Source organism: Oncorhynchus nerka, linkage group LG4 (genome assembly GCF_034236695.1).
Source record: "Oncorhynchus nerka isolate Pitt River linkage group LG4, Oner_Uvic_2.0, whole genome shotgun sequence".
In the NCBI taxonomy this organism is placed as follows: domain Eukaryota; kingdom Metazoa; phylum Chordata; class Actinopteri; order Salmoniformes; family Salmonidae; genus Oncorhynchus; species Oncorhynchus nerka.
Window position 1 is genome coordinate 65,891,997 of NC_088399.1, and position 111,132 is coordinate 66,003,128.

At 42.8% G+C, this 111,132-nt stretch overlaps 4 protein-coding genes and 1 gene segment (V, D, J or C); 4 read left to right on the plus strand and 1 right to left on the minus strand.

The window, feature by feature from the left end:
• The first annotated feature begins 8,939 nt into the window (after nucleotides 1-8,939).
• On the plus strand, nucleotides 8,940-14,377 carry LOC115129017 (immunoglobulin epsilon heavy chain-like). Its single transcript, XM_065017079.1, has 5 exons — nucleotides 8,940-8,997; nucleotides 9,176-9,502; nucleotides 9,616-9,915; nucleotides 10,131-10,247; nucleotides 10,411-14,377. Exons 1-5 carry the CDS (start codon nucleotides 8,955-8,957, stop codon nucleotides 10,464-10,466), a joined length of 843 nt encoding a protein of 280 aa, XP_064873151.1. The 5' UTR covers nucleotides 8,940-8,954; the 3' UTR covers nucleotides 10,467-14,377.
• A 214-nt stretch (nucleotides 14,378-14,591) lies between these two features.
• LOC115128467 (immunoglobulin alpha-2 heavy chain-like) lies at nucleotides 14,592-18,933 on the plus strand. The segment is given in 5 exon segments: nucleotides 14,592-14,682; nucleotides 15,741-16,076; nucleotides 16,331-16,633; nucleotides 16,805-16,927; nucleotides 17,843-18,933. Coding segments are annotated over 5 exon segments (855 nt in total).
• Nucleotides 18,934-19,424: 491 nt separating this feature from the next.
• On the minus strand, nucleotides 19,425-27,130 carry LOC115128465 (uncharacterized). Its single transcript, XM_029658323.2, has 8 exons — nucleotides 26,970-27,130; nucleotides 26,149-26,475; nucleotides 25,539-25,895; nucleotides 24,981-25,079; nucleotides 24,092-24,122; nucleotides 23,963-24,003; nucleotides 23,000-23,043; nucleotides 19,425-20,189 (listed from the first exon to the last, which is right to left on the minus strand). The coding sequence occupies exons 1-8, from the start codon at nucleotides 27,046-27,048 to the stop codon at nucleotides 20,124-20,126; spliced, it is 1,044 nt and encodes a 347-aa protein (XP_029514183.2). The 5' UTR covers nucleotides 27,049-27,130; the 3' UTR covers nucleotides 19,425-20,123.
• Nucleotides 27,131-36,202: 9,072 nt separating this feature from the next.
• On the plus strand, nucleotides 36,203-81,793 carry LOC115128468 (semaphorin-4A-like). Of its 3 annotated transcripts, none has more exons than XM_029658324.2 (15): nucleotides 36,203-36,467; nucleotides 49,521-49,772; nucleotides 65,523-65,683; nucleotides 65,987-66,046; nucleotides 67,352-67,450; nucleotides 70,502-70,607; nucleotides 71,794-71,916; nucleotides 72,446-72,573; nucleotides 72,666-72,847; nucleotides 73,428-73,572; nucleotides 74,068-74,257; nucleotides 74,368-74,483; nucleotides 76,760-76,923; nucleotides 79,409-79,500; nucleotides 79,711-81,793. In XM_029658324.2, the coding sequence occupies exons 2-15, from the start codon at nucleotides 49,676-49,678 to the stop codon at nucleotides 80,565-80,567; spliced, it is 2,520 nt and encodes an 839-aa protein (XP_029514184.1). In that variant the 5' UTR covers nucleotides 36,203-36,467; nucleotides 49,521-49,675; the 3' UTR covers nucleotides 80,568-81,793. The 3 variants fall into 3 exon arrangements, with proteins under 3 accessions (XP_029514184.1, XP_029514187.1, XP_029514185.1); XM_029658327.2 differs by having other exon boundaries at nucleotides 79,726-81,793; XM_029658325.2 differs by having other exon boundaries at nucleotides 36,203-36,463.
• Nucleotides 81,794-85,270: 3,477 nt separating this feature from the next.
• LOC115128779 (large ribosomal subunit protein uL24m-like) lies at nucleotides 85,271-86,666 on the plus strand. Its single transcript, XM_029658913.2, has 3 exons — nucleotides 85,271-85,453; nucleotides 86,249-86,461; nucleotides 86,505-86,666. Exons 1-3 carry the CDS (start codon nucleotides 85,271-85,273, stop codon nucleotides 86,664-86,666), a joined length of 558 nt encoding a protein of 185 aa, XP_029514773.2.
• Nucleotides 86,667-111,132: the final 24,466 nt, after the last annotated feature.

Below are 111,132 nucleotides of genomic sequence, written 5' to 3' on the forward strand. Positions count from 1 at the left end.
ATTGTTGCCAAAGGGGCTTCAACAAAGTACTGAGTAAACATGAATACTTATGTAAATGTGAGATTTCAGTTGTTGGTTTTTTATACATTTGCAAACATTTCTTAAAAAACAGTTTTTACTTTGTCATTATGGGGTATTGTGTGTAGATTGATGAGAAAAAATACAATTTAATCAATTTTAGAGTAAGGCTTTAATGGAACAAAATTTGCAAAATGTCAAGGGGTCTGAATACTTTCCGAATGCACTGTATGTTTGAATTAAATTCCCTCAGTCATTAGGTGCGTTTTTTTTTACACACTCCCTTCTAACCACAGGAGGTTGGTGGGATGTTAACTGGGGAGGACGGGATCGTGGTAATGGCTGGAGCGGAATCAGTAGAACGGTATCAAATACATCAAACACATGGTTTCCAAGTGTTAGATGACATTCGATTGGCTCCGTTCCGGCCATCATTATGAACTGTCCTCTCCTCAGCAGCCTCCACTGCTTCTAACGAGTCCTTGTGACCATCAGAGAGGAAAACAGAAGGCATGTGCATGTTCCTGAGTCATAGCTTTCAGGAATGGGGGCATAATATTTTGTATCTTAAACCGCTCAAACTCTAGAGACAAATATAAAACAAAATCAACATGCCACATAGGCACTAGAAACCACTAGAAACCACTAGACGCCACTAGAAACCACTAGAAACCACTCTAGCTCTCACAGTCTCATGTCAGAATTAGACGTTCATCCAAGTTTCTCAAACGTCACATTTCGAAGTTCTTCCAAATGTCAAATTTCAAAGTGTTTAAGGTTAAATTTAGGTTTAAGCATTCATTTTGAAATCTTAAAGTTAGGCATTAACTCCGAATGGTTAAGGTAAGGGTTAAGATTTGAAATAGTCTTAAAACAAAAATCACAAAAACATCTTTCTATGTCACTGGATTCGAACATGCAATCTTTGGCACCAGAGGCAGATGCTCCATCTTTCTGACACATCAAATTTCAAATGTCAAATTTAGAAGTGTTTAAGGTTAAGTTCATGCATTAACTCCAATTATTTATTTATTTTGTCTCAAAATAACTTTCTATCGCTGGATTCAAACATGCAACCTTTGGCACCAGAGGCAGATGCTTGACCAGCAAAAACCACTTTCTATCACCGAATTCGAACGTGCAACCTTGGCACCCAGAGTCAGATGCTTGACCAGCAAAAACCACTTTCTATCACCGAATTCGAACGTGCAACCTTGGCACCCAGAGGCAGATGCTTGACCAGAGGCAGATCCTTATGCCCATCTGCCTTCCTAATGTCTCTTGTTTTTTTTCTTCCATTTAAGACCAAGACAACCAGGTGAGGGGAGTTCCTTACTAATTAGTGACCTTAATTGATCAATCAAGTACAAGGGAGGAGTGAAAACCCGCAGACACACAGCCCTCAGAATGAGTTTGACACGTGTCGTACAGTATAGCTATTATTTAAAACAGTAGTCAAATTTGGCATTAATGATCAAATGATCTTTAATGACCCTAAGATTAAAATCTCCCTATGAATGAACGAAAGTTCAGTATGAGTACATAACTTATACAAGCTACTCATATACAGATATGATTTTGGGAAGGAAACAGGCACACACTGTGGCACAGGCAATTCAACGCATCCTTAGTCTTCTACATAATTGACTTTCAGACAGTCATGGCCTTTGTGTTGTAATAGTGTCATTATGTGTGGTCTCATTCCTCTGTCTCTGCATGTATTGGCGTGCCAACCTGTGTGTGTGTGTGTGTCTACATGTGTGTCACATCTATGACAGAATTCTTGTCATTACTGCAGTTGAAACCTTATGTAAATTTGTTTACTTGACAAGCCTGAAAAAGCGACTTGTACTGGGTTAATTTTATGTCCCCGAACTACCTTTCAATTCTTTGACAAAATATGACTTGTATGGTCATGAGTCCTTAAATGACTGAGTCTCATAGTTGAGATATGGTGCAGCGATTTTGGGGGCTTGTATCGAACTCCTGGTCTCACTCTGAAGGCAAACAGGCTGACCACTCCCAGTATTTAAACTTTTTTTGTAGTGCTTACCAGGTTGTTCAAATATGTAAATATTTTGATTGCTTCCACAAGGACTTCATCTCATGTATATCTTAAATCAAAATGATGTTTACACTATGAGAGAGATACTGTTCCATTTTTTAAAACGAAACAACAACTAAAAATGCCGGCTAAACCACTTCTATTCGCGTTTCAGTCACGTCATTATTACGGAATTCCAGAACCTGTTCAAACTTGCAGCATAGTGAATTTACTATATTCCTGTGTTGTTTACATACTTGGGCCATAGACATTTCTGCAATGTATGTGTGGCTCAGCACCGACCAGGAATATACTTTCACCTGTCCAGTTCTTTCACACCAGTGCCAACGAAGGAAAGGAGACTTGAAGAGGAAGGCACTTTTGATTATTGAGATGCACTCGTAGATTTCCTGCCACCCTCATTCTTTACGCTTGAAGAAACATGAGTCACCCTACAGGGCAATAGTAGGTACTACAATTTAAATACAGACGAAGCAGCATTATCACTGTCATATAATTATCTGAAGATGCCCAACTCCAATCCTCAGGCACTGCAATCCCGCTGTTTTTAATTTCCCCCCGCACTTGATTGATTGCCACTAATTTCCCAGAGACCGATTCAAAGGCATGAACACTGTGGTCCACGAGGACTGTAGTTGTACGCAGCTGCTATATAAAAAGCAATGATGAAACTGAAATACAGAGAAAGAGCTGTCGGTTAGTAGTAATTGTAGCTGTAATTGAGAGATGCAAACTGACGTGTTTATGTTGTAATAGTCAGTTGTGTTTGCTGCTTCCAACAGGTAGTGGTCTGGAAAGGCCATTGCAGAGAGCAGACCCTTGTCTTTGATGTGAGGTCGTGTGGTCAGAGATGGAGAGAGACTCTGACTGTTCTCACCAACAAGATGAGGCCCTCGCTAGAAAAGTGACAAAGTGATGACGGATCAGGATATGTAGAGCTACAATCAACAAACGCAACAGTGAGGGATTCTGGCATGTACTAGGCCAGTGGTTCCCAACCAGGCCTATCCATGGGGGGTACTTTACCATAAGCTGACTGGTAGAATGCACATGAGGGGGCACTTCAGGGGTACTCCGGGCAGAACATAAATTCAGTTGGTGGTACAGTAACCAAAATAAGTTGGGAACCACTGTACTAGGCTACTGTTTTTCAGTTCAGGGCACATGGATCAAGGGTAATGGATCAAGGGTAATGGATCAAGGGTAATTGTCACAAGTAAAATGCATTTACAACTGTGTGTTTCTGCTTAAAGAAATAATAGCCCATAGCGACTGATGTACTGTATATACTTTGTAAATAGATCCAGTTGAATTTACCAATTTGATACAGATCTATTCTATTTATTTATCCGTTATTTTACCAGGAAAGTTGACTGAGAACACGTTCTCATTTGCAGCAACGACCTGGGGAATCGTTACAGGGGAGAGGAGGGGGATTAATGAGCCAATTGTAAACTGGGGATTATAAGGTGACTGAGTTGGTTTGAGGGCCAGATTGGGAATTGAACTAGGACACCGGGGTTAACACCCCTACTCTTACGATAAATGCCATGGGATCTTTAATGACCTCAGAGAGTCAGGACACCCGTTTAACATCCCATCCAAAAGACAGCACCCTACACAGGGCAGTGTCCCCAATCACTGCCCTGGGGAATTGGGATATTTGGGACCATTTTAAATAAATAAAATACAAATAATTGGGACAATTTGTTTGATGTTTCATTTTGCTAAGACAGAGGACCAGGCAGCCTATTTAGTTGGTGTGGAGCAGCAACAGGTGCGACTGAGTCAGAGGTTCAGGTGCAAAAATAGGTGGTATTTATCTTCAGCAATGAAGAAGACTGGATCTAGCATTGAGTATTTACAAAATGGACAGATTTAATGAAAAGAGACAAAAATAATCAACTTCAAAAATAATAGACTTACTTGGCCAAAATAGTACACTCGGGAAAAAAAGGAAAGGTCCTATTTATAACCTATATTTATAAGCTAATCGGCTGTCCCCATAGGATAACCCTTTGAAGAACCCTTTTTGGTTACAGGTAGAACCCTTTCCACAGAGGGTTCTACATGAAACCCAAAATGGTTCTACCTGGAACCAAAAAGGGTTCTCTTATGGGGACAGCCGATGAACCCTTTTGTAACACTTGACTTGTCAATGGAAACACACAAAGCTGAGTATAATCTGTTCGAGATCTGTAAGTAAACGTTACAATTAGTGCTGCTCCTCCTGAATGAGGAGAATGGGTATCCTAGGACCTGCCCTAACCTGGCATAGACCACTCAGACAGTCAAACAGGTACATTAAGTGATAATCACCCTAGAAAGGCATTCCCATTACACACTTGACATTAAAATGAACATTACTTAATATTAACACATTAATGTAAATGTCTCAGTTTGTGTGGGGAAAATGAAGGGAAATGACTCAGGCACGTGGCAATGACTCAGGCACATCGTCACACATTTTCATTTTTCAACAAAGAATTAAACTCAGCAAATAAAGAAAAGTCCTCTTACTGTCAACGGCCTATATTTTCAGCAAACTTAACATGTGTAAATATTTGTATGAACACAACAAGATTCAAAAACCGAGACATAAACTGAACAAGTTCCACAGACATGTGACTAACAGAAATTGAATAATGTGTCCCTGAACAAAGGAGGGTCAAAATCAAAAGTAACAGTCAGTATCTGGTGTGGCCACCAGCTGCATTAAGTACTGCAGTGCATCTCCTCTTCATGGACTGCATCAGATTTGCCAGTTCTTGCTGTGAGATGTTACCCCACTCTTCCACCAAGGCACCTGCAAGTTCCTGGACATTTCTGGGGAGAATGGCCCTAGCCCTCACCCTCCGATCCAGCAGGTCCCAGATGTGCTCAATGGGATTGAGATCCGGACTCTTCGCTGGCCATGGCAGAACACTGACATTCTTGTCTTGCAGGAAATCATGCACAGAACGAGCAGTATGGCTGGTGGTATTGTCATGCTGGAGGGTCATATCAGGATGAGCCTGCAGGAAGGGCACCACATGAGGGAGGAGGATGTCTTCCCTGTAACACACAGCGTTGAGATTGCCTGCAATGACAAGCTCAGTCCGATGACGCTGTGACACACCGCCCCAGACCATGGCGGACCCTCCACCTCCAAATCGACCCCGCTCCAGAGTACAGGCCTCTGTGTAATGCTCATTCCTTCAATGATAAATGTGAATCTGACCATCACCCCTGGTGAGACAAAACCGCAACTCGTCATTGAAGAGCACTTTTTGCCAGTCCTGTCTGGTCCAGTGAAAGTGGGTTTGTGCCCATAGGTGACGTTGTTGCCGGTGATGTCTGGTGAGGACCTGCCTTACAACAGGCCTACAAGCCCTCAGTCCAGCCTCTCTCAGCGGACAGTCTGAGCACTGATGGAGGGATTGTGCGTTCTTGGTGTAACTCGGGCAGTTGTTGTTACCATCCTGTACCTGTCCCGCAGGTGTTACATGTGGTCTGCCACTGCGAGGATGATCAGCTGTCCGTCCTGTCTCCCTGTAGCGCTGTCTTAGGCGCCTCACAGTACGGACATTGCAATTTATTGCCCTGGCCACATCTGCAGTCCTCATGCCTCCTTGCAGCATGCCTAAAGCACATTCACGCAGATGAGCAGGGACCCTGGGCATCTTTCTTTTGGTGTTTTTCAGAGTCAGTAGAAAGGCCTCTTTAGTGTCCTAAGTGTTTCAAAACTGTGACCTTAATTGCCTAAGATGTTAACAACCGTTCCACAGGTGCATGTTCATTAATTGTTTATGGTTCTTTGAAAAAGCATGGGAAACAGTGTTTAAACCATTTACAATGAAGATATGTGAAGTTATTTGGATTTTTACAAATTATCTTTGAAAGACAGGGTCCTGAAAAAGAGACAATTCTTTTTTTGAGTTTATTTCTAATTTTCTGCTTTGGGATGCTCCTGCATGACAGATTAGTTGTGATATTATTTGATTCCTTTCTAAATCACTTTTTTGCTTGGCCTAATTGCACCAGTGTAGGCCTAAAGATGTTGAATTAGTCAATTCTAAGTAATACTTCCATGGACTTTACATCTCAATGATGCCTATATTATGTTTTTTGGAAGTGCAGCTAACTGTTATAAAAAGAAAAAAACAAGTCTTCAAATCCACCAATGCATTTGCATTACATTACATGACAAAAAGGATAAAAGCAGTCAACTGATTCATATCTGTAACATGGATTATTCTGATCCATTCAGCTTATTTTGTTGGTTTGCGTATTGACCACAGTACTACAGCCTTTCTAAATCTATTCCTGTGGGACCCAGAAGGCCTAGCACTAACACACCTGACTCAACTACTTGACTGATCACTAATCACTCAACTCGTGAATTGTTGAAGCGAGTGTGTTAATAGTGCTGGGCTAGAACCAGAATGTGACTGAGAGGCACTGCAGTACGACAAATAAGAACAAACATGCATAGTGGTTATTTATTGCATTTGGATATACAGTCCCTTCGGAAAGTATTCGGACCCCTTAACTTATGACATGTTTTGGTAGGTTACAGCCTTATTCTAAAACGATGACATTGTTTGTTTCCCTCATCAATTTACATAAAATACCCCATAATGACAAAGAAAAAAATGGATTTGAGAAAAGTTTGCTAATTTACAAAAAAAACCCGGAAATATCAGTACATATCTATTCAGATCCTTTACTGAGTACTTTGTTGAAGCATATTTGGCAGCGATTACAGCCACGAGTCTTTTTGGGTATGACGTTAAAAGATTGGCACACCTGTGTTTGGGGAGTTTCTCCCATTTTACTCTGCAGATCCTCTCGAGCTCTGTCAGGTCGGTAAGGTTGCTGCACAGCTATTTTCAGGTACCTCCAGAGATGTTCGATCAGGTTCAAGTCCGGGCTCTGGCTGGGCCACTCAAGGACATTCAGAGACTTGTCCCGAAGACACTCCTGCATTGTTTTGGCTGTGTGTTTGGGTCGTTGTCCTGTTGGAAGGTGAACCTTCGCCCCAGTCTGAGGTCCTGAGCGCTCTAGAGAAGATTTTCATCAAGGATCTCTCTGTACTTTGCTTCGTTCATCTTTCCCTCGATCCTGACTAGTCTACCAGTCCCTGACGCTGAAAAACATCCCATGGTCTGAGAGTCTTTAGGTGCCTTTTGGCAAACTCCAAGCGGGCTGTCAGGTGCCTTTTACTGAGGACTGGCTGAGGAGTGGCTGAGGAGTGGCCAGTCTACCATAAAGGCCTGATTGGTGGAGTGCTGCAGAGATGGTTGTCCTTCTGGAAGGTTCTCCCATCTCCACAGAGGAACTCTAGAGCTCTTTCAGAGTGACCATCGGGTCCTTGGTCACCTCCCTGATCAAGGCCCTTCTCCCCCTATTGTTCAGCTCTAGGAAGAGTCTTGGTGGTTACAAACTTCTTACATTTAAGAATGATGGAGGCCACTGTGTTCTTGGGGACCTTCAATGCTGCAGACATTTTTTGGTACCCTTCCCCAGATCTGTGCCTCGACACAATCTTGTCTCGGAGCTCTACGGACAATTCCTTCGACCTCATGGCTTGTTTTTTTCTCTGACATGTACTGTCAACTGTGGGACCTTATATAGACAGGTGTGTGCTTTTCCAAATCACGTTCAATCCATTGAATTTACCACAGGTGGACTTCAATCAAGTTGTAGAAACATCTCAGGGATGATCAATGGAAACAGGATGCACCTGAGCTCAATTTCGAGTCTCATAGCAAATGGTCTGAATACTTATGTAAATAAGGTGTTTCTGTTTTTTTATTTTTAATACATTTGCAAAAAATGCAAAAAAACTGTTTTTAAAACATTATGAGGATTTTTATTTATTTAATATATTTTAGAATAAGGCTGTAACATAACAAATGTGGGAAAAGTAAAGGGGTCGGAATACTTTCCAAAGGCACTGTAAATGCATTCAATGTTAGGCACATTAAACAATACGATATATAGTACAATACACTAACATAATGCAATTTCCTGTAGTTGGCATAACTCCAAAACGATTCAAATGCTCAACATTCAACGTCAACCACCCTTAAAGGACACTGCAAGGCATTCGAATTCAAAGAAGAAAGTACAGTATACAATTAGTGTCCGCTTGTTTGTGTTCATGTTGATCAGTCTTGCTTTAGTCTTTCTTTAACCAGTTTTTCTGTCATACATTGTGAGCAACTAAAACAAGAAAAGAGTTGTCAGTTAATAGTCGCTAGTTGTAGCCCGAAATGTGAGATGCAATGATTCTACAGAGGCGTTTCCTTATATTTTAATAGTCAGTGTGCTTGCTGCTTTAAACAGACAAGTGGACAGGAAACACAGGCCCATGCAGAGAGCACAGCCTTGTTTTTGATATGAGGTGTGTGGTTAGAGTGGTTAGAGGTGGAGTGACTCTGAGCTCTTACAAACACTGTGAGCTCCTCCGTAGGAGCCTGTGCTGTTTTGCAAACACATACAGTACATAAACATGAATAATCTTACTTACAAGGAAAAATCTGTGATAATTACTGAAATATCCATTACTAACCATTATACCACGTTTCGATGGATGTGTTGAGGTTTATCTATCACGACAAATACAGAAAAAATTTGGAATTAGAGTCAAAGTGCTCATTAAATGGCTCCCAAAATACTCCCTAAAAATCCCTAGAAGTTTTTTTTTTAAATGTGCTGTGAAGCATTGGTGTAAGCTTTTAATCATACCCCTTTTATCTAACATAGGGACACTTGAAGATGTAAAAAAGAAGAAGAAAAAAAGGTTTCCGGTATTTCGATTTGAACGGTGTATATATATATATATATGGTTAAAAAAGCTTTGAGACAGTCATTCTTCTGATGTGTCATGATGCGTGCCTGCCTTTTTCTGTTGTGGAGTACTCTCTCAGGTAAATTCATTTCCAACTCTTGTGCTATTACCACTTCAACAATTCTTCCTTTATGGCAAATTCTTAAGCCAAACATTGGTAAAAAAAAAATAATAATAATTATTCGCTTTTCCATCACAACTATCAATCAGACAGTTTGCATAATTCTGAGTTTCATAATTCATATTTCTGCTTACAGCTACGTGGACAAACCAAATAATTGTGACCCAGACACCTGGTGTGGTGAAGATGATAGCCAGTGGCACGGTGACTTTGAAGTGCCACGTTGATCAGATTCTCGCCTTTTGCCACTCAGTGACTTGGATGAAAGTAGACGCCAGGACTGGAACAATGAGCACAAGAACTAACGTAAAGATTAATACGACCTCTGAGGTAGGGAAACGGGACAGAGTATGTTCGGCAACCATCACCAACGCATTAGTGAGCGACTCTGGCATGTACTACTGTTTGGCTGTTCACTCCAAGGCGGTCCACACTGGCAACGGATCCAATCTAATCATCACAGGTGAAATACAACTATGCATTTGCTAATATCAACACCATATAAGCTGCACTGCAAATAACAAGGCGGAAGGAATATCCCCAAATGATAATTGAAAGTTATTCTTCTCATTACAGAGAGCAGCACTGAATCCCCAAACATCAAAATCGTCTCATCAGACAGCGACGGCTCCTCCGCCGCTCTGCTGTGTTTGGTGTCTGGAGTGGTCCCGTCTCAAGTCCATGTGTTCTGGCTCATAGATGGCAGAGAGGACAGTGGACTTACTGAGTCCACCTGGACAGACAACAGTGATTCAGCCACAGAGTTCACTAGGAACCAGATTCTGGTCCAGGCAGAGGAGTGGGACAGAGGGGTTCAGTGTACGTGTGTGGTGGAGTTTGAGGGAAATTCTATCAACAAAACTCTGCAAAGAATAGGTATGTAAAAAATATGCTTTTTCAGGACATTATGGTCAACATTCCCCTCACAATTGCACCCTTGCAGTGAACAAAATGACTGTTTTACTGCTAGAGAATTCTCTCAACAATGTCCATGACAAGGCACAAAATATTTATGCAGATTACAGTTACCTTACTTACTTACTTAGTACATTTACATACTTCTCTTTGTGTATGGTATGTCATATCCTCAGATCTTGGCGTGCTGTGTTACGTCACAGTGTGGATATACAGACTCCTGGGAATAACTGCCTGGCTTCTGCTGTTGATCCTGGCTACCACTGTGGCAGCATGCAGGGGCAAGACTAGAGGTATGTATAAACACTGACTTAGGTCCTGAATGACCCAAATACATGAATAGAGTAGCATGTAATAATACAAAATATACACATGTACTGTACGTTGTAATGGTTCAGTTAAACTGTCGAGTAATTCACCTGTTTTGACATGCACTGTCTTTATTTTGTGACTTAGGTGTTCAGAGGAATGACACCTCAAAGAACAGGGGACGAAGGCATAATTCATCATAAAAAAGTTTTTACAGTTTGTCATTTGTACAAAGTCATTTTGGTCGCATTGTCGTGTGTCAAGACCATTGGGAAAAGTTGTTTACTTTTGTTGTTGTTGTCGTCGCTTGCTTAACTGTTGCTAACTATTCAAAAATGAAAGTGTAAATTGGGAAAAAGCTCATTAGAATTTCCAATTGCAGTTATATATTTTTTCTCATTGAACATATTCATACTGAATCATTATCCGTTGTAAATGCTCTCTCATTACAAAGTCCTGGGTCAGATATGCACTTTTTTTCTTATTCGAAACCTTTGCGCGAGTGATCAAAATGTTATTGAATTCCCCTCTGTGAACCACACTTTGCTAGGCTTCATGCAGGCAACTGTGTCGTTACAGACTTCGAATGAATCCATTTCAAGAAAATGTCCACGTTTAAAAAGATGCAATACAATAGTATTGCTACATTCCTATATGCTCATGCTATGCTGTTACTGGCTTATCTGCTAAAGTAAGAAACTTTTCCAGAAATCCTCACCATCTGTTTTGACTACTAACTTGTAAAGGAGAGACATGATACCCAACTCTTTCTCTCAATAAGTGCATATCAGATAATCAAATAAAATCACATTTTATTTGTCACAATGCACCGAATACAACAGGTGTGGACTTGATCGTGAAATGCTTCCTTAAGAGCCCTTTCCCACCAACGCAGAGTTAAAACGTTTATTTTTATGTGCTAAATAAAAAAAGGAAATAATAACACAGATACGTGTATATTTTATGCTAAAATAATTGCAATTGCTATGCAATAACTGTCCTTCAAACGAAGTAAGCAGTGTGCAGCAGCGTCGCTTATCCCAATCATCTTATTTAGTCCAACAGACTAAATGTGTAAACTGTCCTATGTGAGATAGGGCGAGATTATTGCTGGTCTCTGTCGTTTTGCTTTCATTTCTGAAAGAGGAGGTCAGAGACCTGGCAGTGTGGTAACAGATTAACAACCTCTCTCCCAATGTGGGCAAGACAGAGGGCCGAACAGGCCCCCATTAACATCGATGGGACTGAAGTTGAGCGGGTCGAGAGTTTCAAGTTCCTTGGTGTCCACATCACCAACAAAGTATCATGGTCCAAACACACCAAGACAGTTGTGAAGTGGGCACGACAACACCTTTCCCCCTCAGGAGACTGAAAATATTTGGCATGGGTCCCCGAATCCTCAAATACAGCTGCACCGGTGAGAGCATCCTGACCGGTTGCATCATCGCCTGGTAAGGCAACTCCTTGGCATCTGACCGTAAGGAGCTGCAGAGGGCAGTGCGAACGGCCCAGTGCATCACTTGGGCCAAGCTCCCTGACATCCAGAACCTATATACTAGGCGGTGTCAGAGGGAGGCTCAAAAAATAGTCAAAGACTCCAGTCACCCAAGTCATAGACTGTTTTCTCTGCTACCGTACGGCAAGCGGTACCGGAGCGCCAAGTCTAGGACCAAAAGGCTCCTTAACAGCTTCTACCCCCAAGCCATAAGACTGCTGAGCAACTCTATTACTTGAACTGCATTGTTGGTTAAGGGCTTGTAAGTAAGCATTTCACGGTAAGGTCTACTACACCTGTTCTATTCGGCGCATGTGACAAATAAAATTTGATTTGATTTTTGGTTTAAAAAAATGGTACAGTAAGCAACTCCAAAGCATGGATTGCAGTCTCTCCTTATCTATAGACTACTTTGAGGGTAATGAAATTAAGGAATTAAGGAATGAATGAATGAATTTTATTATTTGAGTGAACCTATCGCTTTTAAATGTCATTGCCAGGTAAATGAATGGAGAAGAGCATGATTTCGTTCAGAGAATGAACTGCCAGACATTTTCTTTGTCAATTTTTGGGGTTGCTACAGATTTGTCAGTCGATAACATAGAGGCCTCCTCTTCCTTCCTGCCCTACATCTCATAGACTATATGCCAATGAACAGCCATTTCATTCAACCCGTTTCCAAATGAGGAGTTAAAACATGCAGGCTAATTTAAATAGAGTAATAACATTTTCATATGGAAAAGTAGAAATATTGGTATACAGTGCATTCAGAAAGTATTCAGACCCTTTCACATTTTCCACATTTTGTTACGTTACAGCCTTATTCTAAAATGGATTAAATCAATAAAAATCGTCATCAATCTACACACAATACCCCATAATGACAAAACGAAAACAGGTTTTTAGAAATGTTTACAAATGTATTATTAAATAGAAGATAATACAGTATTTACATAAGTATTCAGACCCTTGAGACTCGAAATTGAGCTCAGGTGCATCCTGTTTCCATTGATTATCCTTAAAATGTTTCTACAACTTGATTGAAGTCCACCTGTGGTAAATTCAATTGACTGGACATGATTTGGAAAGGTACACACCTGTCTATATAAGGTCCCACAGTTAACTGTGCATGTCAGAGCAAAAACCAAGCCATGAGGTCGAAGGAATTGTCCTTAGAGCTCCAAGACATGATTGTGTCAAGGCATAGATCTGGGGAAGGGTACCAAAAAATGTCTGCAGCATTGAAGGCCTCGAAGAACACAGTTGCCTCCATCATTCTTAAATGGAAGACTCTTCCTAGAGGTGGCCGCCCGGCCAAACTGAGCAATTGGGGGAGAAGGGCCTTGGTTAGGGAGGTGACCAAGAACCCAATGGTCACTCTGACAGAAGGAAGCCACTCCTCAGTAAAAGGCACATGACATCCCGCTTGGAGTTTGCCAAAAGGCACACAAAGGACTCTCAGACCATGATTCTCTGATCTGAAGAAACCAAGATTGAATGCCAAGCATCACGTCTGGAGGAAACCTGGCACCATCACTACGGTGAAGCATGGTGGTGGCAGCATCATGCTGTGGATATGTTATTCAGCGTCAGGGACTGGAAGACAAAATATATCATTCTCAACACCTGCTTTGGCTTTGTCATTATGGGGTATTGTGTGTATATTGATGAGGGGAAAAACGATTTAATCAATTTTAGATTAAGGCTGTCACGTAACAAAATGTGTAAAAAGTCAAGGGGTCTGAGTACTTTCCGAATTGCTGAAAATGACATGAGATCTGTAGCTGAGAATGAGACTTAGTGGCAGAGTAGACCTAAATGCGGTTTGCGTTCTGTTCATAATTGTGCCAGAACAGTGGACAGAAAGAAACACACAATCAAGTCAGGAGGTACAGCAGTGGCTTGTGGTTTGAAGAGGCGACACTGACTGAGGTGGGCTTTCAAGGCAAATGTCATAGGTCGACTTCTGAAGAATTCATGCACTCATGAAAAAGAAATCCCCTTTTGCAATTGTTGTGACATTTTGTGCTCTTTGTCACCTCCAACTAAATCATTTTGGAAAAAAATACAGAGGTAATGATCATCATCATCATTTGTGTCAGTTCCATTTCAATTAAATATATATGTTTTTAAACTTATGCAACTGGCACTGCCTAGCGATGAAACAATGGAGACCACTAACTACCTCTTCATTTTAAAAGGTGTGTTTGTCTGAGGTTGCTAACCAGAATGGTAGCATCAGTTGTCTGCAGTCCCTTTTTACTCAGTGGTATGGCCTCACAACCTTAATCAGGTCAAAGAAAAGACCACCATGTTGCACATTTAGGTTGGAGAGCATTTCAGTCTGTGTCCACTTTTGATTCAATTGTTGTTGACATGCCAAATGAATAAAGCCACTTTGAATTAGCTAAAGAAGAGTGTATACATTGTAAAGATGTACCTTGTAAAGATATACTGATGTAAACAAACCATTTTTGCTTGGACTGAAAAAATGTACTGATATGCCTCCTGAATCTGTCACGGACTGCATCGAGAGACAGCTTTCTACAAAACTACATAAATGTCTCTGTAATATCTTTCAGAAATGGTTTTGTAATTAAAAGCACACCCTCATTGTCATTCAGCATTCTCTTTATTTCTAATTCAGTACCCCATTATCACCTGTCAATTAACATACTAAAGGCTTATCTTTTGCTGAAATATTTTCGATCTGCAGCAATAATATAGATACTTTCATTAGGTATTGCCCATTGGTATGCGTTTGTGTGCGTGTGGGTGTGTGTGTGTGTGGGGGGGGGACTATTCTTCCATCCTGTCAAATGTCTTTATTACTTAGCTGAAGGAGCGAACAATTTCTCTCAACCCTCTGATGTTCGACATGTATACTCCATTTCTGATTCTGTGCTACATGCATATTTTGAAAGGTAAGCTACATCCACTTGTATTCACTAATTGTATTTCATTTATTCGACACAATTCAAGATGGATTTACGTAAGTATTCAGACCCTTTATTCAGTAATTTGTTGAAGCCCCTTTGGCAGCGATTACAGCCACGAGTCTTCTTGAGTATGACGCTACAAACTTGGCACACCTGTATTTGTGGTGTTTCTTCCATTCTTCTCTGCAGATCCTCTCAAGCTCTGTCAGGTTGGATGGGGAGCGTCACTACACAGCTTTTTTCAGGTCTCTCCAGAGATGTTAGATTGGGTTTAAATCAAAACAAGGACATTCAAAGACTTATCCCAAAGCCACTCCTGCGTTGTCTTGGCTGTGTGCTTAAGGTCATTGTCCTGTTGGAAGGTGAACCTTTGGCACAGTCTGAGGTCCTAAGCTCTCTGGAGCAGGTCAGCACTCCATCTGACCTAATTGGTGGAGTGCTACAGAGAAGCCACTCCTCAGTATTCAGACCCTTTACTCAGGAATTTTTTTGAAGCACCTTTGGCAGCAATTATAGCCACGACTCTTCTTGGGTATGTGTAGGTCCTGGATTGCAGGAAGCTTGGCCCCAGTGATGTACTGGGCCGTATGCTGGGCTGTACGCACTGGGCCATGCGCACTACCCGCTGTAGCGCCTTACGATCAGATGCCAAGCAGTTGCTCGATGCAACCAGTAAGGATGCTCTCGATGGTGCATAAGTATTCAGACCCTTTGCTATGAGACTCGAAATGGAGCTCCAGTACATCCTGTTTCCAGTAATCATCATTGAGATGTACCTGCAACTTGATTGGAGTTCACCTGTAGTAAATTCAATTGATTGTACATGATTTGGAAAGGCACACACTTGTCTAGAGTTGAAGTCGGACGTTAGTGGAGGCTGTTATAGCATCAAAGGGCGGACCACTCCATATTAATGCCCATGATTTTGGAATGAGATGTTCAACAAGCAGATGTCCACATACTTTTGGTCATGTAGTGTATCACTTTAACCCCATATGAATCTATGCAAGGCATTTGGTTCAGTATCGTGTTTCCATATTCAGTTGTAGGGTCCGTCATGTCGGAGGACTCAACAGTGATCCAGTATCCCCCTGTTGTTGAGGAGGTAGTTGGCGGCAACATCACCATGAACTGCATTCTGGAAGGGTTGACTTCTTACTGTTATACCGTCGCCTGGATAAGACTGCCCAAACAACCCGGGGCGCTGCGTGTCCTCAAGAACACCATTATCAACACCAGATCTGAGTATGAAATCTTCAAGCATATGTGCCCAGTGTCCATCTACAACGTAGCTGTCACCGACTCCGGGATTTACTACTGTGCTGTCATATATGGCCAGCAGATCTACTTAGGCAACGGCACCACAGTGATTGTTAAAGGTTAGTATTATAGCATTTTATGTTGGTCCTACAAGCATTTGAACTATCAAAACCTTCATAGACCTTTTAATTGTAACCTGATTTTCGCATGATCTTGATGTGTTGTATCTCAAGCTTTAACTTGTGTTCCGTAAGAGTCACAGGCATGAGCTATGTCACTGATGCAGTGTTTGTAATGAAGATCAAATCAGTTTCCAAATGATCTCACGTCATTTTTATTTCCTTCCCCAATTTCTTCCCTTTATTTCATGTAGATGGAACCAAAGCTCCTCCAACCATTGAAATCCTGAAACCGCTGAACAGCTACCATTCCTCTGTCTCTCTCCTGTGTTTGGTGTCAGGAGTGATCCCGTCTCAAGTCCATGTGTTCTGGCTCATAGACGGGAGAGAGGACAGTGGACTTACTGAGTCCACCTGGACAGACAACAGTGATTCATCCACAGAGTTCACTAGGAACCAGATTCTGGTCAAAGCAGAGGAGTGGGACAGAGGAGCAGAATGCACGTGTGTGGTAGAGTTCGAAGGGCAGTACATCAACAAAACCGTGCAACACAATGGTAACGGCTCTTCCTCTTACTATCATTAGTTAGCACTACTGTAATAATATTGACCGTATGTTCATGTAGTAACATTAATTTGACAATAAATGCAGTGAATTTGAAGATATTGAAACGTTCTGTATTGAGCTGTACCATTCCCTTTGATGAGATGTTATTGTGTCCTGTCAGACTTCTCCACAATGTGTTACACCATAGTGAGTCTCTACAGGGTTCTGGGAATTGTGTCCGCTCTTCTTCTTCTCCTTACACTGACTGCACGGGTACAGCTATCCTGCAAGAGCAACAATTCAGGTAAGAGGTATTTTTGTATGATAGTTCATTATATACTGAACAAAAATATAAACGCAACATACAACAATTTTACTGAGTTACAGTTCATATAAGGACATCAGTCAATTGAGATAAATTCATGAGGCCCTAATCTATGGATTTCACATGACTGGGCAGGGGCGCAACCACGGGTTGGCCTGGGGGGGCATAGGCCCAGACACTTGGGAGCTAGTTCGTGCCGATCAGAATGAGTTTCCCCCCCAAAAAAGGGCTTTGTTAGACAGAAATACTCCTCAGTTTTATCAGCTGTCTGGGTGGCTGGTCTAAGATGATCTTGCAGGTGAAGAAGCCGGATGTGGATGTGCTGGGCTGGCGTGGTTACATGTTCATGGTCTGTGGTTGTGAGGCCGGTTGGACATACACAATTCTCTAAAACGACATTGGAGGCAGCTTATGGTAGAGAAATTAACATTACATTATCTGGCAACAGCTCTGGTGGACATTCCTGGAGTCAGCATGCCAATGGCACACTCCTTCAAAACATGAGACACCAGTGGCATTGTGTTGTGTGACACAACTGCACATTTTAGATTGGGCTTTTATTGTTCCCAGCACAAGGTAGATATGCCACACCTGTCAGATGGATGGAATATCCTGGCAAAGGATAAATGCTCACTAACAGGGATGTAAACAAATTTGTGCACAACATTTGAGAGAAATATGTTTTTTGTGCATATGGAACATTTCTGCTGTCTTTTATTTCAGCTCCTGTACGTGTTGCATTTATATATTGGTTCAGTATAGTTACGTGTGCGTGCGTGAAACAAAGTTCGATGTGAATACACACACGTGTTTTTTTGTTTGACATCTTTCTTTCTTTTTTAAAACTTTGAACTAACTAAAAGTGCTAACTGTGTTCGTTTGTTTTTTCTTCAGGCAAGCGTAAGAAAAGCAACAGAAACCCCCCAAACTAAAGAAAAGGAGGGCTTTGGGATTCTGTCTTCATTGCGAAAACTGCAGGAAACCAACATTCAGAATTTGAGGGCTTTGAGTGAATCCGAGTGCTTCATACCAACTAGGAAGACGTTAAGTATGTAGTACGTTTTCACTGGGTGTCGAAAGGCTATAGATTTTTTACGTGACTTCTTATAAAAAAAAAACATTTTCACTTTGCTTTTGATTTCATTACATGAAAATTGTCAGATAAGCAATATGCATAAAAAAAAATGTGTTGGAATAGCCCAATTCTTCCATAAAGTGATATCCTGAAAGTACTGTAGTGATGAAATGTTTTTTCCCTCATCTTGTGTCACCATCTCAAAACATCCAGTAGATATCAGTGTTTACTCAAAATCTTCAACCTACCCTTCCTGTCACTTGTGCATCCATTGTAGTGACACTGATTGAATGAAGAATAGCGCCGAAGGAGATGGCTGCCATTTTATAATCCCATAACCAATTGTGCTATTGTGTATACTTTTTTGAGCTATTTGTAACTTTTAAAAAAGTAAGCATTTCACTGTCAGGTATGTGACATGTGACAAATTAAATTTGATTTGAGATAGGCTGGAGCTTTTTTAAACTATTCTAAAACATCATGTAGAAAACTCCATTAACCATGTTGTCTGCATCAACATTTAAACAAACTAGCCATCATTTTTTTAACTAAGTTTTTATTTCTGTGATGGGTCTACATTGCCCCATGCTGTATCATAGTGTAAAAGTGTTTAATTGTATTTTTTAATTTTTTACAGTTGACTAAAATCAGTGTAACTTTTTATTCAACAAAAAGGACTACTGTACTTTGTATTGAGAGTATTAACATTTCATTACCTAAATGGGAATACTTTTGTTCAGTCTTGCCATTACTTACTTGATTTTACCATGACTTAATCCAAATGCATAATTTTCATTAATTAGCCAGGGTGATTTATTTTCCATTCAGGACTAAGCAGCAGCGTAACTATTTTCCAACCCTTTAAAATAATGTTGTTGTGGAAAAATGAACTGATACAATAATAACAGTACATTCTGTCTATTTTCTGAGTTTCATTGATATCGTGAAAGCTGCTGAGGTTAAGTGATAGCTGATAGCATATCACGAAAGTACAAAGGTTCATCTCTCATAATGTGCTATTGGGTGAAAAAAAAGCCTGCAAATAGAATTTGCTAGTGGTTTGTTAATAGCGAGGAACAGATTTGACCAAAGCTGTGTCTGTCCATAAGCATATCACACTGAGAATACCACACCACGCAGAGAGAGCGATAGATAGATTGAGTGTGTGTGCAGGAGAGCGTTAGGCAGCTAAAGCTTAAACTACTGTGGTATGTGGTCAGCTTCTGTTCTGAAGGCTACAGTCTTGCACCTGTCACACTGTTTCATATGTTACACAATCTGCAGTCTGTGCCGGATCAAACAACTCACAAGTGTCAAAAACAGTGAGCCTTCTCATTTTGGTCAGAGAAACAGGCCGTAACAGAGTTCGTCAAAGTGTGTTTCAGATTGAGAATTTGAATGTATTTTTTTAGCATTCAAGCAACGTTTTTAAACATGTGTTCAAATACATAGGCAGTGTTGGCACCAACAGTTCCAGGAACATTGTAAATTAGATAAGAGGTAATGAAAGAGGTAATAAAATGAAAACAAAGAAAAAACAAGATATTAATTTACAATTAATCCCTGAGGGTAAGACAGGATAGCTAAGAACACTTATTTCCAATGTGGTCCTCTGTGTAGGACAAAACCAGGACAAGGTCAAATTCTGTCGTTCTGCCCCTGAACAACCCACTGTTCCTAGGCCGTCATTGAAAATAAGACTTTGTTCTTATTAACTGACTTGCCTCGTTAAATAAAGGTATAAAATAAATAAAAATACACAGGAAAACACATGGGCCTATAAGCAGCCAATTAGCCTACACCACAATAAATATATCATCAATACAAAATTCAAGACTATTTCAGTCATTTTCCTATGTAGGCTTGTACACGTTTTCCCACGGAAGGGCTCTAACCTGACCTTTGAAAACATTTTAGGACTGGGACAGTTTAATGACTATTAGGAGGATTTCCCACAGTTGAATTACGATATTAAAAAAAGAGCTCTGTGTCGCACTATTGGCTCTGGGCACTTAGCAATTGGGGACACTGGCTCTTGGTTTATACACAAATACATACATAATAATCTGAAAACTCTTATGCAATTTCTTCTTCAAAATATTATTGGATAATTGTATTTGGGCGTCTCCCAAACTGGATGTGGTCCAAAGTCGCATACTGGACCTCCTGTGGAACAATCAACACCAGGGAGTTCATTATAGGAACATTTGTTTCTCAAGGAATCAGAAATAGGTATAGCTGTTGCTGTTGCTTTAAATACAGAAATGCTTTAACACTTCATGTGGACTGAATTGGGGCAGCAATACTGCAAATGTAAACCAGGGTCTCATTTGTGACTATTCACACCATAGAAAGGATAGTCAGTCAATCTCAATCAATACATTCACAATGAAGATAACTGAGTAATAATCTAAAACAATCCTTCTAGAGGTGAGAGTAGGTTTAGCCTCAATTCATTGGAGTTTGTTAACAAATGTAATCCATATAAAAATGCCAATCTGTATTTTACACAAACCACAAGGTATATCGCCAATAAGTACTGTAATTACACTATACTTACCAAGTAATACGCCAGTATGAGACATGAGAAATTTTCAGAGCAGTATGTTCGGATCATAACACTACGGCCAGGAAACACACCCTAATAGGGTATCCCCCCTTAATCATATCACAATAAACTCTTACCAGTTGAATGTGTACACAAATAAGCCTTTCTGTTTTACAACTTTTCTGAAATCTTGTGTACAAATATGCAAATTAAGTGGTAAGTTATTAAATATGCATATATTTGCATATCACGCAAATACATTTTTCTGGACAGTGGGTAAAGTCAGCCTAAATATTTTGGTTTCATTTTGTTAGGACAATCCAGGACCGGACTTACACACAGCCGATTGTAAATAAATACTTTATTTCATCTTTCTATTTGTAAAATACTAAAGAAAGTGACATAAAATGCATTTTTGGTACATTTTTTCAGAAGAAAAAATCCTCTAGAATTAACTTTTGACAACATACTAACAATCTGGAGAATACCTCTAAGGATAACACACACAACTTCAACACACAGTTGAAGTTGGAAGTTTACATACCAAATACATAAAAACTAAGTTTTTCACAATTCCTGACATTTAATCCTAGTAAAAATTCCCTGTCTTAGGTCAGTTAGGACCAACACTTTATTTTAAGAATGTGAAATGTCAGAATAATAGTAGAGAGAAGGATTTATTTCAGCTTTTATTTCTTTCAGCACATTCCCAGTGGGTCAGAAGTTGAATGTGGACACTCAATTAGTATTTGGTAGCATTGCCTTTATATTGTTTAAATTGGGTCAAACGTTTTGGGTAGCCTTCCACAAGCTTCCCACAATAAGTTGGGTGAATTTTGGCCCATTCCTCCTGACAGAGCTGGTGTAACGCAGTCAGGTTTGTAGGCCTCCTTGCTCGCACACACTTTTTCAGTTCTGCTCACACATTTTCTATAGGCTTGAGGTCAGGGCTTTGTGATGGCCACTCCAATACCTTGACTTTGTTGTCCTTAAGCCATTTTGCCACAACTTTGGAAGTATGCTTGGGGTCATTGTCCATTTGGAAGACCCACTTGCGACCAAGCTTTAAATTCCTGACTGATATCTTGAGATGTTGCTTCAATATTTCCACATAATTTTCCATCCTCGTGATGCTGTCTATTTTGTGAAGTGGTGCCTCCTGCAGCAAATCACCCACACAACATGATGCTGCCTCCCCCATGCTTCACGGTTGGGATGGTGTTTTTCAGCTTGCAAGCTTCCCCCTTTATCCTCCGAACATAACAATGGTCATTATGGCCAAACAGTTCTATTTTTGTTTCATCAGACCAGAGGACATTTCTCAAAAAAGTACGAACTTTGTCCCCATGTGCAGTTGCAAACCGTAGTCTGGCTTTTTTATGGCGGTTTTGGAGCAGTCGCTTCTTCCTTGCTGAGAGGCCTTTCAGGTTATGTCGATATAGGACTCGTTTTTACTGTGGATATAGATACTTTTGTACCCGTTTCCTCCAGCATCTTCACAAGGTCCTTTGCTGTTGTTCTGGGATTGATTTGCACTTTGCGTGGTCCCATGGTGTTCATACTTGCGTACTATTGTTTGTACAGATCAAAGTGGTACCTTCAGGCGATTTGGAAATTGCTCCCAAGGATGAACCAGACTTGTGACGGTCTACAATATTTTTTCTGAGGTCTTGGCTGATTTATTTTGATTTTCCCATGATGTCAAGCAAAGAGGCACTGAGTTTGAAGGTAGGCCTTGAAATACTTCCACAGGTTCACCTCCAATTGACTCAAATTATGTCAATAAGCCTATCAGAAGCTTCTAAAGCCATGACATAATTTTCTGGAATTTTCCAAGCTGTTTAAAGGCACAGTCAACTTAGTGAATGTAAACTTCAGACCCACTGGAATTGTGCTACAGTGAATTATAAGTGAAATAATCTGTCTGTTAATAATTGTTGGGAAAATGACTTTTGTCGTGCACAAAGTAGATGTTCTAACCGACTTGCCAAAACTATGGTTTGTTAACAAGAAATTTGTGGAGTGGTTGAAAAACAAGTATTAATGACTCCAACCTAAGTGTATGTAAACTTCCGACTTCAACTGTACATGCAAAAATGTACTTTTATCCTGTGGTGCCTGGCCTTACAGTGTTTTCCCCCCCAATTTGGATACACTATGGACCAGTTCCCCAGACACATTTTAAGCCTACTTCTGGACTAAAAAACAATCTCCAGAGAAAATGTTTTTAAGTCAAGGACTATTGGCTTAGTCGATGTCCAGGATTGGAAACCGGCCCCAAGAGTTAAGTTGGACCGAAATGTTGATTTAAAAGATCTACCTGAGAAAATCTGATCGCACAGCAATGGATTATAAAAGTATGCAACGTAAAAAAACAACATTTGGCACCTTCACCAAAAATTCTAAACCAAATACAATAGCTACTTACCGAGACGGATGATCGAACTGCCTTTCTAGCTTCTCCGAGTCTCCCTGCAAACGTTACAAGTCAGATCATGACAAACACCAATACAGCCATGACATCCCCGATAAACTAGTGTAGTTCAAAATGTTTTGGAATCCTTCAATCAACCAACCCTGCATCCTCCCTCGAGAGATGCTGTGAGAACTAATGGTGTCTCAAAGTACGCCAATGGCACCCCATTTACTTCTCTATGAAATATTTTCATCTCATCTCTCACACTCAAATGTAAAACAGAGTCCCTTAAAAAATGTCCCAACTCCTCATTCACAGCAGAAATTTGAAAGAAAAGTAAGCTAATTTATTCTATCTATTTCAACTGAATAGTTAAAAAGATAATGAAAATGTGCCTCCCGGGTGGCGCAGTGGTTAAGGGCGCTGTACTGCAGAGTTTCTGGGTTCGCGCCCAGGCTCTGTCGTAACCGGCCGCGACCGGGAGGTCCGTGGGGCGACGCACAATTGGCCTAGTATTGTCCGGGTTAGGGAGGGCTTGGCCAGTAGGGATATCCTTGTCTCATCGCGCACCAGTGACTCCTGTGGCGGGCCGGGCGCAGTGCGCACTAACCAAGGTTGCCAGGTGCACAGTGTTTCCTCCGACACATTGGTGCGGCTGGCTTCCGGGTTGGATGCGCGCTGTGTTAAGAAGCAGTGCGGCTTGGTTGGGTTGTGTATCGGAGGACGCATGACTTTCAACCTTCGTCTCTCCTGAGCCCGTACGGGAGTTGTAGCGATGAGACAAGATAGTAGCTACTACAACAATTGGATACCACGAAATTGGGGAGAAAAAGGGGTACATTTTTTTTAAAAGATAATGAAATGCAAAAACTTTTTCGCCCACTAAATACCACCAAGCTGATAAAAGCTATCTTAAAATCCTTCTAAAATCATTGGCTGTTGTAATCCTAAATGAGAAAAATGATAACATTTTACCAGATTGATGCTGCCTGCTCTCTGTGCCTGTGCCTCTTTGTCTGAAATTGAAACAGAGTAGGTCACATTATCACTCCAGCGACCACTGACTTCTCAAATTAAATGTTGGATTAACGGTCAGACACAAACCTTGTATCCTCATCAGTAACCATGGGATGTCCTATAGGAAAAAGCAACAAAAATGCCACATTTAAAATCCAGGTTGAAGTATACATTATGAATCAATGATAATGTTCTTTGCCATTTGTTCAAATTCACTCTATGATCTGATCTCAAAAGCAGAGGGAGTAAACTGTACAACTAAGGAAGAACTACTAGAATTGCATATTTCCAACATTCCTATTTCTGACATTGTTGTAGAGTGAAGTAAGATACAGTAACTACGTCGTTTGTGACTTTGGCTCAGTTTCTCTGATTTTAAGAATGAGTTCTTCTTCATCAATGTTGAAATAATTGGCAGTCAGGAGGGGGTAGGCGTATTACAGCTGCAGTTCAGAACTATCTATATGCCGCAGACACTTGACATAACGATCTCTATAACCATCACAGAAAAGCCTAAGGAACAAAGACAAGAATAACCTTTCTTAACTTTCCCGTGCAAGAGAAAATATACAGTAGATATCCTTTTGCATTCCATTTGCTCAGAAAAGGACATAATGGAATAGAATTGTCACCCCCACATTAGGTCACCTATTCTACAGGTAGTAAAAACATTCCCTTTACCTATATCTTAGTTCGACGACTGAACTGGCCTACTTACACACCTAGCCATGACCATAGGCATCACGTCATAGCCCTAATGTTTTTGAGGGGGCACTGATCATTTACAAAATAAGCTACATCTTGTACATTTGTGTCCTACAAATTGATTAAATTGATGGGGCATGTACCTTCCTCGGTTTCAATGGTTATAATGCCTCTGCTTGAGGACAATGACATACCGTACATTGTCTTCCACAAGGTAATTTGGTATTTGTTTCATACAGTTTTGTCCAATTATTGATTAGATGTAACTTACCACGGTGCCGACACACAGCGACAGTGACAGCCACTATAATGGTGACGAGAGCAGCTGCAGATATCCAATACAGCACCATTGTGCACATGCCAGTGGAATCTGTGGTGTAGGTCAAAAATACATGCAAGAAAGAATACACAATGTACATAGTAAATGAGAAGTTGATAAGAGAACAACGTTTAAATCGGAAAAGGAAAATCATCACAAACTCTATCACATTGGAAAAAATATATAATGAAGTACAAATGATAACTGCTATTATTGAAATATAAATGATTAGGGTGGGGACACACTCTCACACATTGTGATGTAGTATAAAACATGTGTTTTACAGTGTTTGTGTATTGCCCTTTATGTGAAACTATAATTGAGCCTTTCCTCTAGTATAATATGCTCATCCCACCCATCCTCAGATTTTCTCATATCTTTGTAAGAAAAGTTAATAGGCTACTTTTGATTAGAAATGCTTCTGATTTAGGATGACGGATGGCTTTTTGCAGAGGAGACTGTTGAAATGAACATAAAAAGTGAGTATTTGAGATACAGTGATGCAATTACCATTGGGCTTTATCAGGGTTTTGTTGATAGAATTTCCCTCAAACTCCACCACACACGTACACTGCACCCCTCTGTCCCACTCCTCTGCTTGGACTAGAATCTGGTTCATAGTGAACTCTGTGGCTGAATCACTGTTGTCTGTCCAAGTGGACGAAGTTAGTCCACTGTCCTCTCTCCCGTCTATGAGCCAGAACACATGGACCTGAGATGGGACCACTTCCAACACCAAACACAGCAGAGGGATGAAGGACTCTGCTGTGTAGTATAGAGTCGTCAACACAACAGACCTGTCAACGTCCGATGGAGAGAGGAGTTTGATGGCTGGCGATTCAGTGATGTTCTGTGTTCTCTCTCTCTCTGGGGAAAAGATTGTCAGAATTGTAAACAATTACATGACTTGTTGAAATGGTTGTTCAACATAGACTACACTCTGAATGCACGATTCTTCATTTTAGCCCATACAGAAATCCTATGCAATATTTACAATTGGCTATTTAGATTTTTCGAGCACAAGATTTCTTTTTGTATGTGTACATTTTTTTTTAAACACATCTGTGTATTTTTTTTAGCAGTCAACTTTGTGAATGAAAATACCAGACATTCAATTTACCTGTCACAACAACTCTAGAACCATTGCCCGTGTGGATAATTTCGGATTGAACAGCTGAACAATAGTACATTCCTGAGTCGCTCACTGTTGCGTTGGCGATTGTAGCAGAACATAGTTTGTCCTGTTTCCCTTCTCCCTCCTCAGAGTTGTTATCAATCTTTAAGTTTGCAATCTTAGCCAGTGTTCCATTCCTGGGGTCTACTTTCATCCAAATCACAGAGTAGCAGTAGGTGATAAGCTCAACCAAATAGCATTTCAAGGTCACTGTATCACCAGTCTTCACCATCATCCTCCCTGGCGTCTGGATGATAATGGATGTGTGTGTAGCTAAAAAAACAGAAATAGGAATAACAAGAATATAACATATATTTCAACTAATTCCTGTTAGAATGTTTGGTGAATTTCATAACTTGGTTTTTCTGAACATGAATATACCAAGCGTGGATGCCAAACAGAGGGGGAAAAAGCGTACTCCCTGTCCACTTAGAAAAAGATTTAGAAACTTTTAGAGGCCTCCTTTGTCTAACCTAAAATGTGAATTATCTTGAAATTGCTAGATTATAAAATGAACATTTACAGCCAGGATACAGATTCATTGACATGATCAACATTTATTCTCACACAAGTTTATTAAGAAGTTATAATTTACTAGAATACTGTGGTTAAGGGCTTATTTATTGCAATAAATGGATGTATGCACGGTGGTGATGAGACATAGGCTAAACCCCTTACTACCATTATTCGTTTTCCTAAATAAATGTACCTTTCCTACATTTATTCTCGACACATTGACAAAGTGTGCAGAATAGAGTCATACTTGCCTTTCAAAACATAGCTCCAGCACAACAGAAATATCAGGGGCCATGGCATTTTAGATTCACGGAATTTGAAGGGCATCATCTCTTTGAGTCTGTTCAGCCACCTTGACGAGATGAAGGTGTCTCGCGCATAGCCCTGCTACGTCGCAGAAAGCGAGACCGACAACATCTCACCGGAAATGAACATATAAAGTGTCCTGCGTTATAACAAACTGTGAGCAAGGAAAGATAGGTCATATTCCAGCAAAGGCCTCTACAAAAAAAAACTTAGAATAAATGCAAAGTTGACAAGATTGCACGGACTGAATGCAACGAAGATACATTTAAGAATTTACTCACTAAAGAACTGCCTGTTTTCGACAATTACAGCTAGGCTATATTGAGGTGAATGAATAAACATGATGACATCAATGATTATTTGTTTTAATCAATTCACGTCCGTGATCTATAACGTAATAAAATACGTAATTTTGAACAAAAAAAGAATGTAAGAAGAATGTAATTTACTCTGTAAGAATATAGCCTATTATGCTATTGGCCTGGTTCTCTGTAAAGTAGTAGGCGAATTACCTTTTCAGAATTATTTTTGAAATTGGCTTAATTCACTATTATTATTAGGCTACGTCGTTTTTTTTAATCATTATTATAATAATTGTTTATCTTACCGGATATCATCGTTAGCCAATTAAACAATACATCACTAAACACGTTAGGCGTGTATGTCTATAGAGATATTGTTATAATTGTTAACATTGCCTAATTATCTGAACATAATATAATTCATAACTTCTGTTGTGATTCTGCCATGTGATGTGTGCCTTATTTCTATTTATGGCGCTGGATTCTACTAATGATGGATTCCAAGCCAAAGTAAATTTACATGTTGGTATAAACTTTCATTACAGGCTGTTCTAATTCCAGAAGGGAAAGTAGAACACGTCGATAAGAGAAAGTAGAACACGTGGATAAGAGAAAACACGTGGATAAGAGAAACATTAGGCCTACATTCAAATACAGACGGTTCAGTGTTACATAATGATTTTTTGTTGTTGTATTACATAACAAAACAACAATTGTAATGTTACATTTTAACACTAAATAGGGTAGTTCATATTCAGGTGGGGGGTCAAACATTTTAGGTATATTCTTAAAAACTAAGACCATACAGATGTATATACATTTATGTTCATAAATTTATTTTAACGTTGCTCGCCTTGATCTAACCTCAAAGGGCGCAAGCGATGTTGCAACCGAGCGAGGAAAAATAGCTTGAGGCGGCGCCTACACAAACTACCTGTTTACCATTTGGGGTTTCTAGACCACAAAGCTCATGGAAACTCTGAGATACTGCTGACATTGCTGAACAAAACAGTCTAAACATATTCCCGGAAATCGACAAAGGGGTTTGATGAAATGACAATAAAATGTTTTAGGCTGAAACATGTGAGATTATAGGTCTGCGTAAAAGGAGGCGGCATGATGATTGAGATAAATGCGTTGATGCTGCAGTCGTGCATAAAAATCCACTTTTCTGTCTTGGTTAAAAAATAGCATTTCTAACACCATTCTGAGTTAGAGGCTTTCAAGAGGTAATATTTTGCATGAAGTCTTTGATGCAGTGTTTGACTTAATCTGATGCTGACCTGTGAACTCCAATAGGTTCCCATAACATTCACAGAGATGCTTCTTGTTGTTAGTAATTTGATTAAAATAAAAACATATGGACTTACAATGATCGGGAGTGAACTTGTAGATACAATGCCCTCCTTAATGATTGGGACAGTAAAGTATTTTTTTCTTTTCTTTTGGCTCTATACTTCCAAAGTTCATCCATATTGTGTGAACCATTTAGAAATGACAGCACTTTTTTGTACATAAAAAGTATTGGGACAAATCACTTGTATTTGTATTAAAACAGTAAAAAGTTAAGTATTTGCCCCATATTCATAGCACATGATGCATCGAGCTTGTGACTACAAATCGTGACTATTGATGAGAGACAAAGTTACAGATGCACAAATATCATAGGAGGGTTAGCTAACATGCTAAGGACTTGCAAAGTAGCTAAAAAGTTGTAAGTAGTTGAAAAGTTGCTAACTAGCTCAACTGCTAATGTTGTCCATGATGAGATTCGAATTCACAACCTTTGGGCTACTAGACATTCACGTTACATTCGTTTTTGCGTTAAGCAACCATCTGTCTTAAGTAAACATACCAAACATTAGACTAAATTGAGTTCTCGGATTTACGTACAATATAATACAAAATGCTCTGGGACCAGGTTCCCCCTGTTATCGTAATGGTGAGCGATTATCATGTTTTGGAGGTATGACATTTGTGCATTGGTAACTTTCTCACTCATAATTATTCACGATTCATTCAGGATTATCCCTAATCATGGTAGCATCCACATTAATGTAGAAGTGTTTAGAAACATATTATATTCTTATCAACAATAAAAGTGACTCCAAAATGACACAATACATTATTTTCCATTTATTTTGATTGGGAACAAAATAATCTGAAACACAACCAAAACAAACATCAAATGCATCCCAAAAATGTGTAGAGTCACAAGCTTGATGTAGTCATTGCGTGTTATGAATATGGGACCAAATACTTAACTTTTTATAACTTTAATACACATTTGTCCCAACACCTTTTCGCCCATAAAAGTGGGGGACTATGTGCAGAAATTGCTGTAGTTTCTAAACGGTTGCAAGCGCCATACTCTACCAACTAGATATATGGGACAATTTAATGCAATAAGACCCACAATGGCCACAAACAAGTGCGTTCGAACTCCAATGAGCGCACGCCCTCTTTCGGTAAACATTTATGCAATGCACGCAGGTTAGGCTACCATTTGCCTTGACTCTCGAGTCGCAGAGATTCGGAAGACACTGCCACGACTTAGCCTATCAAATACAAATTATAAACGTATAACAGCCTACTTAACTACAATAACATGGTATTTACTTTTAGATTGTAATAATTGCAATAATTGCAGACCTAGTGAATAATGTGTTATGGCAACAAGCACCGTTTATTTATCCTGTCAGATAAGATGTAGGCTATAGACCAATATATGTAGGTGCTGTCAATACACTCACCTATCATTTTGTATATTTGGAAAGTCCTGCAGAGGCATGAAACATTGCCATTCGCGCGAATGCCATCAACGTAAGCTAAATATGATGTGGCTGTCCATGGTTCTGATTTCTGTGCGCGTTCGTCCAAGTAGAAAAACGTGATGACTCACCCTACTTGTAGAGAAACACCAATGCCATCCTCTCTTTCGTGCTGACAAAACGGTCTATAACTCTGTCATACAGTACATACTTTTATTTTTTGTTGTCTTTAGGCTACCTGGCTAAAATGCTTGCTCGCTAGCCTAACTTTCATGGACAATGTTAGCTAGTTAACAATAGCCTTCTACATCTAGCTACATATTGAACGTCAATCTTCTCAGGCCAGGGGCACAACAATGTATGAATTAATGGTTGGATCAGAATCACAGTTATAATCATTGTCCTGTATGTTGTTTTAAGTAAAACCACAAGTCCAAATCCCTATCTCCATCCATGGCTAATTTAGGAAAGGGTCAAATTTAGCTAGCTGGCTAGCTAGCCACTGGAGGACAACGACACAACGAGATGCAACAATTGAAGTTGTTTCTGTCAATGAGTTATGCTCTCAATAGGAGTGCCACCAAATCCACACTGGCTTCCCTTTTTTTGTTGTTGGTGCGCCTGGACCATTCATAGTTGAGCTCGCTCAGTTTAGCTCAACGCTGATTGGCTTCCCTTGCAAAGCGTCTCAGCGTTGATACAGCGATATTTGTTTTAGCAGTTGTCAAACTGTCTCGAAATTGCCGCTGGCATAGGCATGCAACGGCCACCTGTCTATCCAAGATAGCGTCTGAGGCGGAAAATTGGTTTAAATGACACGATGAAAAAATGATGGTTTGTTATAGTAAGCGTTTCTCTTGTTCCTTCCTTAATGACCTTCCGTATACCGGCCCAACAAGAAGGCTGAGGGAAGAGCTTTTTCGAATTTTCACCAGAGAATTGCCAGAAACTGTTCTGTGGAGGGTGCAAGATCAAGTAGTGACCAGGTAAAACGGATTGTTGATCTACATGTAATGTAATGAGCTCTGAGGTGCAGGGTTGCAGTCAGATGTTGTGGGTTAATGGATCCTGTGCTGTGTAAATTCAGTTTGGTTTCATATCCAGCATATATCAAACAAATGATTGGATAAAAAATGTAACTTTTCCCAGGTAATTTATTTACATGTTATTGGGTACAATCATCCATGTATCATCAGAGAGGTGGTTTTGACTGCAAGGTATGTGTGAAGAGCCTACCCAATGGTTTTTACTTGCATAGGCCAAAAGGATGTTTTACAAAAGCCGTGTAAATTAATAGCTTAGGAAAGCTCATGTGGCCATCTTAGTTTCTGGTTTTGTTCAATTCGATTTGGCTAGGCCTACTTATTCCAAATTATAAACCTGGTGGTTCGAGCCCTGAATCCTGATTGGCTGACAGCCATGGTATATCAGACTGTATATACCACGGGTATGACAACATTTATTTCTACTGCTCTAATTACATTGATAACCAGTTTATAATGGCAATAAAGCACGTTGGGGGTTTGTGGTATATGGCCAATATATCACGGCTAAGGGCTGTGCCTAAGAACAGCCCTTAGCCATGGTGTATTGGCCAAATCTTGGAAAACAGCTTTTGTTTTACCACTCCTCAAGGGAGGTGATGGTAGTGAGTTGGATAATTTTCGGCCCATCTCTAAGCTCTCCTGTTTGGCTAAAATTCTAGAGTCACTGGTGAATAGGCAACTACAATCTTTTTTAATTAACAGTATTCTTTCTAGTAATCAATCTGGCTTTAGACATAAACACAGTACTATTACGGCCACTGTACGTGTTGTAAATGATATTACTAATGCCCTAGATAATAGAAAGTATTGTGCCGCCTTGTTCATAGATTTATCTAAAGCTTTTGACACTGTAGACCATGCAATACTTTTGGGTAAGCTGTCGTCCATAGGACTGGGACTGGATGCCTGTCGTTGGTTTCATAACTATCTAAAGGATAGAAGTCAAGCTGTTAGAGTTGACGGCATCCAGTCAGAGCCATTGGAGTTGGTTAAAGGGGTCCCACAAGGTTCTATACTTGGTCTATTACTGTTCACTCTCTACATAAACAATATTGGTGATGAGATAAGAAAGTGTCAAGTTCATTTATATGCTGATGACACTGTCAACGGCTGACCAAGCATTATCACTATTATTTTAAGATATTACAAGTCTTTTATACAGCTGAAACTTGTTTTAAATGCAAAGAAAACACATTTTATGATTTTTAATAGGTTCAAAAAGTTGGTTGAAAATACACTTGCACTTACGAGCTTAGATGGTTCTCGAATTAATCAGGTCTCTGCATATAAATACTTAGGGATATGGTTGGATGATAAACTGTCTTTTAAAATGCATATTGATGAACTTTGTAAATGGCTAAAAAAAACAAGCTAGGCTTCCTCCATAGAAACAGGACATGCTTGTCCTCCACAAATAGAAGACAAATTGTGCAAGCTACTTTTATGTCTGTTATAGATTATGGGGCTATTATTTACATGCATGCTATGGCATCAACACTTAAATCGCTGGATGCTACTTCTCATTGCGCACTTACAGTGGGGCAAAACAGTATTTAGTCAGCCACCAATTGTGCAAGTTCTCCCACTTAAAAAGATGAGAGAGGCCTGTAATTTTCATCATAGGTACACTTCAACTATGACAGACAAAATGAGGAAAAAAATCCAGAAAATCACATTGTAGGATTCTTAATGAATTTATTTGCAAATTATGGTGGAAAATACGTATTTGGTCAATAACAAAGGTTTATCTCAATACTTTGTTATATACCCTTTGTTGGCAATGACAGAGGTCAAACATTTTCTGTAAGTCTTCACAAGGTTTTCACACACTGTTGCTGGTATTTTGGCCCATTCCCCCATCATTGTCATGCTGAAAGACTCAGCCATGTTTCATCTTCAATGCCCTTGCTGATGGAAGGAGGTTTTCACTCAAAATCTCACGATACATGGCCCCATTCATTCTTTCCTTTAACACGGATCAGTAGTCCTGGTCCCTTTGCAGAAAAACAGCCCCAAAGCATGATGTTTCCACCCCCATGCTTCACAGTAGGTATGGTGTTCTTTGGATGGATGCAACTCAGCATTCTTTGTCCTCCAAACACGACGAGTTGAGTTTTTACCAAAAAGTTATATTTTGGTTTCATCTGACCATATGACATTCTCCCAATCTTCTTCTGGTTCATCCAAATGCTCTCTAGCAAACTTCAGACGGGCCTGGACATGTACTGGCTTAAGCAGGGGGATACGTCTGGAACTGCAAATCCTGCGTCCCTGGCGGCGTAGTGTGTTACTGATGGTAGGCTTTGTTACTTTGGTCACAGCTCTCTGCAGGTCATTCACTAGGTCCCCCCGTGTGGTTCTGGGATTTTTGCTCACCGTTCTTGTGATCATTTTGACCCCACGGGGTGAGATCTTGCGTGGAGCCCCAGATCGAGGGAGATTATCAGTGGTCTTGTATGTCTACCATTTCCTAATAATTGCTCCCACAGTTGATTTCAAACCAAGCTGCTTACCTATTGCAGATTCAGTCTTCCCAGCCTGGTGCAGGTCTACAATTTTGTTTCTGGTGTCCTTTGACAACTCTTTGGTCTTGGCCATAGTGGAGTTTGGAGTGTGACTGTTTGAGGTTGTGGACAGGTGTCTTTTATACTGATAACAAGTTCAAACAGGTGCCATTAATACAGGTAACGAGTGGAGGACAGATGAGTCTCTTAAAGAAGAAGTTACAGGTCTGTGAGAGCCAGAAATCTTACTTGTTTGTTGGTGACCAAATACTTATTTTCCACCATAATTTGCAAATAAATTCATACAAAAATGTGATTTTCTGGATTTTTTTTCTCATTTTGTCTGTCATAGTGTACCTATGATGAAAATTACAGGTCTCTCTCATCTTTTTAAGTGGGAGAACTTGCACAATTGGTGGCTGACTAAATACTTTTTTGCCCCACTGTAGGTTTATTACGGGTTGTAACGTTCGTCGTTGGGAGAAAGAGAGGAGGACCAAGGTGCAGTGTGGTAAGTATTCATTATGCCTTTTAATGAAAACGAATACTCGAACAAAAGAACAAAAAACAATAAACAAAACAGTTCTGTATGGTGAACATACACTACAGAAAATAATCACCCACAACTCAAAAATGAAACCAGGCTACCTAAGTATGGTTCTCAATCAGGGACAACGATTGACAGCTGCCTCTGATTGAGAACCATACCAGGCCAAACACAGAAATCCCAAATTATAGAAAAAGGAACAGACTGCTCCATCTCACGCCCTGACCATACTAAAACAAAGACAAAACAAAGGAACTCAGGTCAGAACGTGACAGTACTCCCCCCAAAGGTGCGGACTCCGGACGCAAAACCTGAACCTATAGGGGAGGGTCTGGGTGGGCGTCTGTCCGCGGTGGTGGCTCTGGCGCAGGACGTGGACCCCACTCCACCACAGTTTTTGTCCGCCTCTTCACCTGCCTCCGTGGCCTCTTTAGAGCGGCGACCCTCGCCGCCGACCTCAGACTGGGGACCCTAGTCCCGGGTCCAGAATGGACGGGACATTCCGGCAGCACCGGACGGACGGGAGATTCCGGCAGCACCGGACAGGCGGGAGACTCTGGCAGCTCCGGAGTGAAGGGCGATTCCGGCAGCGCCGGCGTGACGGGCGATTCCGGCAGCTCCTGGCTGACGGGCGGCTCCGGCAGCTCCTGACTGACGGGCGGCTCCGGCAGCTCCTGACTGAGGGGCGGCTCTGGCAGCTCCTGACTGACGGGCGGCTCTGGCAGCTCCTGACTGACGGGCGGCTCTGGCAGCTCCTGACTGACGGGCGGCTCTGGCAGCTCAGGACAGACGGGCGGCTCTGGCAGCTCAGGACAGACGGGCGGCTCTGGCAGCTCAGGACAGACGGGAGACTCTGGCAGCTCAGGACAGACGGGAGACTCTGGCAGCTCAGGACAGACGGGAGACTCTGGCAGCTCAGGACAGACGGGAGACTCTGGCAGCTCAGGACAGACGGGAGCACCTGTAATGAAAACGAATACTCGAACAAAACAACAAAAAACGATAAACTAAACAGTTCTGTATGGTGAACATACACTACAGAAAATAATCATCCACAACTCAACAGTGAAACCAGGCTACCTAAGTATGGTTCTCAATCAGGGACAACGATTGACAGCTGCCTCTGATTGAGAACCATACCAGGCCAAACACAGAAATCCCAAATGATAGAAAAAGGAACATAGACTGCCCACCCCAACTCACGCCCTGACCATACTAAAACAAAGACAAAACAAAGGAACTAAGGTCAGAACGTGACACGGGTGCTAGCTACAGAACTCACCACTGTGTTTTATATAAAAATGTAGGTTGGACTTCGCTGTCCATGAGACGAGAACAACATGCTCTCGTGTTTGTCTATAAAGCACTTCTGAATAAGCTACCTTCTTATTTATCATCACTCATCAACATTAGAATTAGAATTCCTAAAACCAGGTCTCAAGCATGGATTACACTTGAGGCCCATGCGATTTCCACAGAGTCGGGTAGGGCTGCCTTTTCCTGTTACGCTCCTTGCTTATGGAATAGCCTGCAGTCTAAACTTAAACTTGAGACTCTTGTCCCCTTTGCCCATTTTAAATATTTATTGTAGCATTTTTATTTTTGTATTGCTTGTAACTGTATTTTGTTTAGTTTTTTTAGAAATAGTGGATGATACCTATTATAATATTGTCCAAAAAAGCCAGAATGAATGCTCTGCTGAAGTTAGTAGTGGATGATACTAGTAAAAAGCCAGAATGGGCTTTAAAGTTGACAAAGGCATTGAGAAAAATGTATTAACATTAATTGTAATGAAGGGAAAATGTAATGATGTGACCACAAGCAACATAGTGGATTTGATCTGTATAACCTATAATATTGTGTTATCAACAGCAGAGGATAATACAATCTTTGGTTATAGTCTTACCGGTTTCCTCCTATAGATGGCGCCTGTTGATCAAGAGAGATAGTCTACGGTAATCTGTTGATCAACCGTGTGTTCACTTTGCTGAGCGGAGGCCATACAATTATATGGGAGGAGGCAGGCCAGGCAGACAGGCGTTTTTTCCACTGGGAGCTCCAAGAGCAAATGTTTACGGTCAGCGGTTTCCTTTTGTGGGCACGACTTATTTCGTTCGGAAGCGAGAGCAGAGCTTGCTACCTGAGCGGCGTAAACTACTACACCAATCCAGCCTACCTGAACGCAAGGGTGCGCTGGATAGAACAACGCCGGGAGAAGACACGCATAAACGCATTCCGTGAAGATACCTTGTTCTCTGCCCTTTGAGATGTAGGTAAGAACACTGACGAGTAGGCACTTTTAGTAGCCTTTTTCAATTGATTTGCTGTAGAGCGCGTTAGATAGGCTAGCTATGTACTTTAAATTAGTACATTTGAACCAGCACAACCACTTAACGTTGTTAGCCCGAACATTGTTGCTAGTTCAGCTTTTCATTCAGTGAACGTTTTGATTGTAAACGGCCCATGTTACAGCCAGCATAACGTTGCTTTCGTGGTAGCCTTCATATGTTTTGTCGAATTTGCATTGTAAATGGGGACGGAACAAAACAAGATTTGTGATAATACACGCTTGTATTTTGCAAACGATTCTGAATGCCTTTTGCGCGCTGGGTGTTGTAAACCAAGAGAAAGCAACAATTATGGGATGAACTTTGGAAAACACGTGTTTTCCTCTGGCGGACTCGCGCTGTGGAATGTTTTGGGAGTGGAATGTGGGGATTGTTTTCCATTTGTCTTGTACTTTTGTTTTTTTTTACTGTTATGAAATTCAGTTGCGGCGTTCACTCTGGAATCCAATGTTTGTGGTTGTCGAATAATATCAGCAGTGGAAAAATAAGCTATATTCACTAGTTCATAACCTTTGACTTGGTTGTCTGTCTGTGTTTTGCCCAGCGAAGTTGGCCAACCAAACTCATTACAGCTTGGTGAAACTTTTCAGTTGTTGATATAATGACCAACCGTATCAGACCTAAAACACTCATTAGCTAGTCTGTTCATTTTCAAGCAGTTAAACCGATTAACCTGTGCCCCCCACCCGCACATTGATTCTGTACCGGTACCCCCTGTATAGCCTCACTTCTGTTATTTTACTGCTGCTCTTTACTTGTTATATTTTTTACTCATCTATTTAATTTATTTTTCTTAAACGTATTGTTGGTTAAAAGCTTGTAAGTGAGCATTTCACCGTAAGATCTACACCTGTTGTATTCGACACATGTGACATATAAAACAATTTATTTGACTGGGTCAATAACATCTTAAAGATGTAGGTTAGGATTGTCTACGCGCTCTCAAACGTGAGTCTACCTCCTGATTCCATTGTCACTGCTGCTCGGAGATGGAGAATGCAGAATACCCATGCAATATAGGCTAACTCATGAAATGGCTACATTTGTGTTTCAAAGTGATTTTAATGCATTTTTGTTATTCTGTGACAGATCTAATGCCAACGGAAAGCCATGCTTGGCTGCAAATATGAAGGAAGTCGTTGACTGACTGTTGTCTTTGTGGCAAAGGGAAGGAGAGGGAGGGTTGTCTTGCTCTTACCCACTCAAGTGGAAAATTGGATAGATGGTTGAGGTGTGCATCAGAGGCGCACAAACTAATGATTCTGTCTAGGGTTGGGTGGTATCCAGATTGTCGTAGTTATACCGCTTCTGTACCATAACAGGATATATACCGAATGTATTACCGAATGTGCGCACAAGGGGTGCTATTTCACAAAAAAAATTGGACACACACACAGAGACAAAGGCATGAGGGGATTGAATGTCTCTGCTCTAACCAAGAAGCTTGATCTTGACATCTAGCCTCGTAACTATCAAGTTAGCAAAGCAAATGCATAGCTGGAGCCCTGCGCTGGATATAATTTATGTGACACATTTTACATATGCCACATGACCTACAGTTTGTGGACACCTGCTCGTCTAACATCTCATTCCAAAATCATGGGCATTAATATGGAGTTGGACCCCTCCCTTTGCTGCTATAACAACCTCCACTCTTCTGGGAAGGCTTTCCATTAGATGTTGGAACATTGCTGCAGGGACTTGCTTCCATTCAGTCACGAGCATTAGTGAGGTCGTGCACTGATGTTGGGTGATTAGGCCTGGTTTGCAATCAGCGTTCCAATTCATCCCAAAGGTGTTTGATGGGGTTGAGGTCAGGGCTCTGTGCAGGCCAGTCAAGTTTTTCCACACTGATCTAAGTTGGAAGCACAGAATTGTCTAGAATGTCATTGTATGCTGTATTTGTATTTGACAAACAGATTTGTTGTAAAGTTGACGGTGCCACGTTGAGTCAATAAGCCCTTCAGTAAGGTCATTCTACTGCCAATGTTTGTCTATGGAGATTGCATGGCTGTTTTAAATAACTGTCATCAACGGGTGTGTCTGAAATAGCTGAATCCACTCATTTGAAAGTGTCTACATATATATATTTATTACACACACTATATACTTTTTTTATGGTATTGAAAATCATACCATCTGTATTTTGGGAGAAAAAACAGTATATCGCTCAAGCCTCCTTCTGTCATTGGTGGAGGATCTCCACAGCTCTTGAAACCAAAGCCTGCACAGCACAATCATCTTGTTTGAAGTCAGCTTCAGCCTCTGGACATGCTGATGCTTTATAGCCTGGCTGGTAGTCTGAAGTTCTCCAACCCTTTCGTCTGACAGTATTGTTCATAAATGGGGGCTTTTCCCTCAGATCTTCATATCATGAGTCAGTGAGGAGTATGTGAAAGCAGATAAAGGTGCGTGGTGGTGGGCAGAAGTGCAGGTGTCTAGTGGTTTTGTCTATTGAAGAGGCTTTGTATGCTTTGTATGGGGGGGGGCAGTGTGCTATTGCAGCCTAGTTAATTGGCTTGTTCTTGGAAAAACAGTTGTGCAGCATGTGTGCATGCACGCACACACACACCGATACACGCCATTAGACATGCAGATAAACACACTCAACCTCAGCTAGACACACGCATGAACGCACGCATACCCGCACACTCAACTAAAACCCCAAACCCCTCGTCAGACCTGGTAATAAAGTGGTGAGGAGGAGGAGTCTGCTGTGTATGGAAGTGACTTTGCCATTTCTTTAATGTTTTCAGGTTCACTTAAACATAATTTGAAGCTTTGTTTGACTGACAGTTACAGCTGATTTTGGGATTGTATATCAATTTGCTCTTCTTATAAATCTGTCATCTAATGTGTTCATTTTTAAACCTTATGCAGCCAACTATATCAGGGCATAAACAATATAACCGCTGTCCTTAATTAGCCTAGTGGGCATGTGCGCCCAGCTATATCCTGTGCCAAGCTTGTTTTCCTTGGCTGGCTAACTGAACTATGCTAATTTTCACCCTCATTGCTAAAGGTCATAAATACTGCACCCTACACTTCAAAACTCTGTTGCTAGTTATAAAATCATGTAACCAAGAAATCTGCTGGAAAGAAACTTAAATGATTTATTGAAATAGTCATGACTGGTTTGGGGATATCTGTCGTGTAAGACAACGGCGGCGAAGGATATCATTGCTCCTTAACACAAATCCAAGTTCGGTTTTGAGATATATAGTTGTAAGGTTAGCTGGAAGTTTCTGTCTGTTCTTGGAACTGTGGCAACAGGTAGCCTCTTACCGCTTGGCTCAATGGGATTTGTAGTGATTTTGCCAACACAGCCAGATATGTAAACAGTATTGTACACTTAATCTTTTTTAAACGCATCATATTTGTTGCGGACCTTTTTAGTTTAATGAGTAATCCAGTAATGGCACAAGTTAATTGACATGAACTTAATTGATATGAGGGTCTGCGGAGCTGCTCCTCCTCGCCACTCTACGCTCCGGGCTGGTCAGATCTGCTGTAGTCATGGCAACCCCACGGGCCTAGGGGGATCAAAGCTTTCGCCGGAGATTTGCCTTTGTCTTTTGCCTCGCTCTCGCTTGCTCTTTCTCTCTCTGTCCCACTCTCTCGATGTCACATCTGTAGCCTGGCTTGGACAAAGACGAGTCTTCTCTTTCTTGTCTTCTCCTCTTTCTTTGCAGCTGGGGTTACCCCTACCACAATGAGTCCTAGTGACGTTTTCATATAACCCTAGTCCCCAATTTTGTCTCGGATTATACCGGGCCAGGACTTTGATGGTTTTGACCCGCGCATTTTTACATTATAACCATATGAACGATTGTCGCTGTGGACGCAACTCTCATTCTTAATGAAGCAGTTCTCACACAGAAAAGCTTTGCTTCTGTTTGCTTTGCTTATTCGCCTCATCCCTTTGTTTTGGTGGCTCTGTTTTGCACCGTTATCGTTTGACTGATTTGGGAAAGCTGCATACAAAATGTATTTTTATTTAAAGATAAAGTTCTGTCTAGCCCCAATTCAGACTTACGCACCAAAGTAAACTTGTAAGTTAGAATGGTACTGTGAAATGAAAAGTATTTGAAGATTAATTTAGCCTCTGCTTATAAATTAAAGAAAACGTTCTCCTTTTGAAATATATTGTCTGTGCATCTCTGAGTGATGTTCTATAGATTCCAGCGGTCGTTTCATGTTTTCATGTGCATCTGAGATACTGCTGTTCAAGCAGGCAGAAATGAGTCCGGTACGACACAGCATTGCCATAAAGCCACTCTCACTACACTGGAAGTTAATAGGAATTACTACTTTACACCGCAAAAATGTCTATCATACATGTCAGATTTCAATACTGGCCAATGTCAAAACACAGGAGGTCGTCTTCTCTCAAATGAGATGTTGATTAAAAAAAATTGCGATATTCCTACCTTGAGAAATGTGTAATTTAAGAGGGTCCATCACATTTCTCCTATTTGTCTGCCTCTTCAGTCCAGGGTGCATACATAAAGAGATATGAGGAATCATCTTTGTATCTGTGCCATTTTAAAGAGTCTGTGACGGCAGGGGCAACGCCGTTGAGTACATTTTGGCTGAACCCCAACCCACCCACACACAATTGGCTGAAGCCTCCTGATGACCTGGTTGGACACGACTCCAACAGGGTCACCAGGAGGGCTCAGCCAATGAAGTCAGAAGTCTCACCCAGTTGACAACATTAAAATGGTGCTGCCCATGCTAATTCTGCCTTTTGGCCACTAGTTTTCTATATCATTCTCCATGGGTACGTTGCATGGTGCCGTTGCAAAGACTCCACTCAGCGAGACACATCGATCTGCAGGTTGAACATATTGAGATTGTAGACTTCTAAATTGATAATGCAGTTTGTTTAGGGTATATGTTTTTATTTTTTTTATTTTTTTTTTTACAGCTAACTAGGTTCTTCACTTGCTGATATTGACTTTGGTATTAATGTGTGTAGCTACGTTTGTGTGCTAGCTAGCTAGCCAGCTAGCCAGCCAAAGAGCGAGCATTGCATTGTGGGTTTTGAAGTCAACTTGAGGTTCAGAAGATTTCCATAACAATTTTCCCGTTGCTACCAACCTTATTATAATAACAAAATAAAAAAAATGTTCCCACAATATTTAACTCTGTGAATTAGTGGATTGTTTTCTTTAAGCCCACCTCCTCCTTTCATTTTAAATGCGCTCTGCCTACTGTCAGGGGCCTTGCTACGGTCTCTTCTCAGAATTGCAGAATGAGGGTTTTATGCGGGCATTATATTGGCTGTGAAGTTATAACTCACCCAGAACAACTGGATCTTGCCATAGTCTACCCTATGATTTGGGTGTGCCTGTGGGTGGCATTGGTCCAAATCGGATGATGGGTATTATATTTAAGGCAGGGTGGTATACCATATTTTACTATATACCGGTATTGTTGCACAGACGAGTTTGGGTTTTTACTTTACCACTTCTGTAAGGCCATTGTCTATGGAGATTGTATGGTGGTGTGCTCGATTTTTATACACCTGTCAGCAACGGGTCTGGCTGAAGTAGCCAAATCCAGTAATTTGAAGGGGTGACCACATTTTTGTATGTGTGTAGATATATATATATATATATATATATATCACATATATATGTGTGTATAAACGCAACATGTAAAGTGTAAAGTGGTGGTCCCAGGTTTCATGAGCTGAAAAAAAAGATCCCAGAAATGTTCCATTAGCACAAGCTTATTTCTCCATATTTTTTTTTTGCACAAATTTGTAGACATCCCAGTTTTGCCACAAAACACAATGCCACAGATGTCTCAAGTTTTGAGGAAGCGTACAATTGGCTTGCTGACTGCAGGATTGTCCAACAAAGCAGTTTCCAGATAATTGAATGTTCATTTCTCTGGTCTGCGGCCTCACAACTGCAGACCACGTGTAACCATGCCAGCCCAGGACCTCCACATCCGACCTCTTCACCCGCGGGATCGTCTGAGACCAGCCACCGGGACAGCTGATGAAACTGGGGGTTTGCACAACCGAAAACTTTCTGCACAAACAGTCAGAAACTGTCTCGGGGAAGCTCATCTGCGTCCTTGTTGTTCTCACCAGGGTCTTGACCTGTCATGCTCACCTTCAATGGCCATTGGCACTCTTTAGAAGTGTGCACTTCACCGGTTTCAACTGTACCGGGCAGATAGCGTGTATGGTGCCATGTGGGTTAGAGGTTTGCTTATGTCAACGTTGTGAACAGAGTGCCCCATGGTGGTCGTGACAAGACCCTGACGCCCGTTGTCAAATATTCAACCCTTTTAATATGGCAAGTCTACATATGTTTAGGAGTTAAAATGGAACAAAAGGAACATTTGTTGTCTAACTGGGAGTCTTGTGAGTGAAAACATCTGAAGATCATCAAAGGTAAACAATTAATTTGATTTCTTTTCTGATTTTCGTGACCAAGTTACCTGATGCTAAGTGTACTTATTGTTTTGTCGAGCGATCAATAAACTTACACAAACGCTTATTGCTTTCGCTGTAAAGCATAATTTCAAAATCTGAGACGACAGGTGGATTAACCAAAGGCTACGCTGTGTTTTGCAATATTGCACATGTGATTTCATGAATATGATATATTTTCTAGTAATATTATTTGACTGTGGCGCTATGCTATTCAGCGTTGCTGATGACAATTACTAAACAATATCATAACCGCCATCGATAAAAGACAGTACTGTTCAGCCGTCTTCATCGACCTTGCCAAGGCTTTCGACTCTGTCAATCACCATATTCTTATCGGCAGACTCAGTAGCCTCGGTTTTTCGGATGGCTGCCTTGCCTGGTTCACCAATTACTTTGCAGACAGAGTTCAGTGTGTCAAGTCAGAGGGCATGCTGTCCGGTCCTCTGGCAGTCTCTATGGGGGTGCCACGGTTCAATTCTCGGGCCGACTCTTTTCTCTGTATATATCAATGATGTTGCTCTTGCTGCGGGCGATTCCCTGATCCACCTCTACGCAGACGACACCATTCTATATACTTCCGGCCCGTCCTTGGACACTGTGCTATCTAACCTCCAAACGAGCTTCAATGCCATACAACACTCCTTCCGTGGCCTCCAACTGCTCTTAAACGCTAGTAAAACCAAATGCATGCTTTTCAACCGTTCGCTGCCTGCACCCGCACGCCTGACCAGCATCACCACCCTGGATGGTTCCGACCTTGAATATGTGGACATCTATAAGTACCTAGGTGTCTGGGCTAGACTGTAAACTCTCCTTCCAGACTCATATCAAACATCTCCAATCGAAAATCAAATCAAGAGTCTGCTTTCTATTCCGCAACAAAGCCTCCTTCACTCACGCCGCCAAACTTACCCTAGTAAAACTGACTATCCTACCGATCCTCGACTTCAGCGATGTCATCTACAAAATTGCTTCCAACACTCTACTCAGCAAACTGGATGCAGTTTATCACAGTGCCATCTGTTTTGTCACTAAAGCACCTTATACCACCCACCACTGCGACTTGTATGCCCTAGTCGGCTGGCCCTCGCTACATATTCGTCGCCAGACCCACTGTCTCCAGGTCATCTACAAGTCCATGCTAGGTAAAGCTCCACCTTATCTCAGTTCACTGGTCACGATGGCCACACCCATCCATAGCACGCGCTCCAGCAGGTGTATCTCACTGATCATCCCTAAAGCCAACACTTCATTTGGCCGCCTTTCGTTCCAGTTCTCTGCTGCCTGTGACTGGAACGAATTGCAAAAGTCGTTGGAGACTTTTATCTCCCTCACCAACTTCAAACATCTGCTATCTGAGCAGCTAACCAATCGCTGCAGCTGTACATAGTCTATCGGTAAATAGCCCTCCCATTTTTACCTACCTCATCCCCATACTGTTTTTATTTATTTACATTTCTGCTCTTTTGCACACCAATATCTCTACCTGTACATGACCATCTGATCATTTATCACTCCAGTGTTAATCTGCAAAATTGTAATTATTCGCCTACCTCCTCATGCCTTTTGCACACAATGTATATAGACTCCCCTTTTTTTCTACTGTGTTATTGACTTTTTAATTGTTTACACCATGTGTAACTCTGTGTTGTCTGTTCACACTGCTATGCTTTATCTTGGCCAGGTCGCAGTTGCAAATGAGAACTTGTTCTCAACTAGCCTACCTGGTTAACCTCTTGCTCCTACCTGACACGCAGGCGTCCCATCTAGACATCTGGAAATGCAAATGCACTACGCTAAATGCTAATAGTACTCGTTAACTCAAACGTTCATTAAAATACACATGCAGGGTACTGAATTAAAGCTACACTCATTGTGAATCCAGGCAACAAGTCAGATTTTTAAAATGCATTTCGGCGAAAGCATGAGAAGCTATTATCTGATAGCATATAACACCCCAAAAGACCCGCAGGGGACGTAAACAAAATAATTAGCATAGGCGGCGCTACACAACGCACAAATAAAATATAAAACATTCATTACCTTTGACCATCTTCTTTGTTGGCACTCCTAGATGTCCCATAAACATCACTATTGGGTATTTTTTTTCGATTAAATCGGTCCATATATAGCCTAGATATCGATCTATGAAGACTGTGTGATCAAGGAAAAAAATAGCATTTTATAACGTAACGTCATTTTTTAAAATTAAAAAAGTCGACGATAAACTTTCACAAAACACTTCGAAATACTTTTGTAATGCAACTTTAGGTATTAGTAAACGTTAATAAGCGATCAAATTGATCACGAGGCTGTATATTCTATAGCTGTACGTCTGGAAATAATTTCCGGGTAAATCTCAACCAAAATATCCGGTCGGAGACCGGAAGAACTGCGCTGCCTTGTGTCCGTTTGACCAAGAAACAAATCGTAGGCAAATGACAAGACTCGTGTGGAAGCTGTAGGTATTGCAACCTCGGCCCCATTTAATGTGCTTCATGTTTAACAATGGGTTGAAGTGGCGCATGGATATATTTTCCCATTTTCAGTGATCAGATTTTCCTGCACTTTTCGATGAAACGCACGTTCTGTTATAGTCACAGCCGTGATTTAACCAGTTTTATAAATGTCTGAGTGTTTTCTATCCACACATACTAATCATATGCATATACTATATTCCTGGCATGAGTAGCAGGGCGCTGAAATGTTGCGCGATTTTTAACAGAATGTTCGAAAAAGTAGGGGGTCGACTTAAAGAGGTTAAATAAAAGTGAAATAAATAAAAATTATACCGGATCCGGGATGGGTGGTTCAAAGAGGTTATCCTCTTGGTGTTAGGGGGCAGTATTTTCATTTTTGGGAAAGAAACGTTCCCGTTTTAAATGGGATATTTTGTCAGGAAAAGATGCTAGAATATGCATATAATTGACAGCTTTGGATAGAAAACACTAACGTTTCCAAAAGATATTGTCTGTGAGTATAACAGAACTGATGTTGCAGGCGAAAGCTTGAGAAAAATCTAATCCGGAAGTGCCCCAGGTTTTGAAAGCGCTGCGTTCCAATTACTCCTTGTTCAGCTGTGAATGTACCATCAACGAGTTTACGCTTTCTACGTATTTCCCAAGGTGTGTACAGCATTGTGACGTAGTTTTACGCATTTCTGTTGAAGAATAGAAGAAGAATTGCGTAAGTGGTCACATGGTGGCCCCGAGAGAGATTCTCACGTAAAATAGAGGTAGCCATTACTCCAAATCAGTCCTAGTGAAAAACGAATTGTCCCGACGGATATATTATCGAATAGATATCAGAAAAACACCTTGAGGATGGATTCTAAACAACGTTTGCCATGTTTCTGTCGATATTATGGAGCTAATTTGGAATATGGGTGACCGCAATATCCGGGCAATTTCTCAGCCAAACGTGAAGAACAAACGGAGCTATTTCGCCTACAAAAATAATCTTTTAGGGAAAAAATGAACTTTTGCTGTCTACCTGGGAGTTGCGTGAGTGAAAACATCCGAAGCTCATCAAAGGTAAACGATTTCATTTGATTGCTTTTCTGATTTCCGTGACAAGGTTGCCTGCTGCTAGCAAGGCATAATGCTATGCTAGGCTATGATAAACTTACACAAATGCTTGTCTAGCGTTGGCTGTAAAGCATATTTTGAAAATCTGAGACGACAGGGTCATTAACAAAAGGCTAAGCTGTGATTTTCATGAATAGGAATATTTTCTAGGAAGGTTTATATCCGTTGGGTTATGCTAATTAGTGTCAGATGATGACAATGGTCCCGTTCACGGGATGGGATGTCACTACAGGTTAACAGACTTGCCTAGTTAAATAAAATAAAAATAATTACTTGCCAACGTACAATCATTGGACAAATCTTAGGAAGTCTCTGGATTTTGCTCGCTTGAAGTAGAGTATCCCATGATAAGCTGTAGACCACATGTATGGAGGTGGTGGTGTGATGGTGCTTTGCTAGTGACACGGTCTGTGATTGATTTAGAATTCAAGGCACACTTAACCAGCATGGCTACCACAGCATTCTGCAGCGATAGTCCATCCCATCTGGTTTGCGCTTAGTGGGACCATAATTTATTATTCAACAGGTCAATGAACCAACACACCCCCAAGCTGTGTAAGGGCTATTTGACCAAGAAGGAGAGTGATGAGTGCTGCATCAGATGACCTAGCATCCACAATTACCCAACCTCAACCCAAATTGAGATGGTTTGGGATGAGTTGGACCACAGAGAAGGAAAATCAGCCAACAGTGCTCAGCATGTGTGGGAACTCCTTCAAGACTGTAGGAAAAGCATTCCTCATGAAGCTGGGAGGGAATGCCAAGAGAATGCAAAGCTGTCATCAAGGAAAAGGGTGGCTACTACATGATTCCATGTGTGTTATTTCATATTTTTGATGTCTTCACCTAATAAAGAAAACCCCTTAAAAACAACAAACTTTTGACTGGTACTGTATGCCAGTTAATCAGCTTTACAAGGTGTGTAGAGCCTAATGTGCTTAATTTTAAGAAGTGATTTGGCCACTTTAGCTGTGATACAGACCTTATTAAAACATATGCCTATGGGTGAGGCTACATGAGGTGTGTGACTATGATTTGGACAAATCGAGAGAAAAAAGGGCATTGTTTCTAATGCTGGGCATCATTCACAATTGATAATATATCATTCACAGGCGATAGGCAAATATTGTCACCCATCAGACTAGTCTTGATTTAATCTTGTCTTTACATATACCATACACGTGTGTGAGAAATTTGTTTTGATTTAGAATGGACTATTATCATGCACCTGTTTCGATACAGGTGCAGCGGGGGGGAAATACATGTGACCTATACACTTATATAGCAAATGGAGGACGCTTTTCCCGTGGTTCATTTTCATGCCAGCCAGGTAGGCTATACTCTGGTTGTAAATATAACCAATGTGCTTAATATTAGGAAAGTTGAGAAATAAATACACTAGGCCTAGCGGATGGGATCCTCTTTTTAGTAGAGGCCATTACTCTGTTTTCTCACGCAAATGCATAGCCGTCTGTGTTGTAAAGGTGGTGTCTGAGGCGTCTGTTCGGTCCTTCTGATACAGTTTAAAACCTGCCACAACTGTATGTTATTCATGTTGTCGTTCAGCCACGACTCTGTGAAACATAAGATATTATAGTTTTTAATGTTAAGTTGGTAGTTTAGACTTGCTCGTAGGTCATACATTTTGCACGTTGGCCAATTGAACAGATGCCAGTGGGGGTTTACTTGCTCGCCTACGAATTCCTAGGAGGCAGCCCAACCTCCGCCTCCTTTTTTTTCTCTCCGTCCTCTCTTCGCGGAAGTGATGGGGATTTGGTCCTGTTCCCGGGAAAGTATGTCCTTACCGTCTCACTCATCATTAAAGTAAAAAGCTTCTACCAGTTCGTGGTGAGTAATTCCTGTTCTGATGTCCAAAAGTTATTTTCGGTCATAAGAGATGGTAGCAGCAACATTATGCACAAAATACGTTTCTTTTTTAAAGATAGAAATATCGCAAAGAAACTAACAAAATAACAGTTGGTTAGAAGCACATACAGTGGGGCAAAAAAGTATTTAGTCAGCCACCAATTGTGCAAGTTCTCCCACTTAAAAAGATGAGGCCTGTAATTTTCATCATAGGTACACTTAAACAAGTGGTAAATACTTTTTTGCCCCACTGTATAACGTCAGCCATCCTCTCAGGCGCCATTCTACCATTCATGGGAATACTTTGGAACAGATTTCCAACATTTTAAAAATATATATTTTTTAAATGCTCAAACTTCGGGCGCCAAATCAAAGCACTGCCAGTTGGGGAACCCTGACTTAGGACATCAAATGTTGTTTTTCTATTAAAAAAGTAAGATTTTTTTTTAAGAGCGAATGCCTGAATACAGGGAAATCTAGAACCTGGAAAAACAAAGTGGAATTAGGCAAATATGAAATTTGTTATAGGTCCTTAATTAGCTTGCACGATGGATATCAGTGAACATGTTAATACCTTCCCCTTGATCAAAAGGTTCATATTGTTGTGAGTAGCAGTCATTTCAACCTAGAGTAAAGTAGGTCTTATCTGTATTTCTCACTGAATCTCCATGATGTTCCTTATGTCAAATAGAATTTCAAAGTGATTGTTAAGTGATATCAGTTTGTCAGGTGTTTCTCTAGTTGTTCCCGAAATGAGTTCACACTGCATGAATCATTAATTTAATTAGGGTTTTTCCTTGAGGTTTCTTGTAATGTTTTTTTTTTCGCTGAACAGCCTGTGTAGGTAGGTGGTGCCTACTTGTACATGAAATATACTAGTCCATTAAGTAATTCTGGGATATCCCAGAAGTTATTTGTTCCTCTTAGTGCAGACTTGGGAAATGAGTCATTCATTTGCTGGCAGGCTTTCTGTCCACCCACAACTCTACAGTGCCAAGGGAGTACTGCTTTTCTCTCTGACCCTCCCTCCCCTGACTCCATCTCTCTCTCTCTCTTTTCTCTCTCCCTCAGATGCGATGACGGCTGGCTCCAGAGACAAGAGGAAGTGGCTTTTGCCTCTGTGCTCCCCCGACAGAACCAGTCTTTAACACAGACAAACAACGGACACTTTTCGCCAGACGCTTTCTCCCAAGCACTGATTTTCTCTCCTCCCTCTTTGGGACATCATGGAACGCCAAGGCCCACTCCCTATAATCGTGGTCATTCTAGGGGTTATGGGTACATGTTTGGCCAGGCTTACCCCCCGGGTCTCGTTTCCTATGGGTAAGTCAAACACTTTTTATGATCTTGTTAGCTCCTCGATTATGAGTATGAACTTTTGAAATCCAGTGATACATTCCAATGCTTTCATTTAGTCTCGCTGTCTTAAAGTGACAGTGGCTTAAAGCAAAGTACTTTGCAGCTGTGAATACTCTCCAGTGACTGTATTTAGCTATGGATGATAAAATATATATATTTCTAAACTTAAGAACATATCAAAAAGACACTCTTGGTGTGAATGCTTGTCTATCATGCCCTGCTTGGGCTGGAGAGACCCACCCAGTCCACAGACGTTTGTACATCCAATTGAACTATGCTCCTATACTCGGTATCATGATATGAAAAATGACAATGACTTGGAATGGCACGGTAAGTATTGTTCTCACCATTGTAGCTCTGGTAGTAATTGCATCCCTAATATGACTAGATAGAGGTTCAACGGGACCAACGAAGGGTCAGAAGTGCAACAGCGCTAACAGGGGGGAAATGCGATCGTGAGTGACAAGCATTGCTAAACATTGCTCTAACTGGGTGAGGCCGATTTCAGTGTTGAGTTCGTTTTCAAGAATCAATCACTTACGAATGATCAATGCTCGTTGTATTTAACCTTTATTTAACTAAGCAAGTCCGTTAAGAACAAATTCGTATTTACAATAACGGCCTACTTGTCTCTGAGCAGAGATGATCACTTCAGACCAAAATACACATCTTTGCCATCTGTATATGGTGACGCTGTCATTATGTGCACGTTGTATAGTTGGTTCCAAAGTTGTCCCACATGAGCCTTTCACAGGCTCACATGGAATAACTTTGAGTGGTCTGTTGCCATCCATCATTTGTGGATATTCTGGAGAGGGGAATGAAAGTTGAGCTGAACCGATGCGCTGTTGTCTCTCTCTCGTACCAAGCACTGCTCTCTGCGGTCGTAATAAGAAGAGCTCCCGAGTTTTGCCCCAACTAACGACGTACTAATGAGACGTGCATTATGGTTAACGACGCAGCCAGCGGACGACATCACAATGATTTGAACTGTTCGGTTGCATGGTCTTCAAAGCGTGTATTCATTACTATTGTTAAAGTGGAACGGACAGCGTTTGAACTACTTTGCAGATATGAAAAGTTTTTATTAGGTTTTATTTACTGCAGTGCTTTCCCACTCTATATTGCCATAGAATATTCACAAATGCCTTACACTGTCATTCCCAAAAATTCGATGAAAATGTGAAAAGGAACGTACAGTGCTCGCTTTTCAGGAAATATAATACAATAAAAAGGTATATTCTTCCAAGGTGGTTATTATGAACAGATTTGAATAAGATTTAATGTGGCTAAAACACTGTCAGTTCCACTTGAAGGGGCTGGGCAGTAACATAAAAAACCCTGGGATGTTGTAATATGGTTTTTAAACTTTCAGTTTGTTTGCTCCAGTTAAGGGTTGGAAGTTGTAACATAAAGTAAATAGTATCCAACGTTGGCCATTTGTATAACACTACGGTTCCTGCCTTAGTTTGCACTGAAAATGTCTCCATTCCTGCTCAAATATCACGCAAAAGCACAGTTTCCAATAGAAATGTAGCCTATCCTCTAAGCTTCTAGTTCTTTCAGCTGTTGAATCTATGTTTGGAATTTCAAACTGTATTCCTTACGTTTAAGATGCAGATAACCTCAAGGGATTGCCAGAAGGTTTCAGTTCAATGTGTCTCCAGTGTTTACTGTGCAAATTGCTGAACCATTTTCACCTATCTCTGCTTTGCTTTTCCTATGGCCATTTCAGTGGCTTGTGTTTTGTTTAAAAGCTGTGTTGGCCATTGAGACCGAGGCCCTAATGGATTTCTACTTAACATCGGAAGTGAGTTACGAGAACTACTCAGTAAAACAGGGTAATAGTCTGCAGTGTCATCAATGGAATCGAGTAGGCCCCTGACTTGCAAATATTACGGGGTAAGACGAGGACACTGGCACAATTTGGCAGACTGTTTCAGGTCCTATAATAATGTGCAGTTCATAGGGCCCTATCATATGTTTTTGTTTTTTGCCTGATTACCTTTTTAGTTTTTGCCCAAATTCTGTTTTCTCCCATTTTGTTTTTCTTTGATTCCATTTGCACCCCAAAAATGCAGGGGTTTGCTCAAAATCCCACTTTTTTTTTAAATAGGTCAGCCAATGTTAGGGATGCACCGATATGACATTTTTGGCCAATACTGATATCCTAAATTTTCCTTGCCCAAAAACCTGATACTGATAACCGGTATTTAACATTTTTGTGGCCTTCTAAGCATTCTAGTACAGTTAAATAGTTGAAACACACACACACACGGACCAAAAAGTCCCCATCACCAGTAAAACATAATCAAAACCTATTTCTTTCATTTACTTGCTGTGCTGTTTCGTTGTTAATTTGTTCAGTCGTTTCATTATCAATCAGGATTTCATCATACATGTCAAGCAGTGAAGTTTCAGCTCTGTCCGTGGCCTGTCGTGGGTCCTCTTCTTCTGTGCTTCACTGTCACTGTGTCCATTTCTGTCTTATCCAGCTGTGTCTAACATTTCACATAAACCCTGTTTCTTGTCTGCATCAAAGTAGCGGTCCTTGTACCTAGCATTGAGCATGGTGGCGACACATTAAAGAGGCTCAGATAATGCCACCGAATCGCTTGTTTACAGTAGAGGTCCCACCAATTTAATTGGAATGGCCCATTTTAATTAGGGCCGATTTCAAGTTTTCATAACAATCGGTAATTGGCATTATTGGACGCCGATAATATTGCAATCCACGAGGAGACTGCGTGGCAGGCTGACCACCTGTTACGTGAGTGCAGGCAGCAAGGATCCATGGGAAGTTGCTAGCTAGTATTAAACTTATCTTATAAAAAAACAATCAATCATGGTTGATATTACTATTTTAACTAGCTTGTCCTGCGGTGCGGTGCATATAATCAATGCGGTGCCTGATATTGTCACTTCTCTTGCGATCAGTGTAAGCAGAGTCAGGGTATATGCAGCAGTTTGGGTCGCCTGGCTCGTTGCGACCTGTGTGACAACCGTTTCTTCCTAACACAGACCGTCATTAATTTGCCAGAATTTTACATAATTATGACAACATTGAAGGCTGTGCAATGTAACAGCAGTATTTAGACTTGGTTGCCACCCGTTTGATAAAATATGGAACGGTTCCGTATTTCACTGAAAGAATAAATGTTTTGTTTTCGAAATAATAGTTTCCGGATTTGACCATATTTATGACCGAAGGCTTGTATTTCTGTGTGTTTCATTATATTATAATTAAGTCTATGATTTGATAGAGCAGTCTGACTGAGCAGTGGTAGGCAGCAGCAGGCTTGTAAGCATTCATTCAACCCTCACTTTCCTCCGTTTGCCAAAAGCTTTTCGCAATGCTTGAAGCGCAGCGCTGTTTGACTTTATGACAAGCCTACCAACTCCAATAAGAACATCCAATAGTCAAAGGTCTATGAAATAGAAATGGTATAGAGATAAATAGTCCTATAATAACTACAACCTAAAACTTCTTAACTGGGAATATTGAATACTCATTAAAAGGAACCACCAGCTCTTTCATATGTTCTGAGCAAGGAACTGAAACGTTAGCTTTTTTACATGGCACATTTTGCACTTTTACTTTCTTCTCCAGCACTGTGTTTTTGCATTATTTAAACCAAATTGAACGTTTCATTATTTGAGACTTAAATTGATTTTATTTATGTATTAAGTTCAAATACATGTATTTTATTAATTAATAAATAAATAAAAATTGGCAGCTTTTTTTTGGTTCTCCAATAATCGGTATCGGCGTTAAAATCAAAATTGGTCGACCTCTAGTTTACAGCCTCTAGTAGAGTACTTTTGCAAGTTTTAACCCCAATGGCTGTGTGGGCAGTTTTGTTGAGCAGGTGTTTCAATGCCATGAGAGGGTCCGCTGCAGACGCAGTTGATGAGCTTATTTCTCGAGTCAGTAGTTCGAATGGCAGCTCAGTATGATGAAATCCTGGTTGAGAATGAACAACGAAACAGCAGAGCAAGTAAGTGAAAGAAATAGGTTTTTGATGATGTTTTACTGGTAATGGGGACATTCGTAAATGCCAACAAAATAACTTGTTGGTGTGTGTGTTCAACTATCTAACTGTATATCAGGTATCGGGTTTTCGTTTGGCAAGGAAAATATCGGGTATGGGGTAAAAATGGCATATCTGTGCATCGCTAAGCTACGTTATATAGCTATGCACGTCAGCATTTTTAGCTATCGGCCAATTCTGAGATATTGTGCATCCCTATCCAATGTGTAGTCTAAGTCCACAACAATGCTTAAAACCATACCAGGAGACCACTTTGGAAGTCTGGGCAAAATATTAGTGCATTTAGATTTTTGTGTGAGTTACACTTTTAATGCCAGTGCACACCAACAAGACACCGTTGTTTAGTTAGCAATGTTGCACACACGTGATTGCAGAGTTTGCAAAACAAATGGCCACTGGATTGATGCAAATAATCGTATTCTGCCAAATGTAAACGTTTCAATGAGAAGGTTTTTTGGAAGCGCCTCCATCTCTACCATAAGAAGGTTATCATTAGCATCATCGCTAACGGCTACACCAGTGTTGACACACACACAGACCGAGGCATTCCTGTGCCTGTTTCAGAAAGTTGCAGAAAATACCATTTGTTAATGTCTTATTATTAACTTGGGAAAATGAATTCTAATAATTTAGCTTAATACGTTTAGTTGATGTCCTAAGTTAAATACATTTTTGAAAAGTGTTGAATTCTGTTTTGTCTGGATTCCGGGATTTCGTCCGCAACACAGATTTTATAGGGCCCTAAATTCACATTGAAGAGGACTCGCTGTATAACACAAACGGAAGCCCAAACTGTGTCTGACTAGAAGAACAGGAAGCGAAGATGACCTGATTGAGAAAAATAAATGTGAAAGCGGATACATTTGCAGACTTAGGTGAAGCCTCTTTGTTTTGATTCCTCTCTGTGGCTTTGTTCTGTTTGGGCACAGTATCAGATTAGGTTGTGTGAGTGTTTTCGTATGTTTTGCTCAGGAATAGTACCAATGGGGTCACTCACCCTTTTTTACAGTTTTGTGCCGTCCCAAACTGTTTTCTTTTTCCTGGCTCGGATGCATCTAATCACATTGTCCTTTTTCAGCATGGTTTCAGCAACAGGCCGTTGCAGTACAGCTAAGCTCGGCTCAGTAGTGTGAAAAGGGTAAGCTTTTAGGCTTCCCCGGAAGCCTGGATTGAACTACTGGAAAAATGTCCATCCTCTTAGACGATGCCAATACCCCATTCAAGATCCATTTTTCCCCACACTCAATGGAACGGCACAAACGCTAAGTTTAAAGTTGACAACACTTCCTCCAACTCGGGACCCAAGATCAGCATCTCCAATAATCTCAGAAGGGATTGGGGTCTGGGGTGCTGTTCTTTTATAATTTTGTGAGAGGTGAAAGTAAACAAAGCTGCTCCAGGGTCTTTTCTCCTTTCAGAGCTCACTTAGGGAGTTTAGGATGCAGGCAGGGAATTAGGGGACTTAATAGAAGCCCGTGGTGTTCCCGTCCTCCCATGCAGCTCGAAATGTTATCTCTGCTACTTGTAGCTGGGATGACCAAGAGAGCCCGCCAGGCTGATGCCTTAAAACCTGCCTGCCGCTTTAAAGGTTTGTTGTAAGTCCTTTCATTTTCTCCCAATAACATTGCGTTATTTGGAGTTTGTGTTCGGGAGTAGTACCAATGGGGTCACTCACCCCATTTCTAACTTACAAAAGCAGTTTGTCTTATGTTAGACCAGTGGTCAGACCAGTATGCTAGGTCATTAATGTTTTTCTTCCAGTTTGCCAGGCATAGCCTATTGACCTCAAGTATCTGGTCTAACTTTGCTGTAGTTGGATACATAAAAAAAATATATAATAATAATAATGATGTTTTACAAATGCAGGAGAATTGCCTGGCTTTAAGAATGTGGTGTAGAAATGTTTTACCTCAGTTTCTGCACCGGCCCTGAACACCTAAGTTGTGAAGAATGTGCTTTCTGCTCACGGTTTGTTAGCGAAATGAGTTTACTCTTTTCTGATTGAGACAGATGACCATTTTTGCGTGTTTACAAACTAAACCGCTCGTGACTCCATTCTGTGTTGTTTAGAATTCCACAGAATAGTGTTTGAGTTGGCCATGGGCGAGGACCTAAACCGATCACTTTTCATTAAGCTTTACAGAACTCACTCATTTTCGTTATGCTGACATGCGGATATTTGGAGTTCCTCGTCTCATTGGTTTTGAGGAAGTGTCCTCTGGTAGCGCATTTCTGCCGTTAGCAAACTCTCACATCCCCATTTCCAGCAGACTTTAGTTAACCACTCAGCCTCAGGCAGTGGGGCCAACCACTAAGATGGTTGGCGTCATGCAACATGCACAACGCGAGTTGTGTACAAATGCGTGCGCACACACACACACACACACATTTTATAGATCCATACTTTTTGATGAATGAGTGACGCAATGAATCACACGAGTGTCGATGTCATTACAAATGGATGGCCGTTATGGTAGTTATTTAGATTCAAAATGACATCAAATTGCGGTGAGAAAGGGAGAAACATATTCACAACCGTGTGAGAATCTCTCAGGATTAACTTCCACCGAGGTCTCTTCATCTCCTCACTGAGATGAGCCTCAACCCCGTGTGTGCAGGCAGCGGAGGGATGATGACGCGCGCTGACAGGTACGGGACGGGATCCCTCCTAATCCCCAGGATGGCAGGTTTTATATGCCGTGTTGCGCAACACCCACCCATCCCCCACTTCACCCTCTTTCTAAATGGACGACTGCTCACACAGTAGCCCAGTCCGTTGCTCATTCATGAGTAACCCACCCATGAGACATGACCCATAGAGCCACACCGTAGTATGGAAATGCAGTAGTCACTCCCTCTGCCAAATGTCTCACATGGCCAACTCTACGGTGTGAAGTGTCTAAACTCTAATCAACATAAGTGTGTACTAGTTTTTCATTTTTTTATTCACAGTTAAGGAGCTCAGAGGTTTTGGGCTTCTCTGTTTTTGCCAGGACACTTGCCTTGACACAAATGTTGGATCTTTTACTATTTCGAGCGAAGTCTTTAAACTTAATTCCTCGCTTTAGCCCTGTCTTCCACTCCAGCTGTGTTGAGTTAATACTGTACCTGCTCCCCCCTCGCCGTGGCATCTGATATGGGCTCTGAGTGCTCAGTTCTGGTTGAGCCAGTCAGAACTGGATTCAGGCCAAGCCATTCGTCTTCCAGATCTGTGTTCTAAGTGCCGTCTACACACACACACACACACACACACACACACACTGAACATTTGAGCAGCACCAAACATCAGATCTAATATTATTAGTCACATGTGCCGAACACAACAGGTGTAGACCTTACGAGCCCCTAACCAACAATGCAGTTAAAAAAACAAGAGATAAAAGTAGCACTTAATTAAAGAGCAGCAGTAAAATAACAATAACAAGACTATATACAAGGGGGTACCGATACAGAGTCCATGTGTGGGGGCACCGGTTAGTTGAGGTAGTATGTACATGTAGGTAGAGTTAGTCACTCAGAGTGGCAGGGGTGTAAAGGGGGGGGGGGGGGCAATGCAAATAATCTGAGTAGCCATCTGACTAGATGTTCAGGAGTCTTATGGCTTGGGGGTAGAAGCTCTTTAGATGACTCTTGGGCCTAGACTTGGCGCTCCAGTACCACTTGCCATGCGGGAACAGAGAAAACAGTATGTCTAGGGTGGCTGGAGTCTTTGACCATTTTTAGGGCCTTCCTCTGACACTGCATGGTAATGAGGTTCTGGATCTCAGAAAGCTTGGCCCCATTGATGTACTGGGACATTCGCACTACCCTCTGTAGTGCCTTGCGGTCAGAGGCCGAGCAGTTGCCATACCAGGCAGTGATGCAACCAGTCAGAATGTTCTCGATGGTGCATCTAAAAGCTTTTGAGGATCTGAGGACCCATGCCAAATCTTTTCAGTCTCCTGATGGGGATATGTTTTGTTGTGCCCTCTTCACAACTGTCTTGGTGTGCTTGGACCATGTTAGTTTGTTGTTGATGTGGACCCCAAGGACCTTGACGCTCTCAACCTGCTCCATTACAGCCCTGTCGATGAGAATGGGGGCGTGCTCGGTCCTCTTTTTCCTGTTGTCCACAATCCTCTCCTTTGTATTGATCACGTTGAAGGAGGTTGTTTTCCTGGCACCACACAGCCAGGTCTGACCTCCTCTCTATAGGCTGTCTTGTTGTTGTCAGTGATCAGGCCTACCACTGTTGTTTCATTGGCAAATTTAATGATGATGTTAGAGTCATGCCTGTTAGCCGTGTTTAGTCAAAACCAATGGTCTCTTCTATGGCCTTGCCTGGGAGGATGAGATCAGTGGTTCCCAAACCGTTTTTGCCCAGGACCCCATTTTGATAACAAAATTATTTTTGTGTAATTTTTACCCCCCTTTTCTCCCCTATTTCATGATTATGACCATGTCTCATCGCTGCAACTCCCCAACGGGCTCAGGAGAAGCGAAGGTCATGTCATGCGTCCGCCAAACCACGCTTCTTAACACCCGTTCGCTTAGCCTGGAAGCCAGCTGCACCAATGTGCCAGAAGAAACACTGTTCAACTGACGACCGAATTCCGTCTGCAGGCACACGGCCTGCCACAAGGAGTTGAGCCAACCCCCTGGCCAAACCCCTCCCCTAACCCGGACGACGCTGGGCCAATTGTGCACTGCACCTATGGAACTACCGGTCACTGCTGATAATGAGACAGCCTGGGATCGAACTCCAGACTTCTGTGACGCCACAACACGGCAATGCAGTGCCTTAGACCGCTGCGCAACTCAGGAGGCCGTATGTCTCTTATTCATTCACGTGTATTGACATCCACACATTTCCTGGAGCAACCACTTGCGTAACTGCGCAAGAAACCCAGTGGAGGACCATATCCCTTTTGAAGCACAGGCCTCTGAGACCACACTCATCACTGGGCACATCTCCCTCTCCCTGGGGTGGGCAGAAAGCACACTAGGAGATTCTCCCACAACCTCAAAGTTCATCTACACTCAGATCGAACATTCACACACCCGCACACCCGCAGAGTTTCTTCTGACTCACTAGGGTGGTTATAAATGATGTCCGTTGGCTGATATCCCTCACAAACCTTGAACACAAACACGCCATGCTCTTGCACTCTCTCACACCCCCATGCATGGCCACATTAATCGTCAGACTCAACACCCTTGCAGGCCCGCGCCGAGACGCAAACTCTCTGCAGAGCACAACTTCACACAGATCAAGTCTCATGAGGTCCGAAAGAGTGAAGCAAACAGTCCTTGGCAACCGTTCAAGCTAAATGTGGTCAGCAACCCCTTCTAAGCTTGGCACGGGACACACGGGGGTCCTGAGTAAGGCCGTGTAGAGAAGGCCTTGCCCAGACAAACAAGCAACAGTTTGATTTTGACGTTTCACGTCCCCCCCACCAACTCCTCAGCTGATGTGGTTTTCTCATGACCTCTGCAACAAAGGAGCACTGTGTCCCCATGGCCTGGAAAGAGCCACTTCGTAGGTGGAGTGGGCATGGAGGAAAAACAATTACCTTTATCCCTGAGCCTGCACTTTTGCGAGATGTCTCCCGCTAACAGAGCTTTGAGAAGGACTAAGTGGAGTGGTGAAAGGTGACTTTCCACACAGTGCAACTGGTGTTAAACTAGAGAGGGATGGCAAAGCTCCTGAAGCAATCTACGGCTGCCAAGTTAACCCACTGGATGTTACATCTGGGTCGTCAGCGTGACTCGACCGCACAAGTTCTTTTTGATTTAAAGAATTGGCATTAGCAGTTACCACTAGGAGCTTGCATGAGTCATCAATTATCAATCAAAAGTTGCAGACACAAGCTTGGTATTTTGCCTCAGAGTTCCATAGTTAACTTTCACTTCCTCTGCAGCAAATATTGCGGCTAAGGAACATCAACAGTTTTCTAGTCACGGCACCAATGTGACTGATCATTTAGGGCTGTTGGTGCAAGTTCAGAACCTGTTAGTGTGCTGAGCTGTACTTGCATTATGAGTTACATTGCCCGAGGCCTAAAGACCGGTGTTGACTACCTTTGCTACACTATCACAAACATTTTTACACTGAAGTCACACATTTGTCATGGTCTGTTCAAAACATTTATTGGCTGATTATTGGCACGACTAATTTGCTTAAATTATTAAAATTGCTTTACCATTTGTGGACCCAGAGTTTTGTCTTCAATGCAAGGGAATTCAAAGTTAAAGACGAGAATACTTCTCAAAAATCCCTGCATAATTTGAAACATCCTTATGATTCAGTCGTATGATCATCACACTGATTCTAGGGCGATAAGTATAGTGGCTGACGTAAATGGTTCCCCCAAACTCTGTTTCAATTTCACAAACCAGTCAAACATCACACTATTTTCACTGCAACTCATATATAGTAAACCATCATTTGGTCAAACTTTGGACTGTTCCCTTAAAAGGTTACTATATATCACGTACTGGATCAGACACTGCTCTTCAGAGTTCAAGCAGAACTAGTCTTGTCCGCCAGTCATGTGTCTGACAACTGTGAACCCGGCAAGCCAGGCAAAAGCAGAACAAATGCATTCACAACTCTTCAAAAAGCACAGTTTCTGTGAAAAGTGTGAAATGGGCCTAATCAATATAATCAGTTTGGCTGTTGACTGGTTTTGAGGAATTTCCTAGTTCTATTAATTTGGTTCACTCACGGTCATTACTTTTCAAGTGTCATTTAATGTTGTCACTGTTTTGTCATCTAATGTTGATGGTGTACTAGGGAAATGTCACCATGTTTCATTCATATCCAGCACCACCCCATCATTGACATATTTGAAAATGGAACTTTTCTGTTTTTTTGTAAAAAGATGGTGTCATTGTAAATACTTAAATCATCAACCAATTAGTAGGCAATACCTATTCATAATTGGTCAATCACACAATACCACACCGTTGTCATTGGAAACCATTATCTTCCTCTATCTTTTACCTCAAAACATAGAAACACACTATTTTCACATACTTTTGGCCATGTAGTATGTGGACACCTGCTTGTTGAAGATCTCATTCTAAAATCATGGAAATGAACATGGAGTTGGTCCCCATTCCAATTCATCTCGAAGGTGTTCGATGGGGTTGAGGTTGGCACTATGCAGGTAGTGTTCTCCCGGTATCCACCAAACCCATGATTCATCACTCCAGAGAACGCATAACCACTGCTCCAGAGTCCAATGGCAGCAAGCTTTACACCACTCCAGCCGACGCTTGGCATTGCGCTTAGTGATCTTAGACACCCTGTGGCTGCTCGGCCATTGAAACCCATTTCATGAAGCTCCTGACGAACAGTTCTTGTGCCGATGTTGCTTCCAGAGGCAGTTTGGAACTCGGTACTAAGTGTTGAAACCGAGGACAGACAATTTTTTACACGCTTCAGCACTCTGTGGTCCCGTTCTGTGAGCTTGTGTTGCCTACCACTTCGCGGCTGAGCAGTTGTTGCTCCTAGACGTTTCCACTTCACAATAACAACACTTACAGTTGACCGGGGCAGCTCTAGCAGGGTAGAAATTTGACGAACTGACTTGTTGGATAGGTGGCATCCTATGACGGTGCCACATTGAATGTCTTTGAGCTCTTCAGTAAGGCCATTCTACTGCTAATGTTTGTCTATGGAGATTGCATGGCCAGAGCAACAGGTGTGGCTGAAATAGCAGAGTCCACTAATTTGAAGGGGTGTCCACATAATTTTGTTTATAGTTGATGTGCTGGAAATTATGAATATGAAAGTGAAAACTGTAGACTGACCTAACTACTGATTGCCCTAGGGCTTAAAAGTTCTCTCTTGAAAGGAGCAATGTAACGGATGATAACAGCAGTTTTCTGGATATCATTGCTTCTGTGGTCAAGCAGAAGTTGTAGAACAAGTAACGCTGTACTGATGTACTTGTCAGGCATCCACACATACACGCAATGTATACAGTGAGGTATTTAAATCAAGGACTGTGTGTTAAATTTGAGTCCATTTTGTGGTCCTATGCATGTGTGCATACACCTCTGTTTTATACAGTGCATTCGAAGTATTCAGACCCCTTGACTTTTTCCACCTTTTGTTAGGTTACAGCCTTATTCTAAAATTGATGAGGAAAATATGTAATTCAATCAATTTACACACATTACCACATAATGATGAAGCAGAAGTACCTTATTTACATAAGTATTTAGACCTTATGCTATGAAGCTTGAAATTGAGCTCAGGTGCATCCTGTTTCCATTGATCATGCATGAGATGTTTCTACAACTTGATTGGAGTCCACCAGTGGTAAATTCAATTGATTGGAAATGATTTGGAATGGAACACACCTGTCTATATAAGGTCCCACAGTTGACAGTGCATGTCAGAGCAAAAAACCAAGTCGAAGGAATTGTCCGTTTAGCTCTGAGACAGAATAGGATTGTGTCGGGCACAGATCTGGGGAAGGGTACCAAAACATGTCTGCAGCATTAAAGGTCCCCAAGACTCACTCTCTCTCTACCGCACATGCTGTCTCGAACTCTGAATGCTCGGCTATGAAAAGCCAACTGACATTTACTCCCGAGGTACTGACCTGTTTCCCCCTCAACAACCACTATGATTTTATTATTTGACCCCGCTGGTCATCTATGAACCTTTGTTCCTCAAGATGTTCAATCTGGCATTAAATGGCCACGTACTCATCTCCCCCCGTCACAACCAGAAGAGGACTGGCCACCCCTCAGAGCCGGGTTCCTCTAGGTTTCTTTCAAGGACCCTGCTTTTCTATGGAGTTTTTCCTAACCACCGCGCTTCTACATCTGCATGGCTTGCAGTTTGGGGTTTTAGGCTGGGTTTCTGTATGGCGCTTTGTGACATCTGCTGATGTGAAAAGGGATTCTAAATCAATTTGATTGAAAACAGTGTTTGGAACGACCAAGACTCTTCCTAGAGCCGCCCGCCTGGCCAAACTGAGCAATCAGGGGAGAAGGGCCTTGTTCAGGGAGGTGACCCGCTTGGAGTTTGCCTAAAGGCACCTAAACGACTCGAACCATGATAAACAAGATTCTCTGGTCTGATGAAACTAGGATTCAAATCTTTGGCCTGAATTTCAAACATCACATCTGGAGGACACCTGGCACCATCCCTACGCTGAAGCATGGTGGTGGCAGCATCATGCTGTGTGGATGTTTTTCAGCGGCAGGGACTGGAAGACTAGTCAGGATCGAGGAAAAGATGAACTGCGAGAAGTACAGAGATCCTTGACAAAAACCTGCTCCAGAGTGCTCAGGACCTCAGACTAGGGCAAAGGTTCACCTTCCAACAGGACAACGACCCTAACCACACAGCCAGACAACATATGAGTGGCTTCAGGACAAGTCCCTGAATGTCCTTGAGTGGCCCAGTCAGAGCCCGGACTTCAACCCGATCGAACATCTCTGGAGAGACCTGAAAACAGCTGTGCAGTGACGCTCCCCATCCAACCTGACAGAGCTTGAGAGGATCTGCAGAGAAGAATGGGAGAAACTCCCCAAATACAGGTGTGCCAAGCTTGTGCCAAGAAGACTTGTGGCGGTAATCGCTGCCAAAGGTGCTTCAACAAAGTACTAAGTAAAGGGTCTGAATACTTATGTAAATGTGATTTGTTTTAAAAAATCTAAAAACCTGTTTTTGCTTTGTCATTATGGGATATTGTGTTTAGCTTGATGAGAAGTTTTAATCCATGTTAGAATATGGCTGTAATGTACCAATGTGGAAAAAGTCAAGGGGTCTGAATACTTTCCGGCTGCACTGTATGTGTGGTCGTGTTTTAAGTATGGCCTGTGAATGTTTCTGTGCACGTAGACAGTAGCTCCTATAATTGTGCCGCGGTACACCAATGTTTCCGCTGTTGTTATCGCATCACTGTAAATGTCTTTATCGCATTGCTTAGAAAACCCAGAGATCTCATCTCTCTAGCGATACTGCCTCAAGCAGGAAGTGGCTTTGTTCATTATTCATCAGCTCACAGGCACCTTTCACAATCACTGAACAACACAAAGCTGTCAGTGTAGGTCTGTGCCCATTTTAATATCCAAGCACAACCCATTTTTTGTTGTTGTCCCCAATGGTGCCACGGGTATGGAAACCATAGCGACAGCACAGGATTATGCTCGTCATGTGCTCATGCCCTCTCTGTAGAGCCTCTGTCTAAAATTCTGCTGCCAAGTCTTGATTAGACGAAGAATCACACCATCATAATAAAATGTATAATTTCAGACAGTCCTGCTTGCTGATTTTGATTTGGTAGCATTTGAGAAGTAGCCAATATTCTGATTATGAGAGAGGTTAGGTTGATTGTTGTGCTTTTTGCCTCCAGCGAAAGATCTGTTCAGAACAATAAAACATTTCAAACGTTTGACAATTTCTCTGACCATGTTTGTTTAATTATGCTACACCAAAATGTCGTCTTTGCTGTCGTGTTGCGCCATATCATCTTAACTGTATCATCTTAACTGTGTTAGTCTTTGACGTGACTAGTAGGGGTTACAGAAAGTCAAAATCATGACCTTACAAGGTCACACAACCTGCCATCTATTGAGTCTCTCACTCACTCGCATATCCCCATGTTGGAAGGGAATTCAATCATGACAACCCTGTTCAGTGTTCAGAGAGGTTTTTCCAGAATATTCCCACAGAGAGTTTGAAATGGCTCTACGTAATAGGCAAGTGGGTTGATTTATTGTAATTGGTTAAACGCCATGGGGATGGTCTTTAAGAGTTTCTGGGCGTTCTTCAGTACTATGTGCGTGTGCATGTGATTTTTCCCCATCTTTCATAGCGCCCTGCCTGAGGGCCTCCAGTCCAAATGAAATTGGAGAGTGGAACGAGGGGGTGCCGCCCCCTGTTATTGTATGGAAAAGGTTAATGAAAAGAGGAAGAAATTCCTGAAATGTCAGTTCTGTCTCGACACTCCATCTGAGCAGGTTAATGTAGGCTAATTATTACGCCAGTATATTTCATGTCGTCGTGTGAAAATAGCTGCAGTTGTTCAACATTGAACCATTGGAGTGACACTTTTTCCATTTTACTTTCCCTGGATTAGACTTAATCCTAAATCTTTCTAAATATTCTGCGCTGAATAATGATTTATTCAAAGCTTAAAAATATGTAGGCTTTTTATGTAGGCTACGCTATAAGGCCTACGTTCAGTGCCAAGTTTGCCCTCTTGTGGTTAGAGCAGTCCAAAATATATTTTTCTGGGTGTTTGGATGCTGGCTGCGGACTGTATTGGGATATTAATAATATGTAATCTATATTAAGTCGATTTTAACCCTTAATCTAGTGTCTTTGAGGACCGGTGTATTGTCATGTTTTTAAAAGCCCTCTGTTCAGAGTCGTTTGAGTTTTGTTACGTTTCTGCTACTGAGAACGTAGGCCTATGTGAATATTATTTTTGACCATTTACGAGTGACTCCAATCCAACATGGATAGTTTATGCAGGATTCAAACCCACAACCTTTGGTGTCGACAGCATGTTCCAACTATCTGAGCCGTATAATACTCGTTGCTTTGTGTGGAAGTCCGTATGATATGAAGGTTCAACTGTATCTTTATGCGCTTTATTTTGAATGGGAAAGGGAAACCTAACGCCTGCCACTTTCATGTCTTGCATAACAGGTACACCCGGGAGGTCTCTCAGCCACTTCGACAGCTCGGACGTCCCCAACACCACCACACTGTTGCTAAGCGACAACGGAGATACGTTGTTTGTAGGAGCGCGGGATGCAGTGCTCTCATTGGATGTCAGCCAGGAGGATGTCATTGTGATGAGGAGCAGGGTGGGGGGTTTGACCTTTTACCATTGACGTTTACTTCCATCTAATCACAAAGTTGTTAATGAGTATGATCAGCTTTGAGACTTCATGAATCTGTATAAACCCTGTAAGTTCCTGCATAAGACCACCAGATTTGGTTGGAAAATACCTAAACCCTACAATTCATACAGGCTGTATTGGAAATATTCAACACTGGAGAAAATGTCCCCCTTCCAGTGGTTTAATTCAGCGGTTGTCATCTGAAACACAAACACAGCTGGTTCAACAGTCGTAACACTGACCTCTCTCCCTCCATTCTTCTCCCAGTTGGACTGGTCCCCCTCAGTGACGGACCTGGATGAATGCTCCATGAAGGGCAAGAAAAAGGCAAGTTAACCCTAGCTCAGCCAATCCACTCATTAGCATTATTAATGCTGCATGCTGCCAGTGTTTCCCCTAGATTTGATCTTAGACGGGCAGTTTAGGCCCCTGAGTCAATATCTGGGGCTTCCGTTGCAAGAGTTTTCAATAGCACTTCATTTGAACATCGATTTATATCTTAATCCGTTAGAATAAGAAATTAATACAACTACACAAGTAGGTGCGGGGATAGGATGAGGCTGCACGGGGGTTCTGGTCTGTCTAGTAATTGGAGGAGAAGCATTACTTACTGGAGGCACAGGTGTCACTGCATTCCACCAACAGCCACCCCACCAAGACTGTAATTCTCTAATGGAATTGTTTAGCTATTTAATTGGATAACTTTAACCGTCTTTCTGGCCGTCAATGTGCCAGCGATACAAAAGGAGGAAGTCGATACCAGATGGTCTTATGCCAATCGGGATTAGCAGACCTACAGAATGGGCCTGTACCTAGCATCCGTGGCAATGGGTTTAGCCACATTTGAAGCATCTTCAATTCGAAACGCAATGGCGTGTTATGTTTTGATGGACACGTTTTTAAAAAGAGCTACTATTTTAATATCTCAATCTCAACTCGTAATTCAAGTATGGGCTATTGCGTGTAGATTGATGAGGGTGGAAAAAACAATTGAATACATTTGAGAATAAAGCTGTAACGTAACAAAATGTGGATTAAATCAAGGGGTCTGAATACTTTCCAAGGGCACTGTATTGATGAACTGCTTTTGGCTCGTGAGCGCTACTTTCACACCTACCGGCTAAAAGTATACAAAAGTACCCGGAGAGTCCCTTTAATGTAATGTAGGCCTCCCTTGAAGTAAGCCTCCACGTGTGGCCCCATTTAAAACTAAGTAATGAGATCAGGGTTACCAGAGCTATTAGCTCACTGGTGCTAACGGTGCTCCCTCCCCCTGACCTGCTCTCTCTAGACAGACTGACCCAAGCTTTTCTGCAGGGTCACCCAGTTCTGGTTCTGAAGTTCATTGGATTTTGAAGGTTTATTTATTAGGTTTGGCTTTCGCCTATCAAACTTGGCAAAACGTTTATATTCTACAATTCCTAGAACATGAGTATTGTTTAGACTGGAGTGACCAGCTGTGTAGCACACAGTGTACCTCAAGGACCAGGATTAGGAAAATGTTTTACAACACTGTCTACCCGCTTTCTCCATCTCGCCCTGCACCCACATTTCTAAGGACGATACCTAGTTATTTGCACCGTCTTCACACGTTCTCTGTCTTGTGTTCCCTCTCTTTCTGCCCCCCTTCAGGCGGACTGTCCCAACTTCATCCGGGTGCTGCAGTTCTTGAACTCCACGCACATGTACGCCTGTGGAACCTTCGCCTTCAGCCCACGCTGCACCTACATCGTAAGATGCTCTTCTTTCGAAGCAATCCGTTTCTCTTTCCACGTTTCTCTTACTGTAACTAGCTTTTACTGGCATGACATATATTTGTACAGTGTATTGGAACCCACACCTACATCATATTATTTCCTCAATACTTTTCTCATACTCCATATTCAAATTAAAAACGAACTTTATCGTCACCAAATGTATGATTCAGTGTACTCAAGGACAAATACAGTGAGGACAGCAAGAAATGAACATGTTTGTACTGTTCCTCCCACACAATCTTACATTTATCACTCTAACTTGTTTTATTGGTTGTTTATCCCTATTTGCTCTCTCCTTCCGTGACCGCCTCCCTCAATCCTCTCTGTATTGTTTTTGTTCCATCCAGCCCTCTGAGTATCTTCTCCAACTCTGTTAAGAGGGTAATGGTGCTTGGTCATGGGCTGTACAGTAAACCCATATTAGATATTAGCTATCCAACGGCGAAGACATTAGTGTCAAGCACATCACGGCAGTAGGTAATTTTCTTGGCCCAGAAACGTGCTTCACACGCGATTGATCATTTCTTGAGCCAGTTATGTGCGGTACTGAGCTCAACGACCAGCCCCGGCAATGTTTTCGTACTCTGTTGGCTCGTCCCCTTAGTCTGATGCCCACGGGCTGAGACTGTGTGTGTGGAAGAGCATTTCTGTGTGATGATTAAGAAAATGGGTCCTCGAGTAACCCCCAGTCAAGCCTGTGTTAACTCTGGTCATGTTGATGCTGACAGCTTTATTGTACTACACTCACATAGCCAACGCTGGCCAGGCCACTCAGACAGGACATCCCTCACATATAATGATGCCCAAAACAGGGCAACACTTGTATGTGTCTGTGGTATAGATGATTGAAAAAATATATACTTTATATACTTAGCTAGAACAAAGCGTACTTTAGCCTCAGATGCCTGTCTCTGTCTTTAGTAACCATTTTACATTTGGGCCCGTTTTACATCGAGGTAATGATCTCTAGCAGTGTAGCACTTGCAGGTTTTTAGCTGCTACATTGGAAGTGTATCCCCGAAGAAGTACAAGCCACTTAATCAAGTATTTACCCTCGTGAGCCAATGGTCAATTAGCAGAAAGTGGACAAAGAGCAAAATTTCAAGTTTCAAAATGACACTTTGCTAACCACGGCCATTGTAGCAGGATTCATTGACTACAGTATCACTCATGGTTAATTACGAATCCAGTGTAGCGCGTCTAACTTATGATGTTCGATAAAACCGCACTAAACGCATAACTTTGGCTCCCTCTTGAGTAATTTGGTGTATTTTTCCCCATTTAGTTCCTGCCAATTCAGCTGCTACTCTTCCTGGGGTCCAGCAAAAATAAGGCAGTTATACCATTTTTAAAAACATTACAATACATTCTCAACAAATTTCACAACACACTAAGTTTGTGCCCTCAGGCCCCTACTCCACTACCACATATCTACAACACACAAAAAAATCTGTGTATAGTGCGTATGTATCGTGTGTGTGTGTAGGTGTCTGTGCCTGTGTTTGTGTTGCTTCAGTCACCGCTGTTCCATAAGGTGTTTTTTAAATAAAATGTTACTGTTTGCATCAGTTACTTGATGTGGTATAGAGTTCCATGTGGTAATGGCTCTATGTAGTATTGTGCGCTTCACATGGTCTGTTCTGGACTTGGAGACTGTGAAGAGACATCTTGTGGTGTATGGATGGGTTTCCTTGCTGTGTGCCAGTGGTTCAAACAAACAGCTCGGTGCATTCAACATGTCAATACCTCTCATAAATAGAAGTATTAATGAAGTCAATCTCTCCTCCACTTTGAGCCAGGAGAGATTGGCATGCATATTATTGTTAGCTCTCTGTGTACATACAAGGGCTAGCCGTGCTGCCCTGTTCTGAGCCAATTGCATTTTTCTTAAGTCTTTCTTTGTGGCACCTCACCACACGACTAAACAGTAGTCCAGGTGTGACAAAACTAGGGCTTGTAGGACCTGCCTTGTTAATAGTACTGTTAATTATGTAGAGTAGCGCTTTATTATGGACAGACTTTGCCCTATCTTAACTACTGTTGTATCAATATGTTTTGACCATGACAGTTTACAATCCGTTTAGTCACCTCCACTTGCTCAATTTCCACATGATTCATTATGAGATTTAGTTGAGGTTTAGTGAATGATTTGTCCCAAATACAATGCTTTTAGTTTTTGAAATATTAAGGACTAATTTATTCCTTGCCACCCATTCTGAAACTAACTGCAGCTTTAAGTTTTGCAGTCATTTCAGTCACTCTTGTAGCTGATGTGTACAGTGTTGTCATCTGCATACATAGACACTGGCTTTACTCGAAGCCAGTGGCATGTCGATACTAAAGATTGAAAAAAGTAAGGGGCCTAGACAGCTGCCCTGGGGAATTCCAGATTCTACCTGGATTATGTTGGAGAGAGTTCCATTGAAGAACACCCTCTGTGTTCTGTTAGACAGGCAACTCTTTATCCACAAGATGACAGGGGGTGTTTTTTCAGCAGCAGACTATGATCGATAATGTTAAAAGCCGCACTGAAATCCTAACAAAACATCCCCCACAATCTTTTTATCATCAATTTCTCTGTCATTTGTGTAAATGCAGTGCTTGTTGAATGTCCTTCTCTATAAGTGTGTTGAAAGTTTGCCATTTTGTTTACTGTGAAATAGCATTGTATCTGGTAAAACATTTTTTCCAAAAGTTTACCAAGGGTTGGTAACAGGCTGATTGGTCGGCTATTTGAGCCAGTAAAGGGGCCTTTACTGCAGCGGCAGGTAGCCTAGTGGTTAGTGTTGGGCCAGTAACCGAAAGGTTGCTGGATAGACTCCCCAAGCTGACAAGGTAAAAATCTGTCTTTCTGCCCCTGAACAAGGCAGTTAACCCACTGCTCCCCGGTAGGCTGTCATTGTAAATAAGAATTTGTTCTTAACAGACTTGCCTAGTTAAGTAAAGGTTCACTTACTATTCTTAGGTAGTGGAATTACTTCTGCTTCCTTCCAGGCCTCACTCTACTCTGCTCTTTTCCCTACAGAACTCTGAGACGTTCTCCCTGGTAACAAGCCCCAGCGGAAAGCCAGAGGAGGGCAGAGGTCGCTGCCCCTATGACCCCTACCAACGTAACTCGGCCATCACCGTTGGTAAGAGATGACTCACAGGAAGTGGTGGGTAGTTAAAGAACCACAGGACAGAGCCTTTAGACAAGGAAATGTAATTGGCTATGGGCAATGATGACATCATAGCTTTAAACATTCTCCAGGAAGTGTGCCATTACCAACCAATGATATCAGACATGTTATGGTATACTGGTGTCTACTCCTTTTAGATCGGAAAGGATTTGATAGGTCTGAGTTGTATGGTGAAAATTTCACCCAACCTATGAGAAGGCAACATCAAGCAATTAAAAACATTGCTTGAAAAAAATAAATCCAATCCTTTCAGATCTACAGGAGTGCCTAGGGGGATAGGGATCCATGTGGGATTCTTAGTCTCTTCGATGTCGTCACATTTGTCCCATCTCATTGTAGGTTAGGGGTTACGAGTAGTGTGCGGTGTAGGTGGTGGTAATGTGGTGGCGTCTGAGAGAGAGGAGCAGCAGATGCTAATATTGCCCATAAACCCTTGGCCTGATGTCTTTGCCTTTATGTGGGCGGCATGTGACTGCTAGCAAACATTTACAGTACCTGGTGGAGGGGGTTTGTGGGTAAGATATGTATTTACATATGTATCCTGATTAGGCTTATTGGCTACTTTCATTGGCCGTAATTAACATTTTATGTTTTCGAGATTGTGATTTCACTGACCAAGAGGGGGATGTTTTAAATGTCCCTGGATATGACTTTCATAAATAGTCATTACGCCTGTCACAACAGGTTGTGAGAATCTGTCCCCAGCAAAGCTTGCTGTTATGACAGCTGAGACGTACTACGCAAGGTTAATGGTTAACAATGCACACATCTTGTATTTGGGTCATGTCCCTTGCAATAAATATCACGTCTTGACAGAATCTCTCGTCACCTGCTAAGGCATTGTGTCTTGATGTGCATGGCCATTTCCAGTACATTACATAATGATTACATGCACGGACTGTTCAATAATATTTTTCTTTCCTCTGAACATGACCTTGTTGTCATCCATAGCCAGTACATTTCTTTAACTCTCTCATTTAATAAAGGTATTGGACTCTGTTAATGGTGGAGGAAATTTTCAGCTTTGGCTCTTATGTCATTCTCCTGTATGTTTACTCAGATTCACATGCCTTGTACTGGATGTCACTCTGTGTGTGTGTGTGTGTGTGTGTGTGTGTGTGTGTGTGTGTGTGTTCAGATGGAGAGCTGTACACTGGAACAGTTGCGGACTACATGGGAAACCGGCCGGTCATCTCCCGCCACCTCAGCGAGGGCAGCCATGTTGATCTGAAGCTGGATGACACTTTGGGCTGGCTGGAGGGTACGTGTCTGCAACAAACTACTCATGATGTATTACACAGATCCCCAAGGCGCTTACATACACTGAGTGTATAAAACATTAGGACGGCCTTCCTAATATTGAGTTGCACCCCACCCTACTTTGTAGAATCTCAAATCTAAATATATTTTGAATATATTTGTTTAACACTTATTTTGGTTACTACACGAGTCCATATGTGTTATTTCATAGTTGTGATGTCTTCACTATTATTCTACAATGTAGAAAATAGTAAGAATAAAGAAACCCTGGAATGAGTAGGTGTGTCCACTTTTGACTGGTACTCTACATGTGACCTATTCCACAAAGTACAGCTAAAAGGAAATGTGCATTTTAAAGAGCTACATTTAAGGAAGTAGTTTATAAGTCTGTTGGTGTTGGTTAAGCCTCCTAACCAATACGTCTGGACTGCGTTCAAATGATTCCTTTGTTAATTAATTTGCCTAACATGCTTTCAGTAACACACTTATCTCTCGATTAGTCTAGCCAATTGTTCAATCTTTTTCTCCAGATCCCACTTTCATCAGCTCCAACTTCGTCCCCAGCGAGGAGAAGATCTATTTCTTCTTCAGCGAGGTGGGCCGAGAGTACGACTTCATCGACAAGTTCACTGTATCTCGCATCGCCCAAGTCTGCACGGTAAGAGATGCATTATTGTGTGGTTGCACTTCGAGTGTGTGTAAGATGCGTGTTTAATGATAATCCTCTCAACCATTTCCTGTCTGTCCCAGAGTGACGTTGGGGGCCAGCGTACCCTGCAGCGACGCTGGACCACCTTTGCCAAAGCCCAGCTCCTGTGCCAGTCTGACAACGAGCTGCCCTATAACGTCATCCAGGACATCGTCACCCTCCCGCCACCTGAGGGCGCCCCAGTGGACGACACTCTCTTCTTCGGCATCTTCAGCTCTCAGTGGTCAGTAGTTTAGACATTCGCTATGAATGGGATTAAGTCAGCAGACATCTCCTGTACGAATGGCAAACGTTTCTTATTAGCAGGTCTTTCAGGTCTGTCACCAGATCTCAACCCAATTGAACACTTTCTGGAGCGGCGCCTGAGACGGCATTTTCCACCACATCAACAACAAAATTATAGAATTTCTTCTGAAAAAATGGTGTCCCTCTAATAGAATTGTAGAAACTATGCCAATGAGCATTGAAGCTGTTCTGACAGCCCTTGGTGGACAACACACTATTTAAGAATGTTGGTGTTACCTGTACCTTGCTAGAGGATGACCAGTCCCGGTCATGTATAGTATTATGAACTCCAAATTATATTTGAATCCCAGAAAAACATTTGTCAAACAAGAACGAACACCTTTAAAAAATAAAAAAAATGTTTTACTAGCTGGCATGTCTTTTTGAAACAAGAAGTGTGTTTGTGCTTTAAAAAATTGCATGACAAGTTCCTTTGCCAAGTTAAGTTATTTACTTTAGCTGCTACTAGATTGTAGCACGGTTGTGACCGCAAGTGTCTGATGTTTGTGCACTACTAGGTCAGTGAACTCAGGGCGGTCGGCAGTGTGTGCGTTTCGCCTGGGCGACATCAAAGCAGTTTTTGCAGGCAACTACAAGGTCCTGAATCGGGACACGCTACGGTGGAGCATGCGGGTTCAGGAAAAGGTCGCCAACCCGGGAGAGGTAAGCTGTGTCTCCGTCTCGAATGACAAGAGGTCCCCTGAGGGTCAGCAGAAATAAATTACCTTGTTAGCAAATTGACTTCTTCAAAGAGATTGGATGAAAATATAATTAAGAATTAAAAACAACTTCTGAAGACCCAACGGAAAAAAAGCTACTCAGACCAAACAATGCCGGGTGAATGCCTTGTTTATCCTTGCCTAGGTAAACGTTAGTTACGTTTCTGATTTGTTTACACAGTGTTGTCTCCCCATGATGTATTGCATTGAGGATCAATCAGCCATGCCTAAGATCATAAGCGTGGCCTGGTTTGATGTTCAGTAAAGAAGAAACTTCCACACATTTAACTTGGCATAACAAATGTGATATCGGAGATACTTTAATCTCCTTTTCTTCAAAGTTTCTTCAATCTCCTTAGCATACTTGTTGTGGATGACTCCCACACAGGCCAATTGACATACAGCTGGATGTAAAATCCCTCCCTCTCCGTCCTCTCAGTGTGGCCTGCACAACGCCTCGGACAACACCCTTCGCTTTGTCAAAGAAAACTTCCTTGCGGACGACAGCGTACACCCTGTGGGGCGGAGCCTGACCATGGTGTCACCTGACCAGCGCTACAGCCACGTGGTCACCCAGCGTGTACAGGCCGCCAACGGCAAGGACTACACCGTCCTCTTCCTGCTCACAGGTACTGGACGTTGTTTTCAACCGGAATCAACCTAAATATCAATGTGTCACTCGGTACATGTATGCACCATTACCGTGTTTAGTCATTTCTGCTCAAACGCTTGCTTTCAGAATCGGGCTACCTCCACAAAGCAGTGCTGCTGGAGAAGGGTGCCCACATCGTTGAGGAGATCCAGGTCTTCGAGCAGCCTCAGGCCGTGAAGAACCTCCTGCTCTCAATAGCCAAGGTACCTTTCTCGTCATTAGGTATTCTCCATCTCAAGTCAGGTACTCATCCCACTTTACCCTCGCCTCGCTGTCACATTACATTTGAAGTGGCCTCTACACCACAGGGGCCTGCTGGCACTTATCATTAGCACTTCAGCCACGAACGATGCGACGATGTCGCCAAAGCTCTCAGGAGATGTAACCTTGACATTAACTTTGCCTGTCACATTCCTGTGTGTGCGCTGGGTTTGTCTGCTCTCGAACCCCACCAATATGCCCAGAGGTCTAAATCAATCACGTCACATCTGCTGGTGACTGACAGGTGGACATGGCCTGGGGAGTGTGTGTGTCACTTAATGGCTACATGCCTTCTGTGAAGTGCGAGATGGTTGGTTAGCAAGGAATAGACACAAAGTCAATTACACATGCAGAAACTCTGTTAAACATCTTTATTACCACTGCATATAATATTTCAAGGTTTTATCTAACAGCCTTCCTCGCAAATAATGAAATGCTGATGACAAATACAATTTTATTTTTTCTTACTGTTTTTTTTTACTATTGTTAAGTGTACACTGTAGACCATAGTGTAGGCTAAATGAATAGAAGCTGGAAAGGTTTTGCAGGACGGTGTGTCCGAGGCAGGATGACCGTAGAGAAGGCCATGGTAATTAGCACCGATAAGCCCGCTCTCTCTCGGATCTGCTGCACGAGAGAGCGAGTGAGAGAAATAAGCTGGAGAGCTGTCTGTCTATGATGTGTGTTCATGACGCTGCGCTTCAGTGTGACAAATGTATTCAAGGTGTGCATGCGTGTGTGCAGTATGGTTCAGCGTGTGTGTGTGCGTGCAGTATGGTTCTGGCTCAACGTGTGTGCGCAGTATGGTTCTGGATCAGCGAGCGTGTGTGTAGTATGGTTCAGCGTGTGTGTGTGTGTGTGCGCGCGCCGTATGGTTCAGCGTGTGTGTGCGCGCCGTATGGTTCTGGTTCACCATGCATGTGCTGTCTGTTGAAATCATAATTTATGTAGCTAAGACATAATGTACTGTACATGTCACGTAGGGGTGACAACACGCGTCGCAGAGAATCTTTGTTCTCTGACTGAACCCGAAATCTGGTTATTTAGCAGACACTTTTATCGGTTGAAGAAGTGCTTATATTCAGTACGTGACCTAGACCCACAGCCCCAGTGTTGAGAGCAACACACTTCCAAGACTAACTGTCAAAATTTGCTGCAATGAATCGTTCTCGTAAATAATACCCAATAAATCAGTTTGTTCCTTTGTTCATGTAAGTGTATACTAATGCTAACGTGTTTCTATCCTTATCCACCTATGTTGTTTGCTGAACACCAGTGGTCACCAACCGGGTTGATTTCCAAAGCATTTCTGTAAAAAACAATAGTCTTGCTTTCCAAAAAAAAAAAACGTATTTTATTTATTTATTTTTTGTGCTGTTGGTGGTAGGTGCACTTCGATCAGCAAACCTAACGCCGGGAAGGAAAGTGTTCCCATTTTGAAGCATTTCATGTGTCTGACGGTAGATCTCCGCCTACCCGGCAGGCCCAGAGAACAAATCAAGTGCACTTATAGGCCTACCGTTGGCCAATCAGATATCTGTGTCTGCACAGTTTCCTCGAGCCATAGACTGTAAAAAAATAAGCTTTGGACACACAGCAAAATTGATACTGTGAGATTTCAAAACTTTTAGAATCATGACAAGCTAGAGACTCAGTGAATACAGAAAAAAATCTGCTGTTTTTATAAGTAATAAAAAAAATATATATATATATATATAAGCCCTGCCAAAAAAAAGTTCTCTCTACTTCCACTTACTACTGTACAACCAGCACTGCAGCTGCAATCAATGAGTACAGCAAAGTGCTCCGATAAGCTTGCCTTGTTAATATTAGCGGCTTGTCTTTGTTAAAATCGAGGAATATGTAACTTTCTCTGGTCATCGGAGTAACATGAAATGCTGCTCGAGGCAAGAAAAGAATGCAGTGCGACTTGAGTTTCGCCATCAACTGGAAGACTGTCCCCTTTTCTCAGCGGAGGAAGGGAGAGTGGAGGGAAGGTGAGTCCCGTGAGAGGCAGCCTCACCGCTGCTCCCTCCCTCCCTCCCCTTAGACTGACCATTCGATGCAGGCTATTAAATCCAGTAAAATAAAAACATAAATCAATCTGGGCGGTAGATCTCGGCTTGCTTTTGGACGCAAAACTCAGAAAAGGTTGGTGACCTCTGCTGTACACTAACATTAGCGACTTAGCACTAACGCTATCCTTCACCCCCCCCAGGGTGTGGTGTTTGTGGGCTCATCCGAAGGCGTGGTGAGGGTCCCGGCCTCCAACTGCTCCTACTACAGGAGCTGTGCCGAGTGTGTGCTGTCCCGGGATCCTTTCTGTGGCTGGGACCCCTCCGTCAAAGTCTGTACCCACGCCACGCGCATCCAGGGCAACGTGTGAGTGTCGCACCCCATCACGTTCCATTACAACCACTCCACCCAGCAGCTAAAACACCAATACACTGTAGGATTTATAGAATGTACCATGGCAAGCGTAATATACAACTTGCGTAGAGCCGGGTGTAAGGAATTACTTTTGGATAAAGGCTGTGACATTTTAGATTTGGTGGAATTCATGTATTTCCTTCAGGGCTGGATTCCCTGACGCACAAGTACAGGAGTAGGATTAATGTTTCTTGAAAACCGGCACATACTATTTAAGAAAAAAAGAATATTTATTTAGGGTAAGGTAAAAGGACAAGGCAAACAAATCTGTCCTTCTGCCCCTGAACAAGGCAGTTCAGTTCAAGGCAGAATTTGTTCTTAACTGACTTTCCTAGTTAAATAACGGTTGAATAAAAAATTAAATAGACAAACTTTGGCAGTGGAATGGCCTTGAGCGTAGTGACTTTCAATGTGGCACTGTCAGTTCGTCAAATTTCTGCCCTGCTAGAGCTGCCCCGGTCAACTGTAAGTGCTGTTATTGTGAAGTGGAAACATCTAGGAGCAATAGCGGCTCAGCCGCGAAGTGGTAGGCCACAAGCTCACAGAACAGAACCGCTGAAGCCCGTAGGGTGTAAAAATGGTCTGACCCCGGTTGCAATACTCACTACCGAGTTCCAAACGTCCTCTGGAAGCAACATCAGCGCAAGAACTGTTCGTCGGGCGCTTCATGAAATGGGTTTCCATGGCCAAGCAGCCGCACACGAGTGGTGTAAAGCTCGCCACCATTGGACACTGGAGCAGTGGAAACGTGTTCTCTGGAGGGATGAATCACACTTCAACACCTGGCAGTCCCATGGACAAATCTGGGTTTGGTGGATGCCAGGAGAAATGCTATCTGCACGAATGCATATTGCACACTGTAAAGTTTGGAGGAGGATTAATGGTCATCCCCAGACCATTTTTCATGGTTCGGGCTTGGCCCCTTAGTTCCAGTGAAGGGAAATCTTAATGCCTCAGCATACAATTACATTCTAGACGATTCTGTGCTTCCAGCTTTGTGGCAACAGTTTGGGGAAGGCCTTTTCCTGTTTCAGCATGACAATACCCCATGCACAAAGCGAGGTCCATACAGAAATACTTTGTCAAGATTGGTGTGGAAGAACTTGACTGGCCTGCCCAGAGCCCTGACCTCAACCCCATCGAACAACTTTGGAATGCCGAATCGCCCAACATCAGTGCCTGAATGGAAGCAAGTCCCTGCAGCAATGTTCCAACATCTAGGGGAAAGCCGTCCCAGAAAGGGGTGACCAACTCCATATTAATGCCCATGATTTTGGAATGAGATATTCGACGAGCAGGCGTCCACATGCTTTTGTCTCTTTATTGGGTCATGTGTAATTTATTGGGTCCATTTTATTTTTATGGAGTTAATCAAGAAGTAACCATTGCACTCTACCGGAAGTTTAGTTTGTGTGTAAAACCTGTGGATTCAGATGAGCAAAAAAGTGTGATGGGTCCGCACTCAAAGGGGCGGCAGGGTAGCCTAGTGGTTAGAGCGTTGGACTAGTAACCCTGAACAGGCAGTTAACCCACTGTTCCTAGGCCGCCATTGAAAATAAAAATTTGTTCTTAACTGACTTGCCTAGTTAAATAAAGGTACAAATAAATAAATAATAATAAAAATATCACAAAGCTTACTTCATTTTTTTGTTACTAGATCAGGGATAGTGTACTCACACGTTTTGGCTTTGCAGCCTTGTTCAGTGTGTAGCTACAAATCTCTTGTACAAAAAAACAGATTAAAGTTAACCAGAATGTAAACAGGATCTTTGTATGAACAGACGCACAGAATATATCACACAAACTCACATACAGTGCATTCGGAAAGTATTCAGACCCGTTGACTTTTTCCACATTTTGTTACAGCCTTGCTGAGCGAACAAATATGTTTTTTTTTATCGATCTACACACAATACCCCATAATGACAAAGCCTAAATAGTTTTTTTAGAAATCTTTGCAAGTGTATTAAAAATAAAGAACATACCTTATTCACATAAGTATTCAAACCCTTTGCTATGAGACTTGAAATTGAGCTCAGGTGCATCCTGTTTCCATTGATCATTCTCGATCAGCTTTAATATTGCAGATTGTAGCTTGCATACAACTTGATTGGAGTCCACCTGTAGTAAATTCAATTGATTGGACATGATTTGTAAAGGTACACAAAGTACTGTGTAAACATGTAAATGTGATATTTCAGTTTTGTATTTTTTTATACATTTGCAATTTTCAAAAAACATGTTTTGGTTTGTCATTATTGGGCATTGTGTGTAGATTGAAAAATAAATAACTAAATCCATTTTAGAATAAGGCTGTAAAGAAGGCAAAATGTGGAGAAGGGGGGTCAAGGGGTCTGAATACTCTCCGAATGCACTGTACACACACGTAAAAACAAAACAATGCACACACTGACAGCGTTTATCTCCTCTTCTACAGAGGCCAGGATGTGGATGGAGGGAATGTGCAGGAGGCGTGTGCGTCGCCCATGATGCCCAGATCCAGGTTTGGACTGCACAAAGGAAACGCAGGTGAGAATCACTAGTGTAAACAGCCTTCATGCTTACAGGGAACTTTGTAGACAAACATCTCCATGCTTATCCTATTATCTATCTGCCAGACTAGTCTATAGATGGATACACACTGCATTGTATGTGTGTGGGCTAGCCGCTAACTGCCATAACTAGCATCTGGCTCAATCTGAACTTGGGCCTCAGTCAGCGACTCCTGAATTCTGTTAGACTCCTGTTCCCCAGGCGAGCTGGTGTTGGTGTTCCTGAATGAGGTGGTGCGACTGCAGTGTCCAGAGGCCTCGAGCCTGGCCCACCGCCACTGGGAGCGACCCAACAGCCGCCTCTCCCCGGAGCTCTACCTGCAGCTGGAGGACGGAAGCCTGCACTTCCTGGCCACGCCCACAACCCTGGGCCACTACCTGTGTCTCTCCACAGAGAACGGCTTCCAGCAGAACCTGGCCATCTACCAGGTAAAGCAGAAGAGCAGCCCCACCATTCAGGCCACTGCCCCTGGCGTGATGCCCACCCTCCCCCAGAGCCCAGCTCTCCCCACAACCACCCAGGCCCTCCCCCGAACCACCCAGGCCAGCTCGGGAGGATGGCTCACCCCGCCCTTGATGTGGCCCAAGCAGACCGAGCCGGAGCCCACCGCGCCGGCAAGTGAGACTCAGGCCACCACAAGGCGGACCAGCAGGAACTTTACCTTCTGGGTGGAGCAGTCGGAGGAGACTGAGGTGAAGTCACTGGGAGGGGACAAGCTGCAGCTGGCACTGGGGCAAACCTACCTGAAGGAGCTGGTGGTGGTATCTGTACTGCTAGCATGCTGCGTCAGCATCCTGCTAACCATTGCGCTGTACGGCATGAGGCAGCGCTGCCGCAGTAGGACGGCTCCCCAAACCAACGCCCCAGGGAGGGACTTGGAAAGGGGTGGCCGTCAGGAGCGGGAGGCCCTCCGGGGGGGTCAGTCACCTCACAGCAAAGGCAAGCGGAACGGGCAGGCGGCTCACAATGGCCAAGCCAACGGGGTTGTGTGTAACGGCACGCCTAAAGGCTCCAACGGGCATCTGCCCAACATCCCTATCTGAGCACAGTCGACCGTATTCACACCCTAACTATTGACAGTATCATATCCACTCTTCCTGAGAGCAATGAAGCTTTTACATGGTCGCTCTGAGCCATGGGATTTTACATCAACACGGCTAACTGCAGCACTCTGAATTGTGTGGACTGTTTTGGCAGGGAGAAAGACTGTTTGGCCTGATAGACTGTGGTAACTCAACTAAAAGGACACTGTTTTATTCTGGTACGATACCAGCCTGTGAATCAAATGGGCAGACTGATAAACATGACTCTCACTGCTCTTATGTAATATTGTGTATTATATTGTGCTGTATATACTTTGGATTTGAGAATCAATCGACTAGTCTGTTTTTTGTGTATTTAATGAAAGAGCCAAGAAAGCCGATGTATCGAATGTACACGAAGGACTGTCTCTCTACACTGCCACCAAAAAAACTAAATTGGTTCCTAAACAGATTTCTCTTCCACTAACTATTAACTAATGTGTCCACTCAAATCCCAGGCAGTGTGGATGCATATCGCGAAGAACACAAAAACAGCCTTTTCTGTTCGATCAGTGTTTTTATTTTTGTAGCATCAAGTCTACATTGCTAAACTACTTTCTTACTCTGCAGCTTCAGCGAAGGTTACGGAGCACGTTGTACGGTACAAGGCTTTTTCCCCACTCTTATTTATTTTTTTCCAGTTTATTTTTGTCATTCTATTGAATGTGCTGCCAATGACTTCAAGTGTTTCCAGCTTGCTTTTTCCCTCTCACCCAAACGCACATTTTTGGGAAATCCTGCGGTCTGTGAAGCCATGAGAACATGATGTTGATTTGACACTGTAGGCTGATCTCTTCCAGAACAAACAAGATTATTCTGGTGTTTAGAGACTTTTAGTTTTGTTCATGTGTTGTCAGTGTATTAACTGGACAGAACTCTGAAAATCACTTTAAACCTGTGAAATTGCCAAAATTTGCATTTTGGATGAAAACAAACATGTTTTTTTTGCTAGACAGCTATTCAGAGACTGAAAACTGATGAAAGGTGGTTCATTTTAAGCTGCTTTTGATGATGATGATGATGATGAGGAGGAGGAATACTAATAGTTAAACAAATATGGTACTTATTGTCATTGGTACTGATCAAACCACTTTTAAAAAAAAAAATAAGTTGTCTTTATTTTTATACAATCGTATCTTACCGTTCTAATGTTGCAAATAAACAGTTCAATTTGTGCAAAATCTAAATCTGTCATTTGTGTTTAATTTAGGCCTACTGCAGAAAACCATTATTTTAAAGCATTTGAACGCCTCACAGTATTATGTTATTAATGTAAGCTTCGTTGAGTAGGATTTAACAGAAAATGGCTCCAGGCTGTTCTCCATATAAATTGGCCATTGTGCTGTGTTGTGAAAGTTTTTTTTTTTCTCTCACAAAGATATGCTTGTGTCCCGTAAGTCTTCATAGTCAAAAGACCGACTGTGTATCAATCTTGTGGACCTGTGTAAACGCAGCCTCAGTACCACATGCAAGAAGGTACTTAATGGGCTTGATAGATGGATACATGTTATGGCTTGCTACAATGAACTGATAAGATGACTGGAGTCAACATGATCAGATTGATTTTCATCAGTAACTTGATGTAACAGACTTGTAGTCTGTCAACTGAACTGGCTCCATATCCTGTAGGTAGGTAATTTACAAAGTTTTTAAAATGTCTCTTTAAAAGTGCTCCCATTTGTCCACTGGGTGGCGACCACTACACAGAAACAGCCACTCAACTGACACCAGTTTAGCATTAGTCTTGCCATCTATCACAAAGTGATTCAAACTAGATGTATAGTAGGTCATCTCCAGTAATCTGCACTGACATTAACCATGTATTTTATCATGGAACACCATCAATAGATAGTTATTACCTGGCATCCTTAGACTGTCTCTCACACACAAGATATCCTTAACTCTGTATACGGTTGTATTTTCACAGGGACACGAGACTGCTGTGAGCACTGGGGTGTTACAATCTATTGTCTAACATAATACCTGAAAATTGGTTGTGTAGATTTAGAGAGGAGAGACGATTCACTGTGACCTAAGTAGTTTCAAAAGGTTCATGATCAATTCTTCTATTTATTTGCAGCAAAGCATCGGCCCAACCAAGGCCACTAAGCAAGATGACTTTAGTCTAACCTGCAACAGGCATGCCTGCTGCTAGGCTCAAGGTGACAGAGGGTATCATCCCGATTAGTGAGTGGAAAAAATGTATGAGGTGTTGACCGAAGAAAGGGGAAACCATACCGTCTGGATTCTGTGTGAGGGCAAGTAGAGATTCTAAAATGGACTGTCCCGAAGAGGAGTATGAGCAGATGGGCTGTCCTCGGGGACTGTTCCCCCTGAAAATTCTGGAATATTTCTGGAGAGATGCATAGGGGACCGGCTCTGTGGATAAGAGCGTAAAAACCTAGAAGATATTACATTGTTTGCAGAATGTGCAGTAGAGGCCACAACCCACAAGTTCTCGATCCCAAACACTCGACTCTGGATCTTTACAGAGGAAACTCTTTTTATGCCAGGACCTGAAACAACTATTGGGAAGAACTAGTTCTCATAAAACTTAAAGCATATATTTTGTTCATAAAACAATCTAGTTGTCTTGTGATCATTACAGCAAAAATAACTAACTAGTTCATTATGTCACAGTTTGTATTTTGATGGTTAAACATGGGACATGACATGAGGCTCGAGATGGTGAAGTAAGTAGGTTGGATATATTCAAATGTCAAAACAGAAATTTTATCAAAATATGAAATGAAGAGTCACAAACTGGGCAAATTGAGTGGAGACTGCATCCAGTGCTGAATGGCTTCAACTGGACATCTGAATAACGTTAAACAAAAGGATCACAATGGAAATAACTTGTACACATGCCAGGACCTCTGTGGCTACGCTACATGTATTTTTGTGGGGGGGTGAGTTCACATTACACCTTTTTGGATTCATCATATGGCCATATCCATGCCAGACTTGAGTAACACACTTCATTAATTTAAATGAATGGAAACATTTAAAGTGTTCTTGTCATTCCATGAATGAGTTAAATGCACTACATAACCAAAAGAATGTGGACACCTGCTCGTCAAACGTCTCATTCCAAAATAATGGCCATTCATTTGGAGTTGGTCCCCCATTTGCTACTCTATCAGTCTCCACACTTCTGGGAAGGCTTTCCACTAGACGTTGGAACATTGCTGCGGAGACTTGCTTCCATTTAGCCACGAGCATTAGTGAGGTCGGGCATTGATGTTGGGCAACTAGGCCTGGCTCGCAGTCGGTGTCCGAATTCATCCCAATGGTGTTCGATGTGGTTGAAGACAGGGCTCTGTGCAGGCCAGTCAAGTTCTTCCACACCGATCTCAACAAACCATTTCTGTATGGACCTCGCTTTGTGCACGATGGCATTGTCATGCTGAAACAGGAAAAGGCCTTCCCCAAACTGTTGCCACAAAGTTGGAAGCACAGACTCGTCTAGAATGTAAACTAATGCTGTCGTGTTAAGATTGCCCTTCACTGGAACTAGCCCGAACCATGAAAAACAGCCCCAGCCCATTCTTCCTCATCCACCAAACTTTACAGTGGGCACTATGCATTCGAGCAGGTAGCGTTGTCCTGGCGTCCGCCAAACCCAGATTTGTCCATCGGACCACCAGATGGTGAAGCGTGATTCATCATTCCAGAGCATTAGTTTCCACTGCTCCAGGGTCCAATGGCGGCGAGCTTTACACAACGCTTGGCTTGTGTGCGGCTGCTCGGCCATGGAAACCCATTTCATGAAGCTCCCGACGAACAGTTATTGTGCTGACGTTGCAACCAGAGGCAGTTTGGAACTCTGTAGTGAGTGTTGCAGCCAAGAACAGCACTCGGTGGTCCCATTCTGGGAAAATGTAGCTGGACTCTTACAGTACCTGTATACATGGATGAATGCTTCACGGCAGACTGGAACCACTTTAACTAATTACGGTGTCCTGTGTCTTTTCCGATCTTTGTCGATAACGGGTCCTAAATTCAGGGCAGCAATGTTGTTGAGAGCAGTAGCAACACTTTTGCAGTTGTCCATGGCAGTCCAATCCGATCTCATCTCTCGGCATTTCCAGCCCATCCATTATTTCAGCCAATCATGGCTAGCAGGGAGGTTTCTGTTTTTTTCCATGGCTAAACCAACTAGGCTCGTAATTTAAAAATGTATTTGTATTTACAGATGACATACACAATTGTTATTAAGGCACATGAAAGAAGGCATTTGTGCCCCAAAACGCATATGGATTTTTTTTTTTAAATGCCTCTTCTGTGACGTGTGACAATCACCTAGCTTCTTGAAACGGGTCACATTTGTGTCAGTAAAAAAATATGAAAATGCACACATTTATTCACACAGGGTATACTTAAAAAACGATTTTAATCTATTTTATAATGTTCAACTTTTCATCATAGCAAAAAATGTGCTCATCAGCACATTTAATCTTATGTACCTAGCTAGCTAGGCCTATAATCACTATCTTAGAGATCCTAATTCTGTGGTGACTATACTGTTAGGTTCATGTATGGGCATCCATAATTAGTCTTTTGAGTAGTAAATGTTGCAAGATCATCACTTCTCTTTGTCTCCCTTTGATTTTTACAAGTCAATAAAGTAAAATTGTCTGTTTAGAAAAACTTTTGCCAGGACAATGCGGTTAACAGCCGTACTGTCAATGGCTGCTAAGGCTACCTTCCCTAAAGACTACAGCTACGGCACAAGTTGGCCTTGGACAATAGCAACCAAGAGATTGAACCCACCATGCAAGAAGAGAAGAAATGCGTTCATAGAGCCCATAGATTACGAGGACTGGTCTGTTTTCACAGGGGACACAGTAAGTGGTCATGAGACAAAAGGACATTGAAGACCTTTAGGATGTATGATACAGAACACTGATATTGCAGTTATGTGGCAAATTATTTTGCAGAGATACTAGACACCAAGACACAAAGAAACTGTTAACCATGGAATTCCTTGCTATAAAATCAACACGTGAAGGGTAATGATAATGAGGTGAATGTAATGTAGGACTGAGAGGGGAGAGTCCCTGTCAAGTTTTATTCAGCCATTAGCCTAACATTTTTTATTTAACCTTGATTTAACTAGGCAAGTCAGTTAAGAACAAGTTCTTATTTTCAATAAGTGGGTTAACTGCCTTGTTCAGGGGCAGAACGACAGATTTGTACCTGCATTGGAAGTCCTACCTGGTCTTTGTGGTTGAATCTGTGTTTGAAATTCACTGCTTGACTGAGGCCTGTTAAACACAGAGTCCATACAACTTATGTGACTTTTAAAGCACATTTCTACTCCGGAATCTATTCAGGTTTGCCTTAACAAAAGGGTTGAATACTTATTGACTCAAACATTTCAAAAACATACTTCCACTTTGACATTATGTGGTATTGTGTGTAGGCCAGTAACAAAAAAAAATCTTAATTTGATTAAAGTTTTAATTCAGTTTGTAAAACAAAAAAAATGTGAAATAAGTCAAGGGGTGTGAATACTTTCTGAAGGCACTGTAGGTGAGTTGGGTCAGCTACATGCTTGTATACTACACACACACACTTCCTTCTGAATTGACACCCCTAATTTTGTAATCCCCTTTTTTGGTTGGTGTCTGCCATCCCAGACGGACACCAGTCCGGAGGACACACTGGATAAGACTTACACGCCCTCCCTCAAGACTCTGAAGGAGGAGGCGATGGAAAAGACTTACCCGCCCTCCCTCAAGACTCTGAAGGAGGAGGCGATGGAGAAGACTTACCCGCCCTCCCTCAAGACTCTGGAGGAGGAGGCGATGGAGAAGAATTATCCGCCCTCCCTCAAGACTCTGAAGGAGGAGGCAATGGAGAAGACTTTATCCGCCCTCCCTCAAGACTCTGAAGGAGGAGGCGATGGAGAAGACCTACCAGCCCTCCCTCAAGACTCTGAAGGAGGAGGCGATGGAGAAGACTTACCCGCCCTCCCTCAAGACTCTGAAGGAGGAGGCGATGGAGAAGCTGGGCATCGAAGAGCCCAAGAGGAACCGGAAGACTTACTGGTACTGAGGGGCGAGACCCTTTGGTGTCTGGGCCACACAGACACGGGTTGGGGAATTGCATCCATGGTCTCCCTCCCCCTTCTTATTTCCACATTGGTCACAACGGGGGGGCCTACTGTAGGCCTATAGATCTGTGTGGTAAAGGCATGTTACCAGTTCCACATCGCTCAGTCTAGATGGATATCAGTGGAAACAGGTTGAGGGAGTACGGTAACGTGATGGGAACCATCATGTGCGCACAGACATGAAACTGGATTACTGGTCCCGTTTCAGGCAGAAATTCAGCAGAATTCAATATTCATGATGCTTTCAGAGTTTGTCTTCCATGTTTTGATTTGTATTCATGTCATGAATACGTGTCTAAGCAATACACAATCCTGTTCTTGATATGACTTGACGTTTTCCTCGATAATGGGACATCGAAAATGAACAACAGAAATAAGCCTCGTGTTTCTGTGCTACAAATTGAGGATGTACAACGCTGTCAATGCTACATCTGCACATGTCGTAGAATTGGCTCGTTTAGTTATCCATTCAGATGTTGAACAAGTGGTCTTGTCAAAGCATCCCTAAGTAAACCTACGGCTAAGACTTAGATGAACATGTGGAAAGCTGCAATGACGTCTCGTTGTTACCAAAACTGCACAATCAGCAACTAACTAAATCTTTTTAAACAGGGGTTTACTTTGCAGGCAGAACTTGGCATTTGAGGGACAGATTGACTGACAGAGAGCTCGGAATTTGACAGACAGGTCTGAAATCAGAGTTAACAAATATGTCAAGGCTCTAATGGTCGGAGCCAAAGCAAACGCAGTGGTAGGGGAAAAAAACAAGCTGCCAGCCTCTTGTAAAAGGGTCTGGGAGGCTGAAGCAGAAAATACCTGTCATTACACATCTTGGGAAAGCCCACAGCCACTTTGGCCATTTATTATATGTTAAAAATAGATATATTTTACTTCTGGGGCCAGGGTGTAATAATGCCCTTTAGCCATGTTAAGCTTTAAGACAAATATCTGTGTCTCTCTTTCCAATCCGTCTGGAGGAAAGAGGCAAAGGACCAAGTAATGAAGATACTCCAGAAGTAAATCCCGAGCTAGGGAGTGGCATGGAGCGAAAAGTCTTCTCAATAGGCCCACACTTGCCTCATTTGACTAGCAGGACTCTCCAACCCTGTTCCTGGAGAACTACTGTCCTGTAGGTTCACTCTAACCCCAATCTAGCACACCTGATTCAAATAATTAGCTGGTTGACAAGTTTAATTAGTTTAGATACAACTGGGGTTGGATTGAAAACCTACAGCAGGGTAGCTCTCCAAGGAACAGGGTCAGAGAGCCCTGGACTAGGGTGTGTCGTTTTATATACGTCACCTCTATGGGAAGTTGGATGTGTGTGACGTTATTCAAACTCTTACCACAAGGTGGTGCACAAAACACTCCAAGTTTTAGATGATGGCCAAGAAGGGGAAAGCCCCCATATAAAACAATAGTGATGTACTGAACTGTTGAAAATCAATGATTTACAATTGATTCCTTACTTGTTATTTTATAGAAGAGTAATGATATTCTGCCGGTCAATAGTGGAAAACCTACTGTTTTCCTTAGTCAACTGAAAAGCTGTCCATTTCCATCCACAGTTTATGTGAATAAAGTCATACCATATAAAACAAGTCAGGACAGTTGTGATGGAAACAGGAAGTTTCGGTACAATTTTATAAATGCCAACAGATAATTTGGTCGTTTGATATGGTGGGATCTTTTTGTGTTGGTAAAATTAATTATGCGAGAAATGGCGGTGGAAATATGGATATCATATCATCATATCAAAGATCATATGGAAGTATACTTGGGAGTCACGCTATGACATGGTGCTCCCAATAAGACTCAGAAACCATGCCGTTTATTAGGCTACATAGGAAATAAGTTATGATGCACTTCACAGGGTTGTGAAAGTGCAAGGTGATCTTGGTGCTGCTTTTCAATACATATCGAGGGTCTTATTGTCACGTTCTGACCTTTATTTCCTGTGTTTTGTATTAGTTAGTATGGTCAGGGCGTGAGTTGGGTGGGCAGTCTATGTTTGTTTTTCTATGATTTGAGTATTTCTATGTTTCGGCCTAGTATGGTTCTCAATCAGAGGCAGGTGTCATTAGTTGTCTCTGATTGAGAATCATACTTAGGTAGCCTGGGTTTCACTGTGTGTTTGTGGGTGATTGTTCCTGTCTCTGTGTTTGCACCAGATAGGCTCAGTCACTTGGTTTTTTCTTTTCAATTGTTTTGGAAGAGAAGAGAACGAGCGCCATTCTCCTTGCGGAGATGGTGCTAAATACATCAACACGGTCGGTCCCTGGGATTGGACTGGCCAACACGATTCGGTTTGCTTGGAAGGAAAAGGAGTTTGAGCCTTTAGGACGGGAATCCTTTGGAAGGATAATATTGATGGGGATTCTAAAGCTGACGGTGAAGGACGTGTTTTGTTTCCAAGGCAACTCGTTGGAGGGAGCATACGACGTTGCACTATATACAGAGGAAAAACACGATGATATCCTGAGAAGGGCAAGAGCAGTGGGAGGTGAGAGGCCGATGTGCCACTACGAAATAACAAGCCTGGCGAAGAATAACTTTAGGTTTGTAACTGTAAACATTTACAACCCTTACGTTAAGGACGAAGAGGTGAGGGCTTTTCTGGGGAGATACATGGATAACGTCTCCTCAGCAAGGCACCTCAAAGACTCCCTTGGGTTTTGGAATGGGAGGAGAGGCTTCCAGGCCCTCCTCAGAGAGGACCCAAAGGGACATGGTGGCTACCTCCATCCTCCTGCTATGTTCTCCCTAGGGGCTGACAGGGGGACGTTGTATTATGCACGTCAGCCCCCATTTTGCAGACGCTGTATGGCCTACGGTCACATATTCGCCTCATGCAGTGCAAGAAAATGCAGATTTTGTGCATCTGAGGATCACGAGGCGAGGGATTGTGACAAGCCTAAGACGTGCCATGGGTGTGGCTCGTCAGCACACCTGTGGAGGGGGTGCCCGGCCCGTCAGAGGTCATATGCCTCTGCGGCTGGGGGGAGCAGGAGCGGGGATGGGGGAAGAAGAGGAGGGAAGGAAGCACGCCTCATGACCAGAGTTCAGGTCCAGAGGGAAGGCCACAAGGAAGGAGGAGGAGCCAGAAGCGGCGGATGGAAGAGAGAAGGAAACGGAAGGCACGGGAGTAGGAGAACCAGAAAAAGCGGCGGAAGAAGGCAACCGAGTGGAGGAGCATGAGAGAGAAGAAAGCGAGGGAGGAGTGGTGGAGAAGGAGACGGTGGAAGAGAAAGTGGACTGGGGGAAAGTGCCATGGTGGAAGAGATGAGGGGTATGGTGGAGGAGCTGGCGGGGGGGGGGGGGGGGTGGTATCTCTTCACTGCCGCCATCACCAAAGAAGAGTATGAAGAGGAGGGGGCGATTGGCCGACAGTGAGGGGGAAGGGATGGCCAAGACACACATAACAAGACTCAGGACTACTGGGTACAAGAGGAGGTGGGGAGTTTTTTGTTTGGGGACTCAGCCTCCCCAATTTTTTTCCAAACCAGCTGCAACACTGGGGAGGGGGAGGATTGTGGGGGTAGACCCAGGGTGCAGGGCACCCCGGAGCCAAACACTATTCCTGCATCCTGGGAGGGTGTGATGGAGGAAGAGGGGGGATGTCGGGATTACGGATGGTGTTCTCACCGGTAGATATGGAGCAGGGGAGCATCGGGTGAGTCTCCTGTTTTCTGTTTTTTTCTGTCTGGGTTTAGAATTTGAGTGTATTACATGTATTTATTTTTCATGGGGTCTAATTTTACTTTTGTTAGTTTAAATGTAAGGGGTTTAAGGGATTTTGTTAAGAGGAGGGCGGTTTTTAGTTATTTGGAGGGTGTGGGGTTTGATTTTTGTTTTTTACAGGAGGTTCACCTGAGGGATGGAGGGGATGTTATTAGGTTTAAGAGGGAGTGGGACAAGGGGGAGTCGGTTTGGGGTGTTGGGGGTGCACTCATCGGGGTAGGGATTTTGTGTGGGCACAGGGAGGTAAAAGTGGAGGATTCTTTTGTTGTAATGCAGGGGAGGGTTATAGGGGTGGATGTCACGATAAGGGATTGTAAATTTAGATTAGTGGTGGTGTATGGGCCACAGGTGGTGGCAGACAGAAGGGAGATGGTGGACTGTCTGACGCCCCTGTGTGTCACAAATAGGAAATTAGTGATAGGGGGGATTTTAATACAGATTTAGGAAGAGGGGGATAGCAGTGCGGGCGCCATTGCCAGGCTAATGGCTTGCCATGGTCTGGTAGATGGTGGTCTGCACACTACTCCGAAAATGGACGGTCCTACATGGCGTAACTCCAGGGGGTTGAGCGGAGGCTCGACTATATTTTTGTACCCAGGTCTTTGGGTAAGTTGTCTGGGCGGCTGTTGCCTGTTTTCTTTTCGGATCACGACGGGGTGCTCCTGCAGGTGGGGTCGCCAGTCTGCCTCTTTGGTAGAGGGTACTGGAAGCTAGATCGGGATGTGCTGGAGGAGCAGGCTTTTGTTGACGGGTTTTATGGTTTCTTTTGGAGGCTGGAGGGCCTCCGGTCCATGTGCGAGGGGGTGTTAGAGTGGTGGGAATTAGTTAAGGTGAGGATTAGGGCTTTTATAATAGGGTATTGCAAGAGAAAAAAAAGGGAGGAGAGGAGGGAGGTGGATCGTATCCAGAGGTTAATTGAACTCGAATACGAGGCAGGCAACCTCGGCGGGTCGTTTGACTGGGAGAGATCCGCAACCCTAAAGGCGCAGCTCAGGGAGTTGCAGGAGCGGAAGGCTAGAGTTTTCCTTGAGCGAGCGCATAGTGGCTTTCTAGAACATAATGAGACTTGTTCTGCTATGTTCTTTAAGTTGGTTAGGGCAAGACAGAGTAGGAAGGTAATGCATGGTGTTAGGGAAGAAAATGGTAGTATAGTTAGAGAACCAGAGGATATGGTCAGGGTGACAACTGATCATTTCCAAGGTTTATTTAAGGAAAGGGAAATAGATGTAGAGCAGGGAAATGTGTTTTTAGAACACTTGTCCAGGCGGTTGCCGGAGGACATTAGAGAAGTGATGGAGGCCCAGATCTCACTAGAAGAGGTTGAGAGCGCTCTTAGGAGGATGGGAAAAGGGAAGGTGCCTGGGATAGATGGGCTGCCGGCTGAGTTTTATCTCAAGTTTTGGGGTATACTTGGACCAGTGGTCCTCGAAGTCTTGAAGGCCATCCTTGAGACGGGGTCCCGGGGGGATCAATGGCTGTTGGTGTGCTGTCACTTTTATATAAGAAGGGGAAGTAACAGACCTTGGCAACTGGCGGCCGTTGACCATGCTGTGTGTAGATTACAAGCTACTTGCAAAGGTTTTAGCAGACCGGTTGCGCACAGCCCTTCCCTACGTCGTTCATGAGGATCAGACGTGCGGGGTAGAGGGCCGCTCTATTAGATGGAACCTACAGTTAATCAGGGACTCCATCGCTTGGGTTGAAGATAGAGGTCTGCCTTTAATGGTAGCAGCGCTAGATCAGGCGAAAGCCTTCGATCGCGTGAATAGATCCTTTTATTCAGAGTGTTAGGTCGATTAGGATTTGGGGAGAAGTTTATAGGATGGATTCGTACATTATATGTCGGAGCGGGGTGCCGAGTTAGTGTAAATAGTCACTTGGGTGATGTTTTTGACCTCTCGTCTGGGGTCAGGCAGGGGTGCCCACTCTCGGCTCTCCTCTTCGTTCTGTACATGGAGCCTCTGGGGGCTGCCATTAGGGCAGACACAGGGGTGGAAGGTTTGCTGATCCCTGGAAGTGGTGGGCTGCGTGTTAAGATGACGCAGTACGCCGACGACACTTCTTTGCTGTTGTGCAAGGACTCGTGCCTGACAAGGTCCCTTGCCATCTTTGGGGATTTCACCCGAGCGTCGGGAGCAGTTCTGAACCATGCAAAGTCTTCTGTCAAGTTTTTCGGAAGATGGCGCAGTAGAACGGATGTGCCTGGGGGGTTATCTCTCTGTGAGGGGGCCCTGAGGATTCTCGGGGTCCATTTTGAGACCTCCGGCTCAGCGACGCTAAACTGGAACATGCGTATCGCAGTGGTACAGAGGAAGCTAGCAATGTGGAAGGCTAGGTATTTGTCTTTTATGGGCAAAGTCCTGGTCCTAAAGGTGGATGTGTTGCCGTCTCTTTTGTATTTGGCATACATCTACCCATTGCCGGCTTGTCTGAGGAGGCCTCTAGTGAGGCTTGTGTTTCAGTTTATGTGGAGTGGCAGGTGCGAGTGGGTCGCCAGGGCACGCATGATCTGTCCTATCGGGGAGGGAGGTAGGGGGGTACCACATTTCCCCCTCAAGCTGGACTCAATTTTTGTTTCCTTCTTGTTAACGGAGCTTGCTCAGCCAGTGATACACCCGTCCGGTTACCTCCTGCGGGTGTTTTTCTCGTATCAGGCGAGAAGCATAATGGTGTGGTCTAACACGGGTCCTCGGGCGGAACATCTGCCGTGGCACTTTGGTCATGCGGCCAAGTGGCTACGTGCGCACCCTGAGGTTGAAGTTGCCCGAGTAGGTTTAGATCACAGGCATCTGTACGAGGAGGTCAGAAAGGCAGGGAGTCCGGCGCCTGTAGTGGGCATCTCGGAAGTGGTCTGGGAGGGAGTGCAGGCGCGGGGTCTGGATAACAGGCTCAAGGACCTGAATTGGTTGAGCCTTCATAAGTGTTTGCCGGTACGTTCCATCTTGTACCGGTATAATTTGGTGCAATCCCCCACCTGTCCAAGATCCTCTTGTGGCAGGGAGGAGACTGTGCGCCATGTCTTTTGGGACTGTGCCTTTGCCGGAGTAGTATGGGCTAGGGCACGGGTGTTGTTAGGTTTGGTAAAGGGGGGATTTTGTATTGACGTGGGCCAGGTTAGAGAGGGGTGTAGGGAGAGCGAGAGGGACGGATAGGGACAGGTTTCTGCTCTGGCTTCTCATGAGTCTCTTTAAACGGGGGCTGTGGGAAGCAAGACAGAACATGGTGAAGACAGGGAAAGATTGGGGGGTGGAAGGGATAGTGAGGAGGGTGGAAGGAGATTTGAGGGGGAGGATGAAGAGGGGGAGAGGAAGTGGGGGCAGCATGCTGCTCGGGAGAGGTGGAAGGGGGGGTTTAGGGCTGGGTGTCATTTAGATTTGTAAGAGGATAGATTAGGGACGGGGAGATAGGGAGAGGTATTTTATAGGGTAACGGGGAGGGAAGATGCTCCCCTGAGGTTTTGTTTGGGGTTTATGTTTTAGTTTAATTAGTTTATTTAAAATACCATTATTTGTGTATATATGTAAATTATGTGTTGTAAAGAATGAATGGTATTGAAGATAATAAAAAAAATATATAATTTTTTTTAAAAAAGGACTGTTTTGAGTTTTCACATTTCTTGTTTTTTGTAGTCAGTTGTTCATGTGTACCTTAACGCATTAAAAAGAACCATGGACACTTACCACGACGCATATTGGTCCTCAGATCCGTTTCGCCTCTCCTCTTCGGAAGAAGAGGAGGAAATTCATTACAGAATCACCCACCAACCAACTCGGACCAAGCGGCGTGGTAAACAGCAGCGACGACAGCAACAACAGCGGCCAGCATCAGAGCAGAATCTGGACTACACGACTTGGGAGGAGATAGACAGGTGGGCGGTCGACCCAGGGAGAGTGCCGGAGCCCGCCTGGGATTCGATGGAGCAGTGCAAGGAAGGCTACAGGAGAATGAGGTTGGCGAAGCCAGCACGGCAGTGCGACAGGTACGAGAGGCAGCCCCAAATTATTTTTTGGGGGGGCACACGAGGTGTGGTACTAAGCCAGGTAGCAGACCTGAGCTCACTCCTCGTGCTTATGATAAGCAGCGCATTACTGGTCAGGCACCGTGTTATGCGGTTAAGCGCACGGTGTCGCCAGTGCGTGCCCATAGCCCGGTGCGCTATAGGGCAGCCCCCCGAGATTGCCATGCGAGTGTGGGCATTGAGCCAGGGCGTATGGTGCCTGCTCAGCGGGTCTGGTCGCCGGTACGCAGTTTTGGTCCAGGTTATCCTGCGCCGGCTCTGCGTGCTGTGTCTCTGGGGCGCTGGGAGGGTGCAGTGCGTCTTCTGCCTGCGCTCCGCTCGTGCCGGGCAAATGTGGGAGTGGAGCCAAAGGGAGAGGTGCGTGTAGTAAGCACTAGATCTCCCGTGCTTACCCACAGCCCGGTTCAACCTGTGCCTGCACTCTGGAGGGTCCGGGCTAGAGTAGTTGTCCAGCCTGGGGAAGTGGTGCCAAGGTTGCGCACCAGAGCTCCAGTGCTCCCCCACAGCCCGGTCCTTCAGGCTCCTCCTAACACCAAGCCTCCTGAAGGTCTCCCCAGCCTGGTGGTTCCTGTGGCAGCCCCATGCACCAGGCTGTCTCTCTGTCTCCTCCCTGCAGGTGGTCCCGCCTGTCCGGCGCCGCTGCCGGAGCGTCCCGCCTGTCCGGCGCCGCTGCCGGAGCGTCCAGCCTGTCCGGCGCCGCTGCCGGAGCGCCCCTCAGCCCAGAGGCGCCAGAGCCCCTCAGCCCAGAGGCGCCAGAGCCCCTCAGCCCAGAGGCGCCAGAGCCCCTCAGCCCAGAGGCGCCAGAGCCCCTGCCCCTCTGTCCCGTGGGGTCATTGAGAGGGGTGGCCATGGTGAGAAAGCCACGGAGGCGGACAATAAGGCGGACTAAGACAATGTTGAAGTGGGGTCCGCGTCCCGCGCCAGAACCGCCACCGCGGACAGACGCCCACCCAGACCCTCCCCTATAGGTCAAGGTTTTGCGGCCGGAGTCCGCACCTTTGGGGGGGTACTGTCACGTTCTGACCTTTATTTCCTGTGTTTTGTATTAGTTAGTATGGTCAGGGCGTGAGTTGGGTGGGCAGTCTATGTTTGTTTTTCTATGATTTGAGTATTTCTATGTTTCGGCCTAGTATGGTTCTCAATCAGAGGCAGGTGTCATTAGTTGTCTCTGATTGAGAATCATACTTAGGTAGCATGGGTTTCACTGTGTGTTTGTGGGTGATTGTTCCTGTCTCTGTGTTTGCACCAGATAGGACTGTTTTGAGTTTTCACATTTCTTGTTTTTTGTAGTCAGTTGTTCATGTGTACCTTAACGCATTAAAAAGAACCATGGACACTTACCACGACGCATATTGGTCCTCAGATCCGTTTCGCCTCTCCTCTTCGGAGGAGGAGGAGGAAATTCATTACACTTATTCTGGTGACATGATGAACGATGCTTGACTGCCGTTTGACAAATAAAAATATGCTCGCTCTTTAATAACCTCATAAAGGCATGAAGAACAACCTACCTGAACTGTAGCTGCAAGCTATTGGCTAGAGCGTAGATGTCAAGACCAGAGTAGGCACATTCGCAATTTAACGCAACAGATGTTGTGACAAAACTATCGGTTGAGTTGAAAATGCTATGGAAAACACATTGAACATTAGATTTTTTTATTAGGTTCATGAAAACGTTTTTTTTTTTTAAGTACATTGTGTGCATTGCATCATCACGCACAGATTTTTATCTGCAACAAGTCCATTTGGTGGAAACACCATTGGTGGGAAAACATTTTGCATATTTTCCAGATCTCACATTATAATTTGCATTGTACTGCCTCCCTTTTTGTCAAGTGGCTTTCTGTGTGTCTTCTTGGTTATTAAACTTATCCATTTTTGGGTTGGCATGTGTGTGTGTCTTTGATTAAATGCCTAGCCTCTCCTTGCACATGAACAAAGGAATACAGCACATGCAGACTGCACACACACACACTTTTTTGTGCCACAGTTTGCTATGCTATCGGGGTGGTCTGCCATGAACCCTCTTCTGTTTGACTCTCAGGATAAACCAGACGTGTGTGTGTGGCTATAAACCCTCATAACCCTAATGTATATTATTCCTCCAAACACCACCGCTGACATGTTATAGCCACTGGTTTCCATTTCCTCCCAGGGAAAAGTGCTTCCTAGGTTTCCAACTGCAGGAGAAACAATTATCGCCGCTAGCCGGCGAGACAAGAGAAATGATGTGTCACATGTCATATAAATACATTATTACCTCATTCATGGTCATCCATATCCTCCCTTGGCCAATGAAATGCCATCATCTTCTGGGAGTATGACTAGCCAGAGTTTTGGCCAGAGCAGTCAGCTTCTTACTGTAAGTGAGACAAGCACAGTTATTTGCCCAGGTTTTTTCCCCAGTTATCCAGTTTTCCACCGCTATTTGCATCCAAGGAAAAAGAACAGCGAGTCAGCTAAACGTCTGGCTTTGTGGTTTCTTTAAAAGGGAAGGAATGAACGGGGGAAAATGACTTAACAGCTGGCCTATTTTCTCACTGTCGTGTGAGTGCGTTATGGATCGCAGCGTAGGAATATGGAGAGTCAGAGGAGGCCTATAGCAGACAGAACTCTTGCTCGCAATTGTATGCCTGTGTGTTGTGAGATCGCTGTCTCTCTTTCTGAATTTAATTGAAGAAGCTATATTGGCATGGATACTGCAAGAACTTACATTACCAAAGCAAATGTATTGGGAGGGACATATTGTACGAATGATGACAGAAAAATCTCCCTATCTGCAATACTCAATATTTAATTGTCATTACAAATGAAAATACACTTCCCAACAACCCATCTTTGAGCCTGCACAGTAATGACAAAAGTGACCTATAAAAATATGCCACCCTGTATTTTCCTTTATGTGGTAAATAAGCAGGAACTGTAAGGGTTAAATAAGACCGCCGAGAGTGACTCAGATGGGCTAAATTACAGACTTCGAATATACACAACTCGGTTCCTTCTAATTTAGGTGATATACTTTGGTAACCCTGCCTGTCCATGGAAAACAAAATGCATCCTACCTGTAGGCATGGATTAAGTCAAATGTTTGTTTACCTACTGATTGTGGGTTATTTGTTTCAAGGAGTTCCAGCATATTTCTGAAGCAATGTTGAACCGCATTTGAAATCACGCCCATGAGTCACTTAATGACCTGTGTGCTACCAGATGATGGTTTCTGTGTGTCTGTAGCACAGGAAGTTGGTGGGACCTTAATTGGGGAGCACGGGCTCGTCGTAATGGCTGGATCGGAATAGGTGGAATGGTATCAAACACATGGTTTCCATGTGTTTGATGCCATTCCATTCGCTATGTTCCAGCCATTATTATGAGCCATCCTCCCCCCAGCAGCCTCCACTGGCTATGGTTACTTGCATGTCAGAAAATGTTTATATTATAACTGAGGAATGCATCTGGTTTTGTTTGGTCGGATCCATTTAACGTGGCTTCCCTCACCAAAGGGTATTTGGTTATTATTGGTCACGAATTGAAACTGAATTAATTCACAGTGGCAGTTTTTTCTGGGCACCTTCATTGGGCCTCGTGTAAGCTAAGAAACTGTCCTTATTTCTTAACATAATAATTCTCAAAGCTTTTTCACTCTGAGACGTGGCACAAACAGTCTTGTGCTTTAGGACCACCAATCACCCTCGTTCAATGTGTATTTAGTCGTCCACCTGGATGCCTGAATAAACCAGCCAGGTCCTCAAAAGGAAAACGCCTCTGTCCTTATAACATCGGGCACACAGCCATGCAATCTCTATAGACAAACATTGGCAGTAGAATGGCCTTACTGAAGAGCTCAGTGACCTTCAACGTGGCACCATCATAGGACGCCACCTTTCCAACAAGTCAGATCGTCAAATTTCTGCCCTACTAGAGCTGCCCCGGTCAACTGTAAGTGCTGTGAAGTGGAAATGTCTAGGAGCAAGAACGGCTCTGCTGCGAAGTGGTAGGCCACACAAGCTCACAGAATGGGACCGCCGAGTGCTTAAGCACGCAGCGCGTAAAAAATTATTGCATCACATGTGCAGTGCACTGTGCCAACACATGTACAGCTGATTCTCAAGATCTTGCACACTAATGAGATGCTATTGAGCCCACACTACTACACTGTCTGAGCCAAGGACTACATGCTTTCTGGTAAGTTTTGATTACAATACTGGGTGGGGTGAATATATTTTATATGACATACATGATAGGCTAACTAGTAAATTGTAGCCTACAGAGAAGTGTGTTTAAAGTATGTTTTTGCTACCATGTGGGTCTTAGCTTGCTTGAGCCTGCTAACTGAGGAGTGTTAATTCACCTGTTTCCATACGTTTCATTTTAAAACATTTATTTTACAAAGGAGTTGTTTAATCTAACTGCTTAACTATTTATCTGTACATGGAATTGTATTTAGTTGTTTTTTTACAACAAAAAAATCTAATCTTTACAGGAAAATGCCATGGGCACTATGTGATGTGTGGAGAGATTTTCACTGCAGCTAATGTAGAAGGAAAAGCTGTGTACATTTGCAAATACTGTGCCAAATCATATGTGAAGAATGCAACAAAGATGCAGAATCATACAAGTACATTCGTGGCCAAAAGTTTTGAGAATGACACAAATATTAATTTCCACAAAGTTTGCTGCTTCCGTGTCTTTAGATATTTTTGTCAGATGTTACTATGGAATACTGAAGTATAATTACAAGCATTTCGTAAGGGTCAAAGGCTTTTATTGACAATTACATGAAGTTGATGCAAATAGTCAATATTTGCAGTGTTGACCCTTCAAGACCTCTGCAATCCGCCCTGGCATGCTGTCAATTAACTTCTGGGCCACATCATGACTGATGGCAGCCCATTCTTGCATAATCAATGCTTGGAGTTTGTCAGAATTTGTGGGTTTTTGTTTGTCCACTCGCCTCTTGAGGATTGACCACAAGTTCTCAATGGGATTAAGGTCTGGGGAGTTTCCTGGCCATGGACCCAAAATATCGATGTTTTGTTCCCCAAGCCACTTAGTTATCACTTTTGCCTTATGGCAAGGTGCTCCATCATGCTGGAAAAGGCATTGTTCATCACCAAACTGTTCCTGGATGGTGATGAGAAGTTGCTCTCGGAGGATGTGTTGGTACCATTCTTTATTCATGGCTGTGTTCCTAGGCAAAATTGTGAGTGAGCCCACTCCCTTGGCTGAGAAGCAACCCCACACATGAATGGTCTCAGGATGCTTTACTGTTGGCATGACACAGGACTGATGGTAGCACTCACCTTGTAATCTCCGGACAAGCTTTTTTCTGGATGCCCCAAACAATTGGAAAGGGGATTCATCAGAGAAAATGACTTTACCCCAGTCCTCAGCAGTCCAATCCCTGTACCTTTTGCAGAATATCAGTCTGTCCCTGATGTTTTTCCTAGAGAGAAGAGGCTTCTTTGCTGCCCTTCTTGACACCAGGCCATCCTCCAAAAGTCTTCGCCTCACTGTGTGTGCCAATGCACTCACACTTGCCTGCTGCCATACCTGAGCAAGCTCTGTACTGATGGTGCCCCATCCCGCAGCTGAATCAACTTTAGGAGACGGTCCTGGCGCTTGCAGGACTTTCTTGGGCACCCGAAGCCTTCTTCACAACAATTGAACCGCTCTCCTTGAAGTTCTTGATGATCCGATAAATGGTTGATTTAGGTGCAATCTTACTAGCAGCAGTATCCTTGCCTGTGAAGCCCTTTTTGTGCAAAGCAATGATGACGGCACGTGTTTCCTTGCAGGTAACCATGGTCGACAGAGGAAGAACAATGATTCCAAGCACCATCCTCCCTTTGAAGCTTCCAGTCTGTTATTCGAACTCAATCAGCATGACAGAGTGATCTCCAGCCTGGTCCTCGTCAACACTCACACCTGTGTTAACGAGATAATCATTGACATGATGTCAGCTGGTCCTTTTGTGGCAGGGCTGAAATGCAGTGGAAATGTTTTTGAGGGGATTCAGTTCATTTGCGTGGCAAAGAGGGACTTTGCAATTAATTGCAATTCACCTGATCACTCTTCATAACATTCTGGAGTATATGCAAATTTCCATCATACAAACTGAGGCAGCAAACTTTGTGAAAATTAATATTTGTGTCATTCTCAAAACTTTTGGCCACGACTGTACATAAAGTTCCCTCAGCGCTCACAACAAGCAACCTCTGACAAAAGTCCCTCTACTTTTATTCAAGGTGAAAATGATGAATTAGACACCTTATCGATAGCAACAGCTAATGGTTCTCTTGGAATCAGAGTTTTTTTGACTCAATTGAGGAAGGTAGGCAGAGAAATGCTGATTAATGTCTTGCTCGAGCTGTGAATTGGAAGAGATTTCTGAATGTTCTTCGCCCAGCATACTCCCCTCCAACCAGACATGCTTTATCTACTCATTTTCTGGATGCATAGTTCAACAGAGTTCAAGTGAAGTCAAGCAAATCATAGAGAAAGCAGACTATTGCAATCATCTCTGATGGGTGGTCGAATGTTCGTGGGCAAGGAATAATTAACTACATCATCTCCACCCCTCATTCAGTATTCTACAAGAGCATAGACACAAGGGACAACAGACACACCGGTCTCTACATTGCAGATGAGCTGAATGCAGTCATCAAAGTATTTGCACTGGTGACATGATGGCTGCTTGGTCTAAAGTGGAGGAGTCCTGCCTTCACCTCACACCCATTGGCTGTACTGCGCATGCATTGAATCTGCTCCTCAAGGACACCATGGCACTGTAAACAATGGATACACTCTACAAGAGAGCCAAGGAAATGGCTTGGTATATGAAGGGTCATCAAGTTATTGCAGCAATGTACCTCACCAAGCAAAGTGAGAAGAATAAGAGCACCGCATTGAAGCTGCTCAGCAACACCCGTTGGGGTGGTGTTGTCATCACGTTTGACAGTCTTCTGGAGGGAAAGGAGTCTCTCCAAGAAATGGCCATATCACAGTCTGCCGATATGGACAGCCCCATCAAGAGGATCCTCCTGGATGATGTATTTTGGGAGAGAGTGGTAAGCAGCCTGAAACTCCTGAAACCTATAGCAGTAGCCTTTGCACGGATTGAGGGAGACTATACCATCCTGTCTGATGTTCAGAAGAAATCCGTACTGCCCTGCCCATTTCTCTGTTGCTCCAAGCAGAGGAAACTGCAGTTCTGAAATACATCAAAAAGCGTAAAGACTTCTGCCTGAAGCCCATACATGCCGCAGTGTACATGTTGGACCCCAAGTATGCTGGCAAGAACATCCCGTCTGGTGCAGAGATCAACAAGGCCTATGGTGTCATCACTACCATGTCTCGCCACCTTGGCCTGGATGAGGGCAAGGTACTTGGAAGTCTGGCTAGGTACACTTCCAAGCAAGGGCTTTGGGATGGAGATGCAATATGGCAGTCGTGCCAATATATCTCATCAGCCACCTGGTGGGAGGGACTTTGTGGATCTGAGGCTCTTTCCCCTGTTGTCTCCATCATCCTCCAAATCCCAACACCTCAGAGCGCAACTGGTCCTTGTTTGGACCAATACAAGGGTTGAAAAATTGGTGGCCATCCGGGCAAATTTGCGTCTTTTTGAGCCTGACAACGAGCCATCGTAAACAAGGTTGAAAAGTGACAGTGAAGATGAGGCCTCAGAGTCTGATGTTCAAGACATGGATATTAAGGAGGTCCAGGGAGAAGGATGGAAGCCTGAGAGGAAGACAACCAAGCTTTAGTTTCTAGACTATCATTTTACAGATGTATGTTGAAAACGTTTTTGGTAGATGCGATGGATCATTGGGGATCATTCAATATTCCCTGTCTTTTGTTGTTCAGTGAAATCATCCCATGTGAAGAGTCAACTCATTTAATTAAAGTTCAATTCGTAACTAAATTGTTTTTAAAAATGTATATTGGAATGATATAATCATTTGCAATTATGTCTACTTATGATAAGGTGAAAGGTTTCTGTTTCTGTCTCTATTTATATGGTAAATATATCCAATGCAAAAAACACCTACATTTAAATGGTATTAATATTAATTTGCATATATTTCTGTTAATTCCCATATATTCCCGTTAATTTCCACAGAAAGTTTCCACCTCTGAATATTCCACAAAATGTGCAACCCTATTCAGGCTTCACCATATGGCTTTCAGATGGATAAATTTGGGTTTGAAGGATGCCAGGTAAACGCTACCTACCCCAATGCATAGTGCCAACTGTAAATATTGGTCGAGGAGGAATAATGGTCTGGGGCTGTTTTCATGGTTCGTGCTAGGCCCTTAGGTCCAGTGAAGGGAAATCGTAATGCTACAGCATACAATGACATTCTAGACTATTCTGCGCTTCCAACATTGTGGCAACAGTTTGGGGAAGGCCCAAACTGTTTTAGCATGACATTGCCCCCATGCACAAAGTGAGGTCCATACAGAAATGGTTTGTTGAGATCGGTGTGGAAGAACTTGACTGGCCTGCACAGAGCCCTGACTTCAACCACATCGAACACCTTTGGGATGAATTGGAACGCCGACTGCGAGCCAGCCCTAATTGCCCAAACTCAGTGCCGGACCGCACCAATACTCTTGTGACTGAATGGAAGCAAGTCTCCGCAGAAATGTTCCAACATCTAGTGGAAAGCCTTCACAGAAGAGTGAAGGCTGTTTTATCAGTTAAGGGGGGACCAACTCCATATTTCTGCCCATGATTTTTGGAATGAGATATTCGACGATACTTTTGGTTATGTAGTGTCCACCAAAATGTATATTGTTACAAAGTACCACCCAAACAAATGATCTGAATAAATGACCAAATACAGGTGTCAAATAAAATACACAATATCTTGTATTTAAAATACAGAAAATACAAAAGTTGATTCCCATGTGGACCAAATTCACTGCATTATCCTTTCTCTGGAAGTGCATGACATTCATGGCACAAGCGTGGAGCCCAGCCAGCAAAGTTGCAAACCCCAGGTTGCATGTAACATGCAACCTGGGGTTTAAATCTACATTTGAAGTATTTGATACCTGTCACCCCAGTCTGATTAGAAGAACCCACCTGGCCACCTGGATCTCTCTGGAGCACCACTCACTCTCCGGTAGCAGCGGCTGATCACACAGATGGTCTTTCTGCTCCCATAGATGGTGTCTGTGTTGTTGTCTATGATGGGTTTGCCTGTGGGATACAGTTGCAAACCAATCCTTGGTAAGTACAGTGTCTGTGTCACTACTGTCCAATTTCCTGCTCTAGTCAAGAAATCCTATAGGATTAGTGATTTTTCCAATAGAACCCTACAGGAGTCTCACAATCCTATCGGATTTGGTGTCACCTCTCTCAAAATCCCTTTTGAATCCTATTGCACTACTTTTTTCCTACTGGATTAGTCTTTTTTTATCATATTGAATCCTACAGGATTCTCACAGTCCTATAAGATTTTGTGGAACCTGTTTCGTAATCCTAGTGGAATTTTATTGAACTACTTTTTCCTACTGGGAATCAAAGGTAATCATATTGGACTCTATATGAGTCTCACAATCCCATAGGATTTTGTATCACCTCTATCAGAATCCAATTGAAATCCTATTGGACTACCTTTTTCCCTATTGGAAAAAATATATAATCTGATTGGATCCTATAAATCTTGTAGGATTTTTTTTTTACCCCAATTAGAATCCTATTAGAACTTTCTTCATTGAACCCAATAAATTATAGTTTGTTGTCAGAACTTCCAGTACAATACAATGACATGAATCACAAACTGTTTGCTGATCATAAACAACAGTTGTATATTCATTTCTGTTTTATTCACCTGTAAGAAAGCCTGCCCCTTTAAGAGTGAGTGATTAAGTCACAGCTAGCACAAGCCGGCAGTGTTTATTAGCCTAACTCCCAAGTTCAGCTCGCCAACTGTGGCTGTGCAAAGAATCTCAGTATTTCGAACATTATTATTCTGTTTTATCCTTCACTGTGCGTGAATGCAAGAACTGTGAGAAAAATATTTGTGTCCTTATTTTTCCTGATGAATTTGTCAATGTTTTTGTCATATTTTCGTCATTTTATTCACACATTTTTATGCTACGGTGGTTCCTCCTTTAAATGTTGCGTCATACTGCGGGACACCCTGCGTGCTGCTGCAGCATTCTGTGGTACATCATTTAATTCTCAGCCATTTCTTCTGTTACTGCAAGTTATTGCTAGTTTGACCGCCAGAGGGCATCTTTGAGAAGCATTTGATAGTATTCCGTATTGGCATTACCAGAGAATTTGTAACCTTTTTTGTAATAACATAGTTTATGGGATTGATTTTGAGAAATTTGGCTTAATTATTTTTGATTAATATTATGGTGTTTCCATTCAGAGAAAATGTGTCAGTTTGTAAATTCAGTCCGTTTCGCTCTCTGAGTGCACACAGGACGTTCGGGCCAAGGAGTAGGGTTGATTTGAGCATTCTGGCCTTACAACGGCAGTCAAGCACCCAAGCTAACGTTGGCTGGCTACTTCCAGACACAAATGAGACCACTCTGACCATTTTACTTGCCCTAGCAGAGCTGGTAAGGCAGTTTTTGTGTTATCCAGAGCGTTGGTGACTGTAAATGTGCTGCTGGAAACAATTTAATTACGCTTTTTTTCCGGAGTTTACTGACACCGGCCATATTCAACGGGTGTTGAGCGTTGGTAAAGTAATTACTCTGGGCTCTGGTACACTCAGATGAGAGTGCTCTGAAATCCGTGTAGATAGTAGGCTGGACACATGACATTTTTAACAACGTTATTTTCTGACATAAACTAGATCATTTTATCCGCCGTGGAGCCCAGTTATGACTATATTTCCCAAGTGCGTGCCGTCGTTTTGAAGTAATCGTGAAAAAACGGGTCTTATTTTAGTGCATTTTTCACCCTGCCAGCTCCTATTAGTTCTATTGAGCACTGTGGCACCAACTCGCCTTCCGAACGTTCTATTCCCAGCTTATTGTTCAACGTCACAATGCCTGATTCACTATTCTTTGCAGTGAGACCTGCTCACATTGTTTTATAGTTCAAATGTAAACAACAAAAATAATATTGGAACTCTGCGGTCTTCCCATTGTTTTCTATTAAAATTATCATAATTACAATGCATTTATGTATTTATAACACCTAGATAATGAACTTCCTTCAATACAGTGTTTTACATTCTCCACGGGTTGAAATTAAGTATCTCATTGAAATACTGTGTCCTCAGATTAATGCAGATGAAGGGAGTTATATATGCATAGTTTTTTTTCTGTATATATGAATTACAAATCAATCATGTTTCTAGTCTATTGCATAGTTACAATGTGATCAGTGAATATATTCAATGTACAGGTGTCACGCCCTGACCTTAGTTATGTATGTTTTCTGTATTATTTTGGTCAGGTCAGGGTGTGACGAGGGTGGGTATATGTGTTTTTGTCCTGTCTAGGGTTTTTGTATGTTTATGGGGTTTTCTGGTCTAGATGTTTATATGTCTATGGTTGCCTAGATTGGTTCTCAATCAGAGGCAGCTGTTTATCGTTGTCTCTGATTGGGGACCATATTTAGGTAGCCATATTCCTTGGATAGTTTGTGGGTTATATTTCTATGTTTAGTTGCCTGTTCTGCACTAGCTATATTGCTTCACGGTTCGTTTTGTTGTTATGTTTAGTTCTGTTCAGTGTTCTCTCTTTATTAAAGAGTTATGTTGGCTTACCACGCTGCACCTTAGTCTCCTCTTTATGACGACGTGACAACAGGCAACAATGTGGGAATCTCAGGCATGGTAGAGCTACAGTACCTGTGTATTTCGGACTTGCATCCTTGGCACAATAAAGTTATTATATTCTACTCTATCCATAGGCTTCATTAATGCCATTCAGACTTGAAGTTGATACAACAACTATGATAGCTGAGGTTCATAAATTGGAATGAATATTAGTTCAGAACCTAACGTTTTAGGGTCCATACACAGATCGGCTACATACTGTAGATAGCTACAAATAGTTAGCTAGCTATGTTACTTCAGCTGCATTGCAAGGCAAGCTTGCACAATTGTACATTCAATTTGCAGTAAATGCTTTAGCTAGCTAGATTCTTTACATCCACTGTTTCACAAGACGACAGCCTGGTTTGCTGGTTTTGTCAGGAGTCCCTAAAACATTAAACAACACGAATTACAAATTCATTCTCCTAACATTAGCTAGCTGGCTAATATTAGCTCGTCAGATAATTGACAAAAATCGCTATTTAACAAGTTGACTTTATGACATAAAAACATTTCTTTGTCTCTACCTTTACTAACATATTCCTCTCAATTGTACATTTTTTGCTTGACTCGTTATGACGTTATAACAACTTACATCTGGCTCCACCGTAATGTTTTGTCAGCCATCTTTGTTGAAGCACGCCATGAAGGCAAGGGTGGCTTGTGTCAAAATTCATCATTGGAACCACTCGATATGATTGTTCATATAAAAACCTTGGGACCCAAATGCATAATGAGTGCTCTAACTCCCCCTTGTGGTGGTCTGGAGCAATGAAGCCGTGACGCTGGGTACCTCTAAGTCCCGCGGTGCAAGCTCCCAACTTTTAAAGGAGGAACCATTGTAGCTAGGTGAATCACCCAGCAGGTAACATTGATACCATCATTTTCTGGTTGTAAACAGCTTTCCTGGTTGAGAAGACATATTAACCGATTACAACCAATGGGTTAATTACAAGCAGGTAAATACTTATGGTGGGTGAGGAGGACCGAGGAAGTGGTGGAGATGAAACAGAAGAAGCCTATGTCTACCCAATAGGAGTGGATGTCGAGGTCCAACAGTTTATTGCCGCTTTGATCATACGGGGATTTGCAGACCAAGTCATGAGCATAAATAACTTGTCTGGCTATTGTTCTTCACCCACTGAATGAACCAAGCATTCCTGCAGTCACAGCCCACTGAACACCCACTGGATGAACTAAGCATTCCTACAGTCACAGCCCACTGAACACCCACTGGATGAACCAAGCATTCCTGCAGTCACAGCCCACTGAACAGCCCACTGAACACCCACTGGATGAACCCATTCCTGCAGTCACAGCCCACTGAACACCCATGAACCAAGCATTCCTGCAGTCACAGCCCACTGAACACCCACTGGATTAACCAAGCATTCCTGCAGTCACAGCCCACTGAACACCCACTGGATGAACTAAGCATTCCTGCAGTCACAGCCCACTGAACACCCACTGGATGAACCAAGCATTCCTGCAGTCACAGCCCACTGAACACACACTGGATTAACCAAGCATTCCTGCAGTCACAGCCCACTGAACACCCACTGGATTAACCAAGCATTCCTGCAGTCACAGCCCACTGAACACCCACTGGATGAACTAAGCATTCCTGCAGTCACAGCCCACTGAACACCCACTGGATGAACCAAGCATTCCTGCAGTCACAGCCCACTGAACACGCACTGGTTGAATCAATATTGTTTCCATGTCATTTCTAATGAAATGACATCGAACCAACGTGGAATAGACGTTGAATTGACATCTGTGCCCAGTAGGAGGTAAAAGAGTTATCTTGCTTGTATGGGGAAATCTAAAGACAGTAGTTGGCCATAGGTTAGGTGGAGCTGTGTTAGCATTGGAATTGGACGAAACAGCTCTGTAAGGAAGGCCTGGTATAACTTCATAACTGATGTCAAGGTACACCGACTGAAGAGTCTTAATACCAAAACCTGCAATGAAAAATTATAATGATCTCCGAACTTCAATAAAACATTTATTTTGGTCAGCAGATGCTCCTATCCAGAGCATTTTACAGGAGCAATTAGGGTTAAGTACCTTGCTCAATGGCATATCGACAGATTTTTCACCTAGTCAGCTCTGGGATTCGAACCAGCAACTTTTCAGTTAATGGCCCAGGGCTCTTAAAGAACATGAATGTTGGGACCAACTATATCCAGACCTTGGGTAATACTTTCAAGGAGGGTTTGCAGAAACTAGAGACATTGGACTTAAATCAATCTGAACAGAATACTTTAAAAGATTATGATCACTAAATAATTTAAATGGATCTGGAAATCACATTTTCCATTTGAAACCTGGGACCTTTGAGGGACTTGGCCAACCTTCAAATCAAATTTTATTGGTCACATACACATGGTTTGCAGATGTTATTGCGAGTGTAGTGAAATGCTTATACTTCTAGATCCGACAGTGCAGCAGTATCTAACAGGTCATATCTAACAATTCCACAGCAAAACCTAATACACACAATCTAGTAAAGGAATGGAATAAGAATATATAAATATAAAAATATATGGATGAGCAGTGACAGAGCGGCTAAGATGCAATAGATAGTAAAGAATAGATAGTGAAGGATACAGTATACATTACATACATATGAGATGAGTAATGCGAGATATGTAAAAATTCTTAAAGTGGCATTATTAAAGTGACTAGTGTTCCATTTATTAAAGTGGCCAATGATATCAAGTCTGGTGGTGGCTGTTTTAACAATCTGATGGCCTTGAGATTGAAAAACAGATTCTATCTCTCTGTCCCAGCTTTGATGCACCTGTATTGACCCGGTCTTCCGGATGGAAGCGGAGTGAACAGGCAGTGGCTCGGGTGGTTATTGTCCTTGATCTTTTTTGCCTTCCTGTGACATCTGTTGTTGTAGGTGTCCTCGAGGGCAGGTAGTTTGGCCCCGGTGATGCGTTGTGCAGACCAGAATACCCTCTGGAGAGCCTTGTGGTTGTGGGCGGTGCAGTTGCCGTACTAAGTGTTGATACAACTCAACAGGATTGTACCTATAAAAGTTTGTGAGGGTTTTCGCCTCCTGAGGTTGAAGAGGTGCTGTTGCGCCTTCTTCACCACAACGTCTGTGTGGGTGAACCATTTCAGTTTGTCGGTGCTATGGACACTGAGGAACTTAAAACGTTCCATCTTCTCCACTGCTGTCCCGTCAATGTGAATAGGGGGGTGCTCCCTTTGCTGTTTCCTGAAGTCCACAATCATCTCTTGTGTTTTGCTGACATTGAGTGAGAGGTTATTTTCCTGACACCACACTCCGAGGGCCCTCACCTCCTCCCTGTAGGCTGTTTCGTCATTGTTGGTAATCAAGCCTACCACTATTGTGTCGTCTGCAAACTTGATGATTGAGTTGGAGGCGTGCGTGGCCACGCAGTCATGGGTGAACAGGGAGTACAGGAGGAGGCTGATAACACACCTTTGTGGGGCTCCAGTGTTGAGGAACAGCGGAGTGGAGGTGTTGTTTCCTACCTTCACCACCTGGGGGTGGCCCATCAGGAAGTCCAGGTTCCAGTTGCACAGGGCAGGGTCAAGGCCCAGGGTCTCAAGCTTAACGATGAGTTTGGAGGGTACTAAGTCTATTTGCAGTGTGATGTTTCAGTAGGGTAAACCACATTTGAGGTATGTATTACTCAAAAACAACAACATATTTCGGCAGGCCGTAACCATTGATTAAAAGCTGGCTTCCAATAGGCTTGCCCATGCCCAGAGTTCACCACCTCATTAAAGGAGTACAATATTTCCAAGCTAAACAAATAATGATAGGGAGAGACTCTCACACAATGAATAACTGGGGGCAGTCCTCCAGCAGTAAAGGATTCAGTTCTGCTGAATGCTGAGCTGTAGTCAATGAACAGCATTCTTACATAGGTATCCCTCCTGTCCAGATAGGATTGTGCAGTGTGATGGCGATTGCATCGTCTGGGGACCTATTGAGGCGTTAAGCAAATTGAAGTGGGTCTAGGGTGACGGGTAGGGTGGAGGTGATAGGATTCTTGACTAGTCTCTAAAAGCACTTCATGATGACAGAAGTGAGTGCTAGTTTAGATACCTTAGCTTTCTTGGGAACAGGAACCATGGTGGCCATCTTGAAGCATGTGGGGACAGCAGACTGGGATAGGGATTGATTGAATATGTCCGTAAACACACCAGCCAGCTGGTCTGGGCATGCTCTGAGGATGCGGCTAGGGATGCCGTCTGGGCCGGCAGCCTTGCGTGGGTTAACACGTTTACATGTTTTACTCACGTCGGCCACGGAGAAGGAGATTCCACAGTCTTTGGTAGCGGGCCACGTCGGTGGCACTGTATTGTCCTCAAAGCGCTCAAAGAAGTTGTTTAATTTGTCTGGAAGCAAGACGTCGACATCAGCGACGGGGCTGGTTTTCTTTTGTAATTCGGGATTGTCTGTAAACCCTGCCACATACATCTTGTCTTACAATACTCCATCTGTCATCAAATCAATATTATATGCTATGTTCACAGGACTAGAAGCTTACGAAACTTTGATATATACGTAATGCTTTCTTCTATGAAACAGATAAACCAATCACTCCACCGTTCTCTAACATGTCATCTCTAGATTACCTGATGATTGACAATCATGGTCCCCGGGGAGTACCTTGTAGTTTACCGCTTATTTTTGTAGGTACCCTAGTGGTTAATCAGCTGTGGTTGGCAAAGGATGGGGGAAAAGTGTGACTCCACTCAGGATAATGCTGGGTTGGGCAGGTTGTGTGATTAAAAGTGAGAGAGGCTGAAATTTAACCACGGAAATGGAACCTTCTTCTGGGCTTTTCATATAAATCCCATACA

Excerpts from the sequence above, each read along its gene's own strand:
- LOC115129017 (XM_065017079.1), top strand. The coding sequence starts at position 8,955 with ATGATGCGTGCCTGCCTTTTTCTGTTGTGGAGTACTCTCTCAG. Across the intron at positions 9,916-10,130 it reads CAAAACTCTGCAAAGAATAG|ATCTTGGCGTGCTGTGTTAC; the intron begins GTATGTAAAAAA and ends TCATATCCTCAG. Across the intron at positions 10,248-10,410 it reads ATGCAGGGGCAAGACTAGAG|GTGTTCAGAGGAATGACACC; the intron begins GTATGTATAAAC and ends TTTGTGACTTAG.
- LOC115128465 (XM_029658323.2), bottom strand. The coding sequence starts at position 27,048 with ATGATGCCCTTCAAATTCCGTGAATCTAAAATGCCATGGCCCCTGATA. Across the intron at positions 24,004-24,091 it reads GTTACTGATGAGGATACAAG|ACAAAGAGGCACAGGCACAG; the intron begins GTTTGTGTCTGA and ends TTTCAATTTCAG. Across the intron at positions 23,044-23,962 it reads GAGCAGGCAGCATCAATCTG|GGAGACTCGGAGAAGCTAGA; the intron begins GTAAAATGTTAT and ends TAACGTTTGCAG.
- LOC115128468 (XM_029658324.2), top strand. The coding sequence starts at position 49,676 with ATGGAACGCCAAGGCCCACTCCCTATAATCGTGGTCATTCTAGGGGTT. Across the intron at positions 71,917-72,445 it reads CACTTTGGGCTGGCTGGAGG|ATCCCACTTTCATCAGCTCC; the intron begins GTACGTGTCTGC and ends CTTTTTCTCCAG. Across the intron at positions 72,574-72,665 it reads GCATCGCCCAAGTCTGCACG|AGTGACGTTGGGGGCCAGCG; the intron begins GTAAGAGATGCA and ends TGTCTGTCCCAG.
- LOC115128779 (XM_029658913.2), top strand. The coding sequence starts at position 85,271 with ATGCGGTTAACAGCCGTACTGTCAATGGCTGCTAAGGCTACCTTCCCT. Across the intron at positions 85,454-86,248 it reads CTGTTTTCACAGGGGACACA|ACGGACACCAGTCCGGAGGA; the intron begins GTAAGTGGTCAT and ends CTGCCATCCCAG. Across the intron at positions 86,462-86,504 it reads TCAAGACTCTGAAGGAGGAG|GAGGAGGCGATGGAGAAGAC; the intron begins GCAATGGAGAAG and ends AAGACTCTGAAG.